General features: G+C 44.8%; 14 protein-coding genes, 1 non-coding gene and 2 pseudogenes across 34 annotated transcripts; 10 read left to right on the top strand and 7 right to left on the bottom strand.

Moving 5' to 3' along the window:
• Positions 1–1,989: 1,989 nt before the first annotated feature.
• Positions 1,990–3,474, top strand: LOC133925647 (2-oxoglutarate-dependent dioxygenase 21, chloroplastic-like; annotated as a pseudogene).
• A 3,140-nt stretch (positions 3,475–6,614) lies between these two features.
• On the top strand, positions 6,615–15,785 carry LOC133925192 (N-acylphosphatidylethanolamine synthase-like). 13 transcript variants are annotated; one of them, XM_062371068.1, is made up of 7 exons: positions 6,747–6,765; positions 7,674–7,779; positions 8,328–8,381; positions 13,735–13,862; positions 14,703–14,788; positions 14,911–15,048; positions 15,184–15,785. In XM_062371068.1, the coding sequence occupies exons 3-7, from the start codon at positions 8,353–8,355 to the stop codon at positions 15,469–15,471; spliced, it is 669 nt and encodes a 222-aa protein (XP_062227052.1). In that variant the 5' UTR covers positions 6,747–6,765; positions 7,674–7,779; positions 8,328–8,352; the 3' UTR covers positions 15,472–15,785. The 13 variants fall into 13 exon arrangements, with proteins under 13 accessions (XP_062227046.1, XP_062227047.1, XP_062227058.1 ...); XM_062371063.1 differs by lacking the exon at positions 8,328–8,381 and having other exon boundaries at positions 6,625–6,765; positions 7,667–7,779; XM_062371067.1 differs by lacking the exons at positions 7,674–7,779; positions 8,328–8,381 and adding an exon at positions 9,385–9,487 and having other exon boundaries at positions 6,653–6,765; positions 13,740–13,862.
• LOC133925193 (flavanone 3-dioxygenase 3-like) lies at positions 8,388–11,581 on the bottom strand. The gene is made up of 3 exons (XM_062371075.1): positions 11,158–11,581; positions 9,201–9,453; positions 8,388–9,145 (listed from the first exon to the last, which is right to left on the bottom strand). The coding sequence occupies exons 1-3, from the start codon at positions 11,515–11,517 to the stop codon at positions 8,547–8,549; spliced, it is 1,212 nt and encodes a 403-aa protein (XP_062227059.1). The 5' UTR covers positions 11,518–11,581; the 3' UTR covers positions 8,388–8,546.
• A 9,953-nt stretch (positions 15,786–25,738) lies between the features above and the next one.
• LOC133925190 (kinesin-like protein KIN-14I) lies at positions 25,739–36,833 on the top strand. The gene is made up of 24 exons (XM_062371059.1): positions 25,739–25,964; positions 26,093–26,472; positions 26,933–27,005; positions 27,993–28,124; positions 28,341–28,570; positions 28,659–28,986; positions 29,925–30,024; positions 30,181–30,362; positions 30,468–30,583; positions 30,691–30,793; positions 30,917–31,069; positions 31,150–31,296; positions 31,389–31,589; positions 32,309–32,473; positions 32,537–32,683; positions 32,779–32,919; positions 33,040–33,234; positions 33,316–33,442; positions 33,523–33,725; positions 33,836–34,018; positions 34,264–34,359; positions 34,815–35,012; positions 35,820–36,091; positions 36,343–36,833. Exons 2-24 carry the CDS (start codon positions 26,294–26,296, stop codon positions 36,533–36,535), a joined length of 3,864 nt encoding a protein of 1,287 aa, XP_062227043.1. The 5' UTR covers positions 25,739–25,964; positions 26,093–26,293; the 3' UTR covers positions 36,536–36,833.
• A 134-nt stretch (positions 36,834–36,967) lies between these two features.
• LOC133925191 (pterocarpan synthase 1-like) lies at positions 36,968–38,512 on the top strand. Its single transcript, XM_062371060.1, has 2 exons — positions 36,968–37,687; positions 37,753–38,512. Exons 1-2 carry the CDS (start codon positions 37,524–37,526, stop codon positions 38,102–38,104), a joined length of 516 nt encoding a protein of 171 aa, XP_062227044.1. The 5' UTR covers positions 36,968–37,523; the 3' UTR covers positions 38,105–38,512.
• Positions 38,513–45,726: 7,214 nt separating this feature from the next.
• LOC133925646 (VQ motif-containing protein 18-like) lies at positions 45,727–46,191 on the top strand. The gene has a single exon (XM_062371503.1). The coding sequence runs from the start codon at positions 45,727–45,729 to the stop codon at positions 46,189–46,191; it is 465 nt and encodes a 154-aa protein (XP_062227487.1).
• A 966-nt stretch (positions 46,192–47,157) lies between these two features.
• Positions 47,158–51,004, bottom strand: LOC133925189 (probable plastid-lipid-associated protein 13, chloroplastic). The gene is made up of 7 exons (XM_062371058.1): positions 50,680–51,004; positions 50,186–50,307; positions 49,920–50,003; positions 49,603–49,699; positions 49,031–49,247; positions 48,117–48,169; positions 47,158–47,405 (listed from the first exon to the last, which is right to left on the bottom strand). The coding sequence occupies exons 1-7, from the start codon at positions 50,890–50,892 to the stop codon at positions 47,310–47,312; spliced, it is 882 nt and encodes a 293-aa protein (XP_062227042.1). The 5' UTR covers positions 50,893–51,004; the 3' UTR covers positions 47,158–47,309.
• A 428-nt stretch (positions 51,005–51,432) lies between these two features.
• LOC133925188 (zinc finger CCCH domain-containing protein 31-like) lies at positions 51,433–54,746 on the bottom strand. Its single transcript, XM_062371057.1, has 3 exons — positions 54,552–54,746; positions 53,054–53,114; positions 51,433–52,512 (listed from the first exon to the last, which is right to left on the bottom strand). Exons 1-3 carry the CDS (start codon positions 54,637–54,639, stop codon positions 51,741–51,743), a joined length of 921 nt encoding a protein of 306 aa, XP_062227041.1. The 5' UTR covers positions 54,640–54,746; the 3' UTR covers positions 51,433–51,740.
• A 2,192-nt stretch (positions 54,747–56,938) lies between these two features.
• Positions 56,939–61,965, bottom strand: LOC133925645 (uncharacterized). Its single transcript, XM_062371501.1, has 2 exons — positions 61,859–61,965; positions 56,939–57,593 (listed from the first exon to the last, which is right to left on the bottom strand). The coding sequence occupies exons 1-2, from the start codon at positions 61,963–61,965 to the stop codon at positions 56,939–56,941; spliced, it is 762 nt and encodes a 253-aa protein (XP_062227485.1).
• Positions 61,966–63,709: 1,744 nt separating this feature from the next.
• LOC133925187 (myb family transcription factor RLI1-like) lies at positions 63,710–66,861 on the top strand. Of its 8 annotated transcripts, none has more exons than XM_062371051.1 (8): positions 63,710–63,964; positions 64,489–65,058; positions 65,177–65,399; positions 65,493–65,599; positions 65,751–65,793; positions 65,999–66,053; positions 66,189–66,258; positions 66,465–66,861. In XM_062371051.1, the coding sequence occupies exons 2-8, from the start codon at positions 64,489–64,491 to the stop codon at positions 66,696–66,698; spliced, it is 1,302 nt and encodes a 433-aa protein (XP_062227035.1). In that variant the 5' UTR covers positions 63,710–63,964; the 3' UTR covers positions 66,699–66,861. The 8 variants fall into 8 exon arrangements, with proteins under 8 accessions (XP_062227035.1, XP_062227033.1, XP_062227032.1 ...); XM_062371049.1 differs by having other exon boundaries at positions 63,711–63,964; positions 64,473–65,058; XM_062371048.1 differs by having other exon boundaries at positions 63,711–63,964; positions 64,466–65,058.
• A 10,191-nt stretch (positions 66,862–77,052) lies between these two features.
• On the top strand, positions 77,053–79,943 carry LOC133923705 (myb family transcription factor RLI1-like). Its single transcript, XM_062368990.1, has 8 exons — positions 77,053–77,158; positions 77,355–77,685; positions 77,801–78,023; positions 78,124–78,230; positions 78,382–78,424; positions 78,836–78,890; positions 79,018–79,087; positions 79,473–79,943. Exons 2-8 carry the CDS (start codon positions 77,389–77,391, stop codon positions 79,695–79,697), a joined length of 1,020 nt encoding a protein of 339 aa, XP_062224974.1. The 5' UTR covers positions 77,053–77,158; positions 77,355–77,388; the 3' UTR covers positions 79,698–79,943.
• Positions 79,944–81,898: 1,955 nt separating this feature from the next.
• LOC133925186 (uncharacterized) lies at positions 81,899–86,238 on the bottom strand. Its single transcript, XM_062371047.1, has 6 exons — positions 85,542–86,238; positions 83,874–83,979; positions 83,608–83,776; positions 83,316–83,503; positions 82,409–82,548; positions 81,899–82,244 (listed from the first exon to the last, which is right to left on the bottom strand). Exons 1-5 carry the CDS (start codon positions 86,096–86,098, stop codon positions 82,426–82,428), a joined length of 1,143 nt encoding a protein of 380 aa, XP_062227031.1. The 5' UTR covers positions 86,099–86,238; the 3' UTR covers positions 81,899–82,244; positions 82,409–82,425.
• A 748-nt stretch (positions 86,239–86,986) lies between these two features.
• Positions 86,987–90,895, top strand: LOC133925644 (cell division protein FtsZ homolog 1, chloroplastic-like; annotated as a pseudogene).
• A 927-nt stretch (positions 90,896–91,822) lies between these two features.
• On the top strand, positions 91,823–91,940 carry LOC133925727 (U5 spliceosomal RNA). Its single transcript, XR_009910995.1, has one exon. It is a non-coding gene; the product is annotated as a U5 spliceosomal RNA (small nuclear RNA).
• Positions 91,941–109,695: 17,755 nt separating this feature from the next.
• LOC133923704 (beta-fructofuranosidase, insoluble isoenzyme 5-like) lies at positions 109,696–112,584 on the top strand. Its single transcript, XM_062368989.1, has 6 exons — positions 109,696–109,851; positions 109,986–109,994; positions 110,314–111,170; positions 111,260–111,660; positions 111,771–111,864; positions 112,017–112,584. Exons 1-6 carry the CDS (start codon positions 109,776–109,778, stop codon positions 112,275–112,277), a joined length of 1,698 nt encoding a protein of 565 aa, XP_062224973.1. The 5' UTR covers positions 109,696–109,775; the 3' UTR covers positions 112,278–112,584.
• A 3,839-nt stretch (positions 112,585–116,423) lies between these two features.
• On the bottom strand, positions 116,424–118,097 carry LOC133925185 (ervatamin-B-like). The gene is made up of 2 exons (XM_062371045.1): positions 117,568–118,097; positions 116,424–117,233 (listed from the first exon to the last, which is right to left on the bottom strand). The coding sequence occupies exons 1-2, from the start codon at positions 118,055–118,057 to the stop codon at positions 116,656–116,658; spliced, it is 1,068 nt and encodes a 355-aa protein (XP_062227029.1). The 5' UTR covers positions 118,058–118,097; the 3' UTR covers positions 116,424–116,655.
• Positions 118,098–118,662: 565 nt separating this feature from the next.
• Positions 118,663–120,412, bottom strand: LOC133923703 (agmatine coumaroyltransferase-2-like). Its single transcript, XM_062368987.1, is given in 1 exon segment — positions 118,663–120,412. A coding segment is annotated over 1 exon segment (1,326 nt). The 5' UTR covers positions 120,146–120,412; the 3' UTR covers positions 118,663–118,819.
• Positions 120,413–130,014: the final 9,602 nt, after the last annotated feature.

Below are 130,014 nucleotides of genomic sequence, written 5' to 3'. Positions count from 1 at the left end.
ATAACTGTACTTTTGATTTTCTCAATGGAAAAATGTTTTAAAACGGATTCTCCCGGTATAAACATAATGAAACGGAGATAGTAGTTGGGTAATTTTTGCGAGGATTTCAATATCCAAGCCGGTCACTATCCATTTGAGATTGTGGGGGGAGGGGGGATCTTGGCTTGGTATGAGTGCATGACTGTGTTTATTGTTAGGTTTAGGCAGGCACTGAAAGCATAGGCTCAGCTCAGCTTATGCCTCACTCTCCACCAGTACAAACAGGACATAGCTGATGCCTCACTCTCCACCAGTCCTCACTGCTTTTAGTGGCAGCCAGTTCAGCGTCCTAAGGAGATCCACTAGCAAACGATGTGATTCACTCGCATACCTGGTGTGTTCGGTGAAAATAGCACTCTCTTATTTGGAAGACTGACTTGCATAACACATGCCACCAATTGAAGAATTCTCCAATTTTACCATTACGAGTACAGCCTTTAGAAACCTACAGCTTGCTAAAGAACTAGTGTTGCATTGAGCCGCGTCTGTGAGCTGAAACCTGGAACTACAGGCCTCACTGGATGCAACTACAAAGTAGTAGCATCGCAGAGTACTCTCTACACCATACCTGTTTTCCTTTTCTTTTCACCAAAGGGTATTGTTCTCACCCGCTAACATACAACATAGTTTCAGAAACGCCACGCCTTCGATAAGGAAAAACTAGTCCCGACTGGCCCTTCTTACAAATATAAACAAAGGCAAGTAGCAGCATGTGCACTGGCTACTAGCACACCAGCGTCGTCGCCGGAGTGGTTACGGCCGGGAAAGTGCAAATTTGGAGGCCACCGGCGACAGGAGCCGGGAACCACGCCGGTGAGGCCCTCCTGCATGCCTCAATTCATCCGCACGGCAGGTTCATGATCCATCAACTGTCCAAGACACTGAGAGTAACATTTATCTGAATAAATGTATGTTCTACGATATATTATCAGTGTGTCAATGATATGTGAATTCTCATAGGACAGATAACTTATTTAGTAATAAATAGGGAGAGAAGTCCAAGCCATACCTGCGAACGACCAAGGGAAGTGGTCGTCACGGTTGACGGCAAAAAGACATTAAGAGAGAGGGGCTAATACGGTTTGTTTGGTAAAGCTTCAATTTTAAAAAAATTTGAAGCTGAAGTTACGAATACACTGAGGGTATTTAGATGAATCATGGTGTTTTTATTTTAGATTAAAAATAAAAATTTAAATTATTTTATTTTAATCTATAATCTCAAAATCTGACGTGCAATTAGAAGTGAGAGCTCTTCCAAATAACCATAATTTCACAGGTTGGCCTGTTGCTTTTCGGTGGCTAGGTACGCAACAAAGCATTTCCACGGAGACCATATAACCAGGTCAGCAAGGGGTGCGACAAGAGTTACGTGCTAAAAATCCATAAATATGCTCGTCGGTTCAGTATTCCTGCAGGTGCCAAAAGGCAGGACCCAAGGCACCCAAAAAAAAGGAGCAGTTTTGTCAGCTTCAGGTGCCAAAACCGGACCCCGCAGCCTGGACTGACGCTCCCACTTGCCGCGGGTTGGGCGCAAAAACAAGCAGTATCTGGCAGGGACGAGTCCACAGAAGCCGCAAGCCGTAACGCGTTGGAGATGGCCACAACTGGTGACCACCGCCAGGGAGGGACGTCGAGGCCCCGGTGGCCTGCACCTGGACCAAATCATTCGTGAAACTTGCAAAGTCTACATCCAGTGGATTTGCCCGGTCTCTGTTTCAAGTTTGGGATTTGCGATGTGGCTACCGGCCTGGCTACCACCCGTCCGTATCAGCTGCTCTCTCTTCCCTGCAGATTCAGCGATCGGCGGGGTCTATAAATACAGCTCCTGGCATGCACATCTGCTGCACTCGACATGTTTCGGAGAAGAGCATGAGAGCACTCGACATTTTTTTCACCTGTTAGCTTGGAGGTTGAGGACGAGGCATGCACGAGCGCTTCTTACCAACACACATGGCAACCCAGCCGCAGCCGCTTAGAGTGTCGTTGCCGCCGTCACGGCCATTGCCGGTCATCAACCTTGGCCGGCTCTGCAAGGACCCGCCCACGCGCGCGCTTGTCGTCCAGGACATCGTGCGGGCGTGCCGCGAGCGGGGATTCTTCCAGGTCAGTAGTGCAGACTGCTCTGCTCTGCTTCTTGTTCATTGCATGTCAGTGTAAACTCACTCTCATCTTATTCTTGGTAATTGGTAACATTAAACCAACCGGAAAAAGAAATTACTAGAGACCAAATGAACAATGCAGAACAAATTGCAGATGCTCAGATGTTAGTGCTGATACCATTTCCCATGCAATAATAGGTGGTAAACCATGGTGTCAGCAAGTCCGTCATGAAGGGCGCCCACGAAGCCGCCTCAGAATTCTTCGAGCTGTCAACTGAGCACAAGAAGGAGTTCGCATCGGATGACATCCGGCAACCTGTCAGGTATGACACGAACTCGAGGGACGGGATCAGTATAGCCAGGTCATTTCTGAAGCACTACGCTAATCCCCTAGAAGACAGTTTTGGCCAAAGCACCCACTAACATACAGGTAGCCTGTTCATGAACATTGGTAGATCAGTGGATGCAAAGGCTACTTAATTTGCCACCACCTGTCCTAATTTTATTTTATAACAAATGACACCAGGAAGAAAATGGGGGAATATGCCGTAGAAATACAAAAGGTGGCAATGCAGATTATGGATGCTATTCTACAAGGCCTAGGACTAGAACCACTGTACCTGCAAGAAAAACTTGAAAAGGGAGTGCAGTTAATGGCCTTGAACAACTATCCACAATTTTCACATCGAGGTGACAAGGTCGGATTGGGTGCTCATTCCGACTATGGCTTCATCACCATCCTTCTGCAGAGCTACCCAGGGCTCGAAGTGATGCACCAAGACGACGACACCTGGACGACTGTCCCTGCGATTCCCGGGGCCCTCCACGTCCATATCGGGGACAACTTGGAAGTTTTGAGCAATGGTCAGCTCAGGTCGTGTCCATCGAGCCATGCTCAATCCTGATGAATGAAGAATTTCTATCGCAAGCATCCATGGTCTCTCCATGGATGAAAAGGTCCACTGCGCCGAGGAGCTGATCAACGAGCACCACCCGGAAATGTACAGGGGAAGCAGCTTCCAGACTACATTGACTTCCTGCAGTCAAACATCAGCATGTATAAGAGGTTTGTTGAGAGCCTCAAGATTGACAGAGCTTAAAAAGAAAACACAGGTTCTGCTGCACCAGAACATAGCTAAGTGACATTCTTCAGATAAGAGTGTAAACTAGCTATTTACCATCTAGTTGATGCTTCTCGAGAAGGAGGAGTCTAGTTCTACGTACTTAATACCAAGTGCCCATTTAGTTATGCCTTAGTGATACAGAACAAACTTATTTACCACCTTGCTGTACCATCTACCATGTATCTATTACTTTATCAGCATCAGTATATATGCCGTTAGAGCAACTACAAGTAAGGGAGTATTGTATCAGTAGAGCTGCATGTCTCTTTAATGAAAAGGAGGATCAAAGAAATCTTGCAATATTTTTTCAGTTTGTTTGGTCCTACACTGTGTCTGTCGAAGTGTCGATGCAATCGCGTATCAATAATATCAATGTATTGTACAGTACGTACTTATCACATTAAATGTACTGTCCACTGCATCAACAATTATGACATGAAAGTCGATAAGATTATCCTTGTTCCTTGAAATTAAAAGAAAATTGTGTCCAAACCCATACAAAGAATGACTGGTGTGGTTCTGGATGCAACATGTTTTCTTTCAGGTCAGAGTATTGGCCGACAAAGACAGTGAAAGTTGTATATCTAAGAAAAAGAAAGCGGAAGATGCAAAGAGAAGTACAACGGTACAAGGCATTTTCATGCAGTCCTTATTTGCCAATAGTTCAGATAGAGATGTCGATCTCAGTTACATGAACTCAATAAAAGGTGGTGTCTTTGAGCTGAAGAAAATTCAACAGAGTTCTGAATGCACATAGAGTACCAATGGAAGCACAATCGAATGCATATAACTCTGTACAGCTTCTTCTTGGTCTAAATGAACAATCTAGTGTCGGAGGAGAATGAAGAGAGCCGTCTAGTTACTCCCCCTTGTCAAAAATTTATAACATTCTTTTATTTTTCATAGTCTTTGACGTGCAACTTTAACCATTATGTTCTATTAGAATATAGTTATAATATCTAATAAAAATATAATACCATGAAAGTATTTTTAAAACAAATTTACACATATAATTTTTATATTTTCAAACTAAATATTTTAGAATCTATTAACCGTCAAAACTTCAAAAGTTTTATCGAATCTTGATCAAAGTGTTAAGTATTTATGACCATAGAAGTACTATATTTTTAATTGATATTAAGCCCGTGGAAGTTGTGCTATATTAACTTGCTGAGCCTTCATCGCCGTTGATTTTTTTTTAATTGATTTTGGTAGGAGTTTTGTTTTTATGGTTGGAATCTATGCTGTTAAAGGGTTAACATGTTCAAAAACCGTAAACCGAAATTATATTCTTGTTGCTTGTCGTTCTAGCTCCTGCATGTAAACTAAAAAAAATGAATATTGTTGTAATAATCATGTTACCGCGCATTAATCAAATAAGAATTTTAAAAACAACACATAGAAAGCGTAAAATATATTCTGGTATCACTCCACTTTATTAATATTTATGTGTATAACTTAAAAACTCCTTCTCTCCTTATATTCGATGAGAGGAGGAGGAACCTTTTTATATGGAGGAGCAATATATTTTAAGCCATTGCTGCAAGTACTCATCAACATCTACCGGAGGGATTTGACCGTAGCATGGGCGGTAGCAGCCTTGTCTTGAGCTGAACTCGTGGCAATATATTTAACAGCTCGATGTAGAAGTTAAAATGAGGAGTTGATCCTCCCCACAAGCGGATCTCGAAAGGGAACGTCCATTGTCTTACACAGCTGCCAAAAAAGTTCCGAGAAATTGTCCTCAACCTTTGCTAACAGAGCATCAAGTAGATGAAAGAGACGATGGTGGAGACAACGGCCATAAGGCTACCCGATCTACCCGTGGGTATTGTTGGCGGTGGGGCCGACCAACGAGACGGTGCGGTTTCCAGAGGTGCACAATGTGCTAGTCGTCGCACCAAGGCGGGAGCAACGGCGATCGGCATGGTCGGTGCCATCCATCCATGCCACGACATCCTTTTCTACACGCAGAGAAGAGGGCACTAGTTTCGAAGAAAATAAGAACAGGTTTACTCCACCCCTTTTAACCTTGTGACAGTGATGTCAGCCGGCAGTTGGGATCTCACCACGGTGAGTCTCGGTCACCCAGAGGTGGCGCGCATCCTCACCACGACGAGGTACGGTCGATGTGCATTCGGTACGCCGTCCGCTACGCCAAGATGCGTAGGACGACATGTGACAGCGATGCCAGCCAATAGTTAGGATCTCGCCACGGCGAGTCTCGATCGCCCAGAGGTGGTGCGCATCCTCACCACGATGAGGTACGGCCGATGTTGCATTCGGTATGCCGTCCACTACGCCAAGACGCGTAGGACTACGATCGGCTCGGCGGAGCTTGCGCACCTGCAGCATGCCGCATGTTGGCAGTCCGTCGATGGCATGCTACTCCGCCAAAGCGGAGGAGTAGCCGACCGGGTTGGCTCGGCTTGCCAAGGCGAGGAGCCACCGGCCCGAGGAGATGTTTTGGCGTGCCCAAAAAGCGACACGACTGATCAGTTGGGGAGGAACGATGCCAACGAATCGTCTTTACAAAACTCTAATAAAAAAATTATATTCAAAAGAAATTAGTATGCAAGAATAATGTAACTGATTAGCGAGCACATACTGATAATGTGTTGTAATAATCTCATTACCTCGCTCTAATCAAATAATAATTTAAAGAAATAGCACACAAAATCCAAAATATATATAGTCCGGTACCATTCCACTTAATTGATATTTATATGTATAACTTGGGAATCCTTCCTCTCCTTATAGAGGGGAGGGACCCTTTTATATGGATTAGCTATGTAGGACTAATGGCATATTTGGTTTGTAGTCATACTTTGCCATGTCTAAGATTAGGTAGGTTTGATCAGTTTAGACAATCGTTTGGTTAGTTATCATAATTGTGATAAGATTCATTTTCTACTACTGCAATCCCATGTGTTAGAGACTAAAAAAATATGACAAGATTTTGTTATGTTGCCTAAGGTGAGGCGCTGATTTTATTCGCTACAAATGTGACAGTTTAGATAAAAAAGAAATATTTGGCAAGCTTAGATACTTTTAGGTTGTGAACAAAACATGCCATGAACTTGCTACCACTAATGGTCCTGAAGCACATGTCCATGAGCCTAGTTTAGATTAAGTATCCACATGAGTAGTCCATTAGATGAGCCTATATTGCTAACAGATATAATGTTTTTTATAGGTTCGAAATATTAATCGTCTCGGTAAGACTGCTAAGCTGCCATCAAGGGGAAAAAACTGGGCTCAATCTGTGATGGAACCTGAGAACCGTATGGGGACAAAGCCCAAGCCCAGTAAGGCATTAAGACGTTAGCTCGGCCTTCACACCTCACAAATACCTAGCACAGAGCCCATTATGAGCCACCTATCGGGCGGCGGTGTCGGCCGCGGCGGGCTGGTGGGCCACTCGCCTCTTCTTCTCCGGTGCAGGCAAAAGGGGAGCGGATCGGAAATCAAAGCCGGCGCCAGCGATTGCAACGACGTTCCAGGTACGGTCGTTTTCCTCTCCCATTTTGATTTCGCTTCGGTATCGTCTGAGAATCATCAGTTTCGAAAAATCACGCGTCCAATCTAGTCGAGGACGTGTCTTGTCGGGTCTTCGATTCATGCAGCCTCGGAAGACTCATCTGGATTTGGATCTGAAGAATTCCCAACCTCACAACAGTGGAGTTTGCCCTAGTTTGAAAACCTGATGGGCATCATTTTTTCTGGGGTCTCTCTGTATGATTTGATTTCGTTGGGCATCTCATAATTTGTTGTTCTGGGACTATTAATCGGCAATTGTGTTAGCATGCATCCTTTTAGCGCATTTGGAGTAAAAGTTTATCTTCGTAATTGTTATGGCGAAAAACATAAGTTGGTCAGTGAAACACAAACTGCATGCTCTTGTTGGCTTTTTCCTTGCCCCTGCTTCATGTACTATTCATGCCAAGACCAGATTATTCAGAATCTACTTGTACTCAGTCATCACTCATCACCAATGAACATATTCTCTGTAGCACTAATGAAAGCTCTGGCCTCTGAGAGATTTTAGGATTCAATCTATTGCATACATGAGGGGATCAAGTGGGAATCCGTTAACCAATTACGGTTGACTGACAAAGGCATGCGGGAGGGGTAGCTATGATATCCAGAAGATGCATGCATTGGATCCAATTTTCAAGGTTTGAAAGGAAATGACTTCAGTTCTATTGACCATTCCCCTCGTAAAAATAAATATTGACCACTTCATGAAGACTAGTGAGTTGTAACCTCCTATTGGCTTTAAAAGGAATTGAATTGAAATTGAACAGCAACCATCTCATAAGCACAAACTAATTAATTGGCATGCTTAATATATAAAAATATTTTACATTGAGCCATCTGAGCTGTTTTCACATGCACTACAAGTTTTCAGAGATGATTTTTTGAGCCTAAAGGGTGTGGATGATGGCCAAAGATGAGTACACATGCGAGTTACAAATGCTTCATGTAAAACTGGAAATGGAAAGCTGCAGCCAAAGGTATGGCCTTTATTGAAGATTATATGGACGCTTCGGGATTCAACATGTGACGATAAACCTTAGCTCGATCTGCCTCTCTCATAACACCAATTAGCCTGCATGATCAAATGTTAAATTTTATACCACAAGAGAGAAAAAACTAAATATCCTCATCAGTGGACCTACTACACGCTTGACATTGACCAAGCAATATAGAGTTCGGCACTGTCTGCCCAACCTACCCAGGCCCTTAATATGTTATTAAATCATCTTTCCAGTGGTTGTTGCCTCGTTTACTCATTCCTTGTGTGCGTGCACGTGCGCACTGTATAGGCCTCGTTAACTTGTGTTCTTTCAATGATAATATACAAGGAAACAGGTTAATTGATTTTTTAATACTGGCATCTGTGATAGGTTTAGTGTATACTGCTGCATTTTGTGATAAACTGTGTGCATCCATAAAAATTGGTATTTTTTTGTCACGGAAGTTTGGCCTTACACGAGTAACAAATAACAGTAATCCCTACTACATTATTTTCAAACTTGATTGGTTTCTTCACCTGTGACAGATCCATAATGATGTAGTGGGATGAAATGGAAAAACAACCTGCGGCACACAACATGTTGATACCTCCATACCAAATCAACAAATACATAACACAGAACCTTACACTTGCAGCATTAGTCTGAGCTTTGAAAAAGATATAGATGAACTGTAGACATAGCACGTCGTGTTACCTACTTTTGAACTTGTAGTGAAGATTATACCCTAATTACGCTCCTCAACCTTAGAGTCTAAGGCTTTCAAGAAAGTTCCTGTGCTTGTTGTCGATATTAGCTATGAGATGGTCGAGGAAGTCATTAAAGCTGCTCTCTTTGTATTTCTGGGGATTTTGCTCGTCCACAAGGTCCTTGGCGCAGGCGACCTTCTCATGTAGTGCAAAACCATGAATGCTAGCTATAGATATCCTTGCTTCTTCAGGATTCAGAACGGCACTGTGCACAACAGTCTTAATTCGGCCATTGCTCAGGACTTCCATGTGGTCTCCAACGTGGACATGGAATGCATGTGGGAGTTGCTGGACCCTCTTCCAGCTGTTGCTGCTGCGGTCAACAACTTCAAGGCCCTGACAACTTGTGAGCAAGATGGTGAGGAATCCATAATCAGAATGTGGAGCCAGCCCTATAGTCGTAGCACCTTGTGATGCTTTAGGGTAGCAGTTCACTGACAATAGTTGCAAGCCTTCCTGAAATTTCTCATGCAGGTATTCCTTGCCCAATCCCAGGCCTTCTAGTATTGCTTCCATCAATTGCAAAGCCACCCTCCTTACTTCAACAGCATACTTTCCCATGTATTCCCTGGTTTCAGTAAACAAAAAAGATTTATGTTAGTTCTCACAAACATTCACACTAATTCTCCAAGTTTGTAAAACGAAATTGAAAAAAGCTGTTTTGCCTGTAGATTGGTGATTGGCGTGGCCAATATTGAATCCAATCACTGAGTGGATGGGCATAATGCTTTAGGAATGCCCGTGACATGCTAATGCTATCTTTTGAGCTGGTGTCATATCTAATAGGCTGTCGGAGGTCATCTGATGCAAACTCCTCCTTTGCTTCACTTGGTAGTTTGAAGAAATCTGAAGCTGCGTCAACAGCAGCATCCATGACGGATTGACTGATCCCATGGTTTATAACCTGCAAATAGAGCAGTCAGCAGAGATTTGGACAAGTAAGCTTTCTTTGTTCCCTTACCACCTGCTAGTTAGTTGAGGATCTGGCGAGGGTTTATATAAAGGAAATAGCTTAAGTTCTCTTCTGATAACAAATTCGGCAAATCACTCAAGGCTGAAATGCTCATAGCACTAAGAAAACTGAGAATGTGACACGCATGACAGGAAGCCCTATAATCTGCCATTCGTAAGTACTAAGGCTAATGTGATGAAAACCGAAGGGCAAGATGGAAATTGAAGTTCTTCTCAACTTCAGGTTAGCTGTCAGTTTCCATGCTACTGAGGGACAACGTGGAGTTTGTCTTCCTCCTCGTCTTCCAGTACTATGCCATTTGAGTGAAACCCCAGACAACTAATTAGCGTGGTCAAGTACTCGAGTGTGCTACATATACTCCAAATCTCACATATCTTAAAGCATCAGGCTCTTCATTTTGGGAGGCAAAAATAGGAATAATGTAGTTCATCAAACCATGCAGTTGAGTAGACAGATTGCTCACAGGTTCACTGCCGGCAGTGAGATAGAATTTATCAGTGCCAGTTCTTAAGAAAAACAGGGAGTGTTAGTTATTATTATTATCAGTTTTTCTAAAGAACCGGTACTGAAAAGTTATTATCATTGCCGGTTTTTCTCTGATGGAACATTTGTGCTGGTCGAACTGAGTGAACTGGAGCCGAGCCATCAGTGATAGCCGGTCGCGGACTGTGGTTTATGTGGTAGTGTCATATCATATAATCTTCTGATTGTGCTAATGGCGGGATGATGTCAAGTGCTAGCTGCTGGGTTTCAAAGAAGGTCCGAAGCCAGAGCTTCTAAGATTCATGTAGTTTATCTTTTGCAGAATTGCAATATTGCTTCAACTAGGATATGGTTAGTTGCGTCAGTTTTTTCCTTGGACAAATCATCTTCCTTGGTTGACTATATCAGAGTTCAGAAGTGGCAATGTCTTGTCAGGTTAAGACGAGTGGAAGAGGCCAAGGTAAAGAAAAAGGAAAGGACAAAAAGAAAAAAAAAAAAGTAGCACATCTATACTATATATTAAACGGCCAAGATTTGGAGGCCTCTCTAAGGCACTGTAGCATATACTGTAGCATTTAATCCTCTTATGCACGTGTAAAGATGTGCATATATATAAGTATATGTATCTGTACATCTATGCTTATACGTATGTTTACACATATACATATAATTTTGATTTTTGATAAATTTCAGCAAAAATGTCGAATGGAATATTAGTTATATTGATAAATCGGCTGAAATAATCTAAAATACAGAGAAAAATATCTGAAACTTTAAAAAATATGTAATAAATTTTATTAGGTTTGTATTACTTTCATCTACATGTTGAATGAAATATTAGTTATATTGATAAATCAATTGAAATAATCTAAAATGTAGAGATATCTAAAATTCAAAAAAATATGAAACAAATTTTGTTAGGTTCGTATTACTTTCATCTACATATGAAAAGTATATGTATGCATAAAAATACTACTGTTTTCTCTATAATTAAGTGAATGTATTAAATATTTATAAATTTATAAATAAATATTGATATGTCCAAAACTGGTGAATTCAATTTTTTTAGTCTTTTTTTATCATGCTCTATGAAAAAAATAACAGACGTGATGTAGACACACCAATCAACCTAGTTGTTCTTAAGGAGCATACCTGGAAGTACCCTAGATCACGGCATGCTTTGGCGATATCATCGATCACTCGAGATCGTGTCGTGGAATCAAGGCTGAGGTGACCGAGGTTGATCACTGGCATTGGCGGCGGGTGAAGGTCCTCCGACGGGAGCTGCTTCTCAGGGACAGTCCTTGACAAGTCAGACATGTTGACTGACAAACCACAGCACCAGAGACAGAGGCTCACTCCACTATTCAGTACCAGAATATGGTACGGGGTACACCCGTTGTGGCTCCATCTACTTATAGGCTGATCGTCCCAGGTACGCGAAAAACCGTCTCTTGGCCTTGCAGTGCTTGCTTCAAAGGAATGAGAAGAAGGTACATAACAATATAACATACACCTGGTCACCTTCACCTGGACAGTGCTCGCTCCAGAGAAAAGGTCATACACCTGGTCACCTTCACCTGGACAGCGCTCGCTCCAAAGGAAAGGTCAAGGCATATGCACGGCACCTCGATAACGCCTCGCCGCACCTAGTCAAGCAGCAAAAGAAAGATCGGCTAAAGTGAACTCTCTCCGCGGGCGGCACGACACCCCCCCAAGCTCGCGGTTCGGAGTCGTGTGCGAATGCGACGGGTGGGAGTCGGAACACGTGCACCTTGCGGCGGCGGCGGCGGCCGTGAACGTCGTAAGCCGCGGCGGCGGTCCGCGGAGATGCGAGTCACGGTTTCGGAAGCGCCAGCCGCCTGGTCGTGAGCAGCTGCGGATGTAGGATGGACAGCTAGAGGCTCATCTCTTTCCTTCCTTAATCCCTCTTCTTTTTCCTATTTCTCTTATTATTCCTCGTATCTCTCTTCATCTTCATAAAGCACAAGAGGGTGAATGAGTTGAGTCCCCCGTGCCCCCTAATATCCTAACAAGGATCCCCTAATGTCGCGCGTCGTTGCTAACGTGTGAGATCGAACCCACGCGTCAGCGATAAGTCATTGTGACATCGACGTCAGGAGATCTAGATCCACCTCTGGTCATAAACAAGTATGAAACCATGGTAAAAGGATCTCATCATATTAGGATCTCATCACTTCTTGCCAAAAGAGGGGTGGGGCGGACGTCCCAAACTGGCTGATTCTCACCCACTTGTCATGGAAGTGCCTCTCTCTGCATCATCCGATTGCAAATAAAAGCAAAATCGGTTCCTAAGTGCAATAGTTGAGCGTAGTTTCACTTTTACATTATGGATTTCAACCTAGACATTTTTTTCATCATTGCTACACAGCATAAATCGCAAGAACATAGTGACCCGTGACATGATGAAACTTCAAACTTCAAACACTGCAATATAGGTGTAGATCTATCTCTAAATGGCCATAACCCTGATTTTTTATCCAGGAAAATAAAATCGTTTTCCTCTTGAAAAAGAAAGAAAGATAAAAAAAAGAAACTTTTTTTGTAAGAAGGCGAATTCAGCCCGCGGTAAAAGCAGATGCCCAGTCCGGGAGTCCGGACCCACCGAACGCTACAAGTGTCTGCATCAACAGTGGAACAAAGGGTGACTGAAAAAAAAAACCACGCGGCAAGAAGAGGGGTAAAAAATGGAGGCGTCCGCGGACGGGGGGGCAGCGGCCGCCGCAGCCTCGCGAACGATGCGGTGGGCGGGCCGCGCGGGGCATCTTGGCGGCGTCCCGCGCGCCGCGATGTTCGCCGCCGTGGGCGCGTTCGCCAAGGCGTACGCCTCGCTGCTCAACACCACCACCGTCCACAACGCCGACGACCTCCTCCGACTCGTCTCGTCGAGGCCCGCTGGCACGCCGCTCCTCACCGTCAGCAACCACATGTCCACGTATGCTCCCCCTACCCTCCTCAGTCCTCACGCTTCTCGGTGCCCCATGTATTACTCTCGGAGATGTGTCGTGTTGCTAGGTGCTTAGTGCTTGATCTGTCGTAGTTTTGGCACCTGGTTATAAAACCAGGCCGATTTTAGTCTGTTACTCGGATACTTTCTGGATTATATTTTCGCCAGCATTGCTGCTACATCTCAGGGCCTGCAGTGGATCTCGGACTTTTTTTTTTCCTGAGCACATGTGAATCTATTAGCATTAGCATCCATGGATGTCATTCTTCCTGTATTGGGTAGAGACACAGACATGTGTCCCTGAGACGCCCCCTGGCTCCTACACGTAGCAGTGTTGGGTTTTTACTTCAACTGTTGAAATTTCGTTAGATGCATTCTAGGCATGGGGGTAGCTTGAACTGACATTTGTTTAGCTGTGCTTATTGATCCTTTTTAGAACAACTTCAATTGTTGCATCATTCCTTACGTACCACCATGGTACCACTACCACCACGACAAACACTTTATGTTAGTAACGGAACTACTTAAGTCTAAGGAAGCTACAACGTGTTCATTTTGGCCATAAAATGCATATGAAAGAACAAAAGGATATATATTACTTGTAATTGTTGTGCTGATATGTCACTGTATTTTACACGTGTTATCTATTAGTGAAAGTGGTAGTTATGAACTTGTTAATTGTGTTCAGTTTGCTGTATATAATTTTCATTTGTCGGCAGTTTTGGTAATATTAGGTTATTTTTATACTTGTTTTGTATTAGGGTAGATGATCCGCTTATGTGGGGATTCAAGGGTTTTCCCACTACAGATGCACAACTTGGAAGGTGGGTGCTGACAGCAGAAGATATCTGCTTCAAGAATGTAGTTTTGTCTTACATGTTTCGACTTGGTGAGTCTTCATATGCTTCTTTGTTGTACCTGCTGTCTTCTATTGATGTTCAAGGTCCAAAACTACTCCGCCTGCTAAACTGTGACAGATTGGTTAGGGATGTGGGTTTGTGGGTGAAAGTGGAACTTGTAGACAGTAAGGTTTCTGTGACTTCTCATAAACCTACGATGATGGAACATCTTGCAACTTAGGTAACAGTTCATTTGAAGATATGAGATGTTGCCTTAGTAGAGCCATTTTCAGATGTTTCCAGTGAAGCATGCAAGAAGGAAAGAGTCTAACAAAATCCTATTGAATCCAGTGGGCAGTCATTTGGTCCTTTTTACGAAACCCAATTCCATTGTGCTAGCAACCTTCTAGAATTCAGTTTGTATGCTAACATTTGAGTTCATATTTTTATGGCAATCAATTCACTGTGACCAAGAGTAGTGAATTGATGAGTGTTGGAGATTACATTAAAAAAATGGCCAAACTTTATAGCATTCTATATTAGTATCACTCCTTTTTGGATTATGTTTGGTATAGTTCTGTGTTCTGGATTTGCTATATAGATGTCACTGGCCGTTGTATTCAGTCTCTCTTTTCCAGTATCTTGTATCAAAGGACATCATTTGATGTAACCATGCTATGTGTAGTGGTAGTAGTACAAGAAGCACTGCTATCATATCTAACACCTCTGTCATCTCTAGTTTAACTGCTATTCAAAATTTCAGTGCTTGTTCTCTTTTTTGTCGTCTATATTATTCTGTTTTTCTTCTTTTTCTCTTTTGAGGTGATATCAGTATCAGTGACTCAGTGTGCATCTTATCGTTTGATCCTTAAAAATAACTGTATGCTCAGGGAAATGCATACCGATCACAAGAGGCGCAGGAATCTATCAAGACCATATGAATGAAGCCCTTGAAGTACTTAGCGATGGAGGCTGGGTATGGACAATTTCTTCAATTCTGTACCCATAATTCATTCTTTGATTAATAGCCACCAAATCTCTGCTTATAGATCCTGGCCTTCATTTAATTCCCAATTTTGTCATGACATATTCAAACAGTTGCATTCATTCCCTGAAGGAAAAATAGCACAAGATTCTCAGCCAATTAGAAGATTGAAGTGGGGAACTGCCAGTCTTATTGCCCGAGCACCTATAACTCCAATAGTTTTGCCAATTGTTCACTCAGGCTTTGAAAAGGTACACGGAACTGACATGGCATCCTTTTAGCATGCTTTGCATCTCCTAGCTGCACTACAATGAAGAAAAAATGTTATATGGAAATTTCTTTCTGAAATATGAATATGTTCTTAGCATTTTGCCCTTTACTTTCAGGTCATGCCAGAGAAATTATTCTTTGGACGGCGACCACCAGTGCCACTCTGCAACAAGGAGATAGAGATCATCGTTGGAGAGCCAATAGAGTTCGACATGGCAAGCTTGAAGCAGGAAGCATCAATGGTACCCCGTGATTCATCCTCCGAAAGGAAGGGGTCGTCGACCGTCACATTGGATGGGCTAGACGAGGCTGCGCAGAGATGGCTTTACCAGAAGATGTCGGATAAGATCCAATCTGTCATGGAGAGATTGCGGAAAACACTTCTGAACTTGAAGCAGCATTGATCTTTTTTTTATTCTTCTACAGGCAATGGCAGGGTTCTTGTGTTTTTGCGAGTACCTTCTCGAATTGCTGGTTAGGATTCATAAACTAGCTTCAATTGGTGCATGCACAAATGGGCGAATTGGGAGTAGGGGTACGTTACACCTGCCGAAATGATGAACCAAAGCGGCGCCGATAGAGTTAGAGCTCATAGTGTTACATGCCGAGTCTTTTTATTTTTGGGGCAGTGGTCATGAAAGATTTCTTCATTATTTATGATCAACTGTTCAAATGCCATTTTACAGAGGCATGAATAAATCCATCGACTGTTTAACTACCTAGATCTTTTTTACCTGTCTTGTGTCTATTGCTATCAAGTACTGTATATCAGCATTACGTTTTTCCATCCAATGTATTGAAAAACGTATCTGCACTTGGAAGGCAAGGTTACTTAACGCCAGATCGAATCGTGTCCCCAAAATGGGGACCAGCCCAGAGCTGTGCCACTTGATCTATAGCATACGCCCAACTGTGTAGATCTTTGGATCCTCTGGAGGCCCAGAAGAAACAGTTTTGGGCGCTGGACGGATCCAATGACAATTCTTGCCCTCATATGCCAGAATTGAACTTTTATTCTCGAAAGAAAAAAGAACAATACTTCCTCCAGTCAAAGATACTTACGTTTTAAATATGGCATGATTTTCAATGTGGACCTTTGATCACTATTTCTACTAAAAAATATTTATAAATCTAATATTTTATAATATTATAAAAGTATTTTTCAAAACAAATATCCGCATATGATTTTTATGTTTCTACACTAAATATTTTAAAATATTATTGATAGTCAATATTTTAAATGTTTGATCAACCTTATTCAAAAGGTATTTGTGACGGGAGGAAGTAACACGTAGGAATACAGTAACATAGATAAATCTGAAGAATAAGCATAATTTTGTTGTTGTTTCACCTTGCGAGTTGGAGGAGACCAGTGGAGACTAACATGATCTGATAACTGTGCTCACTAGCTCCCACTACTATTTTCGCTAGTTCTTCCGAAAGCGACCCAACACGACACACCGCACACGGACAACGGGGGAGCCATCAGCCATGCGGCAGCAAAGACAAACTGTTTTGCCTGCGCCTGCCTGCCAGCTCCTGCAGCTGTCCTACAACTCCTGCATGCACGCCGGCACCATATACAAAGGAGGTTATTTATATCTATTATTTTAGACTCATCTAGCAAATACAAATGTATAAAGGAAAGCTTGATTTAGGGCTGTAAAAAAGTACAAAATTTATGGGCTACTTGAACTTGACTTGCTATAGGTTTAATTTAAGTTTGGTTCGAGACCCTAACAAATTAAGTTCAAATCTAGCCACAGGCTCACAAGTCTATCGAGTTCGAATAGCCCATTAAAAGCTTGACTAACTCTAATTGTTTTCCGTCAAGGCAAAGTTTGTGTTTATTCACTCTAGCTAAGTTTATTTTTTTTAACCTCACCATCCAACCTAAAGTTCAATTACCCAACCTCAAAGTCACATGATTACAAACACATGTGGCTTATAGATAAACCTATTAAAAAAACTCAAGGCTTGTGAGCTGTTCGAACTTGACTCGTTCTAGGCTCAATTCAAACTCGGCTCAAGACCCTAACAAGCCAAGCTCAAATTTAGTTATAGGCTCGGCTATATTTTTTGCTCAGAGCAAGTTTGACTCGATTTTCTATCACTCAAGCTTAAGACGATGGGCTCGCTCGAGTTTGGCTCATTAACAGTCCTAGCTCGATTCGACTTTCCCTTCATAGCCTGATTGGACAGATGTAAACTGTTGCATTTGCTCATACAAGCGAATATGCTAGTCACTATCACAAAATCACCTTCATACGAACAAATAATCAGAATCTTAACTCTTACATCCACTCATACGATCTCATATTTAATCATCCAAATAGAAACACAACTCAATCTATCCAAATAGTTACAACCAACTAAACACATTTTTTTCTACAGTAATATTTTTACTCACTCAGCCTGCTGGTCTTCAATTATACATATATAATTTATACTAGCAACAAGACATGCTAACAAATAATCATACTGAAGTTGTTGTCGCCGAGCTGGGCTGACCTGAGCCTGAGCGGCCGAGCCTATGCACTCGTCCAGTCGTGCCGAGCCACACAGGCACCAAAAGACGTGACGTCCACTAACGCCACTGGCCTTGTCCTGCCTCTCCGACACACGCCGCGTGATATCCTGCCACACTCGGTCGACGACCCCATGATTAGGGGCAGGCAGGATATAGTAAGTGAGATTTTCTCCTGAATTCTACGGGTACTGACCTGTTTTCTGTGAGAAATGAGCAAAAATATTTGTCACATTCCTGTATTCGAAGCCGGCACTGTTATTGTTACAAACGGAACGGAATTCTATGGGTACTGAACTGTTTTCTGTGAGAAATGAGCAAAAATGTTCGTCACATTCCTGCATTCGAAGCCGGCACTGTTATTGTTGGTCTGTTACAAACGGAACGGAGGTGTCACGTCTCATTAAACTCGGAGGAAGAGACCACATTACCAAACCATCATCGATGAAGCTCCTCTAACACCTGTGCTGCTGTGCCCAAAAGGGAAATGGATGCGGTGCCTGCATTGGAACAGTGCAACTAGTAGTGCATGTGCATTCGAGGTAAGGTAGGACTTGACTGCTAGGTGCACCGTCAGCGCTTAATCATCTTTTGTCGGCTAGGCTGCCCAGGTTTAATCCCAAACCGCCATTTGGCATTTGGATAAGCAGAGGCAGCTCAAAGTTGCATTTGCAAGCACGGTGTACCTACGAAACGAACCATGGGCACTGGGCAGGATCGGAGAATGTCATGGTTGTGAGAAGGAGAAACAAAAATTCAGAGGATCGATCCCAAAATTCAGATCAAAACGGGTGGCGCAGGGGAGCTTGGATGGGCTGTCAATAGGATGCAAATGTGTATTTAATAGATAGTTCTGAATCACTGTTTATTTTATTTTTTAGCTTAGTTAAGTGAGAATGAATCTTTAGTTTTTTTTTATGTTTTGAGTCGCTCTAATGAAAAAAAAATACAAAACATGCATGCTCCCTGTTGGACGCAGCTTGGGGTCGAAAAACGTCCCAAATGAACGTCCCGGCACGTCATTTTCTGCGGGCCTGTCTGTGCCTCTCCCTTCCATTTGGGGGCTTGACGATGAGCCTCCTTTTTTCGGTGCACTACACAACGACACATCAAACTAGTACTCCTTTTCTTTTAGATAATGATCAAGCTAGTACTCTTACACCAACTTAAATAACGCTTTTATTTCACATTAGTTAATACTCTATTAATACCAAATTGTTTACATAATGCTCTGCATAAAAAAACAACATGTAAAATCGGACTACAAGGGCAATCTTTGCTGGTAAGCGGTTGGCGTGTCTCCTACCTAGTAGAGCAGTAGTCTAAATGCAACACTACAGCTAGCACAACCTGCAAGTTTTGGACAAGACTTGAAGTGAACTCTTGAGATTTCTTGACTTGCTATCCACTCTGACATCCAAACACAAGCTGTACATGCCAGTATGATTCTGACTCCGAAGAACAGTTCGAAAGTTGCAGTAACAGTATTGAGCAGTTGATGACTTGCTCTATCAGTCTTTCTGTCTATCGCCAGTTCATCGACATTAACGTGTTTTGCCCGGTAGATTTTGGAAATATTTAAAATTAGACAACATATACAAGTATATTTGTCGAAATAGGTAACACGTTATCGTATTTATAAATTTAGTATCTGTATTTAGCGCATTATTTACCGAAAATAAATTTTCGGTACACCGTACACCGAAAAACTCATATTCGCCACACCGTGTGGCGAATACGACACTGTAGCCCGTACTCAGCAGACCGTGTGCTGAATATACGGGCTACAGTGTTGTATTCATCACACCGTGTGACGAATACGGTCTAAGGTACCGTATTCGTCACACTGTGTGTCAAATACGATTGTATGCCGAATTAGTAACCGCACGGCAGGCAAATGCCATATTCAACACATTGTGTGCTAAATATGGCACTGTAGCCCGTATTCGACATATGGTATGCCGAATATGGGCTACAGTGCCATATTCGGCACACAATGTGTCGTATATGACCGGATCCACGGTTTTTCGCCGTATGATGTACCGAAATTCTATTTTCGATAAATAATATGTTAAATAAAAATACTAAAATTATAAATATGATAACGTATTATTTATTTCAGTAAATACGCTCATATATATTACCTAATTTTAAATTTTTGCCTTAGTTTTCGCTCTCTCAACGCAACGCATCGGTCTTCTCGCCTGGCTTTGGCTTTTCACATGGTAGGCCAAAGTCCAAGAGGACCGGAACAAACGAGCAAAATAAACAAAAGGGATGATCTGCAGGCTGCAGTTGCCTAGATCTCGTTTGAGTCTTTTATCCATCTCTGGGATACTCCCAGGAAGTAAAGGGCTGTTGTCAGTCGATGATCCTCTGTAACATAGTATTATCACAGGATGCAAATTCAATCGTGGCCTAAAAAACTTTGCAAGATGCCAGTGGGTACCATTGCATCAGTGTGTAATGAATAATGATACTTGATCACTGTTAGAAGGGACCATATTTGTCGACGGTTTATCAGGACTCATGCAGGAGGGCATTGTCACACAAGGTACAATGCCAATGCTGAACCTGGAAACCATCCAAGAGAGGCTTTGAGAATGTTGAGATGGCTGCGTCGTCCGTCCGTTCATTTCTGCATCGCACAAGCAGGACCCATTTTGGAATTGCACGAGCAGGGGGAGCATTTCGGTGCAGCAGAGGAACAAATGTTGAAGTCGCCACCGTGCTACAATATATGACCCTAATTACTATGGATTCTCGGATTGATACAGTCCAGGACCGTAAGAGCATGTCCAACTAACTTTTAAAATCTCGCTCCCTATATTTTTATATAAAAAGCCTTTTAAAAAAATCTTAACTCTATTTTTCTTTGTGCCCCAACTGACTTTATAAATATCATTTTCTAAATTCTACTCACATATATTTTATTAATATCCTATAAATAAAAAAATACTTATAATGTCTATATTTCTAACAACTAAATTATGTATATGTTTGAATTTTATTTGAATTCAAATTGAATATAAAGAATAATATCACATTAAATAATAAAAATGCATATAAATAAAACATTATAAAGTAACTTAATTTTTCACCGTATAACCTAGTGCTGAAAATAATTTTATAGTCCATCACATATGAAGAATATTAGTGAATTTTTTCATATTTTTGAGAATTTATTTGAGGCACTGACAATTGTTAGAAATTATAAAGTAGACTTTTTCGAAGAATTTTAGTTTAAATTATACACAAGATTTTTAGTTGAATCTATAATACATGTGCAACCTATTTTAAATAGATTCACCTAAAACGCCTATATGGAATTTAAACTAAAATTTTATAAAAATACTACTTTTATGAGGCTCAAATAAATTCTTAAAAATCTAAGCAAATTTACTAATATTCGTCTTATGTGATGTAATAATTTTAAAATTATTTTTAGCTTTAAGTTATATGAGTAAAAAAGTGAGTTCTTTGTATATATTTTTATCATTCTATGCATGCCATCAGGATGAATTTATTCAGACAGCTAAATAGAATCTTGTAACAAGTCATCATATTTCATAGGAAGAACTAAACACATTCTTATAATATCCTATATATCTAATCAAACAATCTATTTATACTACCGTCTAATCTCATCCTATCTGCAACCATTCTATCTAGTCTCGTGCTATCTTAGAACCATCATATATATTAACTTTGTTCAACCAACAAACACTTTCTAACTCTAGCCATAGAGAACGAGATGTCCAGTCGGTTGAAGAGGTTCTAGCGCCAACGGTTGGTGAATTGGTGGCGCCTCACTGTCCCAGGGACCATGCTGAGCTAGCACACTTGCCAGCTTGCCGTGTTGTTTTTTTTACTGTACTACGTCGGAGTACTACTCTTTTGCTTGTACTGCACTGCTACTACAAACAAGGCACTAGCTTCCTCCGGCGAACAGACTGGCTACGGTGGTTCACTGGCTCAGTAGCGCGAAGCTTTATGCTGCAGCAACCGTGCAACGATAGAGGCTTCCTAGAGCCATAGAGCATTCGGTGGCAAAACACATGATGCCGTTTAGTTACTTTTTTAAGTTAGCAGTATTTATACTGCTCACTTGCATTAGCGGCCAAGGAGACGAGGTTTTGCCAAAAGGCACGTTCACATTACCTCAATCCGTCAATCTTCTGTATTTTTTGGCTGGACTGCATAGAACTTTCGCTAGTATCAGTATTGACTACTGAGTCACCAAGAGTTACAACAATCACTAGCATTAGCATGGTAAAATATACGAAACTCTTGTTTTGATTTGCCGATGAAACACGACCAGACCCGGACACGGTGGAACAGGATAAAAAACATGTTGGCTCCTTGGAAAGACCGGATTGTCTTAACAGGAGTGTAAATTAGGAATTCTAAAAATTATTCAGCCTAAATTAATAAAGTAACTCTCAATTAATTTATATCAAAATGTATTTTAACGTTATTGACGATTAGAATCCATCTCTTCAGCTCTCTAATATAGCCTGAACTCAAAGTAGAACATATAAAACAAGAGACGTAAAGAAAAATATTTCTTCGTAAGTAAGAGGAGGTAAAGTAGCTTATCTCTCCTACTTAAAAAGTAACAAAAGTACTTATGAGTCCCTCGCCCACCCATCCCCTATCTCACATAACAGTTGCACCGTCAGATGGGCCCCCTACGCAATCCACGCCACCCCTTCGCTGCCTCCTCCTCGCTAGACCTGCCGCCGCCTTCTCCTCCCCGTGCCACCGATCCACGCCACCGTCGCGTCTCCGACGACCGCCATCATCCACGATGTTGCTAATGAATTTGTTCGTCTGTCCGTCCGCCAGTTCCCCTCACGCGTTGAGGCCCACGTGATCCCCGGTGTCGTCAAAATCGGGAAAAAAAACCACAGGCCCCTCTCCCTCCCCCGCGTGTCCTACCCGACCCGCCCTCGTGATTTCCTCCCCGGTGTCGTCCTGCCTGCCCAATCCGGCACCCCGGCCATCCCCTGGGCCCTCTCCCCTTCCCCCCTGTTCCTCCTCCCCGCACCCTCCCCCAGCCACCCACCCCCGCGGCTCCATGCCCAATCTTTAAATCTGGTGGAGATAGACTCCGTCGCATGTCTCGGCAACCGGCACGCCTCCACCATGCCCTCATCATCTAGGAGAGACATCCACTTTTCGTTCACCCTCAGACCCTGCGATGGACGGCGTCTCCGACCTCTTTGCTGGCCCATCATGACACTCTGTTCCCTCTCCGCTCCCGTAATGGCCACCACGATGCTCCATTCCCTCGCCGTCACGCACCTCCTCCTATAGAGCCGCTCTGCTGACCTCACCCTCGCCGACATTGCCGCCGCCCGCGCGCGCCACCTCGCTGTCACTCGAGACCTTAGGTAAGCAGGCAAGCCACGAGTAGGAGGTGGGAGTTGACGGCATCACCGTCATCACTATCTGCAACCCGCTTGTCAACTTGCTCTCCATCAATGGTGTGGTACACAGTCCCCCTGCCTTCCCCCAAATCTATTTTCTAGATTTTTTTTTGGCAGCCATTTGATGCAAGATTGAGTGTTTAAGACTCGCGGGTGGTCGAATTCAATAAAAGGAGATATGAAAGTGTCCCCTTTTTGTGGATTGTTCATTGTTCATGTCACTTGACTTCCCCTTTGAGCACCCGCACCATGGCAAGTTCGTTGGCTGCTTGTGATATTGTGCCTTCTAGGATGTGGATGCTCTCGCTTCTTTGTGCTCTTCTTCCTAAGCCACCGGATAGGAAGGTGATGATGAACAAGGAGCTATCGCGGATGAGAAGCTGCATCAGGGGGATGAGGCCCATTCAGGCCTCACCAGAGGTCACGTATAGCACCAACCTGAAGAGGGCCAGAAACACGCGCAAAGTTTGAAGTCCAAACTGCTCACATTTCATCTTAATTCGTCTTTATTGCAATCCTATCTGTGGAGATTTGATACCAGTGATCCTATGCCAGGGTATGGACGCTCTCGCTTCCTCGTGCTCGTCCCATGGAAAGTAATAGGCCCTAGGTTGTGATGACCAAGGAGCAGCTAGGGATGAGAGCACCAGTCTGGTGAGGGCTTGAAAGGTCAGTTGCAAAATAAAACAAATATTCCATTCACAAGATTGATGATCAATGGCTGAGTTTTTATTGGATTTGTGGTTGAATATGCAGCTGCCGGTTTCCATGGTGGACATGGTCGCTATGCTTGAAAGGGAGTTAAACAGCATTTTGTCTAAGCGGCACTTGGTGCTGGAGAGGTGTGTGTTGCTCGCGGAGGAGAATAGGATACTCATATATGAGGGTGGGTTTGTCCCCGAAGAAGATGATATGGTAATAATCTTATTGCACCACAAGCACATCTTATTCTGAAATGTTTGGTACGAGCTCTACCCTTTTAATAGAGAAGAGAGGAATAATTTAGGTTTCATCATCATTGCAGTGCGATAAAAAAGGTTAAAAATTACAAGGCTATCACACAAATGAGTTACAACTAACAACTTGGGTACAAGGCTATCACACAAATGAATAACAACTAACAACTTGGGGGTGAAAGAAATAGTCCAGCTAACTAATTTGTGCTACAGATTGGTGAGTAGTAACCGTTCTCTATATACATGCATTCTTGCCACAATTTGTGCTACAGATTGTAAATGTTTGACAAGTTAATTTTGTAATTGTTAGAACCAAGGATGATGTATGAAATATTGCCAATCATGAGGCATTTCTGCGGAGGATGCTTGAAGAGCAGCAATAGGCAACCGAGCTGCAGTAGGCCATCAAGTTGTAGGGTCGCCAATTCATGGGGTTGCAGCTTCTCGACCTCAAGGGCAAGGGTCACCATCTCAGCTCCCCCCGTTGGCTCACCCATGACTATGGGACAAACTGATGGCAAAGGCAACATCAATGGGAATGGCAATGCCGTCCACTTTGAGGATGTCACCATCCAAGTTACAGTCTTTGATCTTAACAAGTTCTTGGCTCTTGCATTAATGAGGCAGTTGCAGGCGCAGAGGTTGTAACTCCATGATTTTTTGTTGTAGATAACAAGTTAAATAGCCTTACCATGAGTGCTCCTACATATGCTATTGTCTCCGCAACTGCTGCAAAAGGCAAGCAAAAGGAGCAACAGAAAGATAATGGTCTAGATGCCTTCTATTTGGTGGTTTTCTGGGCGAGATCAGCTTTCTCAGTTTTTTCTACAATCATACTTGAACAACTGATTAGGAACATGACTACAATATGCGAATAGCTAAAAAGATGAGGCTTTGAGAGGAATAGAGTTTCATCAATGGTTGTCTGGTTGAAATTATTCAAACAAGGTTATATTTCATCATTAGTTTTTTTAGCATTAGGTAAGTAATCACCTCACTATCTCTCTCTTTCTCTATCTTGATCATTCAAATGTCACATTTTATCATTTTTTTTTCAATATTACATGAATGCCGAGTAACATTGGAGTTTCTCGTTTTATTTCATACCAAATTACCAATAATTAAGCCGTGAGGTAGTTGCAATAGAGAATCACTCTTAGATCCTCTATTGAGGTAAGCAATAGCTTTTGCATATGCTTGATATTATTTTGTGTAATTTTTATTTTCGTTACAACGTACGGACACTCAACTAGTAAAAAAATTATTCAACCTAAATTACAAGATAAATAAATTAATTTGTATTTAAATGTATTCTAATGCGGTTAAAATCCTGTCTCTCCGACTCTCCAACATAGTCTGAACTCAAAGTAGAAAAAAAAAGAGACGTAGAAAAAGTCTCTCTCCATAAGTAAGAGGAGTTAAAGTCTTATACCAAATAGTAGTAGGACTGCCTCACCGTTTTCCAATTCAACACAATGACCCTGGTTGCTTGGGCCATGTCAATCGGGACCCGGTTCCTCTGACATGTATGTACACTGACACGTAGGATCCAAGCACACATATCAAAGGATCCCCGTCCATGGCAGCCGGAGAGCAGCCTTGCAGCGCCCGCCGTCCCTTTCCCTCGCCGGACACCGCACCACATGACATGCCTGTCCACAACAGCCCCTGCCTGCCGAGCGGGCCCCACTGCACAGACCACCCCGCCCGCCTGCTCTCATTCCATTTCTTATTCCGAAATTAAATTCAAACTTTAATCCGCCTCTCCCCGAGCACGCCCAAAAAACATGAGGGGAGGAGTAATTCCCTCCTGTCCTCGGCGCGTGATTTCTTTAATCCACCTCCCCCGCCGCCTCCTCGCCATACTAGCCCCCCTCGTGAGCCCCTCTCCTCAGTCCTCTCCTCCTCCCCCTCTCTCCAGCCCATACCTCGCCCTCCCCTCTCGCTTTGGATCTCGTCCTGCCGGCCGCGGCGGCGACCCGGTCCGACTCCTCTCCCAACGTCGCCCCACCGAGCGCCGCGCTTGCCTACTTACTTAAGCCGCCCGCATTGCCGGGATTCGCTCCATTTGTCGACGCTAATCGTGGGGAGCCGTCGCGCTGAGTCGTAGGTCGGAGCTTGGAGCTGACGCTGCTGCTTGGTTTACTTCGTCTCGCTCGATCTGAGTCTGCGTTCCCCCGCATCGCTGGATAGTTTTGAGGCTTGCGGTGATGGCGATTGGAGCTCGGCGACCTGGTGGACGAGGAGTTGAGGATTGAAGGGTGCTAGCTCCTGCGGAGGGGGAGGACGAGGGAAGGACTGAAGGAGGGAGATGGCGGCCGGCGGGATGGGGCCCGCGCAGCGCCAGGCGCCGAACGGCGGCTCCGGCAGTGTCAGCAACGGCGGTGCTGCGGCGTTAGCCACCGCCACGCCGCTGCACAGCTCGGCGGCCTCCACCGTCAACGGCGCCGCCGACGGGTACGACAGCGACGGCTACAGCTTTGCGCCGCAGTGAGTGCCAGCTTCCTTCGCCTTCTCGTGCTGCTGTTTCAGTTCCGGTCCAGCGGTTAGCGAGTTGATTTCGTGTTCCTGCCTCTGTATGAATTAGTTAGTTACTTTGGTTCGTGTCTGAGGTTTTTGAATTTTATATTGTATTTGATTACCAAAAAAGCTTTCCCTACCTATCGGAAAGTATAGGGAAAGTTTGGATGAGACTCGAAGCTGATATTTATTGAACTGTTATTTCTCGTTACTGTCGCTATAATTGGCTATGTGTGCTGTGCTCGTAATCCATGGCCTACCACCCTACTTGTTAAATGCGTTTGGTACCAGTTTTGTGGTTGTTTTGAAGTGAAGACACTAGACAGTGGTACCTTGCTTTGTTCTATCTCACACTTGAGCACGAGGGCTCTGTTTGCTCGGTAAGATAGAATGTGATCCAAATTTAATCGTTGGGGTTACTGTTTTGCAGGACACCGTCAACTTTGTCAATGTCCATACCTCCGGAGCTTGCTGGAGCAATTCCACTGATTGATAGATTCCAGGTACGTGCTTGCTTGATTCCAACATTCCCTGTGATGTGATATATGATATATATCATGGCCGTTCAAAAAAGGGAGAACATATTCTTGTCATGCTGGTGATCTGCTGGTGATCAACTGACCATGTGGTGCCTCTAGCGTTTTGTGAACTTTTAACTTTAGCACTGTGGCAGTTGCATTATTTTTGCTGATGACTTACGCAAAAGAATTTCACCAATTGTCAGTTTGGAGGGAACAGAAATGAGATAAGGAAACGATCCATCATAATCGTCGCTATTCAAATAGAGAAATAAATGGAAACCGGATATTATAAATATGAGTTTATTCCCTACAATAATTTGAATTTTGTTCTCTAGAAATCAAGAGGGGAATTCCATAAAAGAAAGAAACCAAGAGTAATTACAATTAGCGCAACTTTCTTGCTTAAATTTTATACCCTCTTTTAAATTGTCAAACAAAAAGAGGAAATGTATGTTTCCGACAGTTAGGGCCTATTTGGTTAAGCTTTTGCTACTTAGAAGTAGAAAGCTGAACCAAACAGTTCGCTTCTAAAAATGACTTCTGAGAAGCAAAAGCTGTCATTATTACTAGAAGCCAGAAGTTAGTATGGAGGAATTTTTGTAGCTTCTGAGGGATAATGTTCTGAGGGGTATTACATATATTATATATTTCATCCGCATCAAAAGCCAATTCAAAAGCAGTTTTTCAACAACAACTTTTAGAAGCAGCTTTTGGAAAAGCCTCAGCCCAACCAAATAGGCCCTTAGTCCTATTCTTTCTATTTAAATGGGCAATACCAACAATTGTCCTTATCACTGGCATTACAAACAAGGAAATGCACTAGTCTGCATGTTTTATTATTATTGTCTTATTGATTATTCTGCAGTTACATCAAAATGTCCAGTGTTATAGGGTTTAATAGTTTATTAAATGTCAGTTAATAAGAATTGGTATGATTCTCACATTGATAATAGTGCTGAAATACGACAGGTGGAGGGATTTCTCAAGGCAATGCGAAAACAGATTCATTCGGCTGGAAAACGTGGATTTTTTTCTAAAAAAACTGTTGGGCCCCAAGCTCGTGAGAAGTTCACTTTGGAGGATATGCTGTGCTTCCAAAAGGTGATGTTGTCAAATCTCATTCCATCTGTGGGGTTACACTGTTGCACTTGGTGCAATTTATCTGTCTTCTTTTCTTCTTTTGAAATCCAATATAAAAGCATAAAGTTGTTATCATCAAGTGTGTCTCATATAGTTAAAGCATAAAGTTGTTATCATCAAGTGTGTCTCATATCGCTGTGTTATACTAATACAGTGCTTCTTTGTGTCTGTTTTCAGGATCCTATTCCAACTTCGTTATTAAAAATAAGTAGCGACCTTGTAAGCCGCTCAATTAAGATGTTCCATGTCATACTACAATACACGGGCATTGATTCGCCTGCAATAATAAGTTTGGATGAAAGAATAGAACTTGTCGCAAAGCTTTATAAGCATACATTGAACCGTTCTGAACTTCGAGATGAACTCTTTGCACAGATTTCAAAACAAACACGTAACAATCCTGATAGGTGAGTAATGGGCTTCTCATGGATGACAAGCACTAGTGGATATCAGACTTATTTTATTATTCATATTATTTTCTTTTTGTACTTACAGGGGTTGGTCAATAAGAGCTTGGGAGCTTATGTATCTGTGTGCATCGTCCATGCCACCAAGCAAAGATATTGGGGCATACTTGTCTGAGTATGTTCACTATATTGCCCATGGAGCCACAACTGATTCTGATGTTCGAGTTCTAGCGTTGAACACACTAAATGCATTAAAACGTTCAGTTAAGGCAGGCCCTAGGGTTACAAGTCCTGCACGGGAGGAGATAGAAGCTCTTTTATCCAGCCGGAAGCTTACAACAATTGTATTTTTCTTGGATGAAACTTTTGAGGAAATTACCTACGACATGGCAACAACTGTTGCTGATGCTGTTGAGGTACTTGCATTTTTCCTCTGTTATTGGCTTTAGAATTGATATATGCCAAACGTTCTGAAATTCTTTTAGAAGAATGCAACTAGTCTGATCTTGAGGATTACTTGGTTGGATATAACTTCAGTTGTGAGTTGTGACTATAAATTATCATTGATTCATTATTGTTGTAGTATAGTGATTCCATTTATAAGTGGCACAATATTAGCGAGTTAACTTCGTTTTGCGCATGCCATGACTAATTTATATGACTCGTGTCCAAATATGTGCTATAAGGATGTGATTGGCACAAATTGTCCAGCCACAGGATAAAGGCATATCAGGCTGGAAAATTACACAAGTAGAATCACCGCGGAACAGTATCTCTGCCTGATTTTACTTTCATATAGCTAATTGATACTATGAGAGCAAGCAGTCTGAAGTTGCTAAGGTCAGGATTTTAGATACCTCTTTACTTGCCTGACCACCATTTAGAATCAGGCTGTATATAGGTAGGGTATTAGTAATCAGCTTATGACTGTTTTCTACACTCAAGGTAGTCACAACGAATCATAGACATCTTCCTGGCTTATTCAACTCAACCTTGCAACATGTTGTATCTTGGTGCTTGATGCCGCATGGATGACCTATTGTGGTTACTTCCTTATTTAGTTAATGTTATGAATTCTAAAACGACTGATTTTTTTGGTTGACTGAAAGTCTGAAACAATAGTTTTACTTAAATTCTTTGTCTAGTTTTTGGTTGGCCAAACAGCAGATATCGAAGCCCATTACAACTTAGTTTGACGCCATTATATTCCTATCCATTATACTGTTGTACTATTTTTTAACAGTTTTGTCACTAAACTTGTTGGTGCAGTTTCTTGTTTTGTTTATATTTTTAAAAGTCACAAAGAGCACTTGAAATTGTAATTCTAAGGAAACAGAATATGCTTTAATGACAGGAACTTGCTGGCATTATCAAACTTTCAGTATATTCTAGTTTCAGCCTATTCGAGTGCCGAAAGGTTGCTAATGGATCAAAGTCTTCAGAAGTTGCCAATGGTATATCTTTTCACTACAAAGTCATATGGGTTTTTTCTTCTGTCTTGCAACTTAGTGCATGTGGTTCAGATATCGTGTAGAGGAAGGAAATGTTGGTTTTAGAGTTTAGAGGGAGTTTTTCACATAACACGTGTGTTTCTTTATTTTTGCATGCAGAGGAATACATTGGATTAGACGATAACAAATATATTGGTGACTTGTTATCTGAATTCAAATCAGCTAAGGATCGCAATAAAGGAGAAATTTTGCACTGCAAACTTGTATTCAAAAAACGCCTCTTTCGTGAGTCAGATGAGGCTGTGACTGATCCAATGTTTGTTCAGCTATCATATGTCCAGGTACTGGTTTAGATAGTGGTCTGATAGCTGATTGTAGTGCTACCAGTTCGTAGGTTTTGCAAGTAATATTGTTTCCATCATAGCACTAATATCATAATTCTGCAGTTGCAACATGATTATATTTTAGGAAACTATCCGGTAGGCAGGGATGATGCTGCACAACTCTCTGCTCTGCAAACATTGGTTGAGATCGGATTCATTGACAATCCTGAGTCTTGTGTGTAAGTATTTCATAAGGTCCTACCTGATCTCTCATGTCACCTTTCAATTTAGTATTTCCCGTGGTAAAAATATTAATTACCTCTTTTCATTTTCTTGATCTTGCTAGTGAATGGATATCACTTCTAGAGAGGTTTCTACCTAGACAAGTTGCAATTACTAGAGCGAAGCGAGACTGGGAGCTTGACATCATTTCACGCTATCAGTTAATGGTATTTATCTAGCCATGCAACTTAATGTTTATTGGGCTATCAGTAAATTTACAATTTGTTTCACACTGGTGTAAAGGCACCTGATAACTCTTGATTACCTAAGTACTTCGTTGTTTCATCCAGGAACACTTGTCAAAAGACGATGCACGGCAACAGTTTCTCAGAATCTTAAGGACTCTTCCATATGGGAACTCAGTTTTCTTCAGCGTTCGGAAGATTGATGATCCAATAGGACTTCTACCTGGAAAAATCATTTTAGGAATCAACAAAAGAGGGGTCTGATCCTAACCCTGTGATGAAAATTGTATATTTTTTCTGCTAAGTAATGCTGACCTTGTATTTCTGCATGAATGCAGGTTCACTTTTTCCGTCCAGTTCCCAAGGAGTATCTACATTCAGCAGAGCTAAGAGACATCATGCAATTTGGGAGCAGCAATACTGCTGTTTTCTTTAAGATGCGAGTTGCTGGTGTTCTTCATATCTTTCAGTTTGAAACTAAGCAGGTATTTTAAAGCTTCAAGGCGGTAGTACATATATACTCTATCCAATCCCATTATGTCATATATAGCTGTCAAAGTAACCATATTTTTTTTAGGGTGAGGAGATATGTGTAGCACTTCAAACACATATAAATGATGTCATGCTCCGCAGATATTCAAAAGCACGCTCTGCTACTAGTGCAACTTCTCAAAATGATGTTACCCAAACATATAAGCCACCAAATGTTGAAATATATGAGAAACGTGTCCAAGAACTGACAAAAGCAGTTGAGGAATCCCAGAAGAAAGCAGATCGGGTAAGTAGTTTTTGCCACAGTAGTAACAGTGGCAACTCAAGGTATTTACAGTTCAGAATTTGTGAGGAATATCTTGTTACCGCCATTGGGTAAATGTTATTTTGATCTATTAAAACTTTCTTTGCTTGTGTAACTTAAAATTTCTAAAACATTTCTTTGCAATTGGATTGGCTGGTTGCTAATGTTATTTGATTAATGCCCCTCACGGCCTTTTGTAAACAACCCTTTTTGTAATGATTAAAAACTATATACCACTTAGTGTCTCTGCTTATAATCACAAAAAGGAAAAGTAGTAGTTGAAAGACAGAATTATTGCATACTGAAGGATGTACATATGCATGTTTTTATTTGGCTCTCAACATCTACAAGACCATATTTGGCTCATGTTATTGATAAATATTTGGTGAGAATGTGGCTTAATATCGTATACATCTTGTTTTAGCATCAAATATCTTTTAGGTGTCTGCTTGTAGAGTTCCCAAGTGTATTTGCAATTTTCAATTTACACTGTAGCCATGCTAAGGCTGCAACTGTTTATATTCTTGCATAAAGACTGAAAATTCCAGTATAGTTAGGTGATGCCTTTTAGATCTATCCTACCAAAATTCAAGAAAATGGCATTGCCTATCTTATACAAGTGGCCATTTAAGTACATGGAAAGAATAATTATTTACTCTTTTGAATTGCTGAGGAATTAATAGTCCTTATTTTATGTTTAGTTGCGGGAGGACTTACAATTGAAGGCAAAACAAGAAATAGAGATGCAAGAAGAATTGGAAGGGCTAAGAGATACCTTGCAATCTGAACGACAAAGTTTTACAGAAGTAAAAAGTGAGCTGGATAAGCTAAAATCTGTATGTGCTGAGAAAGAATCTGCTTTGCAGGTACGATGACAGATTGTTGGTTTAGTTAAATCATTTGGATAATCTAACTTTCAATTTTATTAGGCTGCTCTGATGGAAAAAAGTAGTCTGGAGACCAGATTAACAAGTGGTCAGGGTAATTCAGAAAGCAATAATAAAATAGAAGCATCTGGTAATCGCCGCGAGAGAGATACTTTGACAACTGTAGGCAGCGTCAACAGTGACATTGAGGTATCTATGACTTGTTTATCATTTCTTTGGCCACACTTATTTCTGTAAAGATGTTATGAACTTATGATGCATTTAACTCTTTTGTGTCTGAAAAGATGCTCACCAAGCTTAAGGAGGAGTTAAAATCATGCCAAAAAGAGCTTGATGCATCGAAAGAAGTCTCGAAGAAGCTAATGTCGGAAAAGAATCTTCTTGACCAGAAGCTTCAAAGGCTTGAACGAATGAAAAGTGAAGAGGTTAGTTCCCTTGTTTAATTATCTGACCTATCCTTTTCTTTCCTCATTTCTTGTTCTGATTTCATAGTGAAAAGTTTATTCATTTCATATTTCTGAAATATGGTTACTATAATTATGCAGAAAAGTACAATGGAAAAGATTTATGGGGATGAATGCCGTAATCTAAAATACCAGATCGCTGGATTGGATCAGAAATTGGAAGTTACAACACGATCCTTAAGTGTTGCTGAATCAAATCTTTCTGTAAGAAATGCTGAGGTGGATACCTTGCAAAATAGTCTGAAAGAACTTGATGAATTAAGAGAGTTCAAAGCGGTATGAGATGTACAATAGCTGCATTTGGTTTTTTTAGATCTTTCAGAAAACTAGATACTATTCCATTTTGCACCATTTCAGGATGTCGACAGAAAGAACCAACAAACTGCTGAGATTCTTAAAAGGCAAGGGGCACAATTGGTTGAACTTGAAAATCTTTATAAGCAAGAACAGGTTTTGCGAAAGCGTTATTATAACACAATTGAAGGTAAACCAAGATTAAATGTTTGTACTTAGTATGGTATTTTGTGATGAATTGATCATGAATTTAGTTACAATTCTTGACAGATATGAAAGGAAAAATAAGAGTTTTTTGTCGCTTGCGCCCTCTAAGTGACAAGGAGTTTTCTTTAGAGGAAAAAAATATAGTTTGCAGTCCTGATGAATTTACAATTGCACATCCATGGAAAGATGACAAGTCAAAACAACATATATATGATCGTGTTTTTGATGCAAGCACTACTCAAGAAGAAGTCTTCGAGGACACTAAGGTGAAATATTTTGAAATATATGTTTTGTGTTAATATTTTCAAGAATATAAATGTCATTCCTATGATTATTCACTTTGGGTTTCATATCTTTTATCGAACTTGTGATGCAGTATCTGGTACAATCGGCTGTTGATGGATATAATGTTTGCATATTTGCTTATGGACAAACTGGTTCTGGAAAGACTTTCACAATTTATGGTTCAGATAACAATCCTGGTCTTACCCCAAGGGCTACATCTGAGCTTTTTAGGGTGATAAAGCGTGATGGTAACAAATATTCATTTTCTTTGAAGGTAAGAAGTATATGTGTTTGTCATCATTTCTTGTGTATCGTGAATACTTGTCGTATGGTTTATTCATTTTTGGGCTAATCTTTACATATTGATTTGTACTGTTGACTAATACTTTGTTTTTTACATGCTTTTGGGAAGGAAAAAGGATTTTAATGACACTGTTTCACATGATTTAACATGTTCTTTAAATCCCAAATATGCCTTCTATATTATCCTTTGTTAATTGCGTTTCATACAAAGTGTAGGCATACATGGTGGAACTTTATCAAGATAATCTTGTGGACCTATTGTTGCACAAAAATGCAAAGCCGCAAAAATTAGAGATAAAAAAGGATTCTAAGGTATAAGATCTCCTTTCTTATGTACATTCAATTAATTTTTCTTAAAACTATAGGTCATGGTCATATTATACTCCTTTGTTTGCGTATTTGATTTTTCACTGTTCTCATTTGACCTTCCTTTCGTGCTTTTCAGAAACATAGTCTTCAGAAATATTAATGTTTCCTACTTTGGTTTACTTTTGTAGTTGCAAGGACAGGCAGTAATTTTTCTTCTCATTTTTGGATAATAAATAACTCAGTTTAGTACTTATCTGACAAATTCTGTTTCTCTACCTTTCATAATAATTCTGCTTAAATTCTAAGACAGCTATAATCTGATAGGAATAAGGGCGAGGCACTATCCATCACCTTAATTTCTGGAGTTTTCATCTGGGAATTTTAGAGGCGCTTTCATTTGTTAACATGTCCTAAACCTAGCTATTTGTAGAGCTAATTAATCGTACTTCTCTTTTTAGGGTGTTGTTACTGTTGAAAATGCAACAGTTGTGAGCATTTCAAGTATCGAAGAGCTGAGGGCTATAATTTCGAGAGGTTCTGAGAGAAGGCACACTGCTGGAACAAATATGAATGATGAGAGCTCAAGGTCTCATTTAATTCTTTCAATCATTATTGAAAGTACTAATCTCCAAACTCAGTCATATGCAAGAGGCAAGGTACGGCAGCATGAAGCTGGAAACTAGTGACAATATTTTTATGCTTTATCTATAATAATAATATTAATAAAAAGATTGAATGTTCTGATCGTCTCCCTTAGCATGAAGCTGGAAACTAGGGACAATATCTTTATGCTTGATCTATAATAATAATAAAAGGATTGAATGTTCTGATTGTCTCCCCGTAATTGTGGCCTTGGCGCTTCGTGCACATAATTGAACTTTCCCTGCTGTAGAAAATAATACACATTTTGCTTGATGGTGGTTGTTGGCAAACATTACTTGGAAACCATACTTAAAGACTAACTGTATTTCAACTGCTCTATACCCGCAAAACTTGTGTACCTTCTGCAGTTGCTTGGCCCTGGTAGTCTAGTTATTCATATGATTTGTGGTTTGCATCATTTTGTTTTTACTATGCAATTCTGTTTTAAAGATGTTCAGTTTGTTTTGTGCGTGATTGAATACAAATAGGTTGATAGTTGATGAAATTCCTTTTTTTTCTTTTGAAAAATTATTATAGTGCAACAAAGTATGCTTTTGTAAAGTTCTTGTTCTTGTTTCTCTTGCTTGATATCAATAGTTAAAATAGACAAGGTGCAGAGAATATCTTGTATGTACAAAAAAAAAATACTACAATAAGTTCTAGCCCTGTTAGGAATGTTGGGGTTTCTCAGATTCCTGCAGGAACTAAACGGTTTCCTGTGAAATTCCAGCATTCTAAATAGGCCTTGAGCTGTCGTAATAAATTTCATAGGCTTTTTCCTATTAAAGAGAAGAATTGACAGTGTTCTTCTGTTTGAGCAGCTAAGTTTTGTGGACCTTGCTGGTTCGGAGAGGGTGAAAAAATCTGGTTCAGCAGGAAAGCAGCTGAAAGAAGCACAAAGCATCAATAAATCTCTTTCTGCGTTGGCTGATGTTATTGGTGCTTTATCGTCTGATGGACAACATATACCTTACCGGAACCATAAGTTGACAATGCTTATGAGTGATTCTCTGGGTGGCAATGCGAAGACCTTAATGTTTGTGAATGTTTCACCAGCAGAGTCTAACTTGGAGGAGACTTACAACTCACTCATGTACGTATTTCCATTGCTCATTTGCTCTATGCTCATTTAGTCTATGTTTGGCCACCTTTTGCTTTGCTGTTACTGTTGTCGTTGATGTTGCTTGGTATTTTTGCTTTTCCAATATGAGTAGGATAATTTCAGTTCTTTCTATCTAATGGATATAATAGCTAGGCTAAAGTTAGTTCCAGTATAGGTCGTTCCTGTGTTATGGTGTAAGTGCCCTTGTGCAGCTCTTCACATGTTTTAAAAAAATCTTTTAGGTATGCTTCACGGGTTCGTTGTATTGTTAATGATACAAGCAAGCATGTTGCCCCAAAAGAAATCACGAGGTTGAAGAAGCTGATTGCCTACTGGAAGGAGCAAGCAGGCAAGCGGAGTGATGATGATGAACTGGAGGAAATACAGGAAGAGAGGATCTCAAAAGAGAAATCAGACAATCGCCTAACCAGTTGAGATCGAGTTACCATCACTGTCGGTCTGCTCTGCTGTGCTGAATGCTCCTGATTGCCACTATTTAGAGAGGTGATTGATGAGTTTTCCGGTCTCTCTAACAGAGCGTTCCGATATCAGCTGACAATGTTGTACACTAATTGTACAGTTACATATTATATTATGGTAGCGAAGCCCGTTTGTACAAAGAGGACTGTAGCACATTCATAGGAGAAGGGGAAAAGTTGTTCGGATTAAACGTTTTTGTAGTTGATTCGCCTTAACGGCTGGTCTGCTGCTGATCACGCGTCTTAGCAGTGTAGTAACTCTACGTTTTTGTAGCATCATATGAGCCTTCTGCCTTCTCCCACTAACTGTTGCATATTCTGTTAGACTCATCTGCCATGGATGTTTCCACGGTTTTAGTCCGATGATGGGATGGCCGCAGATTGTTTCCAGTACCGGGCCTTGGTTGCTATCCCTCTGGACAGACCTCCCAGAGTCCCAGACATGATAAGCCCCTTTGGGGAGATTTTGCTACTATGCTACCCTTTCTGAATTCCGACGCCTTCGCTTGAGCAAGCATCTGGTCCGTGTGCAGATCGCCATTCCCACGGAAGATTTGTCAGAGCTCAAGTTTCCCTCCCCAGTATTATTAGTACAACCAATATGTAGTTGACCTAGAATTTCTTAAGAAATAGATTTGCTTATACAAGCAGCAATTATGGGATAAATAAGACTTCAGCCACGCAGCAACCTTACAGCAATAGCGAAAGATAAGACCTCAGCTCGCAATCATTTAGGTTGGCAGATAGTCTCAGTCACAGCCAGGACGACGATTTCGTAACCCTAGAGGCAGAACAAAAGCAGGGGAGGTGGCATCTAAAGTGACTGACTGCTCCCCTACCGCTCTAGGTCACCATCTTATAACCTCTTCACTTCTCCCTGTTTTTCCTTCCTCAAATACACTTCGAAACACAGGGGATTAGTGTAAAGACTGACGGCTCAAGCCATGGCCGGTAAGCGTTGTCCTTCCATTGTTCTCATGGTTCTACTGGCCTGCTGCGGCGCCTCGTCCGCCGCAGACCAAGAGCTGACCCACCTCCACTTCTACTTCCACGAGGTCGACGCCGGCACGCCCAACGCCACCGTCGTCAACGTCGCCAGCCTGCACAAGTAAGTAACGCTGACACCACCAGCGTACACGCCGCCGGGCACGTGCTAAGGCGCCCGCTGTGCAGGAACGCGTCGACGTTCGGGGACGTCAACGTGTTCGACAACGCGCTGCGGGAGGGGCCGGACCCAGCGTCGCGGCTGATCGGCAGGGCGCAGGGCTTCGCGGTGCACGCGTCGCTGGATGAGTCCGGCGGGCTCACGGCCATCGGCTTTGTCTTCTCCGACTACGGGGAGTACAGCGGCAGCACGCTGGCGACGCAGGGGCACTTCAGCGTGTCGGGTCCCTCGGAGCGCAGCATCGTCGGCGGCACGGGCAAGCTCCGGTTCGCGCGCGGGTACATGACCAGCAAGCTGCTCAGCTCCACGGACACCTCCATCGTCGTCGTCTTCGACATGTACTTCACCCTCGCCCACTGACGGTCGTCCAATCGTCCGTAATATGTGATCGATATCGTCACGATCACGCTTTTATGTTCCAGACAAACAGAAAATGCGGCCGAATTTCGGATTTATGTTTGTGGAATTTTAGACTTGTACGAATGATACCTCCTCGGCACGGTCTCCAGCCCGGCGCCGCAGCCGGTCGAAGAGCTCGTCACCGAACGGATGGACAGAGTTGACCCACCATAGTGCAATCTATCAGGTGGGCACATCTCTCACCCACGTTGACCATCAAATAAAAAAGAAAGAAAGAAATTTGTCTGAAGCTGCACTTGTTCTGTAACATTGTTTCATCCTTCAGTTGTTCTGTAACATCGTTCTGCACTACAGCTGCTTTGGAAGAAACTAACCTGATCAGACGGTATAGGATTTTGACAAGTTGAATCACAACTGTAGAATCTCCTTGTCAGCGACTTTTCGAAGTACCAAATCATGAAGCAGCTCTGCAATTTCAGAAACTCCAACACAGTAACAAAGCACCATGTTTGACGCTAAAAAGGCCACAAAATATACGGCTCGTTCTTGTAAATTATGAGTACATCCCTGTCTTCAGTTAGCCTTCAAATGGTTTCAGAGTTGTCAGCGCTGTTCTTTTTTCAGGCCTGCAGATAGATTCAGAACCGCGGTGGCTTGTCACGCCTCGCCGGAAAGCCGCCTCGTTCCTTCCGACCCATGCATGGTTAGCTCTTCCGGAAGCGTGATGTCGATCGCATTTCTTTTGGTGGCTATGCATTTTGAATTTTGAACGGTGTCAAGCGTGCACGCTGTGTAAACAGCTGCCGCACGATAGGGGCAGCACAATCGGAAAATGTTTTTTTAGACAAATCGAAAATGCTTATTAGACAAGGCTGCGCTGTTTGTTTTTCCCCTCTGTTTTTTTAAGAAATGGGGTGGCTTTATTCGATTAGTAACAAATGCAGTACAACCATAAACATGAAAATTACATAGCAAAACGCATATAGGTCCTGATCACTAACACCCCGAAGCTTCACGGGAAGACGCTGCCAAACTGGATCGGAGAAGCCAATACCGATACGTTCACCACCGACAAGGTAGGACCATTGAAGGCCAATAAACTTTTTTAGCCACCAACAATAGTGCAAAGCATTATTAAAATATTAAACAAACTGAACAACCCGTCAGACAAGATAGAATACACCCTTCCCTTTTAGTAAGCCAGTAAGTTGGAGAACAAAAGAACTCCTGATTCCTCCTCGGTGGGCTTGTGGCGAAGGGATGAATGGCCGAAGGCTGATATACTGTCGAGCTGGCCGAGGCAGATGGGCCTACACGGGTCGTACCGTCGCCGGTGGCCTCAAACTAGTGCAGCCCACCCTAAGAGAAGAAGCAGTGCAGCCCACCCTGAGCAGTGGACTTCCTTGTTCTCTCTCGCGCGCGTAGAAAGCTGACTAACGGCGACGGGGTCGTTTCGTGAAAAGGAAAAAGAAACGTAAAAGGTGAAGAAGGGGAAGCGTCGAGAATTTTCTTTATTTTTATAATTTTATATTTGCAAAAATATATTATTATTTTAAAATATTACATATCTAGCTTACTGTCATCCATTAGACAAAACTATGACTTGTATAATGAGAAAAAAACAAATTTTATTATAGTAGTCTCTGTTTCTCATTGTAGAATATTTTTTTAGAGATAGATTATAGAATCTTCTATAATATACTTTTTTTTAAAAAAATTTATGATAATTTTGATATTGTTTTATATTTTGAGAGCAATATAACACGGTGTTTTTTTATTTTTTTTAAAGGTGTCGCCTGTTGAATTGATGATACCTTTATTTTTTAAAGTTGTTGTCAGTTGGAAGTATTATATCTTATTGTCACTTATCTAACAGACGACGGTAGGTTAGATGTACAATATTTTAAGTGACTATGTATTTTTGCAAATATTAGAATATAAAAATAAAGAAAATTCGAAGCGTCGATTCCTCGTGCAAGCAGTCATCGGATACCCAAAAAGTCCCCAACACAGCACGAGCTTTGGGCTGCTCCAGAATCCCAACCACCCTCCCCGTACGGCAGCCCATCATCGGTCACACCCGCACGGGTGGCGCCGCACGGCGAGATTCCGCCTCTCGGCACGGGCGCCACCGCAAGATCCAGTGGATCACCCCGTCCGTTCGGTCGACCGCCAACAAAAAAAAAGAGAGGCGAGGCCGCGTCGCGTGGCATCGCGAATCGCAACGGCCGGCCGGACGGCATTGGCATCATCACTCGACCTGCTCCAGCCTCGCGCGCCCACCGCAGTGCGCGATGGAAAGGAGACACCGGACCACGGCTCCAACCGCGTGGTGTAACCCCGTGGACTCTCTCTCTCTCGGGCTCCTGGCTCTCCTCCGGCTTGCTACTCGGTTCATCTGCAAAGTTGCCGATTGCAGAGCATGTTGCGACGGGAAAACTGTAGGAAATTTGAATCTTTTCTTTGACTCACTGGCATGCTTTCCCTTTCCAAAGATATTTTGGTATAGAAAAAAAGGGTAACTGATCACTAAACGCAAGCCCATCCAGAGCTCTTGCTGCAACGGACAACTGCTGCTGTGACCCTGCGACAGCTCTGCGAGCAATCCAAATGTTCTGGCTCACGTGAAGCCTAAGAGCACCAAAGATATAAACTTGTAGTTCAATGTTCTTGAGTGCTCCCTCCCCTGTGCTTTACGGCAACAGTTTTCTGAGAATACAACAATTATTAAGTCGAAGCTAACATGTTCATGCACTTCCCCCTGATTATCAACAGCTCTTCAAAAGTGGAAAACGAAACATGGAATCAGCTACGAACGGACGGATCGGATCGGATTGCAACTCATTGCATCAAGTTGTTTTGGGAAAAGAAAAGGCAGAGACCTGCCGACTGGATAGCGGATACCACCATCTTGTCAGACCAACTTGAAACGATCGACGCAGACCGTAATTTACTCCGTAGCCACGACCACACGAGCATGTAGTTAATTCCAAGTTGCAAACTTGCAAGGCGCCCTGTCACCTTGACAACAACAACACGAACTTAATGAAAAAGAATTCTAGCAGTAGGGATTTTCCCTACTGTGTCCCCCTAAAAAAAGGAAAAGAAAAGTCGCGATCTCTCTAGTCTTATCACAGCTGCTAAATCACGCAGGACGACAAGAATTTTTGACAGGATACCTATGGGGTAAAAAAAAGGAGGAAGCGTGAATGTCAATCAAGTCGTTGCAACAACATATTCGTGACATGCGTCATGAAGATGAAGAATTTCCAGTGTTCTTGTGTGTGTATCCAAGAGACAGGTATGAAAGCGTGCGTAGCTTGGTTAAAAATACAAAATCTCTGGACTATTCACGTAGGCAAGAGTTAAGTTAGTGACAGTTTGAGGACTAGTAAAAACAACATTTAGCTCTAATGGAGAAGTAGAGACACGCCCCGTGCCGCTCCTAAGGGTAACACGGGCAGCCACCAAGCCCTAGCGCCACCACCCCATCTCACCTCTCACATCTGTCTCGCCGCCGTCGGAGCTAGCCGTCTGAAGCCCGTGCGGCTGCTAGGAAGGCGGCAGGGGGGGCATATGCCCCGGATCGGGGCAGGCGCGGCCGGATTTGGGTGATGGCAGCCACGCGAGCAAGTGACTGACAATGGCGGGAGTGTGCGGGGCTCGGTGGCCGCATGGGCAACGACAGATGCCCATAGGAAGGTTGGTGGCAAGGGGCTTCTTGCGGTCGCGAGTGGAGGAGCAGGCTCGCGTTCGGAAGCAGTCTGTTGGAGGAGGTGGCTTCCGGTGGGGATGACCACAGATCTATGCGGCAAGGCGGCCCGGGGAGAAGGTGGCACGGTCTAATGAGGTGGATGGCATGCTATGGTGGTGGGGGTCGTCGGCGGATGCTAGTGGTGACCGGATCCAGTTGGCGGCGGGCAGGTCCACGAGGCGGCTACCAGATTATGAGTTCTTTGTGTTGGGTCGGCTCACACGGTGGCGACGGCAGGTCCCGCACAGCGGCGGCATGTTCGGTGCTTGCTCGGTTTTGGTGAGCCGACGGTGCGGTGTTGCATGCGCGACAACTCGAAGGCGCTGTGGTGCTATGGGCGCAGTGGAGGTTTGGTGGTCTGGTGGCATAGTGTATGTCTAGGCGCAACGTCTTGGTGGCACTGTGCGAGTGGAGGCGCGGTGGCTCAGTGGCGCATGGGAGGTGCGGCGGCCTGGTGATGGGGAGGCGCGGTGTCCTGGTGCCATATTGCGCTTGACGCAGGGGAGGTGCGGCGGCCTAGCGGTGGGGAGGCATGGCGTCGTGGTGCCATAGTGCGCGTGGCGCGGTGGCGCCGAGGCACGCATGTGGAGGACGGTAGTACGTCGGTGCAGAGGCTGATGGTGGCAAGAGTTAAGTTAGTTCCTCGCAAAAAAAAAGAGTCAAGTTAGTGCCAGTTTATCGACACACGGTGGCTGATTTGTACTTGGCCCGGCAAACAAACGGATCAGTAGACTATCAGGCTTTTCTTCCCGTTTAATTTTCTTTTTTATGAACGAACCAGACGGGCTAGAAACAATTTTATCCTTTTCCTTTTCATAGCCGCTCAATTAACCTAGTTGACATACGGAGTACGTTCCAATTATTGGGGGATTTTTGCACACCATATCGTGATATTGGTACCTACTATGTTGACATTTAAAAAACCTGAAGTCAACCGTACGATGATCATATCAACAAACAGGTTATGACCTAAAAATACAGCTTATGGTTGCTGTGGTTCAAGCCATGCTTTCAAGTTCCTATTCTCCTTAAATTTATGATTGTTAATTTGGATAAGGGAACTTGCATCCAATCGCCTTGCTGAAATTTCATAGAGCAACTCCTTATCGGCAATATCACGATATGGTGTATTTACCTTTTAGTATTCTCGAAAAGATAGGGGATGATAGATGAGGAAAATCAGCTTTGCACATAACGGATGATACATGAGGATGATCAAACAAAGATAGGGGGTGATTAGGAATAAATAAGAGTAAAATTTAAAAATCTATAACTATTTTAATATATATTAAAAATTACAATTTCTGGTGTGCATTTAAAAAACCTATAACTATTTTAACATATGTTAAAAAAAGTATAGCTTTGTTACTGTGGACCTACCTATCATCCTCTATAGTATGTAATAGAAGAATTAACCACGGGTCCATCTATTGCCAGATGATGACAGGTGGATCCATGGTAAGAAAGTTGTAGTTTTTACAATATATGTCAAAATAGTTATAGGTTTTTGAAATAAACACTATAAGTTATAGTTTTTTACAACATGTATCAAAATAGTTATATGTTTTCTAAATTCTTAATAAATAATAAATAATTATATATTTAATAAATATTGTATATTATAAGAATGAGTATCTATCGTACACGTGTCTTTAACCCGATAAGATAGGTTTCACAACTGTCATAAGATAAATAAGGCTTGTGTAGATATTTTAAGTGGTTCATTGTGTACTATACGAAAACTATCCCTATATTAAAAATGAGTCTTCTAAATATCTAGAAGTAATACAATGGAGGAAGGTTACACTCAGAGTTCCGAGTATGGTACAACTCCTCTGCTCTGGCTATATAAAGAGGAGGAGGGTTTACGGTAGGGGGCAGAAAACCAAAGATCCAAAGCCAGAGATCTGGAACCAAATCAGAGTTTGGGTAAAATAATTGAATTCCTAGTGAAGAGCTGGATAAGTAATACAGAGCGCGTCTAGTCAGATAGGACCAGAAAGAACTTATTGAGATTTATAACAGAGTTATATCATGATAAGATTTATCCGACAAGTGTTCTAGAATTTAGAATACGAGATAACTCACCCAGATTCTGAGGATTAGATCTAGACACATCCTATTGTACTTATCTTTTTCTGAGATTAATCAAGACGAAATATAATGTATATCTATTATCTTAATAGAGGCTTAAACCTATATAAAATCTCGTGTATTTTTCTTTTATATGCACAGTTAAAGACCATGTATCCCTATTTTGATACATGTATTTTAATAATCAATTTTACTAATCATGGACAAAGGACGGTAAGGACATTGTGTGTATCACCTCTTTTATATGAAACTGATGCCAGTGTCTTTAGGTGTGATTTGTTGCTCATATGTACTGTTGTCCGTATGAATCGACATGTATGTTGAGGGGAAATAGGTTGAGCGAAGTTATGTTAGTTGAAAAAAAAAGTGTTTGGTAGTTGTATCTGTCTGGATAGGTTAAGCTGAGTTTTTATTTTTTGAATCTAAGGTAGTATGATCGGATGCAAGAACTGAGATTCTAATTGATTATTCTCATAAAGATGATTTTATGATATTGACAAGTAGATCCACCTGTATAAGCAGATACAACAGTGTTTCTATCGAGCTACTTACGAAGGGAAGCTTGAATCAAGGTTCTACCCTAGACTAAGCTACATCTGCTAGACCAGACTAAAACAGTACATTCAGACAAATATCAAACCAAAATACATTCTTAGTGACAACCAATCACCCCTATGTGAAACCAACGGACATTGACAAAATCCTGTTATACTTTTTTTTATCAAAGAAGAAAAGTCTTCATGAACGTCTCGTACGCAGTTTTTATCTGCAAAGCTTCCGTATAAACTCCACAAAACTGCCACTTACGTCAACATAGGCTGAGGCGCTGTTTTTTATTTTCTTTTTTGAGCAACCATATGCACTTCTTTTCCATTTGTACTAAAAAATGTATAACGAAGTTCATTGCTGGCTTACCAAATTCTGCACTTACATTTGTTGCAAGCGCAGATGGCCTGTTTGCGGTTCAGAACAAAACTGAACACTGTCGTGTAGTATATCCAATTGAATAAACGTGCCAAATCATTACATCAAAATAAATGGGTCAAATTTAAGATGAATAAATAAATGTTTCAAATTAACAGAAGATTGAGCAGTAGAAATATAAATTATCTTTCAATTCTACTATGAAAATCCAGCACTGATTTTCAGTTGCATGCATCAATGCGCATTTCTGTTGCTCCACGTAGCAAAGATTATGCTCCCTACAACGGTTTAAATATAAAAAGAAAACGTTCTAAAAACATAGAAGGTGGAAGGATAATTTGAAAACCGAAATACAAAGAGGTAATCCTTGTTTTGTATTTGGATACTGTACCATCCCATTCAAAAGCACAAGTGCTAAGGGCCATTAGAATGCAGGAATTTCACGTGATTTTTAGAGGAACCAGTTAACTTTTACACACACAAAAAAAAATCCTTAATTTTTGTATGCCTTGACAGGGCTTGGCAGATCAGTTACATGACTGTTAATTGAAATTTTAATTTGGATTTCCATTATGGACCACACATATTAAATTTGTGTATATATTTGCATGAACATAAACATCAATTCTGGCACAAGCCTATATCGACCGTTGGATCGCTGATCAAGCGGCTGGCACTGCAACGCTGGATGAAGTAGAGGTCACCGCATCCAAGATCCAACGGCTCGGAACCCCCGGCGTGTCTATATAACCTCCTCCTGCCCAGCTTCTTCTCCACTCTTAAGCCTCCATCTCCGTCCTCTCTCGAGAGGCGAACCGCGCGCGCACACCGCTCTTTCTTTCTCGACGCCATGAAGCACGCCGCGAAGCTCCCGTCCCGCGGTGCCCCGTCATCGTCCGCGACGGCCGCGCGCAGGCTCTCCCACGCCATCGCGAAGGCGCCGCCGCGGAAGATCAGGATCGTGCACGTCCTGGCGCCGGAGGTCATCCAGACGGAGGCTCGGCACTTCCGCGAGCTCGTCCAGCGGCTCACCGGCAAGCCCGCACCGAACGGCGCCGGCGCGGTGGCGTCTCCCGAGGACGCGTCGGCGTCTTCGCCGCAGGGCTCGTGCGACACGGCGGGCGACGAGGGTCCCAGAGCCGGCGCCGCGGTGGCGGCGATCAAGTCAGAGTTGAAGGAGGAGGCCGAGATGTCGTCGGGAGGAGGAGGGTTCCTGCGTTCGCTCGGGGTGGAGGACGGCGACAACGAGGTGTTCTTCCAGGGGCTCGAGGACTTCCTCTTCAGCTCCTGCAACATGGATATGGCTTTAGTTTGATCCGATCAGGTGCACTGGAGGAGCTAAGCATTTTTTTTCGACTTCTTGATCTCTCTCTCTCTCTCTCTCTCTCTCTCTCTCTCTCTCTCTCTCTCTCTCTCTCTCTCTCTCTCTGTTCTTGCATGAGAGATTATAATCGGTGCGAGATGATATCTCGAATTCGCTCGGTTTTCATGGATAAATCATCAGACATGCATTTTCCTCTGTCCGTTTGTTCGTTCCTGTTTCCCTGTTCCAAGCTGTTTTTTGATCCAATTATGAGGAGACTGGAAATGCACGTTTAGTTTTGTTTCTTTGGATGCATTAAATTGTGTTTGATTCGATCTTTCCTCCCCTGCTTTTTGGAGAAATAAAAGAGGGATAGAGATTGCCAGATTGGAGACGCAAGCTGCGACTCTCTGCAAATGGAAGGGAATTCTGTGCACTCTGCAGTGTCAGTCCGTCAGTAGTCAGGACTCAGGTACAGAGTGACCATACTTCATACTTGCCCCCGCGCGTTCATAGAGCAAAACAAAAAATGATCACAACAAACCGAATGTACAAATTCGCGCCTTGCTCTGCAACATTCTTCTCTTTCGAATGGACCGTGTGCCATTCATCGAACGCGATAAATTTTCCTTTTATTGTTTTCTACAAAGATGACCACTGTTTGAGACGTTAAGCCTTTGATGTTGTAAGCCTTCCCCACTGGTGCTGCACAGCTGCCCTGCTGATGAGAGCAGAGCAGCCTTTATGTTAGTACAGTATAACTGGAGCTAGAACAAAATAGCATTTGCTTTTGCACACCACTGAGGCATTGAACAATTCCAGTTGGAAGCTTGAAATTTATTTTAGAACGCAGCATTTGATTTGTATATATGGGGAGAAAATCAGTTCAGTCTTATTTTACTGTCCCTCCTGTAAATTGAAATGCTCACATTATTTCATGAACAGATTGGCCGTAGAATATTGCTCACTTTTAGAATAGCCGAAAGGAATGAAAATAAAAATATACAAGTGGCTGTTAACATGCACTACAGCTTATGTATCTGCAAGGCTGAGAAAAATGACAAAAAAAAAAGAAGAGAAAGGAACCATCGACAGTTACAATTAGTAGTAAGGCATTAGCTTTCCTATTCTCAGATCACTGCGTCTGCTGTGCCATCAATTGGATTTGGTTGTAGACCCTCCAGTCTGGTTAAGACATCAGGTGCTCCAGCAGCATCTCTGATGATCTAAAAGAGAAGACAGCACATCCGTAAGAAGTTTTAAGTTTTTTCCATACTTCAAAAATACTATCAGGGGAAATAACATGAGATTTAAACCATCCATTGTGTATTCATGCAGCATGGGCAAACAAACAATCCAAATCAAAGGCCTCAGGGCCAAAGCTATCCCCAACAATCTGGTGGGTATTGATGGTGGCAGGGAGAGTTGCATCAAAAGGATAAGAGAAGAGAATCGGCAGTTAAGCAGGAACGCAGATAATTAGCAGCATCTAAGCCGTGGCTTGAAAAAACAACCCTGACATGTATGTGCATTTCCTATAATTCTCACTTAGGGCATGATCAACCCCAAATCATTTAATGGAGTTCAGTTCAAACCATTTATCCTTCTGTTAGCAACTGTGGACAGCATTCTCCTAAAGGCATGTGAATAGGACCTCGATTTGAACAGTGCACAACGACGATAATAAACCTTTGCAGCAATCTGGCTTGGTCATCATTCATCAGACTTAAGTTCAATGTGCTTAAGAATTGAAATTTGATAAGGGCAGAAGCAGTTCAATAAGTGCATGCTAGCCTATCTGTTGTATTCTCTATTTCATTTGACAACTCAAAGTGCATTGACCAACACTACGTAAAGTTAGCTTGAATGTAACTGTGCACAGATGACAGTATATATCAGTACATATTGGTATCATTGCAAGTATTGAAGAAACGTACCAGTATTTCTTCATCCAAGTAAGAGATCATGAATAAGCGTTGGAATGCTTCACCTATCATTAAAAAGGGGGCATGTAACATAACTATGTGATCCAGGGAATGCAGTTATTATGCACTCATGCCATCATGTCATGGAAACTAACATAACTATGCTGATCCACTATAGTTCAGTCCAACCCGACACAGCTGAGCTAATTGAAATGTGAATGGAGTGATTCCATTAAGTGTCAGCTAAATAATGCAGATGATGGACGAATCGGGCAGCAACAAACTAGAAGGGAACAGTTGTGCCGTAAACAGGGTTCAAGAAATGGTAGGAAACAGCCAGTTTCACCGAGAGCTTATCAAACCAGACTGGTCTGGCTTTTGGTACTACGGTTTTGGTTCAGCCGGCTCACCTAAATCCCTCTTTTAAATTCAAATATATACCAGTACGTTTGTAATTGTATCTAATTTATATTCTGAACTTAAATTTGCAAAAAAAAAGGAATTTCAAACTTTTGAAGAATTCAAAAAAGGTTTCTTCCCTATAACCAACAGGCTTTCGGGTGAAAATCGGAACCAGTTCTCACACCAATTTTGGGGCTGGTTCCGGTGTCCTAAATGTTGTCCGTAAACCACGGAAGCATTCCTCAATTATCACTGTTTAAAGTGTAGAATGTTTTTTCCAACTCAAGTAAACACTAAAATATATTCCTCAACAATTTAATATTTTTGGCAAAGAACTTGGCAGGATTTCTATGACAAAAAGAAAGCCAGTAATAAATCGGCAGTTGCTTTATCTGAGCAGTTAGTAGATCCTCAAAAACTGGAAGTGCGTGCACCAAATGTATATAATTCCAACAATGATAGTATTCTAAACCAGCATATTGCTACAAGAATCAAGAGTATGCAATAAAGCCCTGTGTACTTACTAAGTGGCAATTTAAGCCCCTGTGCAACAGCATCCTTTATGGGGCTCGGAAGTTGTTGTAGAGCTCCTGCAGTTTGTCCAATCAAGCCCTTTAGTTGTTCAGGCAGTGTTTCTTCGCTGATTTTGGGGATCTCTATAAGGAACTCTATGTATTCCTCTTTCATCCTGATGGGACCCTCCACGGACAATTGGGTAGTCAGTAGAAACTTGCTTTGTATCTGGAAACGGGGGGAAAGCATTGCTGATTGTGAGAACATGAATGCAGCAACAGAGTTTACCCAATCACACAGAAATATACAGCTCCCAGATAATGCAGATATCAATGGTCTGCTAAAAGACTTCGGTATGATTATGGAGCATTCTCAGATTATGGAAGCTTTTCCACACAATCTATTACTAACAAATGAAGGCATGCCACGACTTAACTCAAAAGATGAGCCTTGCATCTTGTAAGCACTAGTGACTAGCCAGGCACATAAATGGTATAAAAATAATTTATTGAGAACAATGCGAAGATGGATCCCATATAGTGTGCAGCAATAGTATGTAGCCTCCTACATCTTGTGGTATTACCGTATTTAAGAACTTGAGGTTAGATGAAAGTTTGGAGTATCCATCCTTGATCAACACATCAAGTCCCATAAAGTGCGCAACAGTTGTAGGTGACCTCCTACAAAAAGAACATAATTGCCATGAGAATAAGCTTGGAGAATTTAGACTATTTTACTCTTCGATATCCTTGAGTTCCCATTTTTTCACGTTCATCTAATCCATAATAAAAGACAAAATACAGGAAGAACCCCTATTGAAATCGAACTAATCCAAATCCAATAGGAATCATATGGCAAGTCAATTGAAAATATGACTTGCTTCCAGCAATAGGGACATACTCAAACAAAAGCCGGGCGGCAAATGCTCCAGGACTGCTGTCACCAAACCATTCAAAGTTCCATCTACCCTCCAGAAAGGGTGATCTGCAAAGTGGAACAGATGTAAAGGAATACAGATCAATGTATTATGATCACTGATTAAAACCATTTTCGTCAGAAATGATGCAAGTTCCTCTCAGCTTATCATTTAAACTTTTGGGTGGTTGTGAGAAGTATCTGGGATAAGCTGCTGCAGGTAATAGAATTTCTTCAGTCGTAACACTTACGTTGTGGGGCGCGGAGTGGGGTTCAGGCGTTCAAGTTCAACGACTCGCTCGTTGACATCGATCCTCTGCATCTCTGTGGTCTTCCCGCTAACCAAGGCTTGAAATCCTCCAGCATCTTTGAACTGAAATTGGCAGTTTTTACATACTCTAGTTGAGAAATTAACTTGAAGCTCAGCATCAACTAAAGAGTATTATTGGCTCAGACTGTGAATAAACAACTTAACACAGACATGTAAACTTATCCTTTTATGTACTCATCGAGTGTCAGCAAAATTGAGGCACTTATGTTACTGAAAGCTGGATGGAAATTACAGTTCAGAAAATTGATAATAACACTTCCAATTTGGCAGGGTAACGGAACACAATTACATGGATCGGTACGCGTAGCCGCTATGCAACCATTTCGCTGAGAAGGGCAACAGGAGACTACCGTGCGTACCATCAAGGAGTACTAAGCCAGAGATTGAGAGGAGGAGGAGTGGGGAAGAGCTCACAGCGAGGAGGAGCGACTCCTTTGCGGAGAGGCGCTCCATCTCGCGGGCGTAGCTGGCGGCGGGGCCCCCCTGAAAGGTCGGCGCCGTGGCCCTGCAGCGGCCCGCGCCGTGGCGGGGGCGGCGGGGCGAGAGGCGCAGGCAGCCATCATTGCAGCCGCGGAGGGATGCGGTGGGAGGAGGAGAGGACGGGGTCAGCGCCACGGCGGCCGCCATACGGGGCGAGCTGAGCTAGAGATTTCTCTCTACCGCGGTGTGCCTCGGTGGTGCGTTGCTGGCTTGCTGCAGGCTGTTTGTGCTACTGCTGTCCAGGCGACAAGGAAATCATGAGAGTTAACGGAGGAACCAATCAAATTCGCCTGATGTTTTATTTAGATAATTCCCAGGTGGCACTTAACGGAAATCTCGATTTGCCTTTAAAAACATCATATTCTCTTTCATATCACTAATTTAGTTTTTTTTTTATCTTCGAATGTCACTGCCGTCGTAACATTTTTGTTACACCACCTCTATTATGATGAAAAAAACCATAACTTTCAATAGCAAATAAATTTTTTTGTTAACATTCAATAGTAAACGGGGAATTATCTCTATTTTATTCCTGGCTGCCTCTACATACATCTTCATCATCGACTCTTCAAATATTTTTTGGCAGTTTCCACCGTGCTAACGTTGCCACACAGGTTCTGGAGACATCCAGCATGCTGCTGATGAAACTCCTAAAGCATTTCGATGCGGTTAGATATAACAGCAATCGATCATGAACGACCCATCTCTGGACAGCACAAAAGCACACAACCTCCACACATTGCTCGAGCAACTGCCAACTGCCCAACAAAATTCTCAAAACATGACTCTACACTGGCACGACAGATAGACGATTTCTTACTTCTTAAACATCCCTCGAAAGCTGAATCTAAAATATATTCCATAAAAATCGCGATACAACAGGCTAACCACCTAAACCTGCAAAGAGAATAGTCACGGTAGCCAATGGAGTGCCGATGCAGGTCGCCCAGGATGCATGTACCCTAGAGTATCTCATGCCTAGAGCAGCTCAACTCTCAAGCGGCACCTCTCCGCTGCTCGCTCTCCCCATGAGCAAAGTGGCACCGCTCGCCAAAGGTGCAGGTACCCTTCACGAAGTTCTCGCACAACTTCGTCTTGTAGTTGCTCCTGCCCCCGGGGCCACCACCTTGGCCTGTTGGTGGTGCTGCAACAGAAGGGTTTTTCGCGGGCATGCTGGCGCTGATGGTTGCAATGAGATCGCCCACCATGTTGCTGGCTTGCTTGATCTGGTCAAAATTGCCTTCCAGCTCGATGTTCTTCAGGTTCAGATCTGACTCGTGGTCACGAATCGAGAGCTTAACACCAGTAACTCGGCATATCTGCTTTGTGTTGACTCCGCCCTTCCCAATTATGCCACCAGCAAGAGAGGCATCAACACTAATCTTGGCAGTAGCTGAGGCGCCAAAGCTTCCTGCAGGAGGGCCCATGGCAGCTGGTGGAGGCAGTTCAGGCCGGCCTCCAAACCGACCACCCATAGGAGGACCTTCACGAGACATGTAGGCTGGCCTACCAAGTTCTCTCTCGCCATGGGCGAAATGGCACTTATCACCAAATTTGCAGCCTTCTGCAGTACTGTACTTGGTGCACATGCGTGTCTTACCCGTCGAAGCTGGATGAGAATTGGCAACAGCAGCATGATCCACAGGACCTCTTGCTGGTGCAGATACAGCAGGGCTGCCTAGGTTGTGCATTTTTGCAACTGCCTGGTATCCACCAGGGACAAAGTGCAGAAAATGACATCCCTCACCAAAAGGGCACCCAACGGTACTGTACCATTCAAAACGAAACAGATTAGTATGAAGTTGTATCTAATAATTTTCAGTATGCGCAAACTCAACTGAGAATTATAACCAGTTTATTAAATGAGATGCCCTAACATCTAAGCAATATTTTCAGGGATGTTCAAGAACAAATAAAGATCCACAAAGAACATCATACTCCATATAACAAATGAAATTTGAATGTGCCCACATGAGTACTTCCATTACTAAATTGAAATTACCACTCGATCAAAATTAAAATTCCTTAAACCTTATTCATCCTAGAGAACAAAAATGCACCAAAGAACAAGAGTGAACTGAAGCGCTGTCATGTATTATATTTATCTAAATTAACCACAGAGAACAGCAAGTTCATCTACTGAGATAGTTCGATGCAATAGAGTAGCTCATGTATCACAATTTAAAACATTTAATGTAGCTTCTGCATAAAAAATGAAACTTGCAGAGAATTGATTTCCAAATGTAATAAAAAGTGGAAAATACAAGTTACCATTCTGATGTTATTTTGGATCAGTTAAGATTATAACCTGAAAAACTTGGTGCAAGGCTTCGATTTGCTTGATAGACCAGTTTGAAATGACTCCGTGTCTGTTGCATAAAATTAATTACATTTTCTCAGTTGTTAGAAGTTTGCATTATTAATCTTCTAATCAAGTAAGCAGATATAATTTGTCCAATGGATGTGATGAACGAAAATTTTATATGGTAAAGATGATATTTCATGGTAGTTATCCTGCAGGAAATAGTCATAGTTACACCGAGTATAATTGAAATGAGGACTAATAATAGGTTTTCTAAACTAATAAATATCATGTGTCCGCATGTTTCTTCTTGTTGCTTGAATTGGTGAGCTGCTGAATTGCCTTTTGAACAAGATTCAAGAGCCAAGAGGTGCCATGAATTCCAAATATGCTTCTTGTTATTGTTTTCTAACATAATATTCTTTTCGAGGCCAAATCATCTAGATCAGCCTTCTAATATTATAGTATATGAACTCTTAAGCGAGTTGCTCCTTTCAGTGCTCAAGCAATTTTTACTGTACTATTTTACTATGGGGATAACCTGCATGCTGTGAGGCACATAGTACTTCTTAGATCCAGGAACCTACAGGCAACAGCTGTACAAGAGTCAAGAAGACAGCTACGGAATTGGCCGTATATACCAAAGAGCCTTGTCACCACTAGTGCCATTAGTTACTACAGCAGGGTAAGCTGCTCAAAGCCTCAGATCATACATTAGTGTGCTGCTTAACAGTTAGCACTATTTTTAAAAAAATGCATGAAAAGCAGGGCATTTTTTGGGCATCAGAAGCAGATGCAGGGCTAAATGTTGTGCATCTATTTTTTTTTTTTAGTATGCAATCCTCTCTGTTTTGTACTTTCATTCGAAGCACTGATCAGGATGTAGCCTAGGCTGAACCTGCTTATTTCTTGTCTATGCTGATGTGTTTATATAGGCAACCATATCTCCACATCATGAGGCACCTGCCCATTTCTTCCAGTAGATGATATTCTTTCGGACCATCTTCACTCATGCATTGCTCAAATACAACACTAGCCTTAAAATTCCAATCTAGCATACCCATAGATAGATGCAGTCAAAGTAAGGAAAATCACAGCCTTGACACAGGGGGAAATTATTTGTTAAGGATAGTCACGGCCTTGACAGAGAGGGGAAAAACTAATGGTTTGCAATTTCAAACTGGGACCAGTGAGCTATTATTCTACCAATTCACACCATACCCGACGCAAGCAAAGATCAATCGAACGAAAACAAGATCAATAGCCCCCACACTGATCCCTAGTCACCAGCCCGCGGATGCGCATCTCATTGTGCATGCACAATCAAACGACCACTAGAACACTCTCGCTGAACAAACCCCAAGATTGGAACTACCCTAGGGAACGCAGAGGCCCGCAGACCCAGTCGCAGCCGCACATCGCGCACAAGGCGCGAACAGCCAACATCTAGAAGCGAAAAATCGAGGCGGATAAGAGCGGAGCAGGTGGGGGAACGACGCCTCACCTTTCGAGCGCTTCACACCGGCAGCGCCCCCGTTGGCGGTCTCCGGACGGGATCTCTTGCAGGCGGCGGCGGCGGCTGCTCCCTCCATGGCCGGCCCTCGCGTCGGAAGAGACGTACCGGAACCCTAGCTCGCGATTCGCGCAGGGAAACGAGGGAGGAAAGACTGCGAAGTCGTGGGGGTTAAGACAACGTGGGGGACTGGTGGTTTGGTTTCTTAAGGGTGACTCGAGTCGAGTCGGTTTGGTCGCGAAGAGTCCGTGTCCGGGCCCAATACAGGTCGTGCGGTGTTGTAGGCCTTTGGGCCGCCAATTCGAGTTCGGTTCAGAATGAAGTTTCCAACAGAGCTTTCGCTTCTTCTTTTTTCCGAGTACAAGGCCACACACAGGCGCACATACTATATTACGCACGTGCATCACAACCGCTCATATACTCACGAGACACCAAAATTTAAATTTTAATGTGTGGAATCGTACCTTCTACCTCTACCATTATATTAAGAGGTGATTCTTACGTAGAACGATTGAGTTAGACTTAGTTAGTATATTTTTGTTAATACTTATTCTTATTTATGATTTATTTAAGTTGAAGGGGAATAGAATTACAACAAATTTATCTGAGTGCAGGTGATTTGTTCTCATCAGATTGTTCGGTGCCTACGAAATTGGCTTCAGCGGATGATTTGGTGTGGTGTAGATGCTGATGTCGGAGGTTTTTAGTTTGGCGATAAAATTTAAAATGGGCATCGGATGGTCCGGTGTTGATTACTTGTGTGTACCGGACTATTCCCAGCATAGATGGATGCAAACTGGGTTCTGGTGAGTGGTACTCACCGGACAGTCCGGTAATGAGTTGTGTGAGCACCAGACAGTACACTGTAGCTTTTCTTGCAGAGATGGTGAAATTGTGAAGTCCAATGCAGTGGTACTCACCGGATAGTCCAGTACGTGCAGGGTTGAATACCGGACTAATCATCGGACCATTTCTTGCAGAGAGATTGAAATAGTGTGTTTTGGTAGAGATGAAGGCATCAGATGTTCCAGTGACTAGACAGTGAATACCAGAGCAATGCACAAGACTTTTTCTTACAGAGGCGAGATTCTTTAGTGCATAAAGTAGTTGGACTCATCGGATGGTCCGGTGTTTACATGCATAACACATCGGAATATCGGTGATCACGATTTTTGTAAGATATGCTTTTATTTGAGTATTTTTGTTTTGACCTAACCTGAAGATGGTTTGAAGTAAGAGAAACATGTTTACTTGTTTTATGGTGTGCAGGTGATGGATGCGACTTGGCGGTCGATGATGAGATGATCAAGGCCAAGTGGGAGGCTTGGTGCCGGACAATCAAGGAGCCCGGACGAAATCAAAGATGATCCTAGTGGTACACGTGGAGGTCAAGCAAATCATGGATAGAGAAGGATGAAGACGGCATGTTGACAAAGTCAAGCGAAAGGGGTTGCCGATGCAAGTGACAAGACAACTCGAGAGATCGGGAGCAAGAGAAACTTGCCAACGATCAAGATCGCAAGGCAGAGTACACGCGTCGATATCGAAGCACTTGCTTAAGGCAAAGCAAGTGGCTGCTAGTCATGCTTTGAGAAGCATGCTAGTGTTTCACGGTTTGACCACAAAACTGCGGGGTGACTAGAGGGTTACGTGGTATCATCGCGAAATCTGCGTCGAGGTGAAGTTAAGTCATAAAGAAGTCATAGCCGTTCGATAGAAGAAGCAAAATTTGAACCAAAATACTCTAGTTATAGGTAGGAATGCATTACCGGTGAAGGGTATTTTGAGAAAAAAGAAATTTAAAGGCTAAGGAAGTTTTCAAGGACTATAAATATAGAGGTAGAGCTGTGAGAGAGTCTTGAGTCAGTCATTTGAGAGCCTAATGATAGGATTTGGAGCCGAATACTTTTATTTTCGGCTGAAGCCGAAAGATGGATTAATATTTACTTCGAACATATCTCAATTTGACATCAGTCGAGTAAATACGCATATATTTCTTCTTAAAAAAAGGCGAGACCCAACCTAGATAGAACTTGATGGTTTTTCATTGAAAAGAAATAGATATCTAAATTCAAATTGAAGAGAATTCGAGTCAAGTGATGAGGATGTACTCCGCACCTCACCCCCACCGACTGAGCCTAGCCTGAGTTCCTATGTATTTCTTCTTGAACCAACATACAATCTCGAGGCACAACCACAAGTCCACAACAGCTGCACCATGAACTTCAACCTCGCTAGTTAACTCAATACTAGCAAGACTAACACTAGTCGATCATGCAGCAACCACAGATTTTGAACACGCGTCGCCTCCTTCAGAGTTCAGAACGGAAACCAAGCTGTGCATCCTGAATTCCTAATGATAGTACGTACCGGTGGATTCACATGCTCCTGGCAATCATCTCCTGATACCTCCGGTACGACTCCTGCTTCTCCTGCAAGAACTTGGCATGGCACCTCGCGATGAACTTCTCCGCGAGCCTGTCGATCTCATTCACGCCATTCCCTTCGCCGGCGCCGTCGAAATCTTCGGCTTCTTCCACAACCAGTACGTCATCTGGCTTCTCCTCCTCGAGCCAGCACAGGTACCCACAGTACTCGGCCGTGCCGTCCTCGCTGCCGCCCTCCACCCCGGCCGGAGCCGGGACCACCACGTTCCACGTCGACTCGTGGTCGTAGCACGACCACGCGTCCAGCTCCTCCGCCCGAGCCGGCGAGCCGCCAGACCAGGTGAAATGCGGCTTCTTGTTCCTCTTCTTCGACCTCGAGCGGTAGCTGTTGGCGTGCTGCTTGCTGCAGGGCCTTGGCGCGCCCCTCTTCGTCTTGCCGAGGGCGCCAAGGAGCAAGGACTTGAACCTCGCGAGTGCGCGGAAGACGTGGCCGACTCGTGGGTAGACGTGAGATTGGAGGATGGTGCTGATCTTTGGCGAGATCGAGCTCGGAAGCAGTGCCTCCATGTGGAACTGCGGAGCCATGGTTGTAGGTGGGAGGTGGGTGCTAGCTGATCGATGCCCCACACCCGTGCTAGTCCATGGCCTTTTAAGGGTCTCGTGTACCGAAATGTCACCGTGGTTCCAGTGATTTGCAACGATGCAAGTACTTATCTACATCTATGGTAGCTGACTAGCTGTACGATGTAAGACGGAAAATAGTGCAGTTTCACATCTACTTGTGTACATATGTCTAATCTCATCCTTTTATTTTTCTCACATTATATTCAACAACCTATTGATTTTCTCACCTACCTCATGATTATTTTTCATCTAACTCTCTAGTTAAATGAACAGTCGTGATCTAAGATTGGAAATCGATAGTTTTTGTCTAAACAGAATGCTGCATCACCATATCTCTGTAGGATTGAAACAAATTAAAAATCATGACGTGCATTTCACTCGCATGATAAGTATCTGTAGAGTTGGATGCGCGCGGTCCAAGCCGTTGGATGAAAGGCAGGACATCAAATTGATAGGTGTTGTTGATGAAATCAATCCGAGGGATGAAAGTACGGTTAAGAGTTGTCTCGGTACACAAGATGGGATGGACTTAGGAAAGGGAAAATTGTATTTTTAATATTAATATAGGTATAGATATAGATAATATAGATAGAGTTACTATTTACAAAATATGCATTCCAATATATTATTTGCTTTTATGCTAAATTTCTAAATAGAAAGGGCACTAAAACAAATATAATAGTCAGTGGTGACCTATCATCACCTCCTAGCCTTTGGATCAAATAAGATGGACGACCCAAATTAGTTTGGGAGTATTTAAAAAATATTTATTTATTTATTATTACTCAAAAATGTATTACGAAATGATACGATATGTATAGTTTTGCGATAGTTTTCAAATTATACCTCAAATTATAGTAAAAACTGGGCCTGGAATGAAGGATTTTGTAAGAGTTTCCGAGGAATGTACCGACTCTTGCAAAACTCCTGCATTCCAAACATTGGCTTACGCCATATTCATCCTGTAAAATTCTGTGCGCTTAACGTGAACATGATGCACTGCAGCGATGCCTAGTGCCGTTTGCCTGTGTAAAATGTAAATTGTAGAACAATGAAACCGTGGTGAAAAAGCCTTTCACGCTTCATCCCTCGTGTATGCAGGCACCATGAACTTATATGACTCTCCCTTCTCGGATTCCTGCCTTCTTGTATTATGTGCAAAAAAAAAATTGCACCAGTAAAGCGTTTGGTTTTGTTGCAGACAAACAGAGTGCTCAGTGCTGATTCAGATGAGACAAGTTTTTACTATTTGGTCTGAAGTCTGAACAACGCTAGCTGCAGGTTTTGAGGGGTTTTGGGGAACAGATGAGGAAGGTGCAGACGGTGCCAGTCGGTAACTGAGTAGGCTTTACTGTGCTCTAGCTGAGCACATGAAAGAGGACATATCGTCTTTGTTCTGAATCGTGTTCCCTCGGTAGCCCAGCTTAGCTGATTGTTATCGTCAGTGAAACAGACTGCTCTGCCTCTGCAAGATGACAAGCAGTGCTGTCATACATCGGCCCAAGAGCAGCAGGAGCCCAGATTGAATATTACTGATCATAGCTGCGGCATCCGGAAAAGAAAAGAAGTCCTCGAGGTGTTCGTGATGGCTCTGTCATTATCGTGCTGTACTGTTCAGTCCTTGCATGCATAGATAGACTACGGTCAGAGTCAACCAGTAGTCTCTAGCTAACAGGGAAAAAATTACATACTGTAAAATAACTAATAAGTAGTACACTATTATTCTTTTCAGAAAAAAGGGTAAGGTTTGTACGTAGTATCTTCTGAAACTAAAAAGAGTCTTAATATGCTCTTATGGTATATCACTATCTGCAACATGAATAAGAACTCAGCTGCAGCTTGATAATCGATGCAAAACAGCTGGACCCTGGCTAGAGATGAAGCAAGCAACTAAGTATCAAATTGTCATCCTTGCTGTGAGTTATCCTGTTTTGGGAGCAGCAAACCCAAATCAAGAGCGACGAAAAGTTTCTCTCCCACGGAATGTTGCGTGACCTTTTAACACTGTCTGTTCTCAATCTGTTTGGTTTGGTTTGCATTACGGATCCAATCTGTTTGTGGCTCGGGCTTTAGAGGACACCAAGACTCCAGCCTAGCTAGCTAGCTCGCTGCTCTCTTCTTCCTCCCACTTCTGTTGCGTCCAGTCGTTGAGTGATGAGATGCGCGTCATACTATTGGTCATGATTTGCAATTGTTCAGCTGGATAACCAACCGACAGAGAGAGAGAGATGAACTGTACCCATGGCATGGATGCGCATCTGGGTGCTCATGCGTCTTGTGTGCGCCTGCAAGAGGCCCAGCGAATCCAGTTGTTGGGATACTCGTGCAAGGGAAGCGAGACTCCATGGAAGCGCAAGCGATCAATCATTCATGAGCTTGGCTGTAACGACAGGAGATATCCCATTGCATCACCCGTGGATTCATGACATGGACCTATACCGAATCAATATGCTCTCTGCGAGCAGTCAAGTGCGCGCTCGCTCGCTGGCTGCCGTCTGCGGGGGGCGGAGCCTGTGCACTAAAGCAGCAGGCCTAGCTGAAGAACACGGCCACGTAGGCCAATTTAAAGGCCCAAAATATTGCGAAACGGGAGCCCAAGTGTAACTGTACGTCTACTATTTTTACAGAAAAGGCATCGTATGAAACTTGCATCACGCAACAAAACCGTACGGCCTTTCTTTCGTTGCTCCCGTTACGGCGGCGGCGATGATAGTCGCCGTTAGTTTCCTCCTGCCCCTCCGCCCCCGTCCCGGCTGATCGTGATAGAGGAGAAGTCGCGTGCCGACGGGTAGGGATGGACACGGGTTATCTATGTACCTGTTGATCCACTGTAGTTTGCCTTGTCTAAATAATTAATTAAGTTGATAGACTGGATGAATGGATGAATCCATATCCATAACTAGCGATGGGCCTCCAGATCCGACTCTTGCCTCCGCGGGATGCGAACTTCCAGACCGGACCGGACACTCGTCATTGTGAGTGATTAATTTTTTGTCGGTAAAGATTGAGAGTGATTATTGCAGGGAAGGGAAATGAGTGACCCTTTTAGCCAATGGTATTGAGGGGATTTTAATTTTATTTTACAATTTTTTTATTCACATGCGAAGAGATCCAAATTCACGAAAATTTATTAAAAATTTAATCATTTTCCGCCCTTTGCTATATGAGTCTCACATGTCTACGAAGGAAATTCCGTAATTAGATATTTCGTTCTCTTATGAAATTCTCAAAATTTCGACAAAATTTGAATCCCTGATTATTGGCGTTACATGCAGTATGCCAGTTGGTTGTGAAAAAAGAGTTTCACGAACAAGTACAGTAAAAACCTCTTCTAGATAGAAGATTCAAACTTTGAAACAATGAAGAGTAAGTAAACCCATATGTTTTTTACCAAAAGATTTATCCCCATGCCTGATGGCCACATATTTTATTTATAGTATCATATCGGGTGTAAGTATAAAAGTATGTCTCTTATAGAGATAATGACACAGGTTACCACTATATCTCAGAGATCTAGATCTGTTAAATCACACAACCTAAGTTTAGGTAGAATACTTTTACACCTACCAAAGATATTATCTAATATGGTAAATACACTGGTGTGAACTGACCAAAGAGTGGGGTTTGACCGATCATAAACTGCGACGTCGTACTGTCTAGGGTGTTAAAATGACCTTCACTTGTATTAGAATGTTATGGTAGCCACCACTTGCACCAGTATTAACTGTTGGTCATTTTGTATCAGCCTAATTGTAGTTTTTGTTCTTATTTTATAGATATTTCCTCTGGAGACCGGCTACTTCTCCTGTCTTAAGATACAGTGGCCGGAGGGGTCCATGGCTGTTGGGAACTTTTAGTTTCTTCAGATAGTTCGGAGGCTGAGAATTCTGGATGAGATCGTTATAGCATCTTCTTAGTGATATCTGTGAGCTATAATATTTCCTCGCACACCATTATACATTCTGCTTCCTTTGCTGAATGTATAGTGCATGCCGACAGCGATCCTCCAATTCCAACACGATGGGAAACCAGATGCTGATGCTCCGAGGAAGACGACTGCTAATCCCTGCAAAATTGTCAAAGCAGCGAGATATAGATATAAAACTCGGGATTAACTTTAATTATCCCCGAGAGGCGATGCGATCGGAGGGAGGTTGAGTTGACACAAGGACACCTCGGCCACCCAGCTTCCCATGTCTCGTTTGCGCGATCGATCCAAGGACGAATCCGAGGAATTAAACAAGGTTCGGAGAGCTAATATAATGAGCCGAGCAATGCTGCAAGTACCGCTGCTGGCCCTTCAGGCCTTCAGGAGACGACCTGCTCGGCGACCTTTTCTCCATTCTCCTGCCCCAGTCAGCACCAACCGGCGCAGCACCAAGAACAAAGGCCATACACACATGCATCCAGATAAGATTCTTTCTTAATCCTTTCCACGTTGGCACGCCTGCACGTCCAAATCTCATCTACTCGCATAAGTTTTGTCGTCCAGTTGTTCATTTCTCTCTCTTTTTCCCCGGTTTCTTTGAGTATCAGAAATGATGTTAACCTGTCGTAGAAACTTGTGTGTATTCAGTTACAAACACGGCTGCATCTACGTCTGTACATACTTCACCAATTCAGTAGTAGTCATTTTTGACCAGTCGGGATTGCGATTTGACAGTCTTAGTGTGTTACATCAAGCTGGTGGGTGGGACCGGGAGGGCAGCTTCGACCTTGGTTTCTCGTTCTTGTTTCTGATCATGGTCAGGGAGATTCCAAAGACGCAAGGAAACCAATGCCCATCGGATTCTTGCAGCAGCTCTTCCGAACGGCTGAGTGACCCCAATGGGTTGCCATTTGACTTTATTATTAGTTGGACATGATCGAGAAAAGAGTTTGTTAGTAGCTACTACTTATGTGGTTCGACTGATAGTCCCACAAGCTGAACCATGTTTCTAGCAAGAGTCATGGTCAATGGAAGAGATAAGCCCAAAGAATCTACATTGAGCTGTGATTTAGAAGTTGAGGACTTTTACGGTACATCTAAATGAGTGCATGTCGTCCATTTTTTTCATCCGGTGATTTAGATTAGCCCAATGATACTCTATCGCCCATCAATATCATAGGTATCATTAAAGAGTATTATGGGTATCATAAGGATAGGATTGGAAAAAAAACCCATGATAAACTTGTAAATTATATGTTTAATTAGAGAAGATCAAAATATTAGTTTATTCTTCGGATAAATTTTCACTTATTCTGTTCATTTTATTTATTAGGGTTTCCAGCTTCCGTCGGTCGGTCGATGATGGGTGGCGAAGGTTCGAAGTTCGGTCAGTCAATGACGTAATTACCTCTAAGGATATCAAGATAATTACAATAATACATACAAAAATGGACGGTTGGATCACAACAATGATACTCTCCATCATCTAATATCATGGTATACTGTAAAGGTTCTCTAGAAGTTAGTCTATAATGATATGTGAATTCAAGGTACCATGAACGTTTTAATGACAAGAATATACTCACCTACAGTATAGTGTATTAGCTCCTTATGGAAAAGAAAAATCTGTAGTTGATTTCCACACGAACCAGGGGTACGTACGATGAAATTAACTCCCTTGGAAAGTTCATGATATAGTCATACAAATGAATTGTAACTTAGAGAAATGATGATGGAAAGGATATGGACGACCAATCAGGCGTCTCTCAGATATGCAGTAAGAGATAAAATCCTTTTTAAAAGAAGACCGAATCAAATGAGAGATGGTGTCTTCTTCAGCAACGATCTGAAAAAATGAAACAGAAACAGGGTTCGATGTTACCGTGTTGTTTGATTGAACGAAACAAGATTAGTTTGTTCGGCTGTTAGTTTCTTACTATTATGTCTTTTTCATGGTGGCTCTTGTTTAAAGTATGGGCAGATGATTAATCGAACATCATAACCAAGAATGTTAAAATTCAAAGTTTTGTTTGATTCTGCGTGTCCCCCCTGATCTTTACTGCAATGCTTTATCCTTGCAATCCAGGTCCAGCTAGGAATGGAGGCCATAGGATCCAAGCAAAGCTGGCAAAGAAAGGAGAGAGACGGTGAAAGCATCAAAGCCCCTGTTTGTTCCCTAGCCTTGTGTCTGACATGGACGCCTGCACTTTATATAATTGGTGGATATCTTTGCATCTTATTATTCTTGTCAGTTGCTAGTTGTTTGGTCTCTATTAGGAGGCCCCCACAGAGAGAAAGAAATTCATATTCCAATTGGGGATGATCAGGAGCCATTTGTGCACCTGTTCTTCCTTCCCAATTCTCCTGCGGATTCCAATCCTTCCTCCGGATGTAGAGTGGGAGAGATAATTGACAAGAAGTACGTCTTCAGAGCTAGAAGCTACACATGTTTATGCCTTCAAATTGTAAGTGCTCCACAGTATCCGCTGATGTACATGCAACTATTCCTTCCTCCTACTTGCATGCATTTCCGTGTATGTTCTTGCTGCTTCCTCCTCCTCCGGTCTGGCGGCTGCATGCTCGTCGGCTGTTACGCGATTCCGAAGATTTTTTGCGTGCGTTCCGGAGGCATGCACTCACTGCCGTCGAATTATTCTCATCGTGTTGCGCGGCACGCCACCGGGAATCTAGACCGGTGCAGGATTCGATTCTGCATGCCACTTGAACCCAGCTTCCAATGGATGGAAATGGAACCTTGCATCGTCCCTATTTAAGCATCGCCGCTGAGCTAATCCCTCCCTCCCCCTCGAAATCTTGTCTCGATCCGTTGCCAAAACCTGCTGCTTCAGGTCTCACATAACGCTAATATAAGTTCTATATATAATGAACTTTTGATCACTTCAAGTTCATCGAGGAATAATCGATAGATGTTAATTGTATTTTGCCCCTACTTGTTGCTTATTCAGTTCACAGACTTTGTGATCACTAGATGAACACCAAGAAGATTAAGCTGCACGGCCACCTCTACGGGTCGCCGCCGTGCGACCCGCAGCTGTTTCCCGGCACCGTCGCCGGGCTCTCCTTCCACCCGGGGCTCGTGAGCTCCGCGCCGCAGCAGCATGGTGGCGCGGGCAGCTGGATGCCCGAGGAGTACAACCAGACCCCGAGGTCGGTTCTCGCGACGCAGGGCAGCTGCGTCGGCTCAGACACCGCCGCATTCTTCGCCGCCGAGCACCTGCTCGGCATCGCACGGTTCGACTACCCTCTGGGAACGACCACGCTCCCGGCGATGGCAGCGCTCAAGACAGCGCAGTTCAGCCGGTCGACGGATGCTGAGCAGCTCTACCGGCCCGTCGACCCGCTGCTGCTCCGCGACGGATCGGTAAGAACGTACTATGTCCGGCAGCAGCAGCGGGACGCCTCGGAGGCGCCTCCTGCATTCAATCTGCCATTGCAGCAGAAGCAGGAGCGAGTGCATGGGCTGTTCGGCAACTCTTCCACCGCTGGGCTTCTCGGAGGCGAACCCGAAACCGATTCGTTTTCATCTCATGTAAGTGAAGTAAGTGAACTACACTTTACCACATAGAATGTTCATGGATAGAATTATTTCTCTTTAGTATGCCATGATGAGATTTGTTATGACGATTATTGCTTTCTTGTTTGTCTGAATTCTGAAGGTTACGGCGAGCACGCTTCTCCCGGTGATGGAGGCACCGAGCATGCAAAGCCCGATGGAGAGCCCGCTATCCGGGAGTTACAATATCGGCGCACCGGCGACCCACACCGGCAACGTCGTCGCCGCGCCTGGGCAAGGCGCGCCGAGCAAGACGCGGATCCGGTGGACGCAGGACCTCCACGAGCGGTTCGTCGACTGCGTGAACCAGCTCGGCGGCGCGGACAGTGAGCGTCGTCCTTGATCTGAGAAACTTTTTCGTTCTCTGACATCGATCGACACGTTGTTAGTTAATCTGCTTTATTTCTCACGGCGTGTAGTCTTCTCTTGTTGCTGTGTGACACTTGCAGAGGCGACTCCCAAGGGGATTCTGAAGCTGATGAACTCTGATGGCCTCACCATCTACCACATCAAGAGCCACCTTCAGGTTGGCGAATTTTTGGAAAATAAAATGCCACCTTTTCAACTCATGAACCGTGGAGAATTTAAAGTTTAAACAGATGTTAGTGTGAAAAATTGTAGGATGAACCAGTTCAATTTAACTAACAACTTGCTATCCTCCTCTTCTTCGATTTCAGAAATACCGGATAGCCAAGTACATGCCAGTATCAACACCGGAAGGTAATCCTACAAAAAAATAGTATCTTTTTTTAAAACGAAAATTTTATTATCTATCTGTTCAGTATTATTCGACGATCGTGTCAACGCCAAAGCTTTATTGTCCCACCATCGTTTGTCATGCCTGACTGACACAGTGACACATGTTGCCATCGTGTAGTCATTCTGTTTATATTACACATGTTGTCATCCAGTTGTCGAATTGCAGGGAAACAGGAGAAAAGAGCCGCGGGAAACGAGGTCCAGAATCTCGACCCAAACACGTAACTTTCGCCTTCTACGTACCTTTGCAAAAATCCCAATGGAACGCATGTGCTCCGGTTATGTCATTCATAGACTCTCTACATGAATTGGCAATTTAGCATGGACTGATGGTAGGGCGCCCTTTCCTTTTGCAGTGGAATGCAAATCACTGAAGCACTACGCGTCCAGCTCGACGTTCAGAGGCGCCTCCACGAGCAGCTCGAGGTGCTCTATCTATGTGTCAACACTAGCCCAGCGAGACAAAAGAAAAAGGCCTAGAATCCTAGATAGATGCTTGATATTTGTGTGTGTTCATAATCGTACCACCTTAACGGAATTATCGATGCATCGTTACCCTGCGTATTCTTGAGGAAAAGAAAAAGGCATCAAACTTTTGCTTATATTTTTGGTGGCTCGATCTCGTGTTGCAGATCCAGCGGAACTTGCAGCTGAGGATCGAGGCGCAGGGCAAGAAGCTGCAGAAGATGTTCGAAGAGCAGCTCGAGGCGAGCAGGACCGTGATGGAGCCGCGGGAGGAACTGCAGGGCGTCGGCGCCGCCTGCCGCGGCGTCATCGAGGAGGAGGACGCGTTCGACGACATGCAGCTGCAGTCCATGGCCAGCGGCGGCTACACCGATGCCTGGTTCCCGTCGAAGATAAGCTAGCTAAGCGTCGGGGCGTCTCAGCTAGCCTGCTTTGTAATCGTAGGATTTGGCAAATGTTTGTGTAGTTCTCGATGTATGATACGTACAATGTTGGGGTGGAGTGACTTTATTTTTGCCAAATCGAGCTGTCGATTTTTTTAATAAAAAATATGTATTGAAACAATGGGGATAGAGGATCATCGTCCTCCGTCGAGGTAAACCCACGATTAAGTTTCAGTTTATGTGTCATCAGAGTTCTGATCAATTTTCTTTATAAAAACGAGTTCCGACAGTTTCAGACTTTCAGTGTATTCAATTAGACTGCACTTCTTTTAAATAAAAAAAATTATATTCAGATCTAAACCAACTAGTCTATCAGTTAAAAAAGTACTAACGATAATAATATATCATACCATGTGTATTTGAGAAGTTTCAATGTGGCACCATACAATAGGTGCAAAAAGGCTGTGGCGCCGTGTGGGGCTACGAAAAAGCTGTCATCATTGACGATAACTTTTTCTGTAAAAGGAGGTGTCTGACCTTCCACCAAACACTATGCTCACTTGTTTTCACTAGCGTTACATAAAGATTAGAGGGGGAGAGGGAGAGAAGAGCTTCAAAGACCTATTAGACTCTGATGGCCTCACCATCTACCACATCAAGAATCTTGGAAAATAAAATGCCACCTTTTCAACTCATGAACCGTGGAGAATTTAAAGTTTAAACAGATGTTAGTGTGAACATTTGTAGGATGATCTAGTTCAATTTAACTAACAGCTTGCTATTCTCCGCTACTTTGATTTCAGAAATACCGGACAGCCACATGCCAGCATCAACATCTGAAGGCAATCCTAAAAAAAAATAGTATCTTTTTTGAAACGAAAATTTTATTATCTATTTTATCTTATATTTACTAATTGGAGGCTTCTTTTGTAGCCTCTACATTAATCCTAGAAAAATCCTAAAAATTCTAATAAAAAAGTAAAACATCTAACCGTCGAATTAATTGTCTGTAACCATGGATCAATAACCAGACGAAATAACATAGGAGATTAAAAAATAAATCATAGAGTCTAGTCCTAAAACTACTTCTTACCTTGACTTTTCTTCTTTTTTTTTTTGTTATAGATACCCTTTGTCCAACAAGATTACGTTAGCAAACTCCAACTTAGTTACGTTAGCAATCAACACACTTTTCCAAATCAATTAAAATATACCAATTAAATATACGTGTAATCAAACATTATAAAATTAAAACAATAGAACGCAAACATATTATGGATTATCACATAAAAATAATATCAAAGAATTTATAATGTATTTTAAAAAAATAATATGAGATACGGTGATGACATTAAAAAAATAATTTCAAAAAATCAAGAAACAGATAAAAATCAATTTGCATAACACATCTTATATTTACTAATTGGAGGCTCTTTTGGAGCCTCCACAATAATCCTAGAAATTCTAATAAAAAAATAAAATATCTGACCGTCGAATTGACTGTCTGTAACCATAGATCAACAATCAGACGAAACAACATAGAAGATTAAAAAACAAATAATAGAATTCAGTCCCAAAACTATTTCTTGCCTTGACTTTTCTTTTTTTTTGTTATAGATATCCTTTGTCCAATAAGATTACATTAGCAAACTCCAACTTAGTTACGTTAGCAATCAACACATTTTTCCAAATCAATTAAAATATACCAATTAAATATGCGTGTAATCAACCATTATAAAATTAAAACAACAGAACGCAAACATATTATGGATTATCGCATAAAAATAATATCAAAGAATTTATAATGTATTTAAAAAAACAATATGAGATAAGGTGACGACATTAAAAAATAATTATTTCAAAAAATCAAGAAACAAATAAAAATCAATTTGCATAACACATAAAATGAAAATTATAAATTAGATCTATTCACAAATAATAAACATGATTCCAATATTATGAACACAAATTACATTTATATTTTACATTTTAATATTTAAATATAAATAGCTGATGTATCTTAATATATAACTGTTATTAATATAAATATCTAAAATTTAACTGTAAACTAAATTTTTAGTCCGTGAAGTATCAATCATGATACGCTAGTTTGTTAAATATTATTCGACGATCGTGCCGACGCCAAAGCTTTATTGTCCCATCATCTTTGTCATGCCTGACTGACACATGTTGCCATCGTGTAGTCATTCTATTTATATTACACATGTTGCCATCCTGTTGTCGAAATGCAGGGAAACAGGAGAAAAGAGCCGCGGTAAACAACGTCCAGAATCTCGACCCAAACACGTAACTTTCGCCGTCTACCTTTGCAAAAATCCTAATGGAACACATGTGCTCCGGTAATGTCATTCATACACTCTTGTCGACGATATGAGAACAGCTCTTACAAAGTTGTGAATGAAGTAGAAGATATTTTATGTCATCGAATTACACGTCGCACACAAATATTTATACTGATTCAGACATCTCTTAAGATAATTGTCCTATATTATGTTTATCTTATATTAATTTTTAAGACTATTTACAAGAAGAGTCTTGACTAGTTTAGATGGATATATATCTAGTCGAAAGCTCTTTACAGTAGTCTTAGAAATACATAAGGCTTGAGAGCTTAAGGTTTCTGTGGACTTGAATTGCTTGAATGGATCTGAATGACTGGTCCTGTGACTCCACACACACATACATACATATATATATATATATATATAAAAGATAAATTTAAGTCGTGTGACCTCCGGACTCATTTTATATCATTTTTAAAGATAATTTTTTTATTTATGAGATATTTTAGTAACTACAGGTAATTTCCATACGTCTAGAGATTCTTTTCCTAGACACGAACATATGCTCCGAGAATATAAGAAACCTTAGGAGATCTACATATGTATATGATACTGATATACGGTAATTTTATACTACCTATCCTCAAGTCCCCCATTAGTACGTGATGAGGCTTGGACGGATAAAAACTTAGCCAGCAAAGATAAATGTTTTGACAGACTGCATCTTCGAGTAGTAACTCGGGTTCCCGGATAGGATGATTCATCTAACTGGGATCTAGTTTTCCTTAGATCATCTAGTCGGGATTTCGAATACCTTTGAGTGCTCAGGCGAGCCCCCGAGTAAGTATTCCATTGAGTAGGAATTCCGAGTTGTCCACGAAATATCATCCCAAACCTTTTGAAAGGACGGGGAGAAAATGCTCTTCGCTGATCGGGTTTGAAATTTGAACCGTTGCAACAGAGATTTTGCATAGTGGTGAAAAAAAATCTTTCCTCCTTTTCTAGCAAAAGATCACGATGATATTTGGAAATTAAGCGTATTTGTCGGTGTCGTATGCTAGCTCTCCTGAAATTTCGTACCAACAGTTTCCGCATGCGCCAAAAGAGATCCCAAACATAAAATGCAATATGACACTGTCACATAATATCATAGCTTCGAGTAGCACTCGGAACCGCCGTGGTGGCTACTCGGAGAATCGCCGAGTCTGTTTAAGCTTTCTTCTTTATCGTATGCTTAGAAATAGAAACATATTTTTTTTAGTAAAAAAATAAAAAAGAATGTAAACAAAAATGATGAGTAGAACTGCATTTCTAACACCGAACCAAACAAGCCAAACTGGATCGGTCAACTCGGTTTGACTGGTTTTTGGTGTATGATTCGGTTACCAGAATTGTGGAATTTTAAAAGTTCAGTTTTCTCAGTAAAAACCTGTTGTAAACCGGACTGATGGTAGGGTGCCCTTTCTTTTTGCAGTGGAATGCAAATCACTGAAGCACTACGCGTCCAGTTCGACTTGCAGAGGCGCCTCCACGAGCAGCTCGAGGTGCTCTATCTATGTGTCAACACAAGCCCAGGGAGACAAAAGAAAAAGGCCTAGAACCCTAGGTAGATGCTAGATATTTGTGTGTTCATAGTCATACACTCATGCTCATACCACTTAACGGAATCATCGATGGATCTTACGGTAGACGATGGGTGAACCACTGATTTTAGAAATTTGTAAAATATATGGGAAATGCTTCGAGTAGACAAAACACATGGAAACACAGAGGGGTTTTTATACAGGTTCAAGCCTCCCTTAAAATAATAAACATACGTCATATTTGTTTTGTATTGAATATACCATGTTACAAGGGGTGGCTAGCCTAGATGGATCTAAATCTAGTCGACAACTTACTTGCTTGGTTTGTTCTATTTGTAATGGTTTTTTTGTCTCTCTCCTTTCCTCCTTTCCCGTAGGGGCCCCGGTGCTCCGTATATATATAGAGAGGTGTCGTACGTAATTTGGAGTCTTACTTTCATTCTTGAAAATAAACTTTCTCATTTATGAGATACCTTGGGCTCCTACGGGTGGTTTTCTTTCATACAGAGATCCTCTTCCCTGAGATAAAGATATGCTCCGAAAATTGCAGGAAACCCTAGGGTACCCGGATACGGTAGTTACCCAATAGTCATGTCAAGCTCCCTAGCAATACATGAAATGATGCATCGATGGATCAAGTACATGGCCAGCAAAGCTAAGTTTTTTGTCCGACCATATCATCAAGCAAGACTCGGGTTCCTGATCAGGGTGAAGCGTGTAATATCCTGAGTTTGAGCATGTTTATTTAGTTGCAAATTTAACTCTAAATTAAAAGTTTTTAGGGTTTATTAAGCTAACTAAGGTTAAGAAGATGAGTATGTGGATGTATATACACATTCATGTACATTAGATGTGCTAAGTTGAATAAGTGTTCCAAATAGCACTAGAGTCAATTCTAAAGTAATCTCTGCATTAGGTTGGTTCATATGCTTTGGTTGAGATTCTTATAGTTCTTTTTGTGGTGGTTTGAAATGGAATCTCTCTCAATTTAAAAATCTACTCTTAGATTCTGTTCAGCTCAAATCCAATTCAAATTCAAATTTTTGGATTCAAATCATCTTAAAAAAATCTTGAGATCCAAAGATCAAATATTCTAAATGGAGTTGATCTAAATTCAAAATCAAATCCAAATTCAAATACCTTAATTTGAATTTAAACTTTATTCTTATCCCAATTAATTCTTTTTCTCTTCTCGGGCCGAATTCTCCTTCTTCTCTCTTTCAGCCCAGCTCTTTTCTTTTCTTCTCTCCCGCGCGTCACGCCCGGCCCAAGCGCGCCCACGCTGGCCACTGTTCATGTGGGTCCCACCGGTCACTGTCCACGGTCATGAACATGCAAAGACAGAACCTTTTTTACTAGACTTCGGGTGCGTGCGTCTGGATGAGTGTGTGGACTAGATATCCGTGTGATGAGGTTCCTGGCTCAATCCGCCAGAAGTTGTATGGTACTAGAGGAACACCAAATGTGATTAAAAAGGACTACGACGTGAGGTGTAGCCCCTCCTAGGACCGAGAAACCCTAGATACAGCTCGTCACTGGTTTTTGAACTACTTAAAATGTTTTGAAGTTGATCATAGTTGATACAATTGGATATCTGCGTAAACTGCTTTACGCTTAAATCTAAACCGTAAAGTTTATCCTTGAATAAACATTTTATACATCTATCAACACCTTAAAGTAGTATAGGGCTTGCTGAGTATCTTTCGTACTCACTCTTGCTGTCATTCAGATGAAGAAGCCAATACCGACTTCGCTAGAGGTGAAGAGTAGTCAAGGAAGTCGCATTCGCACCTTCGCTGCTTGTGGCTTGGGCTTTTGCTTCCGTTGTGTGTTTTGATAGCCGCTAGGCAAGACTTGTAATATTCGGTATGGATTGTAAGCCTTTTGTATCTAGAACCTTACTATTTACATACGAAGTTTGACTATGATACTACAATTGTTATACTATACGTATCAGCTACGTAATCCAGGGACTGATATAGGACACAGGAGATCCCGGTAATGGGGGTCTTACAAAGCGTCTAACTGGATTTTCTAGGTTATTAGATCATCTATTTAGGATTCTGACCACCTCCGAGTCTTCAAGAGAACTCTTGAGAAGGTGTTTCATTGGAGTAGATTTTCTAATCGTTTCATTCCCACGAGGTTAGGAGGAAAAACTTTCCACTAGTTGAGTTCAAAAGTGTGGCGTACTTCCTTTGGGAAGAAAATTGTGTTTACATCCAAATCGCATATCAAAAGCTGTGGATACGCCCCCTATATTATGTCTGTCATTGAGAGAGTGTCCAGAAAAACTTTTGTGAAGGAAGTAAAGTATGAACCCTATCGGATGAGACCCCTGAACATCCGAGCTCCTTCTCCCTCGCCATCACCTCCTCGTGCTCCTCCAAGCTCAAGACAGTTTGCCTCGAGACGTGCTCCTCCTCGAAGGTCATCGTTTATCAAAAGTGCTCTCAAAGCAATTTTCAGAGTGTGCCCTCATAATGCTACTCAAATCAAGGAGCAAGGTGTTCGTTTAAAGAAAATAAAGAAGCGTCAGAAAGAGATGTACACCTCCATGAACCTTCAGCCACCTTGTTCACCCATCACTTCGGATGAAGCGGAAAGTGTACCGGTTGAATTCGAAAACCCTTGGGTATGGTATGATGAAGCCCAAGCAGCTACAGAGAGCTCTCAACATCAAGCGCAAGATGACTCCTCCGACGCCGCTCCTGACAACGACTCTGAGAGAAGTGATGATGAATATAATGATGATGATGACACCGATGATGATGAAGATGGCAGCAGCGATTAGGTTCTCTCTCTTTTTGTTGCTTGATGCCAAAGGGGGGGGGGAGAGAGTTATCCATTTCTTAGTTTCCTTAATTTTCTAGCTTTGGACTCTGTTTTATCCTTAATCGTTGTTGGATAATTGAACTCTATTGTTTGTGATGAACTTTGTGCTCCTTTGAATTTGTAAGACTTTTATGTTAGTGTGATGATTGTCGTACTTTTTTAAGTTAAGTGTGATCCATATCTTGCCATAAGCATTTTGTCTACTTAATATTGTATCCCACGGATTCTAAGATATAGGGGGAACTCTTGCGAATTTAAATCTTAAATATGTGCATTTGTGTATAACTCAAGCTTAAACCAATGCACATATTTAGGGGGAGCTTACCATATCTTCTAGAATTCTAAATTCTATTTCAAATATCTTTTTGTAAGCTTTAATCGTGTTGTCATCAATCACCAAAAAGAGGAAGATTGAAAGTGCATCTAGGCCCCCTAAGTGGGTTTTGGCTTATTGATGACAAAACGATTAAGGAACTAATATATTTATCTAAGTTATGAACATATTTAAGTATTAGTTGAGAAGACATATGACGTTTGACGCCCGTCGAAATAAAAGGAGAAGCAACTAAGAGTACTCAATAGGATTTAAATTTTTTTATTTTTGAAATTGAGTCTAGGATAGCCGCTCTATTAAGAGGGTTGCATTTGATTGCTTGGTTAGTGTCTCAATGCTCAAGATATCCTTTAGAACCAACAAGTTGAGGGACACACTCACCCACGGACACCGAGTTAGTTCTGCAAAAGTTCACTGAGTCCGGATACTCCAGTGTTCACCAGATACTCCGGTACTCCGAGGTAGACTCTGGTAGAGAGTCTCGGTTCCGGTTTATTTTTATTGGAAAAAGACCGGAGTCTCCGGTGTTCACCGGATACTCCGGTAGTTTATGGGTTTTGAGGCCGGAGTCTCCGAGGGAGACTCCGTCAGAGAGTCTCGGTTAAGTCTTTATTTTAATTGAAAAAGACCGGAGTCTCCGGTGTTCACCGGATACTCCGGTAGGAGAATAAGTTTTAACCGGAGTTTCCGAGAGAGACTCCGGCAGGGGTGTCTCGGTTAGCATTTAATCTTTTTGATAAAAAGACCGGAGTCTCCGGTGTTCACCGGATACTCCGGTACCTGGAGAGGCCGGAGGGTCCGGCTAGTCTCCGGACTTAGTCTTTTTGAAAGCTCTGTCAGGACCGGAGACTCCGGTGTTCACTGGAGACTCCGGTAACTTAACAGAATTGTAACGGCTAGTTCTGACACGTTCTGTGACCGTTCTGAAGCCGTTTTTGGATTTGGGGCCGGATACTCCGGTGTTCACCGGATACTCCGGTCAGGTCTGACAGAACAGTAACGGCTAGTTTTTGAAAGAGCGCAATAAATACTCCCACACCCCATGGCATTTAAGGCTTGCTGTTGCTGGTGAACTCTAGACTCTTTGAGCACTTTAAGAACATTCAAAGACCCTCCAACCACATCTAGTGCAAAGTTTGCAAAATTTAGTGTGTTTGTGTTTAGAGAGGGTTTAAGCCACTTGAGCATTGAGTGCTTCCTCGAGCATTCGCTGTGATCATTACTCTTGAAACTTCGTGCTTCTAGACGGCAAGGCGTCGCCTGTAGAGCACCCAAACTTTGTGGAGTGCCACGGGAAGTTTGTAATCATCTTCAAATTGAGTAAGGAAATTCTAGCTTGATCTTTGTGGTCGCTAGAAGAGGATAGGGTTGGAAAAGACCCGGCTCTTTGTGAGCTTCTCAACGGAGACATAGGCACTTCTTTGTGAGGTGGCCGAACTCCGGGATAATCTCTCGCGTTCTTGTTTGTGCAATTTACTTAATCGTGTGAATTTATGATTCTTCATACAAATTACCCTAGTGATCATCTAGCTAGTGTTAATTGATATTTTAGCTCTGTGATATCCATTAGACCTAGCTTCAACTATAGATTCTAGCTACTTGCTTTAATTCGTAGTTGTTCTAGATTTCCTATATAGACCGGAGACTCCAGACTAGACTGGATACTCCGGACCAGACCGGAGTATCCGACCTTCACCGGAGTATCCGGCAGATTTAATCCGCTGTTTTAGTTTTAATTTTCAGAAAAACCTATTCACCCCACTCTAGGCACTTTCAACGGGCAACATCAAGTCACCGCTGACCACGGCCTTGCCTCCCCTTTTGCCTCTCTCTCGTTCTCTCTGTTCTTGCACACGTGTGTGATGTCACCTCACCTACACCTCAACCACTGGTGCAAGTTGGCGCCGGCCCTGCCGCATAGCCAAAACCGCACGCCACGACCAGACATCTACCGTGATTGCCAGTCGTTACCATGGCTATCCCCCCTTCCGCCTATAAAAGACCCTGCCCGAACTCCCGTCTCACTCCATCGAAGCCAAACTGAGCCAAATGTGCTCTTCTTCCTCCCCCCCCCCCTCTCCCTCTCTCACTATTTTTCCCTCCGACGATAGCCGCTATCGATCCATCACCAAAAACTGTCGCCAGCCAATTAGGACCCGTGGCGAGCTTCACCCGACCACCCTTCACCTCCCTTGCCCCTTTGCCTAACCCCTCCCCCTCTCTCCCGAGTCGCCACTGAGCCACCATGGCCGCCGACCTCCGTCCCCGTCACCGTCACCGGCCGCCGATGGTGCCTCACCGACCAACTTGAGTGCGGAAATCCTTTCCTCGCACCCCACGCTCACTCCCAACGCCCAAAAACACAGCCTAGACCATATCTCTGTGTTTTCCCTGTCGGCTGTTGTCGCTCCCAACTCCGGCCAGCCCAAATTTAACCTTTTTCTTTTTTTCCCAGATTTAAACTTTTGCTGATATTTTTGGTGGCTCGATCTCGTGTTGCAGAACCAGCGGAACCTGCAGCAGAGGATCGAGGCGCAGGGCAAGAAGCTGCAGAAGATGTTCGAGGAGCAGCTCAAGGCGAGCAGGACCGTGATGGAGCCGCGGGAGGAGCTACAGGGCGTCGGCGCCGCCTTCCGCGGTGTCATCGAGCAGGAGGAGGACGCGTTCGACGACGTGCAGCTGCAGTCCGTGGCCAGCAGCGGCTACACCGATACCCGGTTCCCGTAGAAGATAAGCTAGCTAAGCGTCGGGGCGTCTCAGCTAGCCTGCTTTGTAATCGTAGGATTTGGCAAATGTACGTTGGTGTAGTTCTCGATGTATAATACGTACAATGTTTTTTTTTTGCGAGGATGATACGTACAATGTTGGGGTCGAGTGACTTTGTTTTCGCCAAATCGATCTGTCGATGTAAAATGATGTATTGAAACAACGGGGATACATGGGACTTGGGAGGATCATCGTCCTCCGTCGAGGTAAACCCACGATTAATTTTCAGTTTACGTGGCATCTGAGTTCTGACAGTTTTTATTAAAAAATCAAGTTCCCGCGGTTTCAGACTTTCAGTTTATTATTTAATTAGACTGTACTTTTTAATTAGAAAAAATTATATTCAAACCTAAACTGACTAGTCTATCAGTTAAACAAGTGCTAGCGACAATAATATATCAGATCATGTGTATTTGAAAAGCTTCACCATATAGTATGGTGCAAAACGGCTAGGACACCATGTGGGGCCACGGAAATACGCGGCGCCGCTGAAAAGCCGTCGTCATTGGTGACAAATTTCCCTGTAAAAGGACATGCCCGAACTTTCACCAAGCATTGTGCTCATTTGTTCCCACCCATGTCTGAGAAAGAGAAGAAAGGAGAGGAGAGGAGAGAGAGTGAAGAGGGGCAAATCCTATTAGAATTCATCTGTTAGAGGTAAATATTATAATCTTAGTATTTTTTTCAGTTAGATTAGTAATTAGATCTAGTTTATGATATATGTTAGGTATGAGATCTAAGATTTAATTATATTAAAGCAATGTTAGCTGATCTAATTGAAGAATAGTTGTACTGTTATTAAATCTAAATTTTTAGAGATATGTATAGTAATTGATTGACCTAACTCTGTTAGATCTACGTTCTTGGCGGACGAGCACCTGCTCGGCATGTCGCGGTTCGACTGCCCTCGCAAAACAAGGACGCTCCCGGCGATGGCAGCGCTCAAGACAGTGTCGTTCGGCCGGTCGACGGAGTCCGAGCAGCTCTACCGGCCGGTTGACCCTCTGCTGCTCCGCGACGGATCGGTGAGGACGTACTACGTCCGGCCACAGCAGCGGGACGCCGCGGAGGCGCTCAATCTGCCATTGCAGCAGAAGCAGGAGCGAGTGCATGTGTTGTGCGGCAACTCTTCCACCGCTATGCTTCTCGGAGGCGAACCCAAAACCGATTCGTTTTCACCTCATGTAAGTGAACTACACTGCACCATATGGAATGTTCATGGACAGAATTATTTCTCTTTAGCATGTCATGATGAGATTTTTTATGATTCTCGTGTTCTTGTTTGTCTGAATTCTGAAGGTTGCGGCGAGCACGCTTCTCCCGGCGATGGAGGTCCCGAGCTTGCAAAGCCCAATGGAGACCCCGCTATCCAGGAGTTGCAATATCAGCGCACCGGCGACCCGCACCGGCAACGTCGTCTCCATGCCCGGGGTAGGCGCGCCGAGCAAGACGCGGATCCGGTGGACGCAGGACCTCCACGAGCGGTTCGTCGACTGCGTGAACCAGCTCGGCGGCGCGGACAGTGAGCATCCTTGATCAGAAACTTTTTCGTTCTCGACATCGATCAACACGTTGTTATAGTTAATCTGCTTTGCTTGGAGGTTATTTCTCACGGTGTGTAGTCTTCTCTTGTTGGTGCGTGACACTTGCAGAGGCGACTCCCAAGGGGATTCTGAAGCTGATAAACTCTGATGGCCTCACCATCTACCACATCAAGAGCCACCTTCAGGTTGACGAATTTTTTGAAAATAAAATGCCACTTTTTCAACTCATGAACCGTGGAGAATTTAAATTTTAAACAGATGTTACTTTGAAAATTTGTAGGATGATCCAGTTCAATTTAACTAACAACTTGCTATTCTCCTCTTCTTGGATCTCAGAAATACCGGATAGCCAAGGACATGCCAGCATCAACATCTGAAGGTAATCCTACAAAAATTTAGTATATTTTTTTTAAAGGAAAATTTTATTATCCATTTGTTCAGTATTATTCAACCGAAGAGAAATTTTCAGATATACGGACACAATGTTTATCAGTATCTTTTATTTATGTTAAGATTCGTGTTGAAAAGATAGGTGAAAAAAATTATAAATAGATAAAAAAATTAACGGAAAGATGAGTATGAGATGAGAGAGATGATGAATAAAAATAGGCTGTGCGTGTGCAACACATATCCGCTATTCGACGATGGTCAACGCCAAAGCTTTATTGCCTCGTCATCGTTTTTCATGCACTGACACATGTTGTCATTGTGTAGTCATTGTGTTTATATTCCAGGCTCATCCGTCCAACCGCCGGCTAACACATGTTGTTATCCTGTTGTCGAATTGCAGGGAAACAGGAGAAAAGAACCGAGGGAAACGATGTCCAGAATCTCGACCCAAGCATGTATCTTTCGCCGTCTACGTACCTTTGCAAAAATCCTAATGGAACGCATGTGCTCCGGTTATGTCATCCATAGACTCTCTACATGAATTAGCATGGACTAATGGTAGGGCGCCCTTTCTTTTTGCAGTGGAATGCAAATCACTGAAGCTCTACGCGTCCAGCTCGACGTGCTGAGGCGCCTCCACGAGCAGCTCGAGGTGCTCTATCTATGTGTCAACACTAGCCCAGCCAGACAAAAGAAAAAGGCCTAGAACCCTAGATAGATGCTTGATATTTGTGCGTGTTCATAGTCATACCACCTTAACGAAATCATCGATGCATCCAATGGCGGATAAGGAGGCTCTTTTTATTACCCTTCCTCATCTTTCTCTTTTTACTCTCTCTCTTTTCTTCTTCGTCTCTCACCCATACCAACAAAACAAATTGTTAAGAGGTTTAAAGAAGCTTTCATTAGTTATGAAGCAGTAGGGACTGAAGCCCCTGGATCCGCCCTGCATGCATCGTTACCCTGCGTATTCTTGAGGTAAAAAAAAGGCATCAAACTTTTGCTGATATTTTTGGTGGCTCGACCTCGTGTTGCAGATCCAGCGGAACCTGCAGCAGAGGATCGAGGCGCAGGGCAAGAAGCTGCAGAAGATGTTCGAGGAGCAGCTCAAGGCGAGCAGGACCGTGATGGAGCCGCGGGAGGAGCTGCAGGACGTCGGCGCCGCCTTCCGCGGCGTCATGGAGCAGGAGGAGGACGCGTTCGACGACGTGCAGCTGCAGTCCGTGGCCAGCAGCGGCTACACCGATGCCCGGTTCCCGTAGAAGATAAGCTAGCTAAGCGTCGGGGCGTCTCAGCTAGCCTGGTTTGTAATCGTAGGATCTGGCAAATGATACGTACAACGTTGGGGTGGAGTGACTTTGTTATTGCCAAATCGAGCTGTCGATTTTTTTAACAAAAAATATGTATTGAAACAATGGGGATAGAGGATCATCGTCCTCCGTCGAGGTAAACCCACGATTAAGTTTCAGTTTATGTGTTATCAGAGTTATGATCAATTTTCTTTATAAAAACGAGTTCCGACAGTTTTAGACTTTCAGTTTATTCAATTGGACTGTACTTCTTTTAATTAAAAAAAAGCTTAAATCAGCTAGTCCATCAGTTAAAAAAATACTAACAGCAATAATGTATCATACGATGTGCATTTGAGAAGTTCCATATAGCACCATACAACAAGGCGCAACACACAAAAATAGATGTATGTAAAGAAACCCTAAAAAGTAGCGAACCCAGCCATCCAAAATCAAAGTTGTCATGTGATATTAATTTTTTTAGGTATATAGAAACGCACACTACCTATGCACATTACATGCACACACGCTAGAAAGTAATACGAGACTCGAGACTTTTAATACGCAGGAACACGCAATCACGTATTTATACCCTAGCTGGTCTAACCCGAGCTCAACCCAAACACGGATGAACACCTGCATCGACCGGAGCTCAAACGCAGACGGGTTCGGCTTACCAAAACGAGAACCGGCTCGTTCTCGTCATGTGATATTAATGTGACATGGACCATCAAAGTTCGGTCGGGGCTCGGCCCATCAAGCTGAATGCCTCCACGTATCGGCTCGTGGCCCGGGCCATAGCATGCGTGGCCCTGGCGACATCGGCCACGACGAGGTCCCGCCCTGCCGGTGGACGCAGTCGGCCCGTCCGGCGCTGGTGTTTGTACTCCACACGACCGGGCCGTGGAACGGTCCAAAGCCTTGTGACACCAGGGACCCGAGCCGTCCTTGCGGGAGTCGGCACGCGCGCGACGGTGGCGTCGGCCGAGCGAGTGAACCAGATGGCGAGCGTGCGTGTGCAGGCGTGCCGCGTGCCACTGCCTTTTTTTGCACCTCAAGGGTATGGATTTTTGTTAGCTGAAGCAAGATTACTGCCAAGAAGTTCGTCGGATTTGATTCATCGTGGTACTAGAACCTGGGGCGCCCGTCGTCTTCGCTTTGTCAAGGTACAGAGCTCTGGAATAACGTTGTGTCATGTGCGGAATCACCTACCGTCGCAAGAAAGGGAAGAGGGCGCCAGATGCAAAACCGGATTAGCAGTATAGATAGTTTTAGAAGGAAATAAAGTAGAGTTGGAAGTTAAGATTAGTTAGAGGTAAGTTAGGAAAGTTGAAAAGATAGAATTGGTTTCAGAGATTGAGTTGAAGTCAGATTAGGATGAATTGTTAGGAGTCGGACTCTATAAATAAGGAGCGGTCGGCGATCGTTGAGATTAATTAATACAACAAACTATTTCTCATCCCTTGCTACTATTCCTCATCTCTCTGCTGCCGATATCTCATCCCTTTTGCTGTACCCGGCGCCAAGCGACGTTAACACCACCATCACCACCACAAGCAGAAAACCAGCCAAAGACCGGTTGGAGACCTCCCACACCTATCCTCTTCTGTCACTCCTCAACAAACGTGACAACTTGATATCAGAGCATATATCTTCTGGTGTTGAAAACAAGCAGTTTAAGACGTTTCTCGCCGCACTAGAAAAACTGTTACAGAAGGAATTTCAGGACAGCTTCACCACCGTCAACAGCACATTGGGTGATATCAAGACCACGCTGTCGAACATCACTCTTGCTTTGATATTTCACAGACGCCCAGGGAAAAGTCAATTAAGGAGTCTCCAAGACGCACTACCTTTTCTAAAGGCAAAAAACAAAACAATAATGGAAAAATTATTATTATTATTCTATGTTAAATTACAAGTGAATTTTCTTACCAACTTAAGCTTTTAGTGCATACTAAATAATATGGTATTAGCTCGAGTTCGAGTCTTAAGCTAGCACAACTTAAATAAAAATTTGTTTCCCACTCAGATACCACATCTAAGGATTGAAGAAGCCTCCACGCGAGAGAGTATTTAAGTATAAGTGAATACCCATCTTTCCACATCAGATTAAACTTTTGGGTGCAACTGAACTATACATACAAATCAATATTCTATAAGAGACCACCACACACCACAACCTTTGTGCTCCACTTGGACTGTCTCAAACATTAGGAGAAAACCTCCAATATAGCATTTTTAAGAGTCTAACCTAGCACTCAAATTGAAAGCTTAACTTTACATAGTAAGTCAAGACATTTTGACATTTAGGAACTCACACTACGATTTCAGTAAAAGTTACACCAGAAGCAGTAGCCAGTAGGCACAACAAATTACAGGCTACCACAAATAATCTGACCTTGTCTGACACAATTCATAATCCATAACATCAAAGAAATACATAAGCTATGCTGTCCATTTTGTCAAGAACACCATATTGTAATGTTAGGCCTATCTGCCACCACTGCAATCCTAGATCTGCATGGAAGGGAAGAAATAGAAGAAAAAATGATTCAAATGAGCAGATTAAAAACCTCTAAAGTTGTGGCGTTATCATGAAAATATAATGTTTTTACCATTTTTAACATCTTAACTTAAATCAGCAAATGTCACACTAGAAAGAGATACAGCAAGAAACTAACCAGTTAATGAGGATTTGCTATGTATTCTTGATGATGAAATGGTGAGCAAGCATTTCTGATAATCCTGAAATTGGAATGCTCTCACAGCCAAAGAGCTCTTGAAGTTTTGAATCACATAATATTGATGTGTTGATGACATCCTGTGCAAAATCAAATGTATATGGTGTATTAAGTGTATTATTTCCCAGTTCACAGCAATTTACATTCTTGATAATCACATGGTAAGGGGAAAAAAGATAAGGAAACAGATGTGGCATGCATTTGCTGACAATACTTTCAAATAATATAAGTTCAAAAAACCAAAAAACACATTTGCATCCAGGAAATCCAGGAATATGGAACTTGATTCGGCAGTTATATCCTGCAGCATTTTACGACTGCTAATATAAAAATGTGCATCATAAACTTAATCAGGTGGTCACAATTCCTAACCCAATCTAGATTCCAGGATATCAGAACTATTGAATATATCCAGATAATCATATATCTAGACAATGGTCACCATACGCCATTATAGCAAAAACATCTTCCCAGGAAGAAAAAATCTAAACTCCTAAACACCTGTATGAACAACCCTCCCTCTCCCCACCCACCCCTAACAAAAGATACAGTAACATAACATAATGGCCAGGTATGTTAACAAAAAGGGCACTATAATTCGGATTAGTTCAGGAAGGTGATGACCCTAGTCACTTATGCTTCAATTTTAACCAGTATACTGCTTCTGAACAATCAATGCAATGATGTTTCTCCAAATTGAATGTATTGCAGTTCATGCATTCAATGTGTATTTTACAAAAAAGAGAATTTGAATCTCAATTCTCAAAGTTCATTGCAACAAAAACAAGAAACCAATAACAAGTTGGTATGGTTACTCTGCAAACAAAAAGGTAGGGCATACGCATACCTCGAGTTGGTTTGCTTTTATGTAATCCCAGAGGTATTTCAGAGCATCATCTTGAGGCACTGTTCCTTGTGTCCCAATGAACTTTGCTAGCGCGTCAGAAATAACAAAGGAGGGTTGATTAATATGAGGCCTAGGTTGAGGAGCCTCAATGGGAGTCTTCATTCTTTTTACTTCACAAATTTGATCTTCTGCAAGGCCAGGACAACATACTTAAGAAATTTCTGTGGGACTAATTATAGCAAATGCAGATATAAATTAGCAGATGTTAACCAAAAGAAATAGGAGCATGTACTTGGGTCAAGAGGGGTTATGTGCTTAGCCAACAATTTATTCATCTTAAACATGTCAGTGGTGTCAGTTCCAAAAACCACACGAAGTTCTTCATTGCAAATGATCTTCCTTTTGTCATCGGGATCTTGAAGATTATTCTGCCTGATATACGCCCACAATTGCTTCACAATCTGAATTTAAATAATGATATTAATTTTCTGGGGTGAATCATTCAAAGAGTAAGTATAGAATGTGTTCATTTCTAACATAATGAAAAATAGGCAGTACCTGAGTTCTTGACATGGCAGTCTCGCCAACAATGGTCTGAAGTTCAGGTGAAATTGCACAAACTTTATTTAAACCACCAGGTCCACCTCTTTTCCGCTTAGAAGCACTAGAAATTAGACATAGATCGCCAATCAGAATGTTTCAAAAAGGAAAAGCACCAAGATACTATAGCAGAGTACAAGTAAATTTCAAAACTAAAACTGATCTGCAATCTTTGACCAGTAAAACAAAATAACATCTAAAAAATGTTGGCCAGTGGGGATACAAGAAACCAACAGTTTGGTCAACATATTCTCCAAGCAGAATAGACTAAACTTCTGGACCAGCTTTTATATCAGTACCATACCATACGGCTTTTGCATATTTTCCTGTAACAAGAAAGCCAGGCAATTATATCCAAATAGCCGAATCGAATACCAGCAATTGGATTACCAATTCCTGAGTTCAGGGACTCTATTAACCTTTTTTGGGGGGATTTAGGTACCTTGATTTCTCTCTGATATAAAATATTTTTGGAGATGATCTCATGACCCATATAACTAGGTCCATCAATGGACTCTGTTTTTGTTTACAACGAAAGAGATTTTTCCATGGTTCAAGAATGACAAAATATAATCAGGTCCATTTGCACGACATGACATGGTTCTAGTGCACAGGCCTAGTCAATACCACTCAAAGCAGAAACAAAATAAGGAGTATTGTGCAAAAGGTGCATACAAATACTACAGCCTGTACACTAAATCAGCCTGGAAAATGAATCTGACATACAAATCCTAATAATCACTTGAGGATCATGATGGCTATTGCTAATAATAACAATTGTAAATAACTGAGATTGATATACTCTGTAAGTGCCCCAAAAAAGTTGAGTTAATGGCTAAATTTATTTCTTCAAGGGGGGCAGTTGTAAGTGTCTGCATATGACAAGAGCAAGCTACTGGGACCATTTTATGCACAACAGACAAGACAGAAAATAGAATTCAAGCCAACAAGGTGAACGGTTAGGGATGATATAAAGGTGAACGGTTAGTTGCATTCAGTTGTTCTCAGGAAGTTGAAAGGGATGATATAAATCCAAACCAATTCATGAAATGCAACATGTCTCACATGGTTTGTAGTTTGTACGTTCTAGTAAACTACTATTTGCAAGCCCTTTTGTACCTTAAGCCAGCATCCACACAAATGGTTTTTTTCTGCTTTACTGAAAACTTTTGGAAACACAACATGCAAGATACAAACAGTCAAACTAACCATGCCTGAATTCCTCTCTGGTCAATCAGTTTCCGTTGAAATTCTAGAAATTACCAATAAAACTGCAACTAAACAGTTATTAAGCCATTACCAATGGTCAAAAGGCGGATAATGCCATCCTAAGCAAAACATCCTGAAAATCACAGTACATAACAACATATATGTATAAAGTGGAACCTGACAAACTTTTCTAACAAGACGGTTTGAACCCTAAACCCTAACCCTAGCTCAGAAAGAATATGCCATTTCATGACTCAAAAGGGTATTATCAGCATAGACCTCGAATCACTACTATTAGCAACCCTAATAAAATGAATTGACCGACTAGATAATCAAACAAACTAGAGTTAAGCGCCAATTGGTAGACATATAAATAACTCAATCTGGGGAATACAACCCTATTCATCTGCAGCGCACCTTTCCTTGTTTTCACTGGCCGCCTGCGCTGCCGCGGTGGGGGAAGCAGTGCCCCCGACCCCAGGGTTCGGCTGCTGGAAGGAGACGGTCCCACCAGTGGCGGTCCCACTAGTGTAGCGGAAGGCGAGGGGCGGCGGTGGGTAGAACGCCATGGCGGGCACGGCCGGCGGCGAGGAGACCGCGGGGACGGTGGCGCCGGCGACGACGGCGGGGAGCTGGGGCATGGCCTGGAAGATGAGCTGCGGCTGGAGCGCCGCGAGCTGCTGCTGTTGCATCTGCTGCTGCGGGGGCGCCAGGACCTGAGCCTGAGGCTGCAGCACAGGGGCCGCGGTGACCTGAGGCGGAGGGGTCTGGGCTTTGGTCGGGGGCGCCTGGAGGCGCGGGCCGAAGAAGAGGTCCATCTGGTCGCGGATGAAGGGCGCCTTGTGGGAGAGGTCCATGCCGAGCTTGGCCTCCGCCTGCTGCAGCACGGCGGCGAGCGAGGCCTCCCCGGGGCCGCCGGCGGAGCCGCGGAGGAGGGACTCGACGCAGCTGGCGATCTCCTGGTCGGACACCATGGCGGGAGCGTGGGAAAACTCAAATCTCGCCAAAACCCCCTCCCTCCCACGCTTCCCCCTCTCTCCTCCGCCTCTCTCTGTGTCTCTGCCGCTTGGTCTCTCTCTATTTCTCTCTCCTCGGCCTCTCTCTGTGTCTTTCTCTCTCCTGATCTAGCCTGCCCATTTGTTAAGTAGGGGCACATTTCGTCGGGAGGGGAGGAAAAGATGGGGAAAAGTACAAGTCGCTAAGCGCACCTCCAATCCTGTTACGCGTCTTATGCTGGCTGGGGCTGCGGGAGTATGGGCCCACGTGTCATGAGTCTGGCTGGGAAGCGTTGCGTGTCGAGACGGAGGGCGCGGTGCGCATTGACGAGAGTGCCCACGGTTTTGGATGCGGCGACGGTTAAGAACATGAAAAATACTTTTAAAATCTATCTTATATAATATTATTATATTATTCTTTATTTTTTCTATCTCTAAAAATTATTATATCTAATATCTTCTATTATATCATTAGCTACGCCTATATCACTGTAGCTCCAGAGAACCATCCAATTTGTTGTTCCTCTCCGTTAATTTGAAGCGCTTTTACAAGCTGTGCTTATAAGCATATACCGTATCTGCATTGTAGCACTTGAAACTACCTCCGTTAGAATTGGTTTTAGACCATTATCAACCATATTTATTTTATTTCGTTCTCTTATTGATTTTTTTTCTTATTTCTATTCTTTTTATTTTCTCTCATCTCTAACAACTTTCTTTTAAAAGAATTTGTGAAATAAAATGAGAGAATTTTATAATATAGGGAATGATTTTAAAAAAAATTATAATAAAAACTGTATGAATGGAAGTAGTGGGGGGGGGGGCGTTGAAGGGAAAGATTCTCGTGTGCGAAAGGAATCCGTAGGGATGCCCTTAAGGGAGTGCGGTTTCTGCGCCAGTGGGCCCGCCCGGTACGTCCCGCTGGGAAGAAAGCGTCGTGGGGAGAAGAGATCATGGGCTGGGCTTGTAAGGTCCGGGCAGAGCCCAAATGATGCTCCTCCCTCCGAAAGATGTGGTCCAGCCCGTCTTTCTTCTGCTTTGTGAATCCACGTACTCTATACCCTTTTTTTTTCTTTGCGAAGAGTACTATACGAAAATGCTACACATACGTAAAGGTGCTACAAAAATTCTACGTGCTGATGGGATTTAACCAATGAGTGAGTCCCACGTGGATATGTAAAGCTTCCTTGGAAATTGTAACTTCCTCTAGATGAGACATTGGTATGTGTAGCTGAGTAGCATGTAAGATTTTTGTAGATATTTACTTATGTGTAGCATTGCTCAGTACTATATAGTACAACTTTCAAAATAAATCATGTCAAATGCTGTTTCGCAAAACACGTTGAAGGAGCACACAGTGCATCATATTTTTGGATCATTTGTTGCTTGCATCCAATTTAAACCTGACTACGCACAGGGCGTCTGGTCATCGTTTGTTACGCCAAGCGTAAATACTGTAGCATATAGTTTTCAGATAATCACAGTCGTCCAATTGATGCTACATGTTACTACATGGATTGGACTTTGAAACGCTTGTGTTTACAAACTACTAGCTGCTGCCAGTAATCTAAAAAATTACCCACACGCTCGTAGCATTAAATTATTCATGTTTAGAGCATAATTTGATAGGATACTAGTATTAGGACAAAAAAAATATCGGGTGCAAAAACCTATATTTTTCTCTTGAAATCCACAATAATAAATCTGGCAGAAGTTTCCAAAATGCATAATTTTAACACCGGCTAAGAGGCTAAATTCCACAGTAAAACTCTTCGTCCATTAGCAAACAATTCTTTAGCTAGTTGGAAAAGCAAGAGATGAAAGCCGGAAGAACATAAGATAAACTAAGATTTTGCTTAGTAGGACTTTAGCTACTAGTTTCTTTCAGATATGGTATTTATAGATTAATATAAGTTGTTTAAGTATCAATTTTTAACTAGAATATAAATAAGATGACTCGCACAAACACTCTTAGTTTACCCTTAGCTCCAGTTTTATAAATTTATGAGTTAGAACTATATTGCTTTAAGAATTAAGGTTTGTTTAGCAAAACTTTAACTCCTTACTATACGTTAGATCTTAAGTTTATAAGTTAAGATAAAATTATCTAAATCTTTATTTTTAAATAAAAATAAAATAACTTACTAAAACACATCCGTGTACTGTAACTCTAACTCCACAATTTCTTAGAGCTGAGCTATACCACATGCCAGGCTACAAACCCTCCCAAATCCTCGAGACCCTAGCACGCCGGATCCCCTCACCTCCCCGTCCCCGCATTTCTGCGAGAAGGGGAGCAAATGGCGTCGTAGCCGTCCTTGTGGGCTTCCACGCTCGTCCGCCTCCTGGGCCCAGCCCACCTAGGCGCCCTGCCCCGCGGGTGGCGTAACCACCCGCAGACCGTGCGGTGTTCGTTCGCGCCGGTGGAGACGGCGAGGATAAAGGTGGTGGGCGTCGGCGGTGGCGACAACAACGCCGTCAACCGCATGATCGGCAGCGGCCTGCAGGTAGTGGCGGCGCTCCCTGGCCATTTCCTACCGGAAATGGCCCCCCTTTCTCCGCCGTGCTCGACATCTAGATCTATTTGATGTGAACTTTAGAACAATCTACCGTTTTGCATTCTTCATCTCCGGGTCCAATTCCGTTCCATCGTTCATAACAATGCGCTTAGTTCAAGCATATGAGGTTTTTTGGAACAGTGCTGTTGTTTTTGTGGATATTGTTTGAAATCTGATGTCCGTTTAACAAATGACTAATGTGAACTTTAAAACAAGTTAACATCCAATCTTCCTCTCCGTCCAATTCCATACTGTTTTCTTATGATATGCTTATTGCACTGGAATTATTCGACATCTATGAATTTAAAGTCCAATGTATGATTTAACTGGGACACTATGGTATGTCCTTCGTTGTCTCTTCAAATCCTGAAAATTGAAGTGTACAATTCCAGGGTATTGAGTTTTGTGTTATAAACACTGATTCCCAGGCGCTTATTAATTCACAAGCCCAATATCCACTCCAAATTGGAGAGCAGTTGACTCGAGGTCTAGGTAGGCGCTTATTAATTCACAAGCCCAATATCCTCTCCAAATTGGAGAGCAGTTGACTCGAGGTCTAGGTAATGTTGTATGCCCTCCTTATTTATGATTTACGTGCATATGTAAAAGAAATTTTTACGTGCAATTGTGGCTCCTCTTATGCTAATTTGTATCATGTAAAACATTCACTGATAATGTAAATAGTACTTGGCATTATGAGCAATTGAATGAAATGAACACTGGAACAAATGGATCATGTAAATACTGTAAAATTCCATTGAAAATGTTACAGAGGCTAACTAGATTCACTAAATATGATTAAACACACAGGTACTAGTGGAGTTCCTAATTTGGGAGAGCAAGCGGCCGAGGAATCAAAAGAAGCCATTGCCAATGCCCTGAGGGATTCAGATCTCGTCTTCATAACAGCCAGAATGGGCGGGGGTACTGGATCCGGAGCTGCTCCAGTTGTTGGCCAGATATAAGCTGGTTATCTTACTGTTGGTGCTGTCACCTATCCATTTAGCTTTGAAGGCCGTAAGCGCTCTGTGCAGGCTTTCCCCCTCCTTCCTGAATTCTGATTCAAACTGTCATATCTCGTTCTGCGACTTTCTTTTGCTTGGTGGAGTCAGCTATTTGAAGTATTAACAATGATAATTCACCGCATTTTTTTGGTTGGTCAGACATAGCATTACCTGTAGTTTGTCTCGTTATTTTCAGTTCATTTTCAGTTCGTGCTTTTCAGATGTCATTCCTAAAATTATTTGCAATTAACTGGATTGCTTATGGAGGGATATTTGCTTTGTGAAAATATTACAAAAATGCATGTCATTGTCAAGATTTTTCCCAGTTAGAGTTCATTTAGCTGTTGAAAATTTCTATGCACAGGTTTTTGGCTAACAGACCACAGTTTCTCTTTTCAAATAGCTTTCTCTAGTTACTTGATTAGTATGTACCCATTTCAGGCACTGGAAGCATCAGAGAAGCTGGAAAGGAGTGCAGACACACTTATTGTGATTCCAAATGATAAGTTAAATAAATATTGCCGATGAAAACATGCCCTTGCAAGATGAGTTTCTCCTTGCAGATGATGTCCTTCGTCAGGGTGTGCAAGGAATATCAGACATTATCACAGTGGGTGGTTTCTTCTCTATGCTGCGCTAACTTAGTTGCGAATTGTGATGATCACATAACTTATGAGAAAACTTTGCAGATACCTGGACTAGTCAATGTTGATTTTGCCGATGTGGAAGCTGTCATGAAAAACTCTGGAATTGCCATGCTTGGTATTTGTGTTTCTTCCAGCAAAAATCTGGCCCAAGAGGCTGCTGAGCAGGCAACACTTGCTCCTTTAATTGGATCATCCATCGAGGCAGCTACTGGCGTTGTGTACAATATCACTGGTGGGAAGGACATCACTTTGCAAGAAGTGAACAAGCTGTTCCAGGTGCGTCTAGGATTCCTTACTAGTGTTTCCTTTTCTTGAATCAGTTGAATGGTCTTTCGATAATTCTGGAAAGTTGAAATGTTGGGTATCTCAAGTAGAAGAACCAAATACGTGATAGATCATAGCGACCATATAGGGAAATGCAACTCCACTGGGATCAAGCCTTGTAGGTAGATGAAGTATTAAATTTGCAAACACATATCCTAAGATTATTCACCTTTGCAGATTGTGACAAGCTTGGCTGATCCTTCTGCAAACATATTTTTTGCTGCCGTTGTTGACGACCGTTAAGGATAGTAGAAGCCAAAGAAAAAGCGGCAAGCCTCGCCCATAAAGCAGCCGCAGCTACGGTTCAACCAGCGCCCGTCTCCTCTTGGTCCCGAAGGCTCTTCACCTGAGCACAGTTCGTTAGGCAAACTACCTTGTGGAGCTGTGACTTATAGAGCATTAGAGAGTTGGCATTTGGTGTCCCAAAGACGGTCCTGGAGGCTCTTTCCAGCTGCGTGAAGATTTGTAGTTTGGACTAGTGTCACATAGTGGTCAGGTTCAGTTTCAGTGTATGTATTTGTTTGATTTAGATTCAGCACTGTGAGATAGAGTGTCGTGCTCAGCATATCACTACTTTTGCATAACATCTTTGACTACTTTTGCATAACATCTTTGACTACTTTTACTGCTACGCCCCTGTGTTGAATACTTGAATCGAATGCGGCTGGACTTTTGCTGGGACTGGAGTTGATTTCTCAGTGTAAATTACTTGCATAGCAATGCTATTACTTGCATAGAGAAATGCCAGGTAGACCGTGCACACACACTGATCCATGTATAATCAATCACGTAGCGGTAACCTGTCTTACCAGTTATGCTTACTACTGCTACTTTAAGCGTGGTGTAGTAGTATTATCTTTTTTAAGCATAGTATAGTAGTATTATCTTTTTTAAGCATAGTATAGTAGTATTATCTTTTTTTTAGCATAGTATAGTAGTACTGGTAGTGTAACTGAAGCAGTTTTTTTAGACTCTTCCGTGCCGGCGCCCGGCTGTTTCACCGGGTCATTCGGCCCAGCCCTGCACACCTCGCTCGCGTCCTCGTCCTTGTTGAACCAGGCCCATTCGGAGAGGTTCGCAGCGATTTAGACCCATACTGCTGCTTCTAACGACAAAAACTCCGAGCCAGCACTACATAAGGAGCGCCGAGGCCACCTTGCTGAGGCACGCAGCTGCGCGGTGAGCACAAAGCGAACTATTCTTTCGCCTTTTACTAAAGAATACCGTGTGCTCGCCGCAAATCGCAGCATACGCGAATTTTTTGAGGGTGTTACTCCTTTAGGAGTGCCCAACAAACTGAAGTTAAGATTTGTCTACGGGAAATTTCTCTGCCTTGTAGCCATGGAGCTGGTACTAGCAGTTCACACTACAGTGTACAATATATATGGAGCTAGCATTTCACCGTCATCTCGTGAAACAATGAACTTTCAGCAGCTCCCGGCTCCGGTCAGAAATGGCAGAATGGCTTGTTCATATACGGGTCTTGCCCTGTTTGCTGTGCATGTTCACTGCAAAAACATGTCAGGATCGGGCTGGGCATTCGCGGCCGTGGCGACGGTGGAAAGCCTGTGGAGCATGAAAGGGGGCCTGCTGATGTCCCTGTCGCGGTTGCCATCGACGCGCGCGACGACATCCTGCAGCACTACAAGAGCGGCGTTGGCATCTGTTGTAGATCGCATCACCTACACAATGACTCACTGGTCCGCTCATGCTGCCAATACGTAGACGAAAAGGTCAATTTTAGACCGTACGTCCACCACCAAACGGTCCAAAGGTGCGACGCGCCGGCCGGCGAAATGCCGGCAAAGATCATGAAATTTGAATATTGAAATGTGTATGCCGCTCACAAAAAAGATATGAAATAAAAGTGTTCTGGAAATACCATTTTATTGAACAAATTCTCTTGTCATGACTTGTGATTCTCAATACAACCTTGCTCATTTGATTCACTCGCCAAAGCCACTGAACTAGTGAACTGTTCTCAGACATTACATCTCCCTCAACCTTGAGATTGGTCTGCCATTTTCTACCTTCCATAAGTTTAAAAAAGATCATCAGGAAACCAAAGAAGCTGCGATTGCACTCACATCAACTAACAACTTATTGCACATCGCCAGCAAATTGCTCAGATGGAACACTACTGTTCATCCAAAAAGTGATCGGCTTTTGTTCCGTTCGAGCCGAGCCTCCCTCTGCAAAACATCGAAATACAAAGCAAATGAAAGAGAGTCAACAGAGAGAAATAACATGGAAAGCAATATGTGGCAATCAAGTGTACACAGAGTGCTAGTCAGTATCTGAAAATAGTAGAAGGGAAGCACTCATGTTTAAAGGCAAAATTTAGATACACGTTAGTTCAGATTAATAAATCAAATAACCTGGATTTTCAGTATTTGAATATAAGAAATATCATTTCGATTTGATAACAAAAAGGAAAAACCAATTTTAATCTAATAGATCCTATACCAGACATTGATCTTAAAATTCTTATTTGTCACGACAAACACTTTATATTAAAATCTTACGTATCTGATTTACTAGGGTGCATGAGCAGGACAAAAATCGAGTTCATCTGTGTTCTTACCCAAACCTATAATTATTGTAGCAGATCGCTTTCTGTATAGGTTTCATGACAGACATCGGAAAAGGGTAACTACTAACTAGTCTTGGGGAAAAAAGAAGGGTAGCTCAGGAAGGTGAAGAAGTACTATGGGAGGTTCACAACAGTAGGGCCAAAAAAAAAATCATGTGGTGTGACTGTAAGAGTATACGATGAATGAAGCATTAATCAAGTCACTAGTCACTAGCATCGCTTCAGTAGTCAGGATACCAGATGGATAGGGAGTGCAAGCTATGTAGATGAAGCAACGAACCAAAAAAGCAAGGTTAAAAATTCACCTAGGGAGATGAGCCTGGAAATGGAGGTGCTAGCAATAGGGAACAGTAACATGAAAATCAGCTTTCCTTTGCATGTAAGCTCGTCAAAATGCGCCCTAACAAGAGGAAATGAGTTTCCTTTGAACTCAATTCAGCACAGTTGGGATGACATGTCACACAGTCACAATGCCCAGTTCTGTACATAGATGTCAAAGATTCAAAGTTACCAGCTTAGTGCTCAAAGTGCTCAAGCATTTTTTTCCTTGCAGTAAATCATACATCTAAAGAGGAAAAAATGCATTTTACAGCACCAGGATTTCCTGTAAAATGAGTTTCCCCGCTATCATGGAAGTGCATATAACCACTAACTTCAATATTTGGCAGGCATGGACATATGCCAGATGAGGGATCCCAAAGCCATGGGGAATATGGATCCATGTTGAAATCATACGTGGTAAACATAGTAGAACAAGATGACATAGTTAGGAGCGAGTCTATGTGGTAATCACGAGCACACCTTTGGCTGAGGTCCTTTATTTTAGGTTGCACCAAAAAGTGTTTAAAGCTTTTAAATGAGGCAATTTTGGAGCAAAAAAGGCCTAAACTTGCTTAATTGAAGCATCTTGAGCAACTAACGTGAAGTACAGACAATATGCGCATCAATTGATGCCATCCATCGTGTATCCCAGGGCCGTACCAAGCTTTTGGAGGGCCCTGTTCTAAACTTAAAATAGGCCCATTGCGATTGCTTAGGTCTCATCTAATGGCTAGTATTTTAAGGATACAGTGCGTCTCCTAGCATCTTAGCTACTAAATGTGTGACATCACAAGCGTAAATTAGTTTATGTTCAGGTTATTTCTCTAAGTAAACACGAGACATAAAAACCAGAGAAGCAAGTACAAGTTCAAATTCAAGCTAGGCAATGCATGATGGTTACTGTTACTATCACTAAGGCTAGCCAGGAATAGAAGAGAATACATAGAGCATTTTCGGCCCCAGGAAATTACGAAACAAAAGTAAAGGAATAGGAATGTTAATGTTGAGTTAATTTGACACATAGTTACTAGTGTTAACTAATGATTACAAAAGAAAGTCAGTTTCCTTCGAGCCCCTCTTTCTAATTATCTTTACGCGAGACATGAAATGTTGATGTATTATTATTATTTTTTTTGGGGGGGGGGGGGGGGGGGAGCATTGTTGATATACTACTACTCCATGTACTACTTATTATAAGAATGGGGCCCTTGATTAGGTGGGGTCATGTTCGGACGATCACCCTGAACTCCCTGATATACGGCCCTGGTGTATCCCCACAAAAGATTGCAGAGAAATCGGGGAGAGAACCACAAACCTCTTTCTTCTTGCACTCCTTGTAATCGTCGAACTGCTGTTGGCACTTGCTCTTGTCTTGGTTGGCCTCCAAACCTTAAGAAACAACGATGCCATCAGCTGGTAACCATACACGCGTGATTATCAAGAACAAGATGTCTGTAAAGTGTGAAAGGGTCGAGGGGAAGAGGAGACGGCGGCGGCTGGATTGGGGATTAGGGCGGGCGGGTAACTGGTACAAACACTTGAGTGAGGCAGTGTACTGGGGGAAGCAGGCTGAGTCGGCGATCCTTGCGGCGCTGGGGTACGGCGGCTGCGGAGGCGACGTCGCCGGGGAGGACGCGCGGTGGTGGGTGGGGGGCGCCGAGGCCGCCTGCGCCGTCGCCATGATGCCGTCGCTTCTTCCTCTCCTCTTCCTGCTCTTACTCTCCTTTCTGGGCTTTGGATTTGTTTCTCTTTTTGCTTGCGGTCGGCCGATGTTGAGCGTCGGTCAGCCCAGGCGGCCCATCAATATGGTTACAGCCTATGAGACGGTAAATTCTTTTCTTTTTCTTTTTTCCTATTTCTTTTTTTAATATGTATTACTAATGTATTGTTTTTATTGGTTTATGATTATGTGTTTTATATGTATCCAACATTTTTAAGAGTTTGATACAATATTTTGCAAAATCAAGTTCAACAAATTTGGAACACTAGGTCAACAATTTTAAAATTCACGGCCTAGTCTTTCATTTTTGTGTCTTCATATGCATTCAACATTTTAAAAAAATAGATTAAACTTTTTTTAAACCTAGTTCAATAAAAAATTTTAACACTAGTTCAACATTTTATGTGAAAATGTTGAAACAATATATTTAAAATAGTGAAATGGTACACTCAAAATGTTATTTAAAAAATAAAAATGTATATTATATTAAATCTTAATTTTATTGCATTAATTCTAAACAACATAATAGTTTAAACGGATTTGAAAGCAGACTAACGGTCCGGGAAAAAAGCGCGTTTGAAGTTTGAAATACAAACCTTTTTCCACCCATTCAGCCCATGCGAATAGGATGCTGACACATGGCAAGTACACTGCATCCATTCTCTCCTCTGCAACTCATCATCACTGTCCACTCGTTCTCCACACGAATCTCAAAGTGATCTATGCTGAAGCTAGAAAAGAGTGGTCGATGTATAGTTTCCCGACTTTAAACGGATGGGGACGGTAATAAAGGATCTTTTGATAGAGTTTTCAAATTAGTTCTCCGAGTAAAATTAGTGGAAGTTTTGTCAAACAACAATTTGCAGATTTCAACTCTCAAAGTTATTTCATACAATTGATTCTCTGAAATAAAATAGATGTTATAAACTGAAAAACTCATTTTTCCTGATTTATTTTCCACATAGAGTTTATTTAAAAAATTACTAGAGAATCCTTCTCATAAAAAAGATTAGATCAAAGAGCTCTATCAAAAAGCCTTTAAATACGCATTTCTAAATGCTGGGCCATAGTAATGGGCTGCTTATGCGCACATGTCTACATGTTCGGCCGTGTGGACGGGCTTGTTTCGGCCAACCCATTGCGAATGGTAGAACAAGGGCCCAAAAGATGACACCAAACCTTTTACCGTGAGTTTGTTTTCTTCGAAGGATAAAATATTTTTCAAAAAAAGAACTGGGCAGTATATAAAGCCAGAGTCTGGCCTGAACATGCACTACCGGAAACCTAGCTTAGACATGACAAGATCATGTGATAGTTAAGTGTCATTTGGAAAGCATAAGTGGGTTCTACCAGAGTTTAACTACTTCTGAAATTATTTAGGATTTATTGCCAGAGCTCTCAAACCAATTTACATAGTGGAATAAGTAAAACCTCTATCAAATGACAGTTTGTAGTTTTAAGTTTTATAGTAATTCTGTGAGAGTAATTTTTTAAATGAACTAGATGCTAAAAGCTAAAAAAATCAACTTCTCCTAGAATCATTTTCTCTATAAAATTTATCCTAGAGAATCATTTTTAATTACAAAATCAATTCCTCAGAAAATTACTTTCTAAAAAATATTTAGCCCATGTATTTTCTGCTTCTGGTTCTGCTCTGCTGCTGGCAGAAATCAGAAGTCAAAACAAACGAGATTCTACTTCTGTAGAAATCAGAAGCTTGCTTCTGAGAAAAATGAACTAAAACTGAAAAACTTATTGAGATGCGTTTTTTCTAAGAAGCTACGTGCTAAAAAGTCAAAAAGTATTGTAAAAACTAACAACCTATTTACTAAAGTGGTTTTTTCAAACAAGCTAAAAACATAGTTTTTTAGAAAAAAACCTAAAAATAAAAGCCCAAATAAACATATCCTTAAATCCTAAAGAGAACCAAATAGACCCTCCGCAACCGATCAGTATCTGTCCTAGTTGGCCAGATGCAGAAGCAACCTATGCGTATCATTGGAAGAAAAAAAATCATTAAGAAAACTACAAGCCAGAGCAGCCTTTGCCTCTGCCTGCATGACGAGATAAGATTGCATCCACTGGCATCCGACGGTTTCATATCTTGTCAGACAGTTATCATATACAAGCTTCAGTACTCAGTTACGCACAAAGCTAACCATTAACTAGGGATGAAAACGGAACTAGGGGTGAAAAGGCCGTTGGATACGAGCATTTTCCAACTAAGTGGAGTCTGGCAAGTAGATTTCTGAACAGGGTGAGGGTGAGCCGAGTACACAAGCTTTCATGGAAAAGTACACAAGCTTCCATTTCTCTTACAGCAGATCCTAGATCAACTTGCGACAAGGAACGGAATGAAAATGGTTGCACTACAGAGATGGCTTTGCGAAATGAGCCATCCCTGCGTTAACACTGAACAAAGAGACAGAGCAGCTGGGCTGACAGTGAACTACAACGTTGAGGTCGGCGATGGGGGAGGATGGAAAGGACTTGCAAAACAGAATGAGACGAAATGGTGCGCCGCAGAAGAACTTGCAGTGTTCAGTAAAATGGAGTCTGCAACTCTATATTATAGAATGCGTATGGAGAACGTGGAGCGCCTCGTGCAGCAGCTGTGGTGCAACCGCACAACTGTTGGCAAAGGAGATGAAGGGCCAGCCTCGCCGCCGCCGCCGCCGGTGGCTGCAACCTCCACCTTCTCGATCAGGCCGGCGTTATTCGCCTTCTACTTGCTTCACTTTTCGGGCCTCCGCGACGACTCGGCCGTGCAAATTCGGCCGCATTTCGGCCCACGCGGCGCTCCCAGTCGCTTTTGTCGGTTCGGATCTTGCCGCTCGGTCTTGATCCAACAGTTCCCGTGACCCAGGGGTGGTCGGTGAATGGAATACCGTCCACCCTCTGGTCGGGCAATGAGACAACGACCGCCCCAGGCGCTTCGCTCACCGCGGCCACCGCCCTTCGGTCCGCCGTCCGCCCGCCCTCGCACGGGCGGAACGGCAGCAGTATGCGTCGAGCGCACCATCCCATCGGCGGTGGATGGTACCTGGTGAGATAACGCGGTCGCGCCGCAGTGCGGCCGGCTCTTCCGACCTATGTTCCTCGATCCACTCTTGGCTGGGCCTCCTCGATAAGCTAGGTAGAGCAAATTAAGCTACAAGACAGGCAAGAAAACAGAGGTTGCAATGCGTTCCCTCAACCTCTTCCCTTCCGGCGGAAACACCGCCGTCGCCGGTGGAGATGTTGCGGTAGCCGGCACTGGAGTGGAGGAAGGGGAATTAAAGGCGGCGCCTTTGCACTGCAGACGCTCTGTATCTCGATCAGATGTTACATGTCATGCCAAGTCTAGTTTCGAACTGAACGGGCGCACGTAATTGCATTGATGAAGCAACGTTGATCCCAAGGTTAAGATTCTTCATGAAGAAGTGTGTCAAGGATCTCGGCACGGGCGGCGCGAGCTCTCGAGAGGATGCTGGTGGCGTGCAGTCTTCCAAAGACGCGGCAAGGCCTTCGGACGAGTTCCAGAGCGGGCCGACATCCAGAAAGCACATTCAACGCATAAGAAAACCCGAGAGTAGCCGATTAGAGTGGACGTGAGAGTGGTCTGATCCTGTTTGGATAGGGTTTTTTTTAGTTTTTTCTGAAAAAACCAGAAACTATTTAAACTTTTGGCTTTTGTTTTTGATTTCTGGTGGTTTTTGGTTGATTGAGGAAACGGTTATAGCTAAAATAAAGTAAAAGTTGAAAAGAAAGTTCTGACTGATTTTTCTAGCTTTTGTATGTACTAAAATAAAAAGTAACAACCAAAATTCAACAGTTATAACCGCTTTTTCAGCTAGCTTCGAAGCGACAGTCTATTCAAACAACTCTGTGTCCATATGGCTTGTAATTTCAGACGGCTAACAGTATTAGATGAGGGGTTCTTCTTGGGGAATGGAGCGGAGAGGAATAGAACAGAAGGCTTTCAAGTTCGACAGGTTTCGACTTTCAAGTTGGGGAATAAAACAGTATTGGTCGAGAGACGACAGGTTTCGACTTTCAAGTACGTTGCATAAAAAAAAAGTTTAGTATTGTTACCATGGCTCGGTCCGGCTGTTATTGCAAGACGACCAGACGGTGAGAGGCTCGTGAGGGGGTGCCCTCTTCTCTAGAAAAGAACAAAAGTACCTGCTTTATTTTCTCTCTTTTTGCCTGTGCAGGCTGATTTGTTTCCCAGATAAAATTATAATTAGTTATCTGCTAGTGGCAAACGAAAATTTGACATTGTACATCAGAAAAAACCTACTTTATTTTCCCGGATCACATTTTATTTAAACTACTCTAGCCTCTGGTCTTCATATGTCATACTGTCCTATGACTCCTAGTTACATTCGTAAGTGAATACTACATATCCATGAACGTGAGCTTCACCACATGATTCATGGTATTATTTGTAAATATCCTTGTTGCTCCTTCACATCGATGCTGTCTATTCTTGCTACGATAAAGCTTGCGTGAGATGCCATGAATAATTACTTTTTTTCTGACATGAAATTTCATTTTCTGCAGTTACAGTAGTAGTTTAATAGAGTAGTGATTGAGGGCTACGTGACACGGTTTCCAGCAATACCTGATAGCGTTTCCGATGTGGGTGAAATGGTATTTATTCTGACGTCATCTTTCTTATTAGTCGTAGGGTTTTAGGGGTATGGTTAGCAGCAAGTTTCAGAGTGATCCCCTTCATGAAATTTGCCTAGATCGTTGATACCTGCACGCTTGAGTACGGAATTGACGGCAGCTCAGTTACTCATGAGAAAGCCACAGCAACAAAACTTCTTATCACTAATAGTGCTCTCACGGATAGTCCCAGGTGGCGTTTCTTAGTGCTATAGCAGATCAGTAGCCCTCCTTCAGTGCTTCTCCATCCCCCTCTTCCCAGGAACCGGTCACCAGAAGATTTTTCATCGAGACAACAAGCTAATGTACGGTATCCTGAATGTCTCAACCGAGGACAAGACCGCTGCCCGCACGAATAAGATCACCATCACCAACAACAACGGCAGGAGATCCTGAAAGTCTCAACCGAGGACAAGGCCACTGCCCGCACGAATAAGATCACCATCACGAGCGACAACGGCAGGAGAATTAGAAGGTTGGGCTGGACTCCAAGAAGTACAAGTGTGAGGATGATCTAGAGATTTTTTAGCTGAAATTTGGCCGTAGGATTCATTGCCTTTACCTCGCCCTCCAAAATATTGCAACTCGTTTGCACAATTTTAGTAGCATTTTTGCCTGTTTTGCCCACAAATTTAGGGTCTTAGCGCGCAACTTGTACTACCCCTGCATGTCATTTTTTTTAGGAACCTAGCATTTCATTAGCAATGGTCGTAATTAATGGTACCTTGAGGCCTAACAGTCCAAGCATCATCAGGAAGTTGAAGTCCCTGAGACCCTGACCCAGCCAGAAAAGGGCCTCTCGACCTAGGCACCCGTTGTTGCTCCTCACTGACGGCCTTCACCTTCTCGGACCGGCGTTATTCCTCCTTGACTGGCCTCGTATTTCAAACCTCCACGACAGGTGGGCTGGGCTACCTGCACTGCTTCTCGGCCCATAAGACATCGGTTAGGGAACAAAACACCGACCACCATGAGTTGTCCCCTATGTTGCCGCCTCGTCCTGCCCACAACATGCATCCATCGCTGGGCCGCCCTGCCACCCAAGGGCCTCCCCTCTAAGCCTGGCAGCCACAGCAGCGACTGTGGAGCCCAAATTCAATAAATAGTGATCGTACTCCGTGGATCACAGCAGCAACTGTGGAGCATGGTAGTGGTTGAATGAAGGCGATGTGCGAGAGGTCATTCTCGTGTGGTGGTTGAGGCGACGGTGCGTCAGGAGGCATCGGGTGAATGGAGGCAACGGTGGTGGATTACTACGCGAGGACTACTGTGTTTGGTGTGTGAGGCGCCGATGATAACAATGAGACAGGAGGGTAAAAGAGTCAAAAATGTGTTACCTTAGTCTAATCAAGCTATCGGAAACGACATGTAAACTTGACCGGAGGGAGTACTTCATGGTCGAGCGGTACAACGACGCAGCGGAAACCTTCTTACCGGAGGCGGGCGATTGCGGCGATGACATGCGGAACTGGCGGCGGCTGGATTACGGGCACGTGTACACGTCCAAGTCCTTCTTTGATTCGCGCAAGAACCGGCGAGTGCTCTGGGTGTGAGCCAACGCGAACGACAGCCAGGCCGACGACATCGCCGGGGGCTGGTCCGACGTTCAGGTCTGTGCTCATTGCGACTAATCTGACACACTCTGCTCGAGCATCCACTAACTTCTCATTGACTTGTGCGATGCAGACGTTCCCGAGGAAGGTATGGCTGGCAAGGACGGGAAGCAGCTATGGCAGTGACCCATCGAAGAGATCGAGACTCTAAGGAGGAAACGCGTCAGTTTGCGGCGTACAGTGGTGAATGCCGGAGCCCTGAACGAGATCGTCTGTTAGTTGCCGGACTACGGCGAACGCCGGCGAGCTGGACACGGCTGGCGGCAGTCAAGAACGCAGGAACAAACGCGAACACGGTGGGTTTTTTGGTGCTGCCAAGGGCGCACCGGTTTCTGGGATTGTATTGCTATTTATTGGATTACAAGGCAGTGAGATGCAAGCCACGACGCCCATGGTTGCGCAGAGTGCGCACGTCCATCCCCATGCGCCGCAACGGCCGGCCATGGCTTGCATGCTCGAGTTCATGCCGAGCGATCCTCGTGTGCATGCATGTGCAAAACAGAAATGCAGGATATGCTAGGATTACTAACAAATTCTCCTCCTAATCCTAGTGTATATGCTGTACATCTACAACACCAATTCTGGAACGCATCTCACAAAAGTGTGCACGCCCTAGAGCTTTGGTAAGAATGTCCGCCAGCTGCTCCGTTGTCCCGATAGACTGGAGCCTCACCCTGTCCTCCTCAACGCATTCACGGATGAAATGATAACGAATGTCGATATGCTTACTGCGGTCATGGAAGACAGGATTTTTGCTGAGTGCGATGGCAGACTCGTTGTCGATCTTCAAGGTGACGGTGTTGGCCTCCTCGCCCTTGAGTTCGGCGAGCAGCCGCGCCAGCCACATCCCCTGGCATGCTCCTGTCGACGCTGCAATGTACTCAGCTTCGCATGAAGACAGCGCCACAATCTTTTGCTTCTGTGACTGCCAGGTGATGGTGTTGTCGCCGAGGAAGAAAAGGATGCCTGAGGTGCTCTTACGCGTGTCAATGTCCCCAGCCATGTCGCTGTCGCTGTAGCCGACAAGCTGGGGATCCTTCTTCCTCTTGTAGTGGCAGCCAAAGTGCAGAGTGCCTGCGACATAGCGCAGCACCCGCTTCATGACCGCCAGATGCTCAGTGGTTGGGTTTTCCATGAACCGGCTGATGAAGCCCACTGAGTACGCCAAGTCGGGTCTTGTGTTCACCAAGTACAGCAGGGAGCCCACCACACTGCGATACATGGTGGGATCAATAGCTGGGGCCGAGCTCACCTTGCTGAGTTTCAGGCGAGGCTCCATTGGCGTCGCGCTGGAGTTGCAGTCCGTCAGGCCTGCTGTCTCCAGGATCTTGGCTGCATAGGAGCTCTGGCAGATGGTGATGCCAGCCTCAATCTGGGACACCTCCAGACCAAGGTAGTAGTGGAGCAGCCCCAAGTCGCTCATCTTGAACGTAGCTTTCATCTGGTCCTTGAAGGTGTCGATGTCGACTTGGTTGCCGCCGGCGATGATGAGGTCATCGACATAGACCCCGACCACCAGCCGGCGAGCTCCGGTCCCGCGCAGGTAGACGGCATGCTCTGAGGTGCTCCTCCGAAACCCGAGCCCGATGAGGGACTCGTCGAGTTTGGCGTACCACGCCCGTGGAGCCTGACGCAGTCCGTAGAGTGCTTTGACGAGATGGAGCACCTTGTTCTCATGGCCGCGGAGGACAAAGCCGGGAGGCTGCTCGACGTACACCTCCTCCTGAAGCACCCCGTTCAGGAACGCCGACTTCACATCCATATGGTGGACGGCCCATCCTTGACAGGCGGCGTGCGCGAGTAGGAGCCGAACTGACTCCAGGCGCGCGACAGGGGCAAAGACCTCGTCAAAGTCGATGCCCTGCCGCTGTACGTAGCCCTTTGCGACGAGGCGGGCCTTGTGCTTGGTGATGATGCCGGCGGCGTCTTTCTTAGCCTTGAACACCCACTTGAGGCCGATTGGCCTGGTACGCGCCGGCGGCTCCACCAGTCTCCATGTGCCACTGGCCTCGATGGAGGTCATCTCGTCGAGCATGGCGTGGCGCCAGCACTCGTGGCGCATTGCTTCTTCGAAGGAGGCTGGCTCGGCGTCGCTTGCCAGCAGCAGGCGCTCCTCCAGATCACGGTGGGCGAGCTCGGGCGTCTCAGCTTCCCCGAGCACGTTGTCGATGCGGCGGAAGCGGAGAGGAGCGTCGTCATCGTGATCAGCATCGAGGTAGTCCTCCATCCCGGCTCCTGGTGGAGATGCGAACTCCACTTGAGGATGTGCCAAGGAGCCGGGTGCTGGTGGAGTGTCGTGGATCGCCGGTGAACCAGCCATGGGCGCGCCCGAAACTGAGGACGTGGCCGCGCCCGATGGACCTGGGGACGCCGCGCCCGATGGAGCCGGGGACGCCGAGCTTGACGCAGGGGAGACCTCCGTAGTCGTTCTGGAGGTGATGATCACGGAGGGGTCCTGCTGGTCCAGCTCCTCGATGGTGAAGTCGTTCGGCTCGGCGGGATCCGCTGCAGACCATGCCCACACCGCTGCTTCATCGAAGACGACATCGCGGCTGATGTGGACACGTCGCGTCGAAGGGTCATAGACCCGGTAGGCCTTGGACCCCGGCTCGTAGCCGACGAACACCATGCGGCGGCTGCGGTCGTCGAGTTTCTTCTGGTGCGGCGTGTTCACCTTCGTGTGGGCGATGCAGCCGTACGTCCTCAGGTGCTGGATTGACGGTGTGTGCCCGTTCCAGAGCTCGTAGGGGGTGCGCCCACCGATCGCCTTGCAGGAGGATCTGTTCAGGAGGTAGACCGCCGTCGACACCGCCTCCCCCCAGAACACACCAGGGAGAGACTTGGCCTTCATCATGCTTCTGGCCGTGCCCACCACGGTTTGGTTGCGGCGCTCGACGACGCCGTTCTGTTGAGGCGTGTACGGCGCCGTGAGCTGCCTGCGAACGCCGAGTTGGGCGCAGTAGTTGACAAAGTCGGAGGCGACGAACTCTCCGCCACGGTCAGTGCGGAGCATCAGCAGCTTCTTGTCGCTCTTGCGTTCCGCCGCAGCCTGGATGTTCTTGATGGCGGTGGCCGCGGCGTCTTTGGATGGCAGCAAGGAGATCCACATGAAGCGTGAGTAGTCATCAACAAGCAAGAGGAAGTACTTGTTACCACTCGGGGTCACCGGAGTGATGGGACCGCAAATGTCTCCATGGAGGAGCTGGAGCGGCTCCGTGGAACGCCAGAGCGCCTTCTGAGGGAAGGGCGTCCTCCTCTGCTTGCCGGCGAGACAGGCGTCGCAGACCTGCTGCACCTGGTCGATGACGGGCAGCCCGCGGACCAGCTCCTCGCGCCCCATCTTGCGCAGCGCGGCGAAGTGGATGTGGCCGAACCGCTGGTGCCACCTCCAGGCGTCGTCATCCGTGCGCGCCGCGAGGCACACCGGGCGCGCGATGGTGACGTCGAGGTTGTATAGCCGGCCTGGACTCCGAGGGATCTTGGCGAGTAGGCGCCGGTCATCATCTCGCACCTGCATCACGCCGTCCTCCACCAGCACCTGGTACCCGCCTTCGTCGAGCTGCCCGACAGAGATGATGTTGGCGGTGAGGCGAGGGAGGAAGTAGACGTTCCCGAGCGCCCGGTGCTCGCCGTTCTTGCAGTGGAAGAGCACCGTGCCGGTGCCCTCGATGCGGGCGACGGAGCCATCCCCAAATCGCACGGCGCCGGTGACGCCGGTGTCGAGGTCGGCGAACGCGACGCGGGATCCGGACATGTGGTTGGACGCGCCGGTGTCCAGGATCCAGCGCGTTGGATCACGGTCCGCCGCATCGTCGAGTTCGGGGTGGACCTTCTTCTCCAAGATATGGAGCTCAGGGAGCGCCGCAGGTGAAGGCGGCGGCGACTCGGCGAAGTGCGACAGCTGCGGCGGAGGGGAGCTGTCCTCCTCCTGGGCCACATCGATGGCAAGCATCAGGGTGGCCTCCTCTTTCTTCTTGCTGGGGCAGTCGCGGGCCCAGTGGCCCTTCTTGCCACAGCGCGGACAGGGATCATCCGGCGGCGGGCGTGCAGAGGTGCGATCGCCGGAGCCACGTCCGCGGCCTCGGCCGTGGCCCCTTCCTCGTCCACCGGAGCCAGAACCGCCATGGCCAGACTCCGACGCCTTCTTCTTGTACTTCTCCACCCACTGCTCCTCCGTGAGCAGCAGTTTGCCGCTCGCGGTGTGCGCCGGAGCGGGCTCGACGTCGTCAGCGGCTTTGAGGCGGCCAGTGACCTCCTCGATGGAGAGCTGAGAAATGTCAAGCAGGGTTTCGATGGATATGACCAGTTGCTTATACCGTGGGCGAACGACGCGCAGGTACTTGGCCACCACCTTCTCGTCAGGCTCCGGGTCGCCCAACGTCGCCAGGCGCTGCACGATGCCGGTCAGGCGCAAGGCGAAGTCCTCGATGGGTTCACCGTCGCGGAGAGCGATGGACTCGTACTCGGTGCGGAGGTTCTGCGCCGTTGCCTTCCGCACACGGTCGTCGCCGATGCGGAGAGTCTTGATGGCCTCCCAGGCTTCCTTGGCGGACTCCTTGGCCACCAGGATCGGGATCATCTCCGCCGGAACACCGCTGCAAATCGCGTCGAGCGCGCTGCGGTCGTCGTCGTAGTCGGCGTCGGCGAACTCGACAGCGTCCCACAGGTGGCGCGCTTGCATCTTCAGCTGCATGCGAAGCGACCACTCATGGTAGTTCGTCTTCGTCAATTGCGGCCAGCTGCCGGAGCTCCCACCCTCACGGATGATGCGCTCGACGACGACTTCCCGCGGACGGCGTGCATCCCGGGTGTGCGAGCGACGTGCAGCGCGCGTGTGTGATCGACGCGGTGGAGATCGGCGCGGTGGAGATCGGCGCGGTGGAGAACGGCTCGGGGTCGGCGTGCGCTGCGGCGTCTTGCCTTTCGGCGAGTGTGACGGGGTCTTGTTGCCCCCCGACGTGCCGACCTTGATCGGCGGCGGCGTCTGGCCACGGCGCGGCGGCGACCGGCCACGGCGCGGTGGCGATGTCATCGCGGCGCAGGTCCCTTCTTACTGCTCTGGTACCACTTGTTAGTTGCCGGACTACGGCGAACGCCGGCGAGCTGGACACGGCTGGCGGCAGTCAAGAACGCAGGAACAAACGCGAACACGGTGGGTTTTTTGGTGCTGCCAAGGGCGCACCGGTTTCTGGGATTGTATTGCTATTTATTGGATTACAAGGCAGTGAGATGCAAGCCACGACGCCCATGGTTGCGCAGAGTGCGCACGTCCATCCCCATGCGCCGCAACGGCCGGCCATGGCTTGCATGCTCGAGTTCATGCCGAGCGATCCTCGTGTGCATGCATGTGCAAAACAGAAATGCAGGATATGCTAGGATTACTAACATCGTCGGCGTCGCTTGCTCGCAGGCGGACGTGGAGATAACCGAGCCTCCTTTCGTCCCACACGGAGCCGACGATCGCCTTCGCGGGCTCGAATCTCACCGCTCGTACCTAGCCACCATGACCCTTGGGTGAACAGTAAATGAGATATCGACCACCCGTGGTCGGGGAACCAAACAACGACCGCCGTCGTCGCCTTCCACCTCTGCCTCCTCGCGTCTTCGGCTGACCCCCACGAGCGAAGGCCGCCATGGCGGCAGGACCGCCTACCACTTCCAGCCACTTATTCGTGTTCAGCAATGGAACTGACGCGATGAGGGTGCCCAAGCTCGAGGCGTGGGAGCTCGCGAAGGCGACCATGAACGTTGGAGATGATGGCTTGATCGTGTCTGAGTCCATGTGCCAAACTGAGGCATATTAGGAGCTTCAGAAGATTTGTTGGATGGCTGCAGTGGCAGTGCCGCCGATTGATTCTCCCCTGGTCGGTTTGAATTCAGGGGACGATTTAAAATAACAAACGTGTATTTAAAATAAGAAACACCAGTGAATATTGTTGTTGAGCAATCCGTAATGGTTGGTTTGGGAAAAAAAAAACTAAGGGCCTATTTGGAACGGAAAGATTGGTTTAAGAATTTTTAAGATTTAGTTTAAGTACTAAATCCTTTCCAAAATAATATTTCCTAATAGGCCCTCGATGTTTCCATAACAGTTTTGCTATTATGCCTTAAATGAATTTTTGTTTTGTGTATTTACCGAATTTGTGACTGTTGGATTTGCTTCCAGATTCATTGATTTTTGTTTGGGTCCACAGAGTGCACAAATCCAGGCCCAAAGTGGGCCGCCTGGACTGTGGACGGGTGAATACCCCTTTGCTTAGGGGTTTTTAAAAATATATTTTCTGTTAATTAAAATTACAAAAATAGGCATTGGTTTAAAAAAATCACAAAACTAGACGCGTGTTGCCGTTTGTCAGTCAATACAAAATCACCCGATAGAATTGTCGATGATTAGTAAAATTGAATATGCAAATATTTATTTGAAGTTCGTATACATATTTATCAAGTGCGCATGATGAAGAGGAATACACAAAAAGTTATACATGTTCGAGCCTTCTATAGAATAATAATCATATGTCGTACGTTACCTCATGTTCTAGATCTAAGCTCTCTCTGTTCTAAATCTTGAAGTTCTTGTTGGGTGAATCTAATCGTGATTTAAATCTGTTGTGGATCTTAATTGTTTGTTTCTACTTTTATTCGACCTCATAATACTTCTGTTTGACTCTGCATCGCTTGCCTATGTGGCTCTATCCTGCATGTCCAATCTCCTCTTGATGTACCCTCTCCTTTCCTTAAATAGTCGGGTCGGAGAGGCGTCTCATACTCGGAATCTCGAACATAACATTCCCGAGTTATGTTATCCGGAGAATTTTTTCTAAATCAGGGATTCTTTCCATGTGAAACACGACAAACTACTTGGAATATCTGAACATGTATTATTTACCTTATAGTGTTTGTTAAAACTACCATATAAAATAATAGATAAATGTATGATAATACTACATCCTCATGATATATCGTCTTTCTAGTAAATCCTTTATTAGTAATTATCAAATCCCTCACCAGGAGGGGCCATAAGATAGGGTCCGTCAATCACGTCTATTCAGTTGACATGTCCCCCAATAACTAGGCGATTTTTACTCGTGTCGCTCAAGGTTATCTCAATGTACAACACATCTTAAAACAAAACAAAACTTTTTTTATATGAACTCGGATGGATATGATTCATATATGAAAAAACTAGAACTTTTTTATATGAACTTGGATAAAGTTGTTTCGTATATAAAACTGTAGCTCTTGATGGTCAGATCTAGCAATTATTTTGGCACTCAAATGGCTTCAAATGAAAAAAAAATGATCAAATAAAAAGTTCTAGATCTTAGTGTGATCTATAATTTTTCATATATGAATCATCTTCACCAAGTTCATATGACAAAATTCAAGTTTTCCAAAGATGTGTTGTGCAGTGGGATGACCCTATCGCCTGTTGAATGGGCGGGAAGAGTAAAAAAAATCCATTTATCAAGCGACAAGTCATCTAAACTGTTATAAATGATGGACCCCACCTTATCGTCTTTCAGTTGGACGATTTTTTTTATATAATAGCTTTGTGAATGGGCGAATTTTTGTAGTCACCCGATGAACATGTGGCAGCCACCTAGTTTTGTGATTTTTTTCAAATGGGTTCCTATTTTTACAATATTAATTATTGGAATGTATATTTTTTAGAAAAAATCTTGCTTGAGGGCACAGTTTTTTCGCAGATAAGGCTGTCGGGCTTGGAATTTTCGGGATGTCCCGGGCCGCCTATCATTTTACAGTGAAAGAATATTAGCCGCAGCCACCTATTTCTTTTCGGGCTTACTCCTCATTGCTCAAGCCCGGCCCAAAATGCCTGCTGAGCCGAGGCGAATTTGCTCAGGTCTAGTCATCCTTGTATCGAAACTGCGAGGAGCTTTCCGACCGTAACCTTTCATCGGGATGGATCGGAGAAGATAGCGCGTCCCACCGAAGTAAACAATTCCCGAATTACTCAGCACCTCATCAGTTTAGCACTAGTTTAGTGGTCAAGCATGCTTAGGCACGAATCAGAAGACTAATACATTGTCCTCTCGTCGTCAAGTCTAAAACAAGTATTAAACTGGGAGACTTGGCGGGCTATTGCAATCGAAGTCTTCTGCAATTAGCAGTTATAAAACACACTCATCCGGCCATGACAATGACGTGATTTCCCCTTGCCTTCTTTCCTCCTCCATTTCGTCGTCCTCCCCGATCCGCGCCATGAACGGAGAGCAGCAGTACTGGCACCATGGCAGAACTGCCTACCACTTCCAGCCTGCCAAGAACTGGATGAATGGTATGTACGCTCCGTGCTTGATCTTACCATCATAGTTGCTCCAGAGAAATGGAAACAAAACTAACTTTTCCGTTTTCAATCGCGTCTGGGTCTTTCGATTTGGATGGAACGCACGTATGGATGAAACCCAACAGATCCAAATGGTACGCATTTTCTCTCTCAGTTCTCTGTCACTAATTTTACCTGCCCTTCAATCTTTCGGTTCTGCAAAGCCAATCAGTGTGTCTTGCCTTGACTCTTCTGTCTTGGGCCAATTAAGTTTGTAATTTTATGCAATCCAATCTTAGAAAAAAGGCCTCAAGTCCCAACACATATTTTTTGGGAGAAAAACTGTTCATATAAAATTTGAGTTACAGATTTTATGCGCCCGTGAATTAATACTCATATTTCGTAAGGGTAATTGGCGTAGATTAGGTAAGACCGTAGGACTGAGCGTGGCAGCCATTTCCCGTTCTATGGCAGGCCCTTTGTACCACAACGGCGTGTACCACCTGTTCTACCAGTACAACCCGCACGGCCCGCTCTTCGACACCGGCAGGCTCTCCTGGGGTCACTCCGTCTCCGGCGACCTCGTAAACTGGGCCTTCCTCGGCACCGCGCTCGATCCGACGTCGCCGTTCGACGCCGACGGCTGCTGGTCAGGCTCGGTGACCGTCCTCTCCGACGGCCGCCCGATCATCCTCTACACCGGACGCGACTCTAACAGGGTGCAAGTGCAGAACGTGGCCTTTCCCAAGAACCCCTCGGACCCGCTCCTCCGCGAGTGGCACAAGCCCAGCTGCAACCCCGTCATCCCGCAGCCCGCGGACGTGACGGGCAACAACTTCCGCGACCCCACGACGGCGTGGCTCGGCCACGACGGCCAGTGGAGGTTCGCCGTGGCCGCCGAGGTAGAAGGCGTGGGCTCCACGCTCATATACCGCAGCGCGGACTTCGTTCACTGGAAGCGGAACGCCACGCCCCTGCACACGTCGCCGGACGTCCCCGTCTGGGAGTGCCCCGACCTGTTCCCCGTGGCGAAGCACGGCACGGAGGGGCTCGACACGTCGGCGAACGGCCCCGGGGTGTGGCACGTGCTCAAGCTCAGCAAGGCAGCAGACGAGGACTACTACGTGGTCGGGCGGTACGACGACGAGACCGACACCTTCGTGCCGGGGGACGGCAACGACGTGCGGAACTGGCGCCGGGTCGACCACGGGCACCTGTTCGGCGCCAAGTCGTTCTTCGACGCGCGCAAGAACCGGCGGGTGCTGTGGGCGTGGGTCAACGAGACGGACAACCAGTCGGACGACGTCGCCAAGGGATGGACCGGCATTCAGGTCACTACCGCAAGCATGCGCCCGAACAATTTGGCACGCAATTTTTGCTGGGCTGATTAGCTTGTGCGATGTCAATGTGGCATGCGCAGGCGTTTCCGAGAGCGTTGTGGCTGGATAGCGACGGGAAGCAGCTGGTGCAGTGGCCCGTCGAAGAGATCGAGACGCTGAGGAGGAAACGAGTTGTTCTGCTCGGCGCGGTGGTGGCTTCGGGCGGGCTGCACGAGATCGCCGGCATTGAGACCCGGCAGGCGGACGTGGAGGTGGTCTTCGAGATGCCGAACCTGGAGGAGGCCGAGACGTTCGACCCCAACTGGCTGCAAGATCCCCAGAAGTTGTGCGCAGAGAAGGACGCTTCTGTGCAGGGCGGCGTCGGGCCGTTCGGGCTGATCGTGATGGCGTCCGGCGACATGCAGGAGCAGACAACCATCTTCTTCAGGTTGTTCAAGCACGATGACGCGTACAAGGTTCTCATGTGCACCGACCTGACAAGGTACTGCAACTCTGTTTTGATGAACAGATTGCCTATCTATATGCCCCTGCCAAAACCTAGGAGTAAGAATTTGTGAATAAGAATTTGCTGCAAACGCGAAACATGTATAGGTCCTCTACAAAAGAAGAGGCGTACAAACCAGTTTATGGAGGATTTGTCGACGTGGACGTAGCGAAGGACAAGTGCATATCGCTGAGAACACTGGTGAGTTATTTGTCTCATACTGCTTCAGTGTTTTACTTTTTAATAATTGCAGTAGAAAACAGCTCTTGATTTTCAGTTGAAATAATTGCATGCATGAGCAACGAAACTAACACTTACGTTGACAAACTAACACTTACGTTGACAAAAACCAGATCGATCACTCTGTCATCGAGAGCTTTGGAGGTGGGGGCCGGACGTGCATCACGGCTCGAGTGTACCCTGAACACGCAGCAACAGGCAGCAGCCACCTGTACGTGTTCAACAACGGATCTGACGTAGTGAAGGTGTCCAAGCTGGAGGCCTGGGAGCTCGGGACTGCATCCGTCAATGTCGAAGATGACGGTCTGGTTGCGTTGCAGTCGCCGCTGGTCGTTCCAATGTCTCCGAATAGACGCAACCATCATGTGGAGTGAAGCATGGTACTAGCTGTAGTTTGATCCATTGTCATTTGTGCCGCAGATTGATAGTCCTTGGTCCAATATGACCCAAAGGGCACATTTGGAGCCTCATGTCTTAAGCAATGAAACTTTGGTGATGAAGATTGCTTTATGAAATAAAGTACTGTGTGACAAGGGGAGAAAACGTAGTATGGCAATGGTTATCTGCTCACTAGTTACTGTTGTCTCCATTTCATAAGGTTCTTCTGGAACGCTCAATTCAGAATAATTTTGCAGGAATTGTAATCCTAGGTTCAGAAAGACCTGTATCTACTCAAGATATTGTTTTGCTGCAACATCGTCGCATGCGGAAAGGCAGTTCTCGCCCACTTTGCAATGCCAAACATAGTGTAGTCCCTGTTGTCCATGGGCTAAGGCCTAAGGATAGCAATCCTACCCGTGGCCTCGGGTACCCAAGGGTACCACATCCAATGGTATGGGTATGGGTCTAATTTTTTGCCATGGACACTACTGGTTAGTACCCACGAAGCATCGGGTCGGGTACGGGCTTTTGCCCACAGGTGCCTCACTGCCGTTGCATGCCCGCACACCGCCCCTAGCCAGTCGTCATTATCGACGTAAAGCGCAGATCCATCGCAGAGCACGATCAAATTGGTATCTATGAGTAACTCGGTGGGTTTTGATATACCCAACTGGCACGAACACGAGTATGGAAATTTACCCGTCATCCTTTACGGACACGAGTCAGGTAAGATGATTCAGGTGGTGGGTCGAGTACCGATTTACTTTGCTCGTACCTGACCTAACCCTTTTGCCAGTCTGCTGGACCCTTTTTCTCTACAGTGTTCTTCAATGATTTTCATTGATTTTTAGGCCTACAGCACAGGCTGAACCCAGATTGCCCTGGTTGTGGCGCCCTTCTGCCTTACTCCACTATTATTTTCTCGAATACAACCAATAGAGTCAAGAATGAAAGATAGGCGAGACCAGGGGAGCCTTGGTCCCCCCATACTTATTGTTCTACTCTGTATATTACTAAAATATTCTCTATTAATTTTGCCTATTAATTTATAGCTCTCGTTATATGACCTTATTCGTGGCTACATCGATTCTATAAAGTACGAGTTTTCTTAAAAAATATTTCTCATCTAACAATTGTTTACCTAAATTAATTTAACAGTGTTAAATCCATTATACTTTTCATCTAACATTACACATGGACGGTGGCCCTGTACGTCCACACAGGACCCGCCCGTCCACGCGCGGATTCACGCGAGAAGGCGTGCGTTTGGCCCTCCTTGGCACGATTTTTCTCACCTGCCACTCCACCCGCACCACCCGCTCACGAAATCGCAGCCCGCTCCTCCCGCGCCTCCTCTCCGCAGGCCACGTCCCCGCCGTCGGCCGCCTCCTCTCCGCCGCCGTCCTCCTCCTGGGCTACCTAGAGCGTCTCCATCTCCCCTTCCTCGTCGCCCACCTCGCCTCCCTCCCGACCATCTCCCCGGTCTTCGCGCTTCTCACTGCACTCCGCCACCACCCGGCCCACCCCTCGTCGATCCCGCTCGTCGCGCCGCTGCTGGACCCCGTGCCCGCGCCGTTCCTCTCCCTCCACCGCGCCCACGACGCTGCGTCCGTGCTGCGCTAGCTCTGCCGACCGGAATCCCCGCGGCAGCCCGACGCCGCCACCTACGCCGTCGCCGTCGCGGGTTCTGCCACCGCGAGGACCCCAAGGGCACCGGATTCCCCGCCGGCGGTGGCAGCGGCTCCTGGCCCTCGCCGAGAACCGCCCGGCCCAACGAGATCACCGCGACCGGGGACGCGCTCGCGGACATCCCCGCCGCGGACTTCTTCTCGCTCAACATCTCCACCGCCGTCGAGCCCGAGCTGGATTCCCCGCCGGCGGTGGCCGCGTTGCCTGCTGCGGCGGCGGAGAATCCCTCGAGCTCCCGCACCGCCGAGGAGCCGCCGGTGCAGTGGTCCGAACGGCCTCCTCTCCACTTCTCCCCTGCCTCCGCGGGCGCGGCGGGCGATCCCCACACCGCGGCCTACTACGACAGCCTCCTCGCTTCCCTCTACCAAGAGTGCCACGCCCACCACCCGTTCGACACAAGTCCTCATCGAACCCACCCCTTGTTGGCATGCCGTGTCCGGGGACGCCTCGGGGACGCGCTCGTCGACCTCTACGGCAGGTCCGGCCGTGCGGGCTACGCCTGGCGCGCGCTGGGCTGCCTCGGGGGGCGAGCTTCGAGCGCAGCGGCGAGCTCGGTGCTGTCTTGCCACGCGCGGCCGGGGTCTCCTCGGGACGTTCTCGATGCGTTTCGGTGCATCAGGAGCTCCCTTGGCGGCCGACCGGACCAGTTTGGCCTTGCGGTGGTTCTGTCCGCGTTTTGGATGCTGGGCGTTCTTGTCTACGGCAGGCAGGTGCATTGTGATGTGCACAAGATGACAAGAGGCTGGGCGTTCTGTTCCAGTGCCTTCTGCGGAGCGGCGTTGGTGGACATGTATGCCAAATGCGGTGAGGTCGCCGGTGCTTGGAGGGTGTTCGATGGGATTGCTTGCCCGGACACAATATGCTGGACAAGCATGATTGCGGGCAACCATCGGGTTGGACGCTACCAGCAAGCGCTGGCTTTTATTAAATAGCCAACAAAAGAAGCCCACCATCACTGTCAAAGAGGAGAAATTACCACATTAATCGAAAAAAGAAAATTATCTATACCATTTGTTGTTATGATTATCTAAAAGTCCAGATTAAATTTAGAATTAAAATTTATAGAAAATTAGTAGTTTGATTTCCATACAAATTGGAAAGTAAAATACAGTCTATGTAAAATAAAATTAATAAATAGCTAAATTTTAGGATAAAAATAATAAAAAATTAGTAGTTCGATTTTCATACAAATTGAGAAGCAAAATATCTAAATAAAGAGTCTATGTAAAATAGAATTCATAATAATGAAATTGGGATTAAACATAGAAAAAAAGAATGGCCCATATCAAATATAGGCTTGAAATTTTTTTAAAATAATAAATAAATAAAGTTAGTATAATGATTTCTATAAAAATTAGAAGCACCGTGCATTTAAAGTTTTCACGTCAAGCAATCAGCGTGAAAAGGCACAGTATGTAGACTGCAGATGATAGAATCCATGACCTTCAGTAGCAACAAAGAGACATCACAAATTCATGGATCGGTGAGACGGGACATAGAATCGATCGGTAGGGGGAGATATGGGTGCCTTTATATCGGTCTTGAACCGTACAACTACATATCGCGATGTCAGGCATGCGACGATGTAAGGCGTAGCTCACAGTATGCAAACGGTGTTGCCGCGATCTCCAACCAACAACGATTAACGGACATTGGCAAAGCCATGGATCGACAGGGCATGACATGTAAATTGGCCACACATCTTGTGGTCGGGGCAGTAGGCAGACAGGGAGATGTATTTGATTGAATTCGTTGGAGAATTTAAACATCGCATAATAGATTTGTTGACACATAGTACAAGATCATAGTGTGAAGTAGGCGGTGAGGCAAGTCACAACCCGCTAGTTGTAGATGGTTAAGCAGCAACATACGGTGGCAACAAGGGACACTAGAGCTAGGCTTGGGTCACATTCCTCGTGGTTGCAACTACAGGGTAGTTTGACTTAATTAGTTAGAGAAGTTAAAAAATTAACAATAAATTTATTGTTGCACAACATAAGGTGGTGGTGTCAGGTAAATAGTAGGACACGATATAACAAGAGGCTACGTATGGTGGATCCATAACCTATAACGATGACAAAGGACACCTACGAAGTGAGAATCGATAAGACATGATACAACCAACAAGAGTTAGACTTAGGCTAAACAGAAGGTGGTGGTATCAGGTAAATGTAATAATATGCCACATATGGTGGATTCGCAACCTATAACAGTGACAAATGAAACTTACGAAGCTAAGAATTGATAAGACATGCATGATGCAACTGACATGAGCTGGACTGGCTAGACAGCTTGCGGTCGCGATGACAAATGGGTGAAGAGCATGGTTCGTGTCTTTATATGATTAAGATATGCATATACAATTATGTTTGACTGAAGTGTTAGGGAAATTCAGAAATCAAATAATAGATTTATTCATTAATCGTATAAATTTGAATTTGCAATCGAAAGAAGCATAAAAAACAGTGTAATGAAGTTAGCCACACAAATACACGGTCACCTAATTACATATATAGCACACACGGTTCACTAAATCATCGATGACGCACTTATAACACAGACTCGTGACTTGTACGTACAAATACGTGCGAGTGCAACGTGTCTTTATACGTACACAGGATGACATGACTCGAGACTTGTACGTGCGTACGTACATAGGTCTTATTTGCACGTATGATCACTTCACATAATGGGATAAACAGGGTAGAATGCGAGGTTACACAGGCCGCGCGGGTCGGCGATATCCTTCTCCATCAGGATGTAGCCGCCCATGCCCCAGCTCTGGCCGTACGAGTTCTTCACGATCCAATACTTCTTCCCCGTCGCGGCGTCCTTCCCGTACCCGACGATGGTCACGATGTGGTTGTGCACGAACCCGCAGGGGCCGGAGAACACCCCGCCCTGGTAGTCCTGGAAGGCCGCGCTGGCCTCGATGGCAACGGTGACCGGCTGCTGCGCCACCGTCTCCATTAGCTTCCGCTCGTTGTTGCGCAGGGCGCGGTAGTCGCGGATCGTGACGGCGTGGTGCTTGAGCTTGGCCGCGTCGCAGGTGCCCTTCTGGCCGGTGTACGGGTAGTCGGCCTCCGTCGTGATACCGCCGTTCTTGCGGATCCATGTGAAGGTGCCGGTGGAGATGCCCGTCGAGCAGCCGAAACTGGCACAGTCCACGAGCTGTTGCTCGGATAGAGTCACCAGCTTCCCGGTCTTTATCTGGTGTAGGCCTTCCACTGCTGCTACTACAGCGAAAGCATAGCAAGATCCTGGCAACACAAAAGAGAATCAAGAAACATGTCAGCAATTGAATTACTACTGCATATGATATATACTCCATTTATTCTCAAATAGATAACGTTTAGACACGTGTACAGTTAAATTTTAGAAAAAATGATAACTAATATGCACAAAAATATTAAGATTTGTCACATATTAATACTAATATTAATAGATTTATAATGGAAAATATTTTCGAATAATTATATTTTCAATAACTTCTAATAACAATTAGTTAGAAAAGCAATGATTAGAGACAATGCATTGGAGAACGATCGATATCCGAGTTAAAAAAAAAAAGAGGTAGTGCTAGCTACCACTTACCGCACTGTCCCTGATTTTTTACGGGCGTGACCGCACCCAACTTCCTCCAATCAATGCTCTCGGGCAACGCCGATACGTTCACGTGCCCGGCGTTACCACCCTCGGTGACATCCCCGGCAAGCGTCGTTATCACCATCTCACCTCCGTCCTCGTCATCGGCCACCTCCGGCAGCACAACCCTGCCGGTGTACGTGGCCAGGAACTCCTCGCTGGTGAGGTCGGTGAACTGGTTCTCGCCGAGCGTGTAGCTGAGCTTCCCCTCCCGGTTCGTGGCCTCGATGTGCTCCACGTTCCGGCGGTACACCTCGAAGCGGCGCAACTTCTCGTCGGCGGTCGGGTACGACCGGTTGTGCCTCTCCATCCAGCAGTGGAACCTGTCCATCAGCAGGTCTTCTTGGGTCGTCCTAGACGACGTTGCCCAGGAAGACGTGAGAAGGCCGCAGCATATCGTTAGAAGAAGAAGAGCAAGGAAGGAGGAAGAAGCAGCCATGTCGCTGTGACTGCTGCTGCAGCTGCCTCTGCATCGTGTGCTGCCATGGTTGGGCTTTTGTAGTGCTCTGCCGCAGAGCAGCTCATGATATGCAGCCAAGACAAACCGGCAAGAAGATATGGCCGCCTTAACTGATGGACGGGGACAGCTCTAATTGGCGATGCTAATGCTCCGCTGCTTGGTAGCTGGATGTCGCTTTGGGTGCTAAATTGCAGCTACTAATACAATACATCTGGTAGCGATCGAGCTCGATCGAGAAGCCGCGCGCGCCCGACCCTGTGTAGGGTGAAAACGGCATGTCAGAGATCAAGACGCGCCTGCAACTTCTTCTATCTCTCACGAGGGAATTTCATGACAGATTGGGTGGCAACTCATCGATCGGTCCTTGGAGAGCACATGGGAACGACCTGCATATGAAAAACAAAAATCCTTCAGAAACGAAGAGAAAGCAGAACTGAGAGCTCCATCTTTCAGGAACTGACGAATCTGAATCATGCAGCTGATCCATAACACTTTGGAGGTTAAATGGTTAATTGCTAGTCCAATTGATATATGTATCCAATCACCACCAATATCATATATAGTATCAAATCTGAATCGAGCACTGGATTAAACATTCATTTCTTATACGGAGATTAAAACATCATTTATTCAGTCTACCAAAACATCGTTGACAATTGAATGAACTCCTAGAAACAATAACTAGTACCACACGTGAATGCACGTTCAGAGCAAGTGCATGCACGGCTAGTTTAGTTTAGCCTAGTCCATGGAGTAGCAGCACTTCTTGAAGGTGTCCATGTTGCGGCTGAACAGCGGCACGTAGGCGTCCACGCTCCCGTCTCCCACGAAGGACGGCAGGAGGATGAGCAGGCCTTCCACCGGCAGATAGCTGGGCATGAAGAAGAACGGCCGGCCGCCGCCGAAATCGAGGTCGTAGAACGGGATCCGCAGCCAGCTGTCCACCTCGATGTTCGGGCTCAGCACCATCTCCGCCGCGTCGGCCGTCGCCACCAGCCGCTCCTTCTCCACCGCCCCGGAGTTCGCGAAGTCGATGAACGACTTGAAGTAGCCATCGTTGATCCGGGCCACCTCCTTGTTGATCAGCTCCACCGCGTGCTGCAGGGGCTTCGTCACGAGCTCCCGTGCAGTGGCGGTGGGCCGCGCCCACAGCACGACGTTGCCGGTGTAGCCGTCTGGCACCTGCGGGCTCATCCGCGCGCGCCCGTCCACGGCGATGCACACGCTGGTTGCCTCGCCCTCGTCCAGCCCTCGCGCCGTCGTCATGCACCGCCAGAGGTGCGCCACCACGCACTGCAACGTGCTGTACGGCCGGTGCGCGCCCGCCGACGCCTGTGACTTGAGCTTGGAGATGAACTCCCGGCTGAAGTGGACCTTTTGTATCACCACCTCGTCGTCGCTGGCGTGGATGTGGACGTCGTTGCTGTCCACCTGCTTCTCGTACGGCTTGAACTCGACGCCGCGGTGCTCGAACTCGATCAACGGCGGGTCGCGGGGCGTGAAGAAGGACTCGCGGTCGCGCACGGGGACAGGATCGACGGCGACCCCGCGGGTGGCCTGGCTCCACGCGAGAAAAAAGTTGTTCGTTGCGCGGCCGTCGGCGACGATGTGCTGCGTGGTGAAGCCCACGACGAGGGACCCGCACGCGAACCGCGTGACCTGGATGAGCATGAGCTCCACCGCGTCGTCGCCGCTTGGGTGCAGGCTCAGCACCTACGGCGTGGGCTTGAGCGGCATGACGCTGTCGAGCGTGACGTCGGCCGTGGCCTCGACGAACCGCGCGCCCTCGTCGTTGAGCAGGATGGCGCGGTCGCCGTTGGCGTCCACGCCTAGGCGCCCCGCCCACTCGCGATACTCAGCCAGCGCCTTGGCAAGCCCCGCCTCGAGGATGGCATTGGCCGGGGCCGGCGGGCGGAAGGCGTAGATGACAGAGATGTACGTGTCGAAGTTGGCCTTGTCGAACACCGTGAGCGGCACGACGTCGGTTGTGGTGGCCGGAGCGACCCGGCCGCCGCCGCCGCCGTAGGCAGGCTTGACGGCCTTGGACGACTGCACGGTGATCTTCATCTGAAGAATATAATGTACGTCGTACGAAGTTGGAAAGCTGGTAACGAACTTACTCACTGCAAATTACTAGGTAGGAAGTGTACGTTCTTGAGCGGCCAAGGCGTGTGTCTCTGCGATGTTGGATGCTGCGGGTGCGGCAGATGAGCTAGCGTCCATTGCAATATATAGAGAGAGGGATGGATGCCAGTGTCGAACTGGCCGTGGTATGTTCAGCGCTGGAAGGGAGTTGGTGAGCATGCAGAGGGAAGGAAAGAAAGAAAAACGAGACGCAACGTTCACACATTGGGTGGATTAGTCATTGGGTTCGTCTATGTGCGGGTGAGTTACCGGAGGCGACCGACATGTATGGTGCGTAGCGTGTTGGGCAGTAGGCGTGTGAGCCAGAGGTAAAACACGGGAACATGATTTCTGGAAGTGGAACACGTACGGAGTGGATATGAGATGAGTAATTTCTGCGAAATTTAAAGATAGCCTATAAGATTAGAAGCAGGACGTTATGTTTAGTACGAGAATCACTACGTATTTTTTAAATAATAGAGATATATATCCTAAACAAAGACGAAATTAAGGACGGAGCTAGTAATGATTAGCTAGGCCTTTTGCTTTCAGTAAAACATGACCGAATTGAACGTGGCCTTTCGTCTATAAAAAAAAATTGTAGGGAGGGGAACTGGCCAGGGCTTGCGACGAGGAAAATGGACTTTGGCTACATACTCATCAAGACGACACAGCTTTCAGTTAAGGAGCAGATAAGGGAGGACCATGAAGCAGCAGGTGAGTTGTTTACGGGAATTCGACGGCGACCTATTCCGGCGCTGTTACTTGTTAATTCCTGGCCAGATGTGTTTGGACAAATTAATTTGCTAGCACGACAAGTCTGCATGCACCAAACCATATCTGACCAGTCAACTACTTTCTGCATCCAAGTGGGCTAGCTTGGAAAGTCTCATTTGCTTGGAGAGCTAGTCGATTGGAGGGAGAAAGCTAAATTCATTCCAAATGCACGAGTATTTCTTCAAACTTTTCAACATCTCCATTTCTTGAACCACAGTCTTCTGCTAGAGTGGTATATTTAATTTCCAGCACGTGTATCGGACTCCACGTACCATATCATTAACAGATTGATTGGACAGGTAGACTACTATAGTTTTGCTCTCTATCAGGCATTCGGGCATATCCTCGTTGCTTCGCCGCATCTTATTTTAACCACTTTCCAACAGTCCAAATTCAAATTGGCTTTGACCTTGTGTTACATATATGGTCTAATTGATTGGATAGAACTAGAGGGCAGGTACGAGTGGTTACGTAGTACTTAGACATGGTAGTTAATTAGCTACGAAGCTGCGATAGGACGATTTTTTCTCTTCACCACTGAATACAGCTGTAGTATATGAACATAAACGCGCGCGCACTCACCCTACACATACGAACCCACACCACACGCACCTAACGCACGTACACATGCTAGCCCTACAACTACACGCAGTTTTTGAAGAAAGCATCCATCCGAAGTAATGGTGCGGTTTTGGCAGACCTTTACGCTGCAATATTAATTGAAGTATGGTTGTGCAGCTATCATATTAATTTATGCGTATCAGCTATTAATCTACTAACACACGAATTAATACGAGGCATATGAAAACTCAAGATAGGGTCTGACAGGTGTGGAAAAAGGCTTACTAGAGGAGAGAAAAGGGGTAGTGTTGAGGGAATCGCCATTAAAAACCACCGATGTCCCTTGCCCCTGGTGGTTTGGACCCGAAGACCACTAGACTCCGACCCCCTCCAGGGGTTGGGGCTCTAGGGCGATCCTGGAGGTTATGCCTCTGGACCCTAGAGTCTTCAATCCTTTAAAAAGATTAACTAGGAGGGGATCCGTAAGTCACCTCCACGTGCAGCGAGGTGATCAACATTTAATTCTGGTACAGGTGGTGGTTGCCTGACATGATAGTGCAAGTGGTAGCCGTCTGATACGATGGCATAAGTGGTGGTCACCTGACATGCTAGTATCGTGCAACGCCGGAATGGACGACCCGTCGCTAGAACAACCACCTTACCAGCCATATGGAGAATTAACTGGGCTAGCCCACTTTCTGGTTGTACATTATAAGACATATACATCTGTTTGCCTTCTATTTGCATATTTATATATTTATACTCTAAATATCAGTATAAATACAGATCCTTAACCATCAAGTCAAAAGCAAAAAAACAGAAAGATTGCTCAGACAACTTTGGTGTTCCCTCTGTCTCTGCCTCTCCTTCAAGCTCGAGCCATTCTTGTGACTTAGCTCTAGTCATACTTTGTTCATGAAAGACAATTTCTTTCACCAACAGTGACGTCGTCCATGGGGAGAGAATAAATGTAAAAGCACTAGGAGAGGTAGGATGCCACTAAAGAAGAAGACTGCTGGGGCGACGGCCTAGGCGGCCAATTCTTCGGCCACGCTTGTGCAAAGGTCCACGTAGCCGTCACACCCAAACTCATGCTTCACTGACGCCAACCCCTGCACAAGCCAAAACGAGGACCGAGGGGCCAACGGCAGTCCAGACACATCTCTGGCCATGGTTGACACTAGGGACCCCGTCGGTCCGGAGGCCTTACGACGACAACAAGGTGCGGACCTCGGGGTGCCCTAGGGGGATGCGGTTGAGGCCACAACCGCACAAGCCGTCGTGTTCGGCTAGCAGACACATGTAGCAGCTCTCCTAGCTCAGCTGAAGGAGTTGCAGGCAGCCCTGTGGGTGGCACAACCACCTATCCACACGGTCATTGGGTAGCACCTGTAGAGGCCAACGCTACGCTGGCCCGGGCTCCAGGGGCCAACGAGGGCCTCGTTGTCACAATGCATCATCACTATGCATCGTCCACAATCGACCAATAGGCAGTGAAGCTTCAAGCCCGTCGACGTGAGGCCCCACTCGTCTACTCCGACTCTCTCCTTTAGGTAGACCTACAGGTCATACCCTTTCCAAATGGGTTATAGGCCCCCAAATTGCCTAAATTCAAGGTGATTCAGATCTGGAGGAGTTCACTCGAGCACACACCCTCACCATCGAGGCTAACGGAGGCAGGCACGCCATCATAGCCAAGTTTTTTCCTCTCAATCTGGAGTGGGTAGCCCTTCGGTGGTTTTAGACGCTTGAGACTGGGTACATCTATGCCTGGGCCCAACTTAGAGACTCCTACTGCAACAACTTTTAGGGTAACTTCGTTGAGCCGATAACCTCAGGGAGCATGTATGCAATTAAGCAATAGCCAGGTGAGACCCTCCGGCAGTACTTCCAGAGGTTCACCCGAACCAAGGCCTAGGTAAAGGTTATTTCAAAATCATCGGTCATCGATGCCCAACCCAAGGCCTGGCCTCTGAACCTCTCTTTGATCAGCTACATCAACACCCGGTGCGCTCAATGAGCACCCTCATATGCAAATTTGAGGAATATGAACAGGCGGAGGAAGAGCGGTTCTGCCGGGAGTTCGTGCTTCTCACCACGGCCCCAGCATCAAGCACGAGAAGCTGATCTCACAATCAGGCTCCTCGCATGCCCCGCCGCCTCTGTCGGCAAAAAGGGGCTTCGAGGAGCCCGAAGGCTCTAGGGTACGAAGGCCCAACAACGACAACGGTGTGACATTCACAACATCACTCAAGCCCAAGGGGCTCCGAACCCGTCTATTCTAAGGGGCGCGGTAGGGGACGCTCCGGAGCATTCCCAGAGTGGCAGCATGCCCCAGGCTGATAGTCGGACGAGGGATACTGGTGCATTCTACACGGGGCATGACAATCCCATAACACCGAAGATTACCAAACCCTCATCACCTTCCGAGAAGAATACCTTGAGAGGCAAGTAGCACACTCAGCGGGGGACAGGGTCGGCGACGAGCAGCGTGGAGGTCGTAGGCTGGTAGCAGACCGCCAGATTAACCACTTGGCCTTGCCAAACTATCCCCCGCTGGCTCCACCTCCGCCACCGCTGCTACCCACGGTGCAGCACGTCGACGAGGAGGATCATTCTAGGAATGTAGTCCTCGCCATAACTGGAGGAGGACCTTTCGGTGGCTCCTCAAAGCGGCAGCGACGCGACTATGCACAGGAGGTCAACCACGTCGGGGCCACCATCATCCACCACCAAATCCCTAGATGGGCCGAAGCCTCGATGACATTCGCCCATGATGATGCTATGAGGATAAACTTCCCCTATACCAGCGCGCTAGTCATCACCGCCAACATCCTCATAGCATCATCATGGGCGAATGTCATCGAGGCTTCGGCCCATCTAGGGATTTGGTGGTGGATGATGGTGGCCCCGACGTGGTTGACCTCCTGTGCATAGTCGCGTCGCTGCCGCTTTGAGGAGCCACCGAAAGGTCCTCCTCCAGTTATGGCGAGGACTACATTCCTAGAATGATCCTCCTCGTCGACGTGCTGCACCGTGGGTAGCAGCGGTGGCGGAGGTGGAGCCAGCGGGGGATAGTTTGGCAAGGCCAAGTGGTTAATCTGGCGGTCTGCTACCAGCCTACGACCTCCACGCTGCTCGTCGCCGACCCTGTCCCCCGCTGAGTGTGCTACTTGCCTCTCAAGGTATTCTTCTCGGAAGGTGATGAGGGTTTGGTAATCTTCGGTGTTATGGGATTGTCATGCCCCGTGTAGAATGCACCAGTATCCCTCGTCCGACTATCAGCCTGGGGCATGCTGCCACTCTGGGAATGCTCCGGAGCGTCCCCTACCGTACATGCCTTTGACCAGCTCCGCATTTCGCGGAGCCAACTCTCCTCAACCCTAAGGGCTCTTCAAGGATTCAATGAGGCTCCCCTTGATGCCCTGTGTCGAATAGAACTACCGGTCTTTTTCGGTGAAGGCCCCGCTATGTAGACCAAGATGATCACCTTCGACGTTGTAGACACACCTTACACCTACAACGTCATCCTGGGCCGGGGTACCCTTAACCAGTTCAGAGCAGTCCCCCATCACAACTACCTATTCGTGAAGATGCCTGCGCCCCAGGGTTTGATCTCCATCCACGGTGATCAACACCTGGCTAGGCACATCAAATACAGGCACCTCATCCCACTCGATAGCCACCAGGTTCACAACATGACTGAAGACCCCCTCCGGCGTGCCCTGAGTATCGGATCCCTTTGAAGCCCTAATCGGAGGGGGACGTTAAGCACATTCTGTTGGGTATGAGGAACCCTGACCGAATGTTCCAAATCGGGGTATACCTTGCTCTGGAGTAAGAAGCCCAGCTAGTAGCCCTTCTAGGGGACAACTCCAATGTATTCACATGGTCTCCGCAGAACCTCCCCGGAGTTGATCACCGCATCATTGAGCATACCCTCTGGGTCGACATGCATGCTAGGCCTATACAATAGGGGCTTTGCAAACTATCAATCGAATGAGTGAAGGCCGCGAAGGAGGAGGTGCAGAAGCTACTGAAGGCCAACGTCATCCGGGAAGTTATCCACTCATAATGGCTATCAAATACCGTCCTGGTCAAGAAGCATAATGGGAAATGACACATATGCATCGACTTCACGGTGCTCAACAAAGTCTGCCCTCAAGACCCATACTCACTCCCTTGCATAGACCAGCTGGTTGACTCCACTGCTGGATGCGAGTTATTAAGCTTCCTGGATGCGTACTCTGGGTGCGACTAGGTGTGGATGGTCGCTGAAGATGAGGGCATGACCAACTTCATCACCCCATTCAAGGTGTATTGCTATGTTCGGATGCTTTTTAGTCTCTGGAATGCTGGAGCCACCTTCTCCCGCATAGTGCAGAAAATCCTAGAGCAACAACAGTTGGGACACAAAATGGAGGCCTACGTCAACAATATAGTTGTGAAGAGCAAGCTTGAAGCAGACAACATTGTGGACCATCAAGAAACCTTCAATAGCCTTTGGGTTGCCGATATACAACTCAACCTGGAGAAATGCGTCTTCGGTGCCAAAGTTAGAAGATTGCTAGAGTACTTCGCTCCAGGCGTGGCATCGAGGCTAACCCCAGCAAAATTCGTGCCATTACTGAAATAGCACCCCCACCAATTTGAAGGACGTCCAACACCTGTCTGGTCGCTTAGCATCCCTCAGCCGTTTCCTTGCCAAGTCTGTTGATCACAACCTTCCATTCTTTAAAACGTTGAGGGGCTCCAAACCATTCACATGGACGGCGAAGTGCCAAGATGCCTTAGAGGCCCTCAAAACTCACCTCTCCAGCCTCCAGACGCTCTCCATACGCGTTGCGGGTGAGGGGCTCCTCTTGTACGTATCCTCCTCTGCCTCCGTCGTGAGCAGCGTATTCGTACGGGAGGATGAGAAGGAAGGCCGCACTATTCGGAGGTCGGTTTACCACATTTTGGAGACCCTAACTGATGCTAAGACATGCTACATGCAGCTCGAAATGGTGGCATATGCCCTCTTGATGGCCTCCCGTAATCTCCAGCACTACTTTCTCGCCCACGACATCACTGTAGCAACCTCATACCCCCTGGGTGACATGTTCCAGAATCTGGAGGAGATGAGACACATAAGCAAGTGGGCGATAGAACTGGCACCCTTCGTGGTGAGATTCGTAACATGCATGACCACTAAGTCACATGTCCTAACAAACTTCATCGCTAAGTGGACTCCCCATCCAGAGGACCCCTAAAGGCCCCTCCCCAAGATATCTGGACAATATATGCTGATGGAGCATATGGATCCAATGGCTCAGGGGCGGAGCCATCCTCATCTCCACGGCAGGCCAATGGGCGGCATTCGCATCTCCCTGACTCCGTTGAGCTGTCGATCAAGCTGAAACTAGGGACCAAAAAATATGCGCAAACCCACAGACCAAACGCTAAACGTCGTAGCGATCAACGCCATGCTGCGGTACTGCCGCTCGTGAAACACGAGAGAGATGGCCCATGCATGCTTCGGCGGTCGTGAAACACGTGGCGCCATCGCCATGCTTTCCATCTTCTGCCTAACAAACATGGCATGTAATCTCTTGATCGATTTGTTTTGGTTAACCCATGTAAAGTCCATATATATAAGCCAATCTCGGTCAATAAATCAAGTATTGCGTAATTTGCATCGCACTTGGTACTCTTTCATTTGGGATTGTACAAAACAGCTGCAAGAGCTAGCAGCCTACGTATGACATGCTCATGCATGTTAGAGAGTATATGATATAAGATATATAAGATCTGTTTGTTATGATATGTTAGAATTAAATTTCATTCTATCTCTAGTATTATTTGATATTCAAGTTATTTGTACTCTATATATTCCGCTCTTGAGACTCAATACAACACATACAACATTAACCAATCCTTAATCTTGTTCATGATATCACGAGTTTAAGTTCTAATCCTAGGCCCCAAACCTTAGCTGTCACCATCTTTTGCACTGCGCGTCCCCGGGCAGATCGATCTTTATGATCTCCACAGGTGGCAGCGTCGCCCGTATCTAGGGTTCACGTCATCGATTATGTTGATCGTCCGCCCTAGGGAGTCTTTTACCGATTCGTTGATCAGATTTTTATCTCTCGCCGGTCGTTGATCGATGTTTCTCTTTAGTTTTTCCGATCCAAGATCGGTTTGTGTCGCCCGTCACCCGTCGATCTCGCACCTCTACTCTGACCTCAGCACGATAACACCAACTCCTCCACCCGCACGCGGCATGGCCGGCTGCTCTTCACCGACGATACACCGGTGTCCGTGTCTAGACATCTCACATCTCCGGCCCGCTGCCTGTCTCCACGTGCATAGCGCTGCATCCACCCGCCGCCCGTCTCCACGTGCATGGCGCTGCATCCACCCGTCACCTGTCTCCACGCATCGTTGCAACTCGGCCTCAACTCCGCGCTGCATCGCTGACTCCACGCGCATGGGATGGCTCAATATTCGTCAGAGTATATGATATAGGATACACAATGATCCGTTTATTATGGTAGATTATGATTAGATTACATTCTATCTCTAGAATTACTTGATATACAAATTGTTGGTACTATATATATATATATATATATAGGACACCTATTCTATACTCCTAGGAGTATGTACTCCCACATGCAATATACCACCTAAACAAACACTTTATACTCTTTTATCATTTTTAGTATACTCTAATACTAATTCTAAGATACTCCAATATGAGTTGTATGAAAAAAAAAATCAATGTTAGCCTTTCATTTTTGCTATATACTCTTTTTTATACATAAAAGAAGTATATACGCAAATTATGATAAAAATCATGGAATTTCATAAAAATTTTCGTAGGATTTGTATTGTAGTATCTTATAATTACTAATGAAGTATATTTAAAGTGATAAAGAAGTATAACACACGTGTAAAAGTGGTATATAAGAGGTGGGAGTACATACACCCAGGAGTACATACTAGTTTTCCTATATATATATATATATATATATATATATATATATATATATATATAATCCACCCTTTCAATACAACACACACAACATTAACCAATCATCGATCTCTTTCAATGCACATGTACCGTCTGTCCTAAGTACGCCATTCTTCTGTGCAGCGTATGAACAGCATGCATACCTACCGCGGTCTCCCGAAAAGGTCACGAATAGAGGTGGGACTTAGGCCAGGTCGGGTCAGGCTGGCCCGGTCGCTTCGGGCCTTGGGCCTTTCGGGCCATGCTAGGACGGGCCGAGGAACTGTTTGTGCTGGGTTGGGCTGGCTCAAGCCACCTTCAACTAGGCCCAGGCCCAGCACGAAGGCACGATGGGCCTCGTCGGGCCAGGCTGGCACGAGCCCAGCACCGCTCGTCCACCACGCTGGAGGGCACGTGAGGGCACGCGGGTGCGGGCACGGCGCCGCGTGTCGGTGCAGGCACGGGACGGCGTGGGTGGGTGTTGGCGCGGGTGTGGAGCGGGCGCTGGCACTGGCACCGCGTATCGGCGCGGGCACGGGCGTGGCACGGGACAGCGCGAGAGGGCATTGGCATTGGTGCCGCGTGTCGGCGCGGGCGCGGGCATGGCGTGGGAGGGCGTTGGCGCTGGCGCCACGTGACGATGCGGGAAGGCGTTGGAGCAGGAACGGTGCAATACGGCGCGAGCGATGCGAAACAACGCGAAATTTTCTTACACTGCCGTCCGGTCGAGGTGAACGTGTTACCAACAAAGGTATGATTCAAATCCTAAGGCTCCATCGGATTTGCGTTGATATGGTCATCCTCGTACCCCTCGAGATCGTCAACCATGCCATAATCTCCCATGCTCGGAGACAATTGGCGAGGGTCGAGAGCTGGAGGGGGACTAATAGAGCGTTGGATGGCTCTAGCGTGCTTGCGTCGAACATCACATGACTTTGAACGAGGCAGCATGATTGTTTTCTGTGTTTAGTGACTTGTGTGATAGAAAAATATAGATCAGATTAGAAGATTAAATTGAAGCATAGAAACATAGAGTCACATGCTCACTGATAGCTAGGCAGACAGCAGGGAGAAGGAAATGGTAGGTCGAGCCAACTGTTTTGTACTGCGTGAGAGAGAGGTGGAAACTTATCGAGGAGGTCGAGAACTAGCTGTTCTGTTTCAAGTATGAGAGAGAGAAGCGGTAGGGTACAAATTATAAGGTAAGCTGGTCTTGCATGTACGACGATCAGCTGGATCAATTATGCATAGCAGTGGTCTGAACATGCGAATGAGACAGGCCCTCGTGTATCACGTGAAGATATTTGTAATTCAGATCTATTGTTCAACAAATTCAAATTAGAATATTGGAGCAATTAGGAATATTCTTTTAGCAGAGTAAGGATAGTAAAAACTCGTACATTCTCCACTTTTATCATGCAACGGTGAAAAAAATAAACATATAGCCACTCGTTTGTGCAAAATTAAATCTGAGAGA

This window comes from Phragmites australis, chromosome 7 (genome assembly GCF_958298935.1).
Source record: "Phragmites australis chromosome 7, lpPhrAust1.1, whole genome shotgun sequence".
Classification (NCBI taxonomy): domain Eukaryota; kingdom Viridiplantae; phylum Streptophyta; class Magnoliopsida; order Poales; family Poaceae; genus Phragmites; species Phragmites australis.
This window is presented reverse-complemented; position numbering and strand designations above follow the sequence as displayed.

Bases quoted from the DNA above. Each gene is read 5' to 3' on its own strand.
- LOC133923705 (XM_062368990.1), top strand. From the start codon at position 77,389: ATGTCGCGGTTCGACTGCCCTCGCAAAACAAGGACGCTCCCGGCGATG. The intron at 78,231-78,381 runs GTTGACGAATTT...CTTGGATCTCAG, and splicing joins ACATCAAGAGCCACCTTCAG to AAATACCGGATAGCCAAGGA. The intron at 78,891-79,017 runs GTATCTTTCGCC...TTCTTTTTGCAG, and splicing joins CAGAATCTCGACCCAAGCAT to TGGAATGCAAATCACTGAAG.
- LOC133925646 (XM_062371503.1), top strand. From the start codon at position 45,727: ATGAAGCACGCCGCGAAGCTCCCGTCCCGCGGTGCCCCGTCATCGTCC.
- LOC133925185 (XM_062371045.1), bottom strand. From the start codon at position 118,057: ATGGCTGCTTCTTCCTCCTTCCTTGCTCTTCTTCTTCTAACGATATGC. The intron at 117,234-117,567 runs GTAAGTGGTAGC...TTGTGTTGCCAG, and splicing joins AAAAAATCAGGGACAGTGCG to GATCTTGCTATGCTTTCGCT.
- LOC133925189 (XM_062371058.1), bottom strand. From the start codon at position 50,892: ATGGCGGCCGCCGTGGCGCTGACCCCGTCCTCTCCTCCTCCCACCGCA. The intron at 49,700-49,919 runs GTATGTCCCTAT...TTCTTTTTGTAG, and splicing joins GCCGCCCGGCTTTTGTTTGA to GAGGTCACCTACAACTGTTG. The intron at 49,248-49,602 runs GTAATACCACAA...CCCCGTTTCCAG, and splicing joins ACCTCAAGTTCTTAAATACG to ATACAAAGCAAGTTTCTACT.
- LOC133925192 (XM_062371061.1), top strand. From the start codon at position 12,714: ATGGAGGCGTCCGCGGACGGGGGGGCAGCGGCCGCCGCAGCCTCGCGA. The intron at 14,789-14,910 runs GTATGGACAATT...ATATTCAAACAG, and splicing joins TACTTAGCGATGGAGGCTGG to TTGCATTCATTCCCTGAAGG. The intron at 15,049-15,183 runs GTACACGGAACT...CTTTACTTTCAG, and splicing joins TTCACTCAGGCTTTGAAAAG to GTCATGCCAGAGAAATTATT.
- LOC133925191 (XM_062371060.1), top strand. From the start codon at position 37,524: ATGGCCGGTAAGCGTTGTCCTTCCATTGTTCTCATGGTTCTACTGGCC. The intron at 37,688-37,752 runs GTAAGTAACGCT...CCCGCTGTGCAG, and splicing joins AACGTCGCCAGCCTGCACAA to GAACGCGTCGACGTTCGGGG.
- LOC133925193 (XM_062371075.1), bottom strand. From the start codon at position 11,517: ATGTTATATTGTTATGTACCTTCTTCTCATTCCTTTGAAGCAAGCACT. The intron at 9,454-11,157 runs GTATGCTCCTTA...CTCTATTTGCAG, and splicing joins GTGATCTAGGGTACTTCCAG to GTTATAAACCATGGGATCAG. The intron at 9,146-9,200 runs TTCAATTTCGTT...GTGAGAACTAAC, and splicing joins CTACAGGCAAAACAGCTTTT to ATAAATCTTTTTTGTTTACT.
- LOC133923704 (XM_062368989.1), top strand. From the start codon at position 109,776: ATGAACGGAGAGCAGCAGTACTGGCACCATGGCAGAACTGCCTACCAC. The intron at 111,661-111,770 runs GTACTGCAACTC...AAACATGTATAG, and splicing joins ATGTGCACCGACCTGACAAG to GTCCTCTACAAAAGAAGAGG. The intron at 111,865-112,016 runs GTGAGTTATTTG...GACAAAAACCAG, and splicing joins GCATATCGCTGAGAACACTG to ATCGATCACTCTGTCATCGA.
- LOC133925187 (XM_062371051.1), top strand. From the start codon at position 64,489: ATGAACACCAAGAAGATTAAGCTGCACGGCCACCTCTACGGGTCGCCG. The intron at 65,600-65,750 runs GTTGGCGAATTT...CTTCGATTTCAG, and splicing joins ACATCAAGAGCCACCTTCAG to AAATACCGGATAGCCAAGTA. The intron at 65,794-65,998 runs GTAATCCTACAA...GTCGAATTGCAG, and splicing joins GCCAGTATCAACACCGGAAG to GGAAACAGGAGAAAAGAGCC.
- LOC133925186 (XM_062371047.1), bottom strand. From the start codon at position 86,098: ATGGTGTCCGACCAGGAGATCGCCAGCTGCGTCGAGTCCCTCCTCCGC. The intron at 83,777-83,873 runs GTACTGCCTATT...ATTTAAATTCAG, and splicing joins CTGCCATGTCAAGAACTCAG to ATTGTGAAGCAATTGTGGGC. The intron at 83,504-83,607 runs GTACATGCTCCT...CTGGCCTTGCAG, and splicing joins CATAACCCCTCTTGACCCAA to AAGATCAAATTTGTGAAGTA.
- LOC133925645 (XM_062371501.1), bottom strand. From the start codon at position 61,965: ATGGCCTTTGTTCTTGGTGCTGCGCCGGTTGGTGCTGACTGGGGCAGG. The intron at 57,594-61,858 runs GTACTTGCAGCA...GACCCTTAAAAG, and splicing joins GGCCTGAAGGGCCAGCAGCG to GCCATGGACTAGCACGGGTG.
- LOC133925188 (XM_062371057.1), bottom strand. From the start codon at position 54,639: ATGGAGGGAGCAGCCGCCGCCGCCGCCTGCAAGAGATCCCGTCCGGAG. The intron at 53,115-54,551 runs GTGAGGCGTCGT...TTTATGCAACAG, and splicing joins CGGTGTGAAGCGCTCGAAAG to ACACGGAGTCATTTCAAACT. The intron at 52,513-53,053 runs GTTATAATCTTA...TGAATGGTACAG, and splicing joins CCTTGCACCAAGTTTTTCAG to TACCGTTGGGTGCCCTTTTG.
- LOC133925190 (XM_062371059.1), top strand. From the start codon at position 26,294: ATGGCGGCCGGCGGGATGGGGCCCGCGCAGCGCCAGGCGCCGAACGGC. The intron at 34,019-34,263 runs GTAAGAAGTATA...TACAAAGTGTAG, and splicing joins AATATTCATTTTCTTTGAAG to GCATACATGGTGGAACTTTA. The intron at 36,092-36,342 runs GTACGTATTTCC...AAAATCTTTTAG, and splicing joins GAGACTTACAACTCACTCAT to GTATGCTTCACGGGTTCGTT.